The 144,179-nt window shown below is 46.8% G+C and overlaps 1 protein-coding gene across 1 annotated transcript; it reads right to left on the bottom strand.

Annotated features, from left to right (window-relative positions):
- Positions 1-59,552: 59,552 nt before the first annotated feature.
- LOC115481713 (small ubiquitin-related modifier 1-like) lies at positions 59,553-120,156 on the bottom strand. The gene is made up of 5 exons (XM_030221052.1): positions 120,070-120,156; positions 104,784-104,855; positions 95,940-96,017; positions 95,778-95,849; positions 59,553-61,191 (listed from the first exon to the last, which is right to left on the bottom strand). The coding sequence occupies exons 1-5, from the start codon at positions 120,079-120,081 to the stop codon at positions 61,123-61,125; spliced, it is 303 nt and encodes a 100-aa protein (XP_030076912.1). The 5' UTR covers positions 120,082-120,156; the 3' UTR covers positions 59,553-61,122.
- Positions 120,157-144,179: the final 24,023 nt, after the last annotated feature.

Raw genomic sequence — 144,179 nt, 5'->3', positions numbered from 1 at the left:
GGTCACAGCCACAACAAGATTGTGAAAAACACACAGATATTTATTTATTAGGATTTATTTAGCACCTTTTTAAAATAATTCACTCAAGGTGGTGTACAGTAAGAATAAATCAAACATAAGCACTAGACAATAACTCTATAATACTATTAGTTCAAATTTCTAAAAACATTTAGGTGCTCATTTTCAAAGCAAATAAACTTACAAAGTTCCATAGTAAAATATGTAACTTTGTAAGTCTATGAGGTCAATATTCAAAGCGATCTAAGCAGGCAGGCAGGAGCCTTTTGTGCCCGCTTAAATTGCTTCCCTCCAGTCTAACAGAATGAAACAACAACTAATGTTAGCATCACCATTTCAAAAGATAATTCGAAATCAGAAGATTTTCAGCTCTCTATTCCCCATACTTGGGAGTCAAAATATGGAACTCTCTACCCAGTGGCGTTCCTGGGGGGGGGGGGGGGCGGTGGGTGTCGTCTGCCCTGGGTGCACGCTGCTGGGGGGGGTGCCACGCGCCTGTTGGCTCCAATCGTTCCGTGCTTCTTCTGCCCCGGAACAGGTTACTTCCTGTTCCGGGGCAGAGGGAGCATGGAACGAGCGAAGCCGACAGGTGCGCGGCACCCCCCCCCCCCCCCAGCAGGTAAAAATGCACCCGGGGGGGGTGTCCTTTCGCCGGGGGGGGGGGGGCTGCACCCAGGGGGGGATGGGGGGGGGAACCAACAATCCGCCCCAGGTATCAGCCACCCTAGGAACACCACTGTCTCTACCTATTCCCATCAGAACAGAAAACAGCTACCTCAACTTCAGGAAGAGGCTAAAAACCTTTCTCTTACCAAAGACTGCTTCATAACAATACATCATGACTTCTACTTCCTAGTATCATCCATTATCCTACATAGGCACACAACTATGGAATGCTTTACCCAAATCTGTAAAATCAACACAGAACTATCTAAATTTCAGAAAATTATTGAAAACCATCCTACTCAAGAAGGCTTACTTTCCAGACTCAACCTAACCTACCCATTCCTGGTTCCAGCAAAATTCATGGACCTTATTACCTTGTAACCTGGTATTATCTTCTGCTATCTTCGTTGTCTAAATGATACCTATTTGTTTATTACCTTTCTTTTACACTGCTTAATTGTACTTTTCTGTACTGTAGTCTTCCCTACGGCTCTATGTAAGCCACATTGAGCCTACATCTAGTGGGAAAATGTGGGGTATAAATGCGTTAAATAAATCCTTTCCTTTAATGTTTTTAGTCTCATGCATTACACCAATGGTCTCTAATGTTTCTCATACCTCACACTATCTGATTTTGTCTCACCTAGAATGTTGTGACAAGGCTACATCCCCGATGTATAGAGTGAAGCAGCAGAACCATGAACTACATATCCCAGAATGCATTTCCAGTCCTAGCAGTGAGATCCCAGGGGATAGGCAAGCTGGCCATATACCGTCTCTGACCACAAGAGGGAGGGTGAATGAAGGAGCCAGTTCCCGGGACCAGCAATCAGTATATCATGCTGCCCACCTGTAATAGGGAGGAGTGGGCTGAGAAGCAGGAGGAGGATTGGATGGAAGAGGGAATTAATCAGCCTGAGCAGGGGAAGAAAGAAGAACGGAATGGGAGCTTGAGTGCTGAGGAAGGCAGCCCCTGAAGGTTTGGAAACCTACATGGTTTTGGGAATTTATTTTGGTTTAAACCCTGCTTAAGTAGAGAAGCCTGGTTTTCTTTTGGGGAAACCCTGAGTGGTGGGGGAATTACTAACCTGTTTTGAAACCTGATTATTGTGAGAACCTCTGAAGTTGGAAGGCTTGTTTATGAAGGAGGGCTGCCTGGTGGGAAGAGGGGTTCAGGAGGAGAGGAGCAGTGCAGGCTGAAAATCCTTGGGCAAGACAGGTCCCTAAAGAACTGAAGCAGGCTGAAATACCTTGGGTGGAAGGAAGTCCCAAAAGTATTGAACCGCCTGAAAGTAAAGGCTGCTTGGTGATTAACACTGTCTTGAGGGGAAATCCTGCTTGTGGGACAAGTACTATTTGTTTGCTACTGACTGGGCCCAAAAAAGAAGTCTTTGTGTAATTGGTTGATGTACTAAGCAAGGCAGAACAGCCCTGCCTGAGAAACAAGTCTCTACTCTGGAGTGAAGTTTGTTTATGAATCTGGAAAATAAAGGAATGTTTTGAAGTATTTCCTGGTGGCAGTTTTGTGAAGTTCTGGCTATTCATGGGAGGCAGCTTCCTCTCCCATACTGGAGCAGCGGGCCTGTTTACAATGTAAACCGCACTGAACCCTGGAAATGGGATATTAGCGGTATACAAGAATTGAATAGAGTGCCGCTGAATATCCCTACATTCTGCCCAACTAAAAAGTGGGCAGGTCAGGGGCAGTGTTGGGGGCCGTACTGGGAAGGAGCCCGCGGTTATGCGGGTGTCAGTGATATTCAGTGCTGGCAACCGCATAGCTAAGTGGCCTAATTTAGGACAGCTCAAAAATTGTCCTAAATTGGAACTGAGTATTGGGTTGGCACCCGAATAACTTTGTTTTTTTGTTAAAAAAAAAAAGACCTTCCAAGCTCCCTTCCCCTAGTCTGTGATAAGAACCCCCCCCCAGAAGACACCCCTGCCCCCCCAGCCATTCAGATAGGCTGCCCCTCTTAGGCCTGCCTGTATCCCTGGTGGTCCAGTGGGGTCATTGGGGGCAGGAGTGCAGCCCTCTCACTCAGAGGCGTAGCCAGGTTTTGATCTCAGGGGGAGCAGACTTTTATAAAATAGGCGCCAGCTGGTGTCAGCTACATAGCAGTGTCTGTGTTGTTGCTCAGGGGCTGTAGCAGGCACTGATTAATACAGGCTGTCTCTGTTGTGTACTGCCTACAAGGAAACAGTAAGTTTCATCAGGAGGCAGGATACAGAAGAGATCCCTGGACTGGCCAGAGAAGGCAACCTGTCTTCTTAACTACAAAGTAAAAATATTCAAATTGTGACCATTACCTCAGGAATAGCACACACATTCCTTCCACTGCTAGACATCTTGTTTAAATCAGATGGGCTTTTGTTTGTGTGGTGACTCTACAGGATGTAAAGAACACAAGTCTGGAGCATTTTTATTTTGGGTGACAAGGGCCACCAAAGGTAGCCCTTGCCCCAGAGCCTACTTTCAAAGAGGGATAGACAACACAACCCCCTGCAAAAAGACACCCAAAACTTATACTGAAAACTTACCACACCATATCAGCCTTAACCCACCTATGAAAAGATGGTGCTATAAATATTACAGTGTGACCTAGAGAAGTGTTTCCCTAGGTGGGCCTGGAGTACCCCCTTGCCATTCAGGTTTTCAGACTATCCACAATGAATCTGCATGAAAAAGATTTGCATGTAATGGAGGCAATATATACAAATCAATGTCATGCGTATCTGTTGTGGATATCCTGAAAACCTGACTGGAAGGGGGTACTCCAGGACCAACTTAGGAAACACTGCCCTAGAACACAAAACTTAGCACACCATAACAGCCCTAACCCACCTATGAAAAGACAGTGCTAAATATATTACACTGGGCTCTGGAGCATCAATTAACCTACCATTAGGAACCTGGACCAAACTGCACTGTTACACATTCCTACAAAGATGCTACATGCTAGCAGAATCCTTCACCTCAGTCACACATGCAGAACAAGGACAGACCCTCATCTATATAATATAAACCAATGGTCCATCTAGCCCAGTATCCTGTTTCCAAAATGGCCAACCCAGGTCAGAAGCACCTGACAGAAACCCAAATTGTGACAATATTCCATGCTACCAATCTAATACAGAATAGGGAGCCACAAAAAAAAAAAAAAAAAAAAAAAAAAAAACACCGCCACCACCACCACCACCAACAAAAATTGAAATAGAGACCCCCCCCCCCCCCTTCTCTCTGCCCAAGGAAGCCAGACTCTATAAACAGTGCAAGGAAAGCAAGTTTGTCAATCGCCAGCAGTGCCAGAGGAAGAAGAAGAACGCTTCAGGGCAGTCAAAATGACCTGCAGACGGGAGAGCGAGCTGAAGAGAGGGAGAAAGATGCAAGACGCGGGGGGGGGGGGGTGGAGGAAGATGTAAGACACGGGGGGGGGGGGGTGGAGAAGGGAGAAAAGCTGCCCAATTTGGTTTAATAGACTGGAGTGGAAGTGAGCCATCTAGTCCACTATATGTAAGGAAGCCAGACAGTTTGATTAATTTGTTTCCACTCCCCCGCGCAGCCGTCATTGCCGTTCACGCGAAACAAAGCAAGCAAACATATGAGCTGCTGCATCCATGTCGTTCTTTTATCTGTAACAAGTCTAAAGCTGTTTCAGTTGGATAGGCAGTGCCTTAAAAGCGGGAGGACAAAATGTAGTAACAATTGAGTATCACTAAAACAGCTTCAAAAATTATTGTAGCTAGTAGAAACCACAATTATAAACTCTGTAGTTTGATTTTTCTTCACTGTTCTTCTATACAATACAGATGTCCAGATTTCAGTGAGGATATCCTGTTTTCTGATGGGTTCATCTTAACTGTTGTAATCTGCCACATGTTTCAGGGGCAAGTGGTTTTATAAGTCAAAATAAAATTAAATATTTTGTTTCATGCAGATCTCTTTTGCTTAAACATAACTAAATGGGCTATAAGCCCCTAATGCAGTCCATTGGTTTTCTTATATTTTGTTCTTGTGATGACTTATCCTGTGCCAAAACTAAGAACTCTTACCTCTATTTGGTCGATGATAATAGGAATACTATCCACCCTAAAAAGTTGTTTTGTGGCTGTACATGAGAAATTGTGGTATTGAATAAATAAGTGTATGTTTGTGTCCCTAGTCATGCATCCTACATTTATATAATTCTCTATAGCTGCACAGAACATACATATTAATTTAAAAGCCTGCTGCTGCCACTGAAAGTTATCCCCTACATCTCTAGTTAGAGGGCAAGTGGCCTGGCACAGAACAGAGATCATCAATCAGAAAAATCAAATGGGCAGGACCAGGGAGTCTTGTGGCTTTTTTCATTCAGTCATATCGTACTTGTTCTAGTGGTTAGAGAACCAGGGAATTCAGGATTTAATTCCTGCTTTTGCTGCTGACACTTTGAGGGGCATAATCAAATGGTGTGCCCAAGTTTTCATGAGGGCGTCCTCACAGGACTGCCCCGTAAAGGGGCGAGGCAACCCATATTATCGAAACAAGATGGGTGTCCATCTTTCGTTTCGATAATACGGTCGGGGACGCCCAAATCATGAAATTTAGGTCGACCTTAGAGATGGTCGTCCTTAGGTCGTTTTTGAGATGGTCGTCCCCGGTTTTCGGTGATAATGGAAACCGAGGACGCCCATCTCAAAAACGACCAAATCCAAGCCATTTGGTCATGGGAGGAGCCAGCATTCGTAGTGCACTGGTCCTCCTGAAATGCCACAACACCAACCGGGTACCCTAGGGGGCACTGCAGTGGACTTCAGAAATTGCTTCCAGCTGCATAGCTCCCATATCTTCGGTGCTGAGCCCCCTCAACCCCCCCACCAAAACCCACTCCCCACAACTGTACACCACTACCATAGCCCTTATGGGTGAAGGGGAGCACCTACATGTGGGTAAAGTGGGTTTTGGGGGGGGGGGTTGGAGGGCTCAACATTTACCACCACAAGTGTAAGAGGTGGTGGTGGGGGGGATGGGACTGGGTCCGCCTGCCTGAAGTGCACTGCAGTACCCACTAAAAATTGATCTAGGGACCTACATACTGCTGTGATGGAGCTGGGTATGACATTTGAGGCTGGCATAGAGGCTGGAAAAAAATGTTTAAAAAAAACATTTTTTTGGGGTGGGAGGGGGTTGGTGACCACTGGGGGAGTAAGGGGAGGTCATCCCCGATTCCTCCGGTGGTCAACTGGTCAGTTCATGCACCTTTTCGAGGCTTGGTTGTGAAAAAAAATGGACCAAGTAAAGTCGGCCAAATGCTTGTCAGGGATGTTGGAATGTAATTGTATTTTACATGCATTGCCTGTCACCTATTATTTCTCTGTGATTACTCTGTGACCTCTGATGTGAATTACTTAGAGAGGTCACACAGCTATGCAACTTCCTGTGGGGGTTAGACACAGCACATGCAGCACATGGAGCACATGGAGCTCATGATCTCTCCTAACCTGAGAGGATCTATGGTGGTGTGAGCATCCATTACCATCTAAGCACATGGAAGGAGCTGATAAGACAAATGTATAGTAATATGTATATATAAGCCTGTCTGATTATAATCTAACTACAAACTGTGAGTAAACAGATGTTTTGTTACTTCAACTTTAAAGTGACTCAGCAGTGAATTATTCAGGGGTGAATGAGAGAGAGATGAAGAAAGAAATTAACATTTCTAAAGCTGAAGCTGTGTGTACTAAAATCTGCTAATTATTTACTACAAATAATCCAACAAGGGACGCCCCTCTTTTTTCCATTATTGGCCGAGGACGCCCATCTCTTAATCACGCCCCAGTCCCACCTTCGATACGGTGCCGACACGCCCCCATGAATTTTGGTTGTCCCCGCGATGGAAAGCAGTTGAGGACGCCCAAAATCGGCTTACGATTATGTCGATTTGGGCAACCCTGAGAGGACGCCCATCTTCCGATTTGTGTCGGAAGATGGGTGCCCTTCTCTTTCGAAAATTCACCTGTTTGTGACCCTAGCCAAGTCACTTTGGGGCCTTTTACTAAGCTGTGGTAAAAAGGGCCCTGCGCCAGGGCCCCTTTTACTGTAGTGGGTGAAAAGGCCAAAAAAAGAAATGGCCATGTAGTAAGTTTACACTTGCTGTGTGCGTCCATTTGTGTGTGTGTGTGTGTGGGAGGGGAGCACTTACCACCACCCATTGAAGTGATGGTATGGGGTTCTGCACTAACTGGGCAGCATGCGGCACTGTCCAATTACCGCAGGGTAACCACTGCGCTAGAAAATCAGAGCAGATTTTTTGTAGCGCTGGAAATGGCGCGCGCTGTGGGTGGAACTACTGCTGGTGCCCTCGTTAGGCCTGCACTAGTTCCGGTTTGGTCCATGGCAAGCCCGTTGCCACTCACCAACCCTTTAGCCTCTTCCTGAAGTTGAGGTAGCTGTTTTCTGTTCTGATGGGAATAGGTAGAGAGTTCCATATTTTGACTCCAAGTACAGTGAATAGAGAGCTGAAAATCTTCTGATTTCGAAATATCTTTTGAAATGGTGATACTAGCATTAGTTGTCATTTCAGACTGCAAGACTGGCTGGAAGCGATTAAGCGGGCAGGAAAGGGCCTCTTTATCTCCCATGGCCTCAAATATCCACTTAAATTGTAAGCACTTTGAGTCAGGGGCATATTGTATCTGAATATTTATCAGTGTTGTGTGTATGTCCAGTAGAGCTACAATACTTGACTACAATGGAATTTTCTCTGTTACTGTTGGGTCAACCCGAGGAACATACAAATGTCAAATAGAGAAAAATAAATTCCATTTACTAATATTCACTGCTTGTGATGTGCAAAGAATGCAGCATCATTTTCCTCATCTAAGTTGGTCCTACAGCATGAGACTAGCAAAATCTATATCATAGTTAATAATCTTAAAACATTTATAATGACAATCTCTTTTTACTTATTCCCATAGGTTAGATAAGCCATTAGCTCCATGACTCTCATACAACATACTTAGCTATAGGTATGTAAGAAAAAAACATGAGCATCCCTGAGTTATCCATGTTTCAAGGAAACAAAAGAACTTACTTCCCAAATCTGGTTTTTATATGTTATTTTACACTTCATCAATGAATTTCAAGTCTCTAAACTAGTTTGATTTTAAGCTGCACTGTCATTTATATGGAAAAAAAAAATACATCCCATACACACCCACACACAGAACTTAGCTTGAAACCTTACCTTCCCACCAGGCACTACAGAAAAATCTGTCTTCAATTACCAGAACCATGATTAAAGGAACAGGAAATTCAGGGGCTGCTTGGATATGCTGGCAAAATTCACATTTTGCCTGATCCTGGTTATGTTTTTCAACATTAGAAAAATTTCCCTCCTTCCCTTATATATCCCCTACCAAAATACCTAAGGAGTAACTGAAAAAAGCAGTTGCATTAGGAAAGAGGTAAAGCCCCAAATTACCAAAACAAATGTAGCAGTAGAAAAAGATAAAGAATGTAGCACATATATTTCTAACACTATTCACAGAAACTTTTTCATGGCAATCCAGGTATTGGTTCTATTTGGGGTGATGGGGGAAAAGAGAATTCTATGGACAAGTAGGATAGAATCTGCCACACAGGAGTGATGTCATTCTTGTTGGCACTAGGTTGGATCTGCTCTCTTGGAGCAAAGAAACACTTACAAAGTTCTCAGGGCATGCCCTATGTGACCATTGCTCATCACCCTCAGTTTCCTTCATCCATGTAGTAACACAGGAAAGGATTCTTTCTCCTTTGAATAAAATCTACTTTAAAAAGAAACAGGAGGTCACATGGTACCATGCAGGAGTGAAGACGCTGAGAAGCGGAGTTCCTGCACTTCCCCTTCAACTTACTCCCTAATCAAGCCTTGAAGTGTATTTAGCGGCTTTAGAACCTCGGTGGTTAATAACTATACCTTGAGGCAGTGTGCTGTATCAGTGAACTGCTCGAGAAGGCTACGATGGCAGCTAAAATGCAGAAAAAAGAAAAGGACAGAAGCAAGATCCTTGATCCCAAAATGGCGGATGGGCAGACCTCACCCTGCTCTAGTGTATGCTCTGCATGGACAGCTGAGATCACCACGGAGGTCACCACGGTGGTGGAAGCGGCATTGGACAAGAAATTGCAAGCCTTATTTGACAGAGTCCGTGCATGAAAGATTGGATGGTTTCTACCTGAATCTTGACCACACGCAACAGAGAATAAGCGACATAGAAGACCGCATGACGGAGGCTGTTGAACCAGCGGGGGCCTTGCAGAAAAAGTTAACAGAATTGGAGTTAAAGTTAGACAACCTGGAAAATCGCTCCCGTCGCAACAATTTAACACTCATTGGCCTACCTGAGCAGATAAAAGATTCGGAGATGGTGAGTTTTCTCGAGCATTGGATTCCTCAGTCGCTACAGCTAAACTTGCATGACCCGTTGAGAGTGGAGAGGGCGCATTGGGTGGGCCTGAGGAGACAGGGCTTTGCTAGGCCGCGAGCGGTGATGTTGAAAATTCTGCACTATGGTCATAAACAAGCTGTCCTGCGAGCACTGTGTTCTAGTCTCACTCTCTGCCATGAGGGGCAGAAAATCCTTTGCTTTCAAGACTATTCTGCAAGGGTTGTGGCAGCGAGAAGGGCATTCACGCCCATTTGTGCAGCATTATTTGACCGAAAAATCAAGTTTGCTTTAGTCTATCTGGCTAAATTGAAAGTAAATCACAAGGGATCAGAAAAGATCTTCAACAAATTAGCTTCTGCACAAGAATTTATTAAGTCTTTGGCAAGTGGGGCCCCTGAGTGACTTAACAGTATGGTGGCACTGGTGAGGATCTCTGAAAAGCTGACAATAGATCTGGCCATTGGATTTGGGAGGTGAGAGGAGATCCTGTGATCTACGGTGAATGTCTTGAGAGACTGGCTAAATTCAGTGTACATACCGTTGATATTGAACTGTTTGAAGTCTTTAAGAAAGCTATCTGATGTGTCTTTTTGGGTGTTTAATGTGTCTAAGTGGGCTTTGAGCTGTGAGGATGTGGGGCAGAGGGGGTGGGAGCAATGCAGAATGTTCTTGTGATAAGGAGGATAATCTTATGGGTTGGTTTAATTAAAAGGCTTGTGGGTGCTTGTAAGACTGGCTTCACCTTCCCCTCTCCCCCCTTTTATTTTCTCTTCCTAGCCTTTGCCTTTACACATTAATATGGGGGGAAGTAGGGTGCCTCTATATGCTGAGTTCTCTTCGGGAGGACGGGCAATGGGAACAATTAAATTGCCCATTCAAGAGAGCGGGAACATCTTTCACCTATCTAGGGATTCAACTTACGGGAAATCCTACGCAACTATATGAAGCAAATATTGCCAAATTATTTTCAGCTACTAGGGAGCTTCTTGGGAGATGGGGGGGACTCCCGGTATTGTTGACAGGACGTATAGCATTGTTTAATGTGATTATATTCCCTAAATGGCTATATTTCCTACAGACCTTACCTATGTATCTTGGTAAAAGGGATGTTAGAGCTTTAACGAGTATGCTATCAAGATTTTTCTGGGCGAAAAAAAGGCCTCAGATTCGCTTCTCTAACTTGGTGGGGAATTGGAGTAGAGGTGGCTTAGGAGTCCTGGACATCAAACTCTATAACATGGCATGTTTACTGCGTCATCTGGGGGACTGGCTCTATAAAAAAGAGCATTACACTCCAGTACAAATGGAAGTGGATTTGTGTCATCCGTTGCATTTACACTACGCCTTGCAAGCAGCACAAAAGTACTTACCGGAATATCTCCATACAAGTGTATTGGTGCGCCCCTTGGTGGTGCTATGGAATGACTTGGCAAAGCTTTGGTCTTTTGACCCTCATTGTAGCAGGTTATTGCCCATACGTGGAAATGGAGAATTTCCTCTGGGAACAGAGAACCCATGTTTGGTATCCTGGGTGTAAAGAGGGCTTAATTCTATACAAAATTTCTTGGAGCCAGGAGGTACTATCAAGGCCCTAGAATCATTACAGTTGGGTACCTTAGACTGGGCTGATAGCTTTGCATATAAACAGATTACACATTATATAGCAATGTTACCTAGGGCTTCTCTTGGTGTTGACTTGACCACTAAGTTTTGTGAACTCTTTGAAATGGCATCGAGTGATCCTATATCGATTTCCCTGCTTCATAAAAGATTGTTGCAGTCTTGTCCCCAGAAGGATCTCAGTCTAATTGCCTGCAGGTGGTCAATGGACCTGCAGAAGGTGGTCACTACTCGAGATTTGATGAGATGTTTGAAATGGCCTCCGCGATGAGCATGAGGAGCGGAACTGAGAGAATGTCAGGCTAGAGTGATTTATAGGGCTTATACTTCTAAGTTGGGGTTGTGTAGAATGGGTGTAGTGGACTCCCCTCAGTGTGAAAGATGTAATGGCTCCCAAAATACTTACTATCATGCCATTTGGACATGCCCTGCTATCAGAGCTTTTTGGATTAAAGTGATTCGGTTCTTAGAGGGAATAATGAACCAGAAGGTACGGATGCTGCCAGAGAGTGTCCTCTTGAGTTATGTGACTCCCTTGGGGGTCGGGAATGTCTACCAAAATGTCATGATTCATAAGGCATATCTTATTGGAAAGAAATGTATCTTAGCAAATTGGACTCAACTAGAGGCTTCTTCATATTGGCAATGACACAATAGATTCCATGCTTTACTTACAGTGGGGGAAATAAGTATTTGATCCCTTGCTGATTTTGTAAGTTTGCCCACTGACAAAGACATGAGCAGCCCATAATTGAAGGGTAGGTTATTGGTAACAGTGAGAGATAGCACATCACAAATTAAATCCGGAAAATCACATTGTGGAAAGTATATGAATTTATTTGCATTCTGCAGAGGGAAATAAGTATTTGATCCCCCACCAACCAGTAAGAGATCTGGCCCCTACAGACCAGGTAGATGCTCCAAATCAACTCGTTACCTGCATGACAGACAGCTGTCGGCAATGGTCACCTGTATGAAAGACACCTGTCCACAGACTCAGTGAATCAGTCAGACTCTAACCTCTACAAAATGGCCAAGAGCAAGGAGCTGTCTAAGGATGTCAGGGACAAGATCATACACCTGCACAAGGCTGGAATGGGCTACAAAACCATCAGTAAGACGCTGGGCGAGAAGGAGACAACTGTTGGTGCCATAGTAAGAAAATGGAAGAAGTACAAAATGACTGTCAATCGACAAAGATCTGGGGCTCCACGCAAAATCTCACCTCGTGGGGTATCCTTGATCATGAGGAAGGTTAGAAATCAGCCTACAACTACAAGGGGGGAACTTGTCAATGATCTCAAGGCAGCTGGGACCACTGTCACCACGAAAACCATTGGTAACACATTATGACATAACGGATTGCAATCCTGCAGTGCCCGCAAGGTCCCCCTGCTCCGGAAGGCACATGTGACGGCCCGTCTGAAGTTTGCCAGTGAACACCTGGATGATGCCGAGAGTGATTGGGAGAAGGTGCTGTGGTCAGATGAGACAAAAATTGAGCTCTTTGGCATGAACTCAACTCGCCGTGTTTGGAGGAAGAGAAATGCTGCCTATGACCCAAAGAACACCGTCCCCACTGTCAAGCATGGAGGTGGAAATGTTATGTTTTGGGGGTGTTTCTCTGCTAAGGGCACAGGACTACTTCACCGCATCAATGGGAGAATGGATGGGGCCATGTACCGTACAATTCTGAATGACAACCTCCTTCCCTCCGCCAGGGCCTTAAAAATGGGTCGTGGCTGGGTCTTCCAGCACGACAATGACCCAAAACATACAGCCAAGGCAACAAAGGAGTGGCTCAGGAAGAAGCACATTAGGGTCATGGAGTGGCCTAGCCAGTCACCAGACCTTAATCCCATTGAAAACTTATGGAGGGAGCTGAAGCTGCGAGTTGCCAAGCGACAGCCCAGAACTCTTAATGATTTAGAGATGATCTGCAAAGAGGAGTGGACCAAAATTCCTCCTGACATGTGTGCAAACCTCATCATCAACTACAGAAGACGTCTGACCGCTGTGCTTGCCAACAAGGGTTTTGCCACCAAGTATTAGGTCTTGTTTGCCAGAGGGATTAAATACTTATTTCCCTCTGCAGAATGCAAATAAATTCATATACTTTCCACAATGTGATTTTCCGGATTTAATTTGTGATGTGCTATCTCTCACTGTTACCAATAACCTACCCTTCAATTATGGGCTGCTCATGTCTTTGTCAGTGGGCAAACTTACAAAATCAGCAAGGGATCAAATACTTATTTCCCCCACTGTATGTTAGAACTTCAGGAATCCCAAAATAACTTAAAAACACAACGTAGCTTCTATCTCACTTGGAAACGGTATATATGTAATTTATTTATTTATTTATTTTAATTTATTTGTTACATTTGTATCCCACGTTTTCCCACCTATTTGCAGGCTCAATGTGGCTTACGTGGAGGGGCATAATCGAACGCGAACGCCTATCTTCATGGGCGTCTATGTCCGAAAATGGGTACGTGAAGAGGAGGGACACACCGTATTTTCGAAAAAAAATGGACATCTTTTTTTTGTTTCGAAAATACGGTTTCTACGGACCAAATGCCATGGATTTGTTCGTTTCTGAGCTGGGCGTTTTGTTTTTTTAGCGATAATGGAAACTAAAACCGGCCAGCTCAAAAACGTCCCAATCCGAGCCATTTGGTCGTGGGAGGGGCCAGGATTCGTAGTACATTGGCCCCCCTGACATGCCAGGACACCAACTGGGCACCCTAGAGGTCAGTGCAGTGGACTTCAGAAACAGCTCCCACATGCATAGCTCCCTTACCATGGGTACTGAGCCCCCAACCCCCTCCCCCAAAACCCACTACCCACAAATGTACAACACTACCATAGCTCTTAGGGGTGAAGGGGGCACCTACATGTGGGTACAGTGGGTTTTGGAGGCCTCCCATTTACCAGCACAAGTGTTACAGGTAGGGGGGATGAGCCTGGGTCCGCCTGCCTGAAGTGCACTGCGGTACCCACTAAAAGTGCTCCAGGTCTCTAGGACTTGTTGCTGCTGTAGAACCTTGGCACACCAGTTGACACCTGAAGACTAATGTCTCTGAAAACGTCCTTTATTCGAATAAGCACGTTTACTCACAGTTAACTGCAGATCAGAGGTTGTGCTCCACTGGCAAAGAGTCTCCCTGGTACTGAGATTAGCAGTAGGTCAGAGCTGGCAGAATGCTGTACAATGCCCACTTTCAGTAACATGGGTAACACGTGAAAGGGAGCTAAAACTGGCTTACAAAAATGGCCACTACCTCATAGACTACTGGAAACAAAACAGGGCACACTCTGACCCAGTAAGCAGAGGGAAAAGCACCATGGGAGTAGAGCCTACCAACTACCAACATCGTGAGCATTTAACACAAGCTAGTGGAATCACGGAGCCCAATACCCTACACCCACCACAATGCATTGCTGATGTGACTCTGCAGTGCGCATAACAGAACAGGTGTCACACTCACCCGAGAGCCACATCAGAACCAGGGAAAGGCTGTCAGAGGATAGAACACATTCTGCTGTCATGGAGGTGGATACGGCATTTGAGGCTGGCATACAGGCTGGGAAAAAAAGTTTGTAAAGTGTTTTTTTTTTGGTGAGAGGGGGTTAGTGACCACTGGGGGAGCCAGGGGAGGTGATCCCTGATTCCCTCCGATGGTCATCTGGTCAGTTGGGGCACTTTTTTGGGACTTAGACCTGAAAAAAAGGGTCCAAATAAAGCGGACCAAATGCTCGTCAAAATCGCCCTTCTTGTTTCGATTATCAGCTAAAGACGCCCATCTCTTCTCGGCCGATAACCACGCCCCAGTCCCGCCTTCACCATGCCTCCGAAACGCCCCTGTCCACTTTGTTCATTCCTGCGACGGAGTGCAGTTGAAGACGACCAAAATCGGCTTTCGATTATACCGATTTGTTCGCCCACGAGAGAAAGACGCCCATCTCCTGATTTGGGTCGAAATATGGGCGTCTTTCTCTTTCGAAAAGGCGTTCACCAATTCCAGTATGAACAAATACAGTAATGTTGTGGTAGGATAAGGTTCGTGTGTACAGACACATTAGGGAATCATAGAGAGGAAGAGAATCGTAGGGAGGAAGAGTTATTATATGTCCATTACGAGTTTTGGTTTCGTTGTGTTGCAGGGTACAGGTATTGAAGTTGGATCAGTAGGGTATGCCTTTTTGAACAGATTAGTTTTTAATGATTTCCGGAAGTTTAGGTGATCATAAGTTGTTTTCACGGCTTTTGGTAATGCGCTCCATAGTTGTGTGCTTATGTAGGAAAAGCTGGATGCATAGGTTGATTTGTATTTGAGTCTTTTGCAGCTTGGATAGTGGAGATTTAGGTATGTTCGTGCTGATCCTGTTGTGTTTCTGGTTGGTAGGTCTATGAGGTCTGTCATGTATCTCGGGGCTTCAATGTAGATAATTTTATGAACCAGGGTGCAGATTTTGAAAGCAATACGTTCTTTGATTGGGAGCCAGTGCAGGTTTTCTTGGAGGGGTTTGGCGCTTTCGAATCACATTTTTCCAAATATAAGCCTTGCTGCCGTGTTTTGAGCAGTCTGAAGTTTCTTTATATTTACATACCGCATAAAGCGAACGCTACATACCTGTAGAAGGTATTCTCCGAGGACAGCAGGCTGATTGTTCTCACTGATGGGTGACGTCCCCGGCAGCCCCTCCAATCGGAATCTTCACTAGCAAAGGCCTTTGCTAGTCCTCGCGCGCCGATGCGCACCGCGCATGCGCGGCCGTCTTCCCACCCGAAACCGGCTTGTGCCAGCCAGTCTCATATGTAGCAAAAACCAAGACAAGGGAAGACACAACTCCAAAGGGGAGGCGGGCGGGTTTGTGAGAACAATCAGCCTGCTGTCCTCGGAGAATACCTTCTACAGGTATGTAGCATTCGCTTTCTCCGAGGACAAGCAGGCTGCTTGTTCTCACTGATGGGGTATCCCTAGCCCCCAGGCTCACTCAAAACAACAACCATGGTCAATTGGGCCTCGCAACGGCGAGGACATAACTGAGATTGACCTAAAAAATTTACCAACTAACTGAGAGTGCAGCCTGGAACAGAACAAACAGGGCCCTCGGGGGGTGGAGTTGGATCCTAAAGCCCAAACAGGTTCTAAAGAACTGACTGCCCGAACCGACTGTCGCGTCGGGTATCCTGCTGCAGGCAGTAATGAGATGTGAATGTGTGGACAGATGACCACGTCGCAGCTTTGCAAATTTCTTCAATAGAGGCTGACTTCAAGTGGGCTACAGACGCTGCCATGGCTCTAACATTATGAGCCGTGACATGACCCTCAAGAGTCAGCCCAGCCTGGGCGTAAGTGAAGGAAATGCAATCTGCTAGCCAATTGGATATGGTGCGTTTCCCCACAGCCACTCCCCTCCTATTGGGATCAAAAGAAACAAACAATTGGGCGGACTGTCTGTTGGGCTGTGTCCGCTCCAGGTAGAAGGCCAATGCTCTCTTACAGTCCAATGTGTGCAGCTGACGTTCAGCAGGGCAGGAATGAGGACGGGGAAAGAATGTTGGCAAGACAATTGACTGGTTCAGATGGAACTTCGACACGACCTTTGGCAAGAACTTAGGGTGAGTGCGGAGGACTATTCTGTTATGATGAAATTTGGTGTAAGGGGCCTGGGCTACCAGGGCCTGAAGCTCACTGACTCTACGAGCTGAAGTAACTGCCACCAAGAAAATGACCTTCCAGGTCAAGTACTTCAGATGGCAGGAATCCAGTGGCTCAAAAGGAGGTTTCATCAGCTGGGTGAGAACGACATTGAGATCCCATGACACTGTAGGAGGCTTGACAGGGGGCTTTGACAAAAGCAAACCTCTCATGAAGCGAACAACTAAAGGCTGTCCTGAGATCGGCTTACCTTCCACACGGTAATGGTATGCACTGATTGCACTAAGGTGAACCCTTACAGAGTTGGTCTTGAGACCAGACTCAGACAAGTGCAGAAGGTATTCAAGCAGGGTCTGTGTAGGACAAGAGCGAGGATCTAGGGCCTTGCTGTCACACCAGACGGCAAACCTCCTCCACAGAAAGAAGTAACTCCTCTTGGTGGAATCTTTCCTGGAAGCAAGCAAGATACGGGAGACACCCTCTAACAGACCCAAAGAGGCAAAGTCTACGCTCTCAACATCCAGGCCGTGAGAGCCAGGGACCGGAGGTTGGGATGCAGAAGCGCCCCTTCGTCCTGCGTGATGAGGATCGGAAAACACTCCAATCTCCACGGTTCTTCGGAGGACAACTCCAGAAGAAGAGGGAACCAGATCTGACGCGGCCAAAAAGGAGCAATCAGAATCATGGTGCCTCGGTCTTGCTTGAGTTTCAACAAAGTCTTCCCCACCAGAGGTATGGGAGGATAAGCATACAGCAGACCCTCCCCCCAATCCAGGAGGAAGGCATCCGATGCCAGTCTGCCGTGGGCCTGAAGCCTGGAACAGAACTGAGGGACTTTGTGGTTGGCTCGAGATGTGAAGAGGTCTACCAAGAGGGTGCACTACACGGGAATTGAGCAACCACTCGTGAGGTTGCATAATCCTGCTCAACCTGTCGGCCAAACTGTTGTTTACGCCTGCCAGATATGTGGCTTGGAGCACCATGCCGTGACGGCGAGCCCAGAGCCACATGCTGACGGCTTCCTGACACAGGGGGCGAGATCCGGTGCCCCCCTGCTTGTTGACGTAGTACATGGCAACCTGGTTGTCTGTCTGAATTTGGATAATTTGGTGGGACAGCCGATCTCTGAAAGCCTTCAGAGCGTTCCAGATTGCTCGTAACTCCAGAAGATTGATCTGTAGATCGCGTTCCTGGAGGGACCAGCTTCCTTGGGTGTGAAGCCCATCGACATGAGCTCCCCACCCCAGGAGAGACGCATCCGTGGTCAGCACTTTTTGTGGCTGAGGAATTTGGAAAGGATGTCCCAGAGTCAGATTGGACCAAATCGTCCACCAATACAGGGATTCGAGAAAACTCGTGGACAGGTGGATCACGTCTTCTAGATCCCCAGCAGCCTGAAACCACTGGGAAGCTAGGGTCCATTGAGCAGATCTCATGTGAAGGCGGGCCATGGGAGTCACATGAACTGTGGAGGTCATGTGGCCTAGCAATCTCAACATCTGCCGAGCTGTGATCTGCTGGGATGCTCGCACCCGCGAGACGAGGGACAACAAGTTGTTGGCTCTCGTCTCTGGGAGATAGGCGCGAGCCGTCCGAGAATCCAGCAGAGCTCCTATGAATTCGAGTCTCTGCACTGGGAGAAGATGGGACTTTGGATAATTTATCACAAACCCCAGTAGCTCCAGGAGGCGAATAGTCATCTGCATGGACTGCAGGGCTCCTGCCTCAGATGTGTTCTTCACCAGCCAATCGTCGAGATATGGGAACACGTGCACCCCCAGCCTGCGAAGTGCCGCTGCCACTACAGCCAAGCACTTTGTGAACACCCTGGGCGCAGAGGCGAGCCCAAAGGGTAGCACACAGTACTGGAAGTGACGTGTGCCCAGCTGAAATCGCAGATACTGTCTGTGAGCTGGCAGTATCGGGATGTGTGTGTAGGCATCCTTCAAGTCCAGAGAGCATAGCCAATCGTTTTCCTGAATCATGGGAAGGAGGGTGCCCAGGGAAAGCATCCTGAACTTTTCTTTGACCAGATATTTGTTCAGGGCCCTTAGGTCTAGGATGGGACGCATCCCCCCTGTTTTCTTTTCCACAAGGAAGTACCTGGAATAGAATCCCAGCCCTTCTTGCCCGGATGGCACGGGCTCGACCGCATTGGCGCTGAGAAGGGCGGAGAGTTCCTCTGCAAGTACCTGCTTGTGCTGGAAGCTGTAAGACTGAGCTCCCGGTGGAGAATTTGGAGGTTTTGAGGCCAAATTGAGGGTGTATCCTTGCCGGACTATTTGGAGAACCCACTGATCGGAGGTTATGAGAGGCCACCTTTGGTGAAAAGCTTTCAACCTCCCTCCGACTGGCAGGTCGCCCAGCACTGACACTTGGATGTCGGCTATGCTCTGCTGGAGCCAGTCAAAAGCTCGTCCCTTGCTTTTGCTGGGGAGCCGAGGGGCCTTGCTGAGGCGCACGCTGCTGACGAGAGCGAGCGCGCTGGGGCTTAGCCTGGGCCGCAGGCTGTCGAGAAGGAGGATTGTACCTACGCTTGCCAGAAGAGTAGGGAACAGTCTTCCTTCCCCCAAAAAATCTTCTACCTGTAGAGGTAGAGGCTGAAGGCTGCCGGCGGGAGAACTTGTCGAATGCGGTGTCCCGCTGGTGGAGCTGCTCTACCACCTGTTCGACTTTCTCTCCAAAAATGTTATCCGCATGGCAAGGCGAGTCCGCAATCCGCTGCTGGATTCTATTCTCCAGGTCGGAGGCACGCAGCCATGAGAGTCTGCGCATCACCACACCTTGAGCAGCGGCCCTGGACGCAACATCAAAGGTGTCATACACCCCTCTGGCCAGGAATTTTCTGCACGCCTTCAGCTGCCTGACCACCTCCTGAAATGGCTTGGCTTGCTCAGGGGGGAGCGCATCAACCAAGCCCGCCAACTGCCGCACATTGTTCCGCATGTGTATGCTCGTGTAGAGCTGGTAAGACTGAATTTTGGCCACGAGCATAGAAGAATGGTAGGCCTTCCTCCCAAAGGAGTCTAAGGTTCTAGAATCCTTGCCCGGGGGCGCCGAAGCATGCTCCCTAGAACTCTTAGCCTTCTTTAGGGCCAGATCCACAACTCCAGAATCATGAGGCAACTGAGTGCGCATCAGATCTGGGTCCCCATGGATCCGGTACTGGGACTCGATCTTCTTGGGGATGTGGGGATTAGTTAAAGGCTTGGTCCAGTTCGCAAGCAATGTCTTTTTTAGGACATGGTGCAAGGGAACAGTGGACGCATCCTTAGGTGGAGAAGGATAGTCCAGGAGCTCAAACATTTCAGCCCTGGGCTCGTCCTCCACAACCACCGGGAAGGGGATGGCCGTAGACATCTCCCGGACAAAGGAAGCAAAAGACAGACTCTCAGGAGGGGAAAGCTGTCTTTCAGGAGAGGGAGTGGGATCGGAAGGAAGACCCTCCTCGTCAGAGAAATATCTGGGGTCTTCTTCCTCTTCCCACGAGGCCTCACCCTCGGTGTCAGACACAAGTTCACGGACCTGTGTCTGCAACCGTGCCCGACTCGACTCCGTGGAGCCACGTCCACGATGGGGGCGTCGAGAGGTAGACTCCCTCGCCCGCATCGGCGAAGCTCCCTCCGCCGACGTAGTCGGGGAGCCTTCCTGGGAGGCGACGGCAGCCGGTACCGCACGCGGCACCGATGCCGGAGACCTCACCTCGGGCGATGGGCCGGTACCGGAGGGGTAGGGCGCAGCAGCTCTCCCAGAATCTCTGGGAGAACGGCCCGGAGGCTCTCGTTCAGAGCGGCTGCAGAGAAAGGCATGGAGGTCGATGCAGGCGTCGACGTCAGAACCTGTTCCGGGCGTGGAGGCTGTTCCGGGCTGTCCAGAGTGGAGCGCATCGACACCTCCTGAACAGAGGGTGAGCGGTCCTCTCGGCGCCGATGCCTGCTGGGTGCCGACTCCTTCGGCGACCCAGAGCTCTTGGTACCGACACGGGAAGGGGACCGGTGACGATGCTTCTTCGACTTCTTGGGACGAAGCATGTCACCGGAGCTTCCCGGTACCGACGAGGAGGACGTAGAATCCAGCCGTCGCTTCCTCGGGGCCGAGACCGAAGAAGGTCGGTCTCGGGGGGCCTGTACCGCAGGAGCCCTCAGGGTAGGGGGAGACCCACCCGAAGGCTCACCGCCACCAGCAGGGGAATGGACAGCCCTCACCTGCACTCCAGACGAAGCACCACCGTCCGACGACATCAGCAGACGAGGTCCCGGTACCACCGACGTCGATGCAGCTGTCCGATGTCTCGGCGCCGATGCAGAGGGCCGATGCCTCGATGCAATCGATGTACTGGCCGCCAAGGTTGAAGGTCTGGACGCTGAAGACGTCGATGCACTCGATACCCCCGGTGCCGATGCCGACGAAGAGCCCGAGAACAAAATGTTCCACTGGGCTAACCTCGCTACCTGACTCCGCCTTTGCAAAAGGGAACACAGACTACAGGCCTGAGGGCGGTGCCCAGCCCCCAGACACTGAAGACACGACGCGTGCCTGTCAGTGAGCGAGATTACCCGGGCGCACTGGGTGCACTTTCTGAAGCCGCTGGAAGGCTTCGATGTCATGGGCGGAAAAATCACACCGGCGAAATCGAAAGACGAAATGGCGAAATTTGGCACAGAAAAAAGGAAAATTTCGACCGGGGCCTAAGTAAGGCCTACCCCGACGACGAAAGAAAACTTAACGGGGCGAAAAAACTCGAAGTAGAGGAAGGAAAAACCAAAAGTGGTTAATCCAAATAATTTCTGGAATTTCTCACAGAAAGTAGTCGAAAACGACGCGCGAGGCCGACTTTTCGGGGCACGAACGGTAAAACACAACCATACCGAGCGCGGAGAAAAGAAGACTGGCCGGCACAAGCCGGTTTCGGGCAGGAAGGCGGCCGCGCATGCGCATCGGCGCGCGAGGACTAGCAAAGGCCTTTGCTAGTGAAGATTCCGATTGGAGGGGCTGCCGGGGACGTCACCCATCAGTGAGAACAAGCAGCCTGCTTGTCCTCGGAGAAATTCCGTTGCAGTAGTCTACATGGCTTAGTACCATTGATTGTATCAAGTTGCAAAATGTTTACCTCGCTATGAATGGTTTCACGCGTTTTGAGTTTCCACATTGAGTGGAACATTTTCTTTGTTGTAGATTTCACTTGGTTCTCTAGTGTGAGGTTACTGTCGATTGTAACGCCGAGAATTTTCAGGCTGTCTGAGATAGGGAGGGTATAATCTGGGGTGTTTATGTTTGTGGGTTTGTTCGTATTGTATTGGGATGAGAGGATGAGACAGTGTGTTTTTTCTGTGGTGAGTTTTAGTTGAAATGCGTTTGCCTATGCGTCCATGATATTCAAGCTAAGCTTGATTTCGTTGGTGATTTCTTTCAGATCACGTTTGTAAGGAATGTACATTGTGACATTGTCTGCATAGATGAAAGGGTTAAGGCCTTGGTTGGATAAGGATTTGGCTAGTGGGGTCCGATAAGTGTAGAAGGTATTCAAGCAGGGTCTGTGTAGGACAAGAGCGAGGATCTAGGGCCTTGCTATCACACCAGAAGGCAAACCTCCTCCACCGGAAAGAGTAACTCTTTTTAGTGGAATCTTTCCTGGAAGCAAGCAAGACTTGGGAGACACCCTCAGAAAGACCCAAGGAGGCAAAATCTACGCCCTCAACATCCAGGCCGTGAGGGCCAGAGACTGGAGGTTGGGATGCAGAAGCGCCCCCTTGTTCTGAGTGATGAGGGTTGGAAAACATTCCAATCTCCACGGTTCTTCGGAAGATAACTCCAGAAGAAGAAGGAACCAGATCTGACGGGGCCAAAAGGGCGCGATCAGAATCATGGTGCTGCAGTCTTGCTTGAGTTTCAGCAAAGTCTTCCCCACCAAAGGTATGGGAGGATACGCGTACAGAAGGCCATTCCCCCAATGCAGGAGGAAGGCGTCCGACGCTAGTTTGTCGTGGGTCTGAAGTCTGGAACAGAACTGAGGCAGCTTGTGATTGGCTTGAGTGGCAAAAAGATCCACCGAGGGGGTTCCCCACTCCTGGAAGATCTTGCGTACCACACTCGAATTGAGCGACCACTCGTGTGGTTGCATAATTCTGCTCAACCTGTCGGCCAGACTGTTGTTTACGCCTGCCAGGTACGTGGCTTGGAGAAGCATGCCGTGCTGGCAAGCCCAACGCCACATCCTGATGGCTACCTGACACGGGGTGAGAACCGGTGCCCCCCTGCTTGTTGATGTAGTACATTGCAACCTGATTGTCTGTCCGAATTTGAATGACTTGAAAGGACAGCCAATCTCTGAAAGTCCTTAGAGCATTCCAGACTGCTCTCAACTCCAGAAGGTTGATCTGCAGACCTGATTCCTGGAGGGACCACAGTCCTTGAGTGTGAAGCCCATCCACATGGGCTCCCCACCCCAGGAGAGATGCATCCGTCGTCAGCACCTTTTGCGGCTGAGGAATTTGGAAAGGGCGTCCCATGGTCAAATTGGACCGAATTGTCCACAAGTGGAGAGAATTGCGAAAACTGGTGGACAGTTGGACTGCTTCCTCTAGATTCCCTGCAGCCTGATACCACTGGGAAGCTAGGGTCCATTGAGCAGATCTCATGTGAAGACGAGCCATGGGAGTCACATGGACTGTGGAGGCCATATGGCCCAGGAGTCTCAACATCTGCCTAGCTGTGAGCTGCTGAGACGCTCTGGCCCTAGAGGCGAGAGACGGAAGATTCTCCGCCCTTTCCTCGGGTAGATAGGCATGAGCCGTCTGTGAATTCAGCAGAGCTCCTATGAATTCGAGTGTCTGAACTGGGCGGAGATGGGACTTTGGGTAATTTATCACAAACCCCAGTAGCTCCAGAAGTTGAATAGTCATCTGCATGGACTGTAGTGCTCCTGCCTACGAGGTACTCTTCACCAGCCAATCATTGAGATAAGGGAACACATGCACTCCCAGTTTGTGTAGAGACGTCGCAACCACTACCAGGCATTTTGTGAACACCCATGGCGCAGAGGCGAGCCCAAAGGGTAGCACACAATACTGAAAATGTTGTGTTCCCAGACGGAATCGAAGATACTGCCTGTGAGCTGGTAGTATCGGGATGTGGGTATAAGCATCCTTTAAATCCAGGGAGCATAGCCAATCGTTTTTCTGAATCAGGGGAAGAAGGGTGTCATAAATACCTCTGGACAGGAATTTGCGACACGCCTTCAGCTGCCTGACCACCTCCTGAAACGACCTTGGCTGCTCCGGTGGAAGCTTGTCAACCAGGTCCGCCAGTTGCCTCACATTATTCCGCATATGGATGCTCGTATAGAGCTGGTAAGACTGGATCTTGGCCACGAGCATGGAGGAATGATAGGCCTTCCTCCCAAAAAAGTCCAGAGTTCGAGACTCGCGCCCCGGGGGCGCCGAGGCGGTATCTCTAGAACTCTTGGCTCTCTTGAGAGCAGAATCCACCACTGCAGAGTCATGTGGTAATTGAGCCCTCATCAACTCCGGGTCGCTGTGGATCCTATACTGGGACTCAGCTTTCTTCGAAATGGTGGGATTACATAAAGGCTTCATCCAGTTCCGAAGCAATGTCTCCTTTAGGACATCATGCAACGGAACAGTGGAAGACTCTCTAGGTGATGGATAGTCGAGGACCTCGAGCATCTCAGTCCTAGGCTCATCCACAGTGACCACAGGGAAGGGAATGGACACAGACATGTCCCTTACAAAAGAGGCAAAGGAAAGGCTCTCAGGTGGAGAAAGCTTCCTTTCTGGTGAAGGAGTGGGGTCAGAGGGAAGACCACAGGACTCCTCGGAAGAGAAATACCTGGGGTCCTCCTCCTCCCCCCACGAGGCCTCTGTCAGGTTCTCGAGGCAGAACCGGAACTCGTGAGCCCTTGGACCACTGCCGAGGAGCGGCAGAGGCAGGCAAGGCCACCCTGGAACAGGATACAAGGAAGAGCAGGACTGGAACTCCGGACTGGAGTAGCAACTGAGGCGGGCAAACTAGAACAGGCAGAATTGGAACAGCTTCACCTGTGCTTGACTACCGTTCCTCAGGAGTTGAGCCCCTGAGTGCAGGTGGCCGTCAGGACTTGCAGGACAGGGCAGGAACTGAAAGCCCAGAGGACCCCCCCTCTGGGTCTAGGATACACGTGGGAGGCTTGGCTAGGTACTAGACTAGGACTGAAGGCTGCCATGCTGCCACTAGGCAAGAACACAAGACAGACTAAGCGGACAGGGGAAACACAAAGGCTAGGCGGAAGCAGGGGCTCGGATATACATTCAAGCTTGGCAGAAGCAGGGGTCAGGACATACATACAAGCTTGGCAGAAGCAGGGTTCAGGATATGCAGACAAGCTTGGCAGAAGCGGGGTTCAGGATATGCAGACAAGCTTGGCAGAAACGGGGTTCAGAATAAGCATGCAAGCTTGGCGGAAATGGGGTTCAGGATATACATGCAAGCTTGGCAGCAACAGGGTTCAGGATATACAGGCAAGCCTGGCAGAAGCAGGGTTCAGGATAAACAAACAAGCTGGGCAGAAACAGGGTACAGGATAAACACACAAGCTGGGCAGAAACAGGGTACAGGATATACACATAAGCTGGGCAGAAGCAGGGTACAGGATATGCACACAAGCTGGGCAGAAGCAGGGTTCAGGATATACATACAAGCTAGGCAAAGCAGGACTCAGGACATCCACCCAAGCTGGGTAGAAGCAAACAGTAGAATAAACCAGAAACTAGCAGAGTCTTTGGCAGGCGGCAGATAGTAGAATAAACCAGGAATACCAGAGTCTTGGGCAGGCGGCAGATAGTAGAATAAACCAGGAATACCAGAGTCTTGGGCAGGCGGCAGATAGTAGAATAAACCAGGAATACCAGAGTCTTGGAGCAGGCAGTAGACAGGAGAATAAACCAGGAACTAGCAGAGTCTGTGGGCAGGCTGCAGACAGTAGAATAAACCAGGAATAGCGGGCTAAAGGCTGAAGCTTCAGTAGCTCCAGACACGGACAGGGAACAAACAAAGGCTGAAGCTTCAGAAGCTCCCAGCACAGACAGGGAACAAACAAAGGCTGGAGCTTCAGTAGCTCTAAACACAGATTGAAGCACCAGAAGGACTAGCAGTCCACAGATACAACAAGCAGAAGGGCAAGAGCCTAGAACAGGAAGGGCAAGCGCCCAAAGCAAGGCTATGTAGCAGCGCAACAGTACACTGACTAACCTGACGACCTTTTGGCAATGCAAAGGCCCTGAATGCCAGTACAGCACTTCCTTATAAAGGCTCTCACAGATGATGTCACCTACAGCAGGACAGAAGCTGGGAACACACTGACACCAAAGAGAGGCTTGAAACACATAGGAAGTGAGCACACAGGAAGGACAGACAGGAGCCATCTTGGAAGCTGGAATACAACAGGCGGAAGCTGGCCAGGCAGGATCCATCTTGGAAGCTGGCCAGGCAGGAGCCATCCCGGAAGCTGCACTTCGGGGGATCAGGTGAGCAAAAGAGGAGTCACGACCACGGATGTGACAGCCTCCTCCTTGGTGACATGAGCTCTCTGACTTCAGTCCGAAACCGAGCCCGTCTCGACTCAGAGGAACCAGATCCTCGATGATGACGCCAAGATGTGGACTCCCGTGCCGGTGGTGACGAAGCTCCCTCCATCGACATCGACGGGGAGTCCACCTGAGTGGCAGCTGAGACCGATGCCGCAAGCGGTACCAATGTCGGCGGCCGCACCACAGGGCCTGAGCCAGCCGTCACTTCTATCAGCAGTGCCGAGGGCGCAGGCACCCCCGGCACCAGGAGAGACTGGCGCAGCAGCCCTTCCATGATACCCGGAAGAATGGCTCAGAGGCGCTTGTCCAAGGTCTCTGTCGGGAAAGGCTGAGGAGCCGGTGCAGGAGTCGGAGACAGAATCCGCACGGGGTTCGGAGGCGGTACTGGACTGCCTGACAACCAACGCATTGACACCTCTTGGATGGAGGGTGAGTGGTCCTCCCGGAATCGACGCTTCTCGGGTGCCGAATCCCTCGATGCCCCGGAGCTCTTGGTACCGTGTGAAGGAGGAGACCGATGACGATGCTTCTTAGGTTTCTGTCGATGTATGTCATCGGCGTGCCTCAGTACCGACGAGGAGGACGAGGAATCCACACGCCTCCTCGGGGTCGGGTCTGAGAAAGGTCAGTCCCAATAGGCCTGCACAGCAGGAGCCTTCGAGGCAGGTGGAGGCCCACTCGACTGCTCACTGCTCCCAGCGAGGGGTGGTCGTCGGGCCGATGTTACCTGCTCTCCTGAGGTCGATGCCATCTCCGGTGCTGAAGCCGACACCACTGATGCCGATGCTGTCGACGTCGAAGGACCGGGCCCAGCTCCAAACAGATGATCCCGCTGAGCTTGCCTCGACACCTGTGTCTGCTTTTTAAGGCTTAGACACAATTTACACGCTTTAGGGTTATGTTCAGGCCCAAGGCACTGAATACACCAAGCGTGGGTGTCGGAAAGCGAGATGGCCTGGCTGCACTGACCACACTTTTTGAAGCCGCTAGGAATCCTCGATGTCATCGAGGGAAAAATCGCAGCGGCGAGATCAAAATCGTTGATGGTGGCGGAAAAAAGGCCATAAAACAGGGAGAAATGCGAGCGCACGGCCAAAAGGGCTGCGACGGCGGCGAAAGGAAACTTAAAGAGGACAAAACTAAGAAGTAAAGGAAATAAAACTTTTTGTTTTTTTTCTTTACTGAAAAAGAAGCGCGAACGGCGCCTGAAAACAAGAAAAAAGTGAGAAAATCGCTTAACCGGTTTCCGAGGGCTGAGAGGAGAGGGATGCAGCGCAGTCTCTCTCCACCACGGAAAATGAAAAACTGAGCGGGAGCGGTCGCGCACAGGCAGGAAGACGACCGCACATGAGTAGTGGGCGTGCCCCGCTCGCTGGACCTCCCGCGAGACTTTTGGAGTTTGCTAGGGAAACTCTCCGGTTCTGAGGGGCTGACGTGGATGTCACCCATCAGTGAGAACAAGCAGCCTGCTTGTCGTCGGAGAAAGGAGTGTTCCCCTCCTGTATATAGATATATTCCTAATAACAACTTTTTAATGTTTTTTTTTTTTTGCATACAATGGTTTGTGTCTCCACTTTGTGCACAATGTGTTGTGTAAACACTTCCCACGCCGCTTGGCTGTGCTTCGACTTTCCCAGACCTGGGCCCAACTCCACACCAGGTTTACTAGGTAACTCTGGATACTTGGCAGTTCAAACAATATCAAACCACTCAGAAATTTCCTGTATTTAATTAGGAATAGTCGCTTCCCTGGGGCTACATGCCTCCCTGGGCTGAGTACATAGCTCCAGCACTCTTATAACTTCAACTCAGCAACAAAAAGGAAAACAAAAAACAAGCTCTTTTCTAATAGATATTAACCCAGCCCTGAGTTCCACAGACCAAACCCTTCCCTCCCCGAGTTCATCAAGTCCACTAATCCTTGGGAAAAAGTTCCAGCACTTTCCCCAGCAAAAAGGTTCCCAAAGTAAATTCAGCAAAAAGCCCCAAAGTTCTTTCACCCAAAAGTTCCCCAAAGTTCATTCAGCCAAAAAGGTTCTGCTGCGTGCTTCACACTCATCCCAGCAAACCCTCATCTCAGAGCAACCTGAGGAAAGGGGACCCCCTCCCATTCATACCAGCCATTAACTCCTGGTATCCTCCCCAAGGATCATGCTTGAGCCCAGGGCCAGGTGAAAGCTAATTCCCCAGGGAACCCGCTCAGATACTTCTCTGGGCTTTTCTCTCAATGAACTGAATTAACCGGTTCATCAAGGTTGCTAGCAGGCCCTGCGATTGCCCCTTTTCCACCCGGGCTAAGGCAGAAATATCCATGGGCTCTACCTGCATTCCTTCACCAACCTCTTTGGCCTCGGTAATCACCTCCTCAGGCATCCAATCCATAGGCTCTATCTGTTTCTCCTCTCTCCCCAGCTGCTCCCAATCTTTATCCTGAGCCTGCTCAGAAGCCTCTTCCTCCTCCCCCCTGGGGAACCTGGGAGTTCTAGTCTGGTTCACCTTCTCTAAGGGAGTCTAGTGGCCTCCTCTGGGAGAGGGGCATTGCAGCGCTGGTTAGCCTTTCTAAAAGGTTCAGGTGATCCTTCCCGAGGATGCTGGGATTGGTAGTCCCTCCATTGTTCCCACCCACGCCGGCCTTTCCAGCGCCCTGGTCTGGAGTTCCGGCTCCTGGATCTACCTAACCCTTCACAAGTGTCACGATATCCTTGATATGCAAAGCTGACAAGTGCTCTGCTGCCAACAGCACTAAAGGAGGGTTTACAGATGGGAAGGGGAGTGTGCAAAGGTTCCTCTGTGTCTACAATCAAAGTAACTCCCCCTGAATGTCAAGTGGTGTACCACAGGGTTGTGCTAAAGGATAGGGATTCAATGGACCCTGCAGCAGAGGAAGGCCCTGTGGGACTCGCACCTGCCCACCAACCCCCCCCCCCCCCCCCCCATTCCCAGCCCACATCACCATGCAGTGTCTCTAGTAGCCACCATTTAGGTGATGGCAAATGTCTTAGGGCCTGCCGCAGCCTGTGATACAAGTTAAACTAAGGTTGGCCACCGCAGCACTTGACACAGGTGTCGGGGCTAAGGAAGCTGCTACCTAGTTCCCCGAGAGAGGAGGGAGGCAGGGAAACACAGGCCTGTAATCTCTCTTACCACTCCCTTCTCACAGGTCATGGTTGTAGGGTATCAGGGAGTGGGGCTTTTCCTGAGCTGTCAAGAGGCCAGATATTGGCCTGACAGGTCCTGGGGGCAGGCCGACCTCTCAGTTGGCGAGGGGCAAGCCAACTGTCTGAGAGATATGTGCAGGGAATGTTGCCACTGCATTCACATGTCTCAAGACAGATTCCAGGCACAGCTCCTCACCAAATGGGGGGGGGGGGGGGGGGGGGGGGCATCTGGCCCCCAGGATCTGGCAGGCTAATATTTATTTGTTGCATTTGTATCTCACATTTTTCCACCTATTTGCAGACTCAATGTGGCTTACAATAATATATCATCATAACAGCGCCAATCAAGAGTAGTTAAACAATTGGTTACAAAAAGAGCAAGTGAAACATAATGGATATAATCAATTCAATAAATCAAAAAGCAGACAGATTATCAAGTAATTGGTGATGTGTTGGAATTCCTATTATTGATTATTATGGTAAGTCTTGTTATAAAGGAAAATCTTTAAAGATTTTTGAAAGTTGATGAGGTCTGGCTTTTGACTCTGGAAGGGCTGCACCTCCAGATACCCTACACCCATCAACTCAGCCAGTGTCCCTCTGGTGATTAGGGCAATGTTTTGAAGGTAGAAGCACTAACGGAGATGATCCCCTAATGTTGCTACTGTGACCTGGACATAACAATACAAAGCAGATTCCCAGGGGATCAGTCCATTTCCCCCACTGGTCAGGTGAGTAGCCACAAATGGGTGTCTCCAGGACATTCACAGCTGCCCATATCCCCACAGTCCCATAGTGTCCGTTTGAAAGCCATAAATAAATTGCACTGCAAGTTTGTATCACAGTTCAGTGCTGTCATTTTTGTTCTGCTGACCAGTGCCTGAGCAAGGTCCCAGCAGGCAACTGCAGCCTCTGCCGGAGATAGAAGGTGATTCGGGTACAGCATAAGCCTCACACAAGACTACCATGGGACAGCCTGAGCCTGATTAGGATAACATCCAGGAGCTGCCTGCTGGGGAAAAGGAGCAGGAGTCATTAGTAGTTGAGCCTACCTCCCCCCCCCTCCAGCATTTGCAGATGGGGACCAAGAGCCAGAGGTGGCTGATGAGGAGCCACAGCAGGCTTGCAGAGGACCCTAATGGCACAGGTGCCAGGTGCTGCATATGGCAAACAGGCTACTGGCCCATAACCTCCTGCTGGTGGGCTACTGCCAGCAGAAGCTGCAGCTGCTCTGGAAGGGGGTGCAGGTCCAGCGCCAATGTGCTCAGCTGCTGTGGGACATGCAAGAGGAGAGCTGTCAGGCAGCCCAGAATATGTGGCAGTAGATTCTTGGCCTCCAGCAGGATCTCAGGGCTTACACCATCCACCTGCCAACAGTTAGACCAACTGGTGTGTACCACCATCCTCTACCAATGCCACCTCAGCTGCTGAGCCACAAGCTGAGGATGGTACCTTCAGCAGGCCAGTAGGATGGACACCTGGCCAACCAGATGGCCTGATTTTCAGGGGGCACCCAAGGTAGCAGGATGTAGTGAGGACACAGATTCTGCTGCAGCAAGGCCTAGGTCATCCCCAGGTGCTCAGAAATGGGTTGGGAGAGGCACATCCCAGAGGGGTAAGGGCTTGTTAGCTACATCATTGGCTTTCTGTGGTGATGTGTGCTGGGAGGAAGGGCTGTGTTTGTGTGTGTGTTGGGAGGAGGGGATGGGGTTGGAGGTGTGTGTGCACAGAGGGTGGTGGTGGTTGTGGGGGATGTTAGAGGTGTCGCACAGAAATAAATGATGTACTTTAATTGAAAATCGGTCTGTATGAGGCCTTGTCTGGCACAGACTCCCGGCAGGTGTGCTCCCCTGGGCTTCGCCCTCTGTGTCTGGTGGCTGCTGACCCTCCTGTGACAGGGGCTATCTTTGTCGGAGAGCCAGGATGTGTAGCATGCAGCAGGCCATGATTTTGGCTGCTTTTTGAGAGCTGTAGAGGGGATCTCCCCCCAGAATGGTCAAGATATCTAAATCTATTTTTGAGCAATCCACAGGTGAATTCGATGATGGTGTGGTTGGTCTTATGCCTCTTATTGTACGCTTCCTCCGCCTCATTTTGGGGGTGGACTATGGGAGTCATGAGACAGGTTCACTGGGGGTAGCAGAATGACAGACATGGATGTGTATTGGCTGGTATGGTGACATCATGGAGGTGGGGGTCATGGATATGGGTTCTAGGAGCATCTTGAGGGAGGAAGAGTGTGGAAGGCTAGGAAGGGGAGGGGTATGGTGTTTGGGAATCCCTGTACTGCTTACCTAGGAGTCAGCCGCCGGTGATCTCCCCTCGGTCAAACCTGCGGTAGATTCCTCAAAGCTAGAAGATGTAGGCATCGTGAGTGGACCCTAGGTAGAGAGCACACATCCACAATCTCCCCTTGGGCATTACATACAACCTGCATATTCATTGAGTGAAATGATTTTCTATTTCTACAGGTCTCCTCATGTGCCTGGGGTTGGGGGGGGGGGAGCATCTGAGTGTGACGTGTGTAGATGATGCCTATGTCTGAGGGGCGTAGAACTGAGACATGTTATTCTGGAGTGCCTGGGCATTAGTGGGGAAGGTAATATAGTGGTGTGGGTGAGGAAGGCATTGAGAAACTGAGCAAAGCTGTTGGAGTTGGAAGGCTAGGTGAGGCCTGTGTTGGCTGGTAGCACTGACTGGAAGGTGCAAGTGGTCAGAAAGGCGAGGGAGGCGGTGACCTTCAGGTGGACTGGCTCGGGATTATTCCTGCATGTCCTGGGCTGGAGGAGGGGTTGCAGCTGGTCACAGAAGTGCTGTATGGGAACCCTGTCAAAGAAGTACCTTGTCGGGCATTCCTGGTCAGTGAGGTCCAAGAAGTGGGTGCGGGGTCTGAAGACTCTGATAGGGATATCTCCTGCAAGGCCTGCCCTCCAAAACTTCCTCCACTTCCAGTAAGGCGTGAGCCACCAAAGCATTCAGTGCTTCCATGATTGGTGTGCAAGTGTCCCACCACTGCATGTGCAACCCACTGACCCCAGAAACACCACTGTGCACACCTCCACCTACTGCACCTCATGAGACACAGGAACAGGCCTCGCACCGGCACACACTCATGAGACACACACACCAGCTGGCTAAAGTACTTATTTTCCCACCACCAATAGACAATGCAGACACACACAGCTCCAGTACAAAGCACTCATTCTCCCAGCAGCAAAAAACAATCCTCACACACTCAGCAGCAGCACACAGCAGAGTGACAAACTGGGAGTGGACAAACAGAGGAACAATGAGTGACAGAGGACAAGCAGGTAGGGGGGGGGGGGGGGTAGAACAGGAGATGTGTGATTTTGGGGACCGTGAGTGTTTGGTTCAGACTGAGGCAAACAGACAAAGGTAACAAAGCACTCAGCAACTCTCCACTCTTTCTCGTAAACAACCACGGTAAAATAGCAAATGGGTCTAAAGACAGGTTTGTCCTCACCCTAGACGCTTTTAAAGCAGGTCTGACACTAGATGTTTTTCTTCCTTTCACTAGGAAGTTGTTTTGCTATCTGTTATGGGCTGGAGACGTTCATTGCGTAAAACCGTCCATGTCACACCCACGAAATGCCCCCCTATGAGGACATTTTCTTGTAAACAACTAGCTGTCTTGGATGTTTTTTCTTTTGTTCGATTATACACTTTGGACGTTTTTCTGGTAGAAAAACGTCCATCCGCCTGTTCTTTTTTTTCTTGCTCCTCCTATGCATGCTGACACTCCTTTACATGAAACTGAGGAGTGTCAGTGTGCACAGGAGGAGGATCAAGAAAGAAGAGCAGGGCAGCGAACGTGGTTGTGCTGGAGACCGGCGCTGAAGAAGGCTTCGGCTGGCGGGGGTTGGGGACCCCCGCCAGCCAAACCAGGGGCCCAAACGAAATTTGCTGGGGCCCAGGCCCCCGTGGCCTCCCCATAGCTACGCCCCTGGAATCAGCTACTAAGACCTGGAGCTCATTGATCCTGCAAACTGAAATGACTGCCACCAAAAACAAGACCTTCCAAGTTAGGTGACAGGTATCAAGCAGCAAAAAAGGAGTGTGGTAATGTGCATGAGGGTGGGTCATGGAGCAAGGTAAAACAAAACCACAGGCACCCATGTTCACTTCACAGGAAGGGAAGACATAATACTCAATGCTACTTCTGTAAACATAAGTATCCTTGGGTGGCCTGCTCCTGCAGGGCCACCGCATACATGAATGTCTCTCAGCTCAGCAGCAGCTTTTACTGGTCTCTGGCCTGGCCCCTGGATCCAGTTACCAGCACAGTTTTTAGCAGGAACAGAAGGCTGGCCTGCAGCTGGCCATTTCAAAATACAGCTTCAGGGTGAAGGCATCTACAATGGGTTTTAAGGTGGTCTGACACTGTGTGTGTGTGTGTGTATGGTGGGGGGGTTCTTAAGGGGAAGTAGTAGTGTCATATAGACTCTTTCACAAGGAGCTTTCATCAGCTTGGTAAGGATAATGTTGAGATCCCACAACACTGTGAGGGATTTCATGGAAGGTTTTAATAAAAGCAAACCCTTCATGAAGCAAACAGCTAAAGGCTGAGAAGATGAGCTTATCCTCTATATGGTGGTGATAACCTCCAATTACACTAAGGTAAATACTTAGTTGGTCTTGAGACCTGACAGGTACAGAAGGTATTCAAGGGCAGAAAAAAGGATCTAGGGCCTTGCCCTCACACTAGAAGGCAAACCTCTTCCACTTGAAACCATATGACCTTCTAGTGAAATCTCTCCTGGAAGCAAGCAGAACCTGAGACACCCACTAGTAAGTTCAAGGAATCCATTTCTAACCTCTCAACATCAAAGCTATGAGAGCCAGGAACTGGAGGCTGGGAAGTAAGAGAGACCCTTCATTCTGAGTGATGAGGGTTGGAAATTATTCCAGTCTCTATGGATCTTCCGAGGCTAGCACCAGAAGTAGAGGAAACCATATCTACTGTGACCAGTATGGCGCAATGAGAATCATGGTTCCTCGGTCCTGCTTGAGTTTCAGGAAAGTTTCACTATGAGAAGCATTGGAGGATATGAATATAGAAGACCTTCCCCCAATTTAGGAGAAAGGCATCTGAGGCTAGCCTTATGTGTGATCTCAGTTTGGAGAACTGAGGGACTTTGTTGCTGAGCTAAGTGGCAAAGAAATCTACTGAGGAGGTACCCCATTCATAAAAGATCTTCCAGACAATGCTCTTGTTCAAGGAACACTCATGTGACTGCATGACCCGACTCACTTTGCCAGGCAGTTGTTTTTTTCCGTGCCAGGTATGTGGCTCCAAGCACCCTCCTTTGGGAGATGGTAAGTCTCCACATCCTGAATGCCTCCTGACACAGGAGGTACAAATCTGTGCCTCCCTGCTTGTTGACATAGTACATTTTAACCTGATTGGCTGATAAGCCAAGTTATCTTGATCCAAACAATGTCTGAAAGCCTTCAGAGCATTCTAGATAGCTCTGAGCTTTAGAATATTGATTTGGTGTGGCCTCTCCTGAGCAGACCAATTACCTTGGGTGTGGAGCCCACCAACATTAGCCCCCTACCCCAGGTTGAATGCATCAATCGTTACTGTCTTGTGGGGTTGCAGGATTTGGAATGGGGGTCCCTTGTCTAAATAGCTGCAAATTACAAGACAGAGACTTCCTCAGGAAAGGTTTCACAATGATGACATCCTGAAGGTTTCCAGTGGCCTGAGAGTCTACTGGGCAGATCCATTGAGCTGCCCTCAAATTGAGGCACATCATGGGTATAGCATGCACATGGCCTACAAATCTCAACATCTGCTGAGCTCATACTTGCTCTGACAAACCGCCTGAACCAAAGATGTAAGAGCCTCTCTCTGTTGGGTTCAGAGCAAGGCACTGGCTCATCGTGGTCAACAGAGCTCCAAGGAACTCCAATTGCTGGGATGGGCTGAAGTGGGACTTGGGGTAGTTTATCACGAACCCTAGTAGCTCCAGCACCTGAATGATTCTGCGCATTGATCCTTTTGCACTCTCCTTTGATGTGATCTTGACCAGCCAGTCATCTAGGTAGGGAAACATGTGCACCTTAAGTCTGCATAGTGATGATGCAACTACTGCTAGACATTTTGTAAAGACTCTGGGTGCTGATATGAGGCTGAATGGCAGAACAGTACTGGTAGTGGTGTTTCTCATATACTTCTTGTGACATTTCTTTATGTGGGTATAGGCATCTTTCTAGTCCAGAGAGCCTAGCCAATCTTTTTTCTGAAGACTGGGACTAGGGTGTCCAGGGAAACCATTCTGAACTTTTGTTTTGCCAGTTATTTGTTCGGGGCTCTTAGGTCTAGGATGAGGCAAAATCCCCCTGTCTTCTTGGTGATCAGGAAATACTTGGAATATAATCCCTTCCCTTTTTCCCTAGTGGAACAAGCTTGACTGCATTGACTTGTGAAAGGGAAGAGTTTCTTTGTAAGCATTTCCAGGTGCTGAGAGTTGGAATCTTTTCAACAGAAGCGTGTAGCCTGTTAAAACTATTTTAAGAATCCACTAGTGTGAGGTTACAAGGGGCCACCTTTCCTGGTAAAAATTCAGCCTTCCTCTTACCAGGTCATCCAGAAGAGCTATGGAAATGGTAGCTAGATCTCTTGGAGCCAGTCAAAAGTTAATTTCCTGCTTTGACTAGGGAGCTGGCTGGGACTTCTGCTGCTGTGGATGGGAGCAGGAACCATAGTTATTCTGAGAAGAGGGAGGAAGGAACCTATATGTTTGAGAAATACTAGGTCCTCCACTGCCCTCTGCCAGAATACCTCCTGAATGTGAAGCCTGAGCCAGGATTAGGTAGGGGATAATGGCTTGATGGTTTTATAGTGTTTCTTGATGACGTCTGCTACTTTCTCCACTGTCACCAAAAAGGCTGTCTCCCAAGCATGGAATGTCCACCATCTCCTGAATCACTGGTTCTAGGTCCGAGGCACGTGACCAGGCGAGTCTGTGTAACCCAAGACCCATGACGGAGGCTCTGGATGCTGTATTGAAAGCATCATGGGTTGCCCAGACCATGTACTTTTCACACTTCCACTCTTTGGTTATCAGCTGATGAAACTCTTCAGACTTCTGAGACAGAGTGTCTGTCTGCAAATTCTGCCACACTGCACACAATGTTTCATCTAGTGCATACTCATTACGAGTTGGTAAGAAGCTATGCAGAAGCGTAAAATGACTTCCCATAAGACTCCAAGGTCTGAGCCTCACTCCCTGAGGACAACAAAGAGTGAGTCTTAGAACCCTTAGCTCTTTTGAGAACTGATTCACCCACCATGGAATGGTGAGGAAGCTGGAGCTTCTTGAATCCCACAACCTTCTGGACTCTATATATACTTTCTTATTAACCCTGCTATATAGAGAGGGAGACGGGTCTCCTACACCATCATTTGTACTAACTTAAGAATTCTGTGCACAACTTCCTTGGGGGTGGGGGGGGGGGGGGTGTCAAACTGGAGGATGTCCAGTGTGTTGGCACTGGGCTCTTAATCAGTTTCTAAATCAAATGGGATGCACTCAAAATAGGCTGAAACTCCTGAGAAGCTGGCTATGATGCCCTCAATGCCATAGTCTGGTGCCGGGCAAATAGGCATTCCATCTGTTCCTGAAGCATGGCCCTGAGCCACTCTAAGGGCTTCTATCAATAAAGGCTCAGGCTAAGCCAAAGCAGTCTCATCCTTCAGAGTCATTGGGGTAATATTGGTGACTTGTCTCAGCTCGATGGAGATTGTTGCATTGCATCTGGTTCCCAGGAGGGTGAGTGGCCTTAACATCATGGTGCTTCAAGCACTTCAGTGACCTCAATGCCTCAGTGCTCTTGATGCCATGTTTTGAGGGGGAATGAGGCTGATGCTTCTTGGCCTCTGCCCAGTGCATGGTATCGGAGTCTCCTGGCGTCAAGGATAATGATGAATCTTTCCTCGTCCTCAGGAGGGTTACTTCTGAATCTATCCCCTTTCACCTTCATCCTATGCCCCTTCATTCCAGAGCTTCCTTTCAATTGAAAGAGACTCGTCTCCTGTGCATTTAAGCTGTATAGGTATTTAAATGTCTTTATCATATCTCCCCTCTCCTGCCTTTCTTCCAAAGTATACATATTGAGATCTTTAAGTGTGTCCCCATACGCTTTATGATGAAGACCACTGACCATTTTATAGCCACCCTCTGGACTGACTCCATCCTGTTTATATCTCTTTTGAAGGTGCGGTCTCCAGAAATATACACAATATTCTAAATCAGGTCTCATCAGAGTCTTATATAGGGTCAACATCATCTCCTTTTTCCTACTGGCCTTTCCTCTCCCAATGTACCCAAGCATGCTTCTAGCTTTCGCTGTTGCCTTTTCTACCTGTTTGGTCACCTTAAGATCATCAAATACGATCACACCCAAGTCCCGCTCCTCTTCCATGCACAAAAGTTATTCACTCCCTAAACTGTACCGTTCCCTCAGGTTTTTGCAGCCCAAATGCATAACCCTACATTTTTTAGCATTAAATTTAAGTTGCCAAATTCCAGTCCATTCCTCCAACTTTGTGAAGTCCTTCCTCATGTTATCCATACCATCATGGTGTCTACTCTATTGCAGATTTTGGTATCATCTGCTAAGAGGCAAACCTTACCAGACAGCCCTTCAGCAATATCACCTAAAAAAATGTTAAAAAGAACTAGCCCAAGAACCGAACTTCGCAGCATACCATATAATGTCACTTCCCCCTCCCTTTCTTCCTACCTTGTCTTTCCTAAACAGATTACAGCCCTATATAACTATATCCCAGTCATGGCTCTCTGTGAACCATGTCTCTGTGATCCCCACTGATGTCTTTCCTCAGACTGAGCTCTATTTACCACTACCCTCTGTCACCTTCCACTCAACCAGTTCCTAACCCAGTCACTTTAGGGCCCATACTGAGGGAACTCGGTTTATTTATTAGTCGTCTGCGGAACTGTGTCAAAGGCTTTGCTAAAATCTAAATACACCACATTTAGCGATCTCCTCAATCCAACTCTCTGGCCACTCAAAGAAATTTACTATTCTGTTTTAAAAGCATTTCCATGAATTTACTTACTACAGAAGTCAGATTTACCAGCCTGTAGTTCCCAACCTCTTCTTTACTTCTGTTTTTGTGGGGACAGACATCTGCTCTTCTTCAGTCCTCCAGGACCACTCCCAACTCTAGAGAAGCATTGAAAAGGTGAACCAGCGGAGCCGCTAGAATTTCCCTAAGTTCCTTCGGTACCCTCAGATGTATGCCATCTGGCCCCATCGCTTTGTTCACTTTTAGTTTAGCCAGCTCCTCACAAGCACAGTCCTCTGAAAATCGTTCAGGGACTACCACCCCTCCATCCCTATTTCTGTTTGTCCTCTGTGGCCCTCCTCCCGGCCCTTCAGTTGTGAACCCAGAACAGAAATATTTGCTAAGCAATTCCGCCTTATGTTTATCAGCTTCTACATATTCCTCCCTTTCACATTTGAGTCTGACAATGCCATTTTTGTACTTCCTCCTATCATTAACATATCTAAAAAATGTCTTGTCCCCAACCCCCCACCCCCAAATTTTACCATATTGGCTATTTTTTCTTCCATTTGCATTTTTGCTTTCCTTACTACTTTACCAGTTTCTCTTAGCTTTTCCACATATTGTTGCCCATCTTCCTCTTTCTACGATCTCTTGCAGTTTATAAAGGCTAACCTCTTTTTACTTTCCTTTTCAGTTACTACTTTTGAGAACCAAAGCAGCCTCGTTGTCCTCTTACTTTTATTTACTTTCCTTACAAAAAGGTTTGTTGCCCTTACAATAGCTCCTTTCAGTTTTGCCCACTGCTTTCCAACTTCTTCCAGATGTTCCCATACAGATAGCAATTGCTTGAGGTAATCCCCGCCCCATCTGAATAAAGTTAGTTTTTTTCAAGTCTAGAACCTTCCCTTTTCTAATGAAGCCCCTCCACACCTATCTTAATATTAAACCACACCATCTGGTGATCACTGAATGCCAGATAATCACCTACTATAAAGCGAAGATACTTACCTGTAGCAGGAGGTATTCTCCGAGGACAGCAGGCTGATTGTTCTCACATGTGGGTCGACGTCCGTGGCGGCCCAGGAATCAGCAACAAATTTTGCAAGCAAAATAAAACTCAAGTCTTTTTATTTTATTTTATTACATTTGTATCCCACATTTTCCCACCTATTTGCAGGCTCAATGTGGCTTACAAAGCTCTGTCCTGGCATACGCCAGAGGAAGCTACAGTTGGTGTTACATAGAAAATAGGATGATATAGTATAATTAGGCAAAACGGCATAGAAAGAGTCGGTCAGAATTTAAGGTAATGGGGTGATGTGTTACGGTTTCAATTATTAATCGTTGTGGTATGCCTTGTTGAAGAGACAGGTCTTCAGAGATTTTGAGAGAATTCCGTCGCACGGGTAGCACGAACTGCGCATGCAGGAATGACTTCCTGCCCGCTGCATGAGCGTGCCTCTCCAGTTTAATCAAAAAGCATATAAACAAGAAACAACAATAACAACAACTCCAAAGGGGAGGAGGGCAGGTTTGTGAGAACAATCAGCCTGCTGTCCTTGGAGAATACCTGCTACAGGTAAGTATCTTCGCTTTCTCCGAGGACAAGAGGGCTGCTTGTTCTCACATGTGGGGTATCCCTTGCAACCAGGCTCACTCAAAACAATAAACATTGGTCAATTGGGCCTCGCAATGGTGAGGACATAACATAGATTGACCTGAAACCAAAATCAACTAATTGAGAGTGCAGCCTGGAACAGAATCAAAATGGGTCTAGGGGGGTGGAATTAGATTCTAAACCCCGAACAGATTCTGCAGCACTGCCTCTCTAAAGTACAAATAAGGTACAAATAAGTACCTGTATACAATACGTAAGCCGCATTGAGCCTGCCATGAGTGGGAAAGCGCGGGGTACAAATGTAACAAAAAAAAAAAAAAGTGACCAAGTTGCAGCTTTGCAAATCTCTTCAATGGAGGCCGACTTTAAGTGGGCCCCTGACGCAGCCATGCCTCTAACATTATGAGCCATGACATGACCCTGTAGAGTCAGCCCAGCTTGGGCATAAGTGAAGGAAATGCAATCGGCTAGCCAATTGGAGATTGTGCATTTTCCAATGGCGACTCCCCTCCTGTTGGGATAGAAAGAAACAAACAACTGGGCGGACTGTCTGAAGGGCTGTGTCCGCTCCATGTAAAAGGCCAAAGCTCTCTTGCAGTCCAAGGTATGCAAACTGCTTTTGCCAGGGCGGGTATGAGGACGGGGAAACCCACCTCTGCAATGCTGCCTTCGGCACCTAACTCTTACCTTCAGGATATCTGGACTGCCCCAAATTGACTGCCCACATCGTATCGTCTACTCACTTGTCCTTTAGATTGTAAGCTCTTTGAGCAGGGCCTGTCCTTTTATGTTAAATTGTACAGCGCTGCGTAACCCTAGCAGCGCTTTAGAAATGTTAAGTAGTAGTAGTAGTAATGTTGGCAAGACAATCGACTGGTTCAGATGGAACTCCGACACCACCTTAGGCAGGAACTTAGGCTGCGTGTGGAGGACTATTCTATTATGATGGAACTTGATATATGGTACATGCACCACCAAGACCCCCTGCTCAGCCTGTCGGCTAGACTGTTGTTTACGCCTGCCAGATAAGCAGCTTGGGAAACATGCCTTGACGGCGTGCTGAAAGCCACATCTGGACGGCTTAGTGACACAGAGGGCGAGATCCGGTGCCCCCCTGCTTGTTGATGCAATACATGGCAACCTGATTGTCTTTCTGAATCAATATGATTTGGTTGGACAGCTGGTCTTTGAAAGCCTTTAGAGCATTCCAGATCACTCGTAATTCCAGAAGATTGATCTGAAGACCTTTTTCCTGAAAGGACCAAGCTGCTTGAGTGTGAAGTCCATCTACATGAGCTCCCCACCCCAGAAGAGATGCATCCGTCATCAGCACTTTTTGCGGCTGAGGAATTTGGAATGGATGTCCCAAGGTCAAATTGGATCGAATCTTCCACCACTGCAAGGAATTCCGAAAGTCGGTGGACAGTTGGATTACATCCTCTAGACTTCCCGCAGCTTGATACCACTGGAAAGTTAGGACCCATTGAGCTGATCTCATGTGTAGGCGTACCATGGGAGTCACATGAACCGTGGAGGCCATGTGCCTCAGAAGTCTCAACATCTGCCGAGCCGTGATCTGTTGAGACGCTCGAACCATAGACACTAGGGACAGGAGGGTGTCTGCCCTCGCCTCGGGAAGATAAGCTCGAGCTGCCTTTGTGTTCAACAGTGCTCCAATGAATTCCAATTTTTGAACTGGGGTGAGATGGAATAATTGATCACGAACCCCAGAAGTTCTAGCACCTGAATAGTCATTCGCATGGACTGTAGAGCGCCTGCCTCCAAGGTGCTCTTCACCAGCCAATTGTTGAGATAAGGGAACACATGTACTCCCAGTCTGCATAGCGATGCTCCAACTACCACTAGGCACTTTGTGAACACTCTGGGCACAGACGCCAGACCATACGGCAGTACACAGTATTGAAAGTGCTGAGTTCCCAGCCAAAATTGAAGATACTTCCTGTGAGCTGGGAGTATCAAGATGTGTATAAGTATCCCTTAAGTCCAGAGAGCATAGCCAATCGTTCTTCTGAATCATGGAAAGAGGGGTGACCAGGGAAACTATCCTGAACTTTTCTCGAACCAGATATTTGCTAAGGCCCCTTAGGTATAGGATGGAACGCATCCCCCCCCTGTTTTCTTTTGCACAAGGAAGTACCTGGAATAGAATCCCAGCCCTTCTTCCGCACTGGTCTTTAGAAGGGTGGAGAGTTCCTCTGCAAGTACCTGCCTGTGCTGGGAGCTGTAAGAATGAGCTCCTGGTGGGTAATTTGGAGGTTTGGATTCCAGATTGAGGGTGTATCCTAACCGGACTAATTAAAGAACCCACCGGTCGGAGGTTATGAGAGGCCACCTTTGGTGAAAAAACATCAACCTCCCCCCTACCGGCAAGTCATCCGGTACGGACACTTTTACAAAGGCTATGCTGAACTGGAGCCAGTCAAAAGCCCGTCCCTTGCTTTTGGTGGGGAGCAGAATGGGCCTTAGTTGCACGATGTTGACGAGAATGAGCGCGCCTTGGCTGAGCCTGGGTAGGCTGCCGAGAAGCAGGAGTGTACCTACGCCTAGAGTACGTATAGGGGGCACTCCTCCTCCCTCCAAAAAACCTCCTAGATGAGGAGGCATTAGCAGAAGGCGCCCGGTGGGAGAGAGAATCCATAGCATCATTATGTTTCTTGATCTGATCAACTAGATCCTCTACTTTTTCTCCAAAAAGATTGTCCCCCCGGCAAGGAACATCCGCCATCCGCTGCTGGACAGAATGATCCAGGTCAGAGAGACACAGCCATGAGACTCTGCGCATCACTATACCTTGAGCAGCAATTCTGGATGTCATGTCAAAAGTGTCAAAAGTACCCCTGGCCAGGAACTTGCAATACGCCTTCTGCTGCCTGACCACCTGGCGAAAAGGCTCGGCTAGCTCCGTAGGGAGTGTCTCAATCAAGCTGGACAGTTGACGTATCGAGTCCCGCAAGTTTTGCATAAGGACTTCCTTCAGTACCTTATGCAGAGGGACTGTCACAGCCTCTTTAGGTGGAGAAGAATAATCCAAGACCTCGAGCATCTCAGTCCTGGGCTCATCCTCAACCTCCACAGGGAAGGAAATAGCCGTAGCCATTTCCCGGACAAAGGGTGGAGATAGTCTTCTTTCCAGCGGAGGGGAAGGGTCAGAGGGAATCCCAAAGGACTTATCAGAAGAGAAGTACCTGGGATCTTCCTCTGATTCCCATGAGCGCTCCTGCTCAGTGTTGGATACAACCTGTGTCAAGGTACTTCGACACTGGACCTGCCTCGACGCCAAGGAACGATGTCCTCTGTGGAGATGTCGAGAATTCTACGCCCAATCTGACTGCGGCGAAGCTCCCTCCACTGAAGTCGAAGGGGAGTCGACCTGGGTGGCAGCCGATGCCGCAGGTGGCACCGCAGTCGTAGACCTCACCACAGGAGAAGGGCCAGACACTACTGCAGCAGATGGCACAGAAGTTGCAAGCACCCCTCTGGTGAATAAAGTAGACTCTCTAACCTTAGCCCTCGAAGAAGTTAAGCAAGATATTTCGACGCGAATAACTCAAATTCAGGCTGACCATCAAGCATTGAAAACTACTACCGAGACATTAATTAAGGACAAAATGACGATTTTTCGTAAAATAGAACAGACTGAAAATTTTAATAGACGTCTGAATCTTAGGATGTTGAATTTTCCATTGGCTAGAGGGATATCTGCACTTGATTTATTTTAAAAAATACCTTGTTGAAATTCTTCAGTATCCGCAAGCTGCAATCCCACCAATCAACAAAATATATTATCTTCCTTTGTCAAAAACTATTGAAGACAGAATTCCCCAAAATCAGAATCCAGAGATGGATATACTGAATATTTCAGAATTGCTTGAAGACTCTTTATCAGAAGTTAAGGAACGTCGAACTTTACATATCTCTTTTGTCTTTGAACAGGACTTAAATTCCTTAATGAAATTATATTTCAAAAATTCTCTAAAAACGTTTTGTGGCCAAAAGATTTGGGTATTCCCATATGTCTCAAAGACTACTCAAGAACGATGTAAAGAATTTTTGGCTTTCAGAGAGGAGGTTAGGGCTTTGGGAGCCTCATTTCTACTGGCCTACCCTTGCAAATGTTGTGTGAAATATCAGGGTAATAAATATGTGTTCTTTGACCCAATTCATTTACGGACATTTGTAGAAGCTAAAAAGATCACCAAATAGACTGTATATTAATGACGGTGAAAATTAATATTGTCTGTTAAGGCCAGGCCATTTACCACTTTTTCTTTTTTATGTTTCCTTAAGATCTCCTAGTACAAAACTCTTGTCCCCCACTTTTTTCTCTGATTGTGGTCTAAGAAGGCATATAAAAGTTTTATTGTTTCTTATTTTTGTTTAATTATATAAGCAATGTATTACCTGCCATTTTTCTATTTTATAAGTGTAACTCGTAAAAGAAAAAGTTTAATAAAAATAAATTTAAAAAAAAAAAGAAGTTGCAAGCACCCCCGACAGTGAAGCTGACTGTCGCAGTAAGCCTTCCAGAAGTTCTGGAAACAAGGCCCGGATACGCTCGTCAAGAGCCGCCATTGGAGAAGGCTGCAGGGCTGGTGGAACAGGCGGTGTCAGAATCCGTGGAGGCTCAGGAGCAGGTACCGGGCTGCCAAGAGACCGACACATCAGCACCTCCTGTACCGAGGGGGAGCGGTCCACTCGGCACCGATGCTTCTCGACGCCCCAGAGCTCCTGGTACCGTGCGTCGAAGGAGAATGATGATGGTGCTTCTTAGCCTTCGCTCGATGCCCATCATCGAGACTCCTTGGTACCGATGAGGACGTGGAATCCTCACATCTCCTCAGGGCTGGGTCCGACGGTCGGTCCTGGGGGGCCTGCATAACAGGAGGCCTTGAGGCGGTGGAGACCCACTCGACGTCTCACTGCTCCCAGCGCGAGTTGGTCTCTCAGCAGCCATTACCTCTCTCCTCGACGTCGATGCTCCTGTCAATGTCGACGCCGCCGACCTCGGTACCAATGTCGATGTCTACGTCGAAGGGCCGGACTGAGCCCCAAAAAGCATCTCTCGTTGGGCCTCTCGAGATGCTTGGGTCCGTTTCTTCATACGAAGACACAGACTATAAGCGGCTGGGCTATGGTCTGGCCCAAGGCACTGGATACACCAGGCGTGGGTATCTGTACCTGAGATGGTCCGGTTGCACCGAGTACAACGTTTGAAGCCGCTGGGTGTCTTCGATGACATGGAAGAAAAACTGGCTTTGACAAAATCAAACGATACGATTGTGCAAAAAAAGAAAAAGCACAAAAAAGGGAAAAACTCGACCGCACGATCAAAAGGCCAGCCGCGTCGAAAAAAAAAGGAAACTTTAACAGGGAAAAAAGGAAAAGAAAATACAGGAAACTAAGCTATAACTAGTTTTTTCGTTTAAAAAAAAAAAAAAAAAAATCAAAAAAGAAGCCGAACTTGAAACAGAGAAGTTCTTCCTGGGCCTGAAAGGAGCAATTAGAAAAATGAACCGCACCTCACCGCGGAGAAAAAAAGAACTGGAGAGGCACGCTCGCGCGGCAGGCAGAAAGTCGTTCACGCTACCCGCATGATGGAACTCTCTCAAAAGACTTGTTTTATTTTGCCGATTCCTGGGCCACCGCGGACGTGAACCCACATGTGAGAACAAGCAGCCTGCTTGTCCTGGAAGAACATCAGAAACACTCTCACCATTAGTAAGTGCTAAGTCCAATATGACCCCACCTTATGTGGGTTCCATTACCAACTGCTGGAATAGTTCCCCCTGTAGAGAATCCAGGATCTCCCTGCTTCTAAAAGACCCCGCAATAGGGATACCCCAATCAACATCTGGCATATTAAAAACACCTATTAGTAGTACTTCCCCTTTCACAGCTATATTGGGAATGTCTTCAGTTAAATCTCTGTCCACTTCTATCTGTGAAGGAGGCCTGTATATCATACCAATGTAAATACATTTGCCATTCCCTCTTTCCAGATTGACCCACAGTGCCTCTTCCTTACCCTGTAAGTCCTTCAATTGTGTGGATTTAGTATTATCTTTAACATATAATGTCACTCCCCCCCTCCCTTGCTTCCTACCTTGTCTTTCCTGAACAGATTACAGCCTGGTATAACTATATCCCACCTAAAAATAACCAATAGGATAGAGAATAGGACATCCGAAACATATCAGTCAAGAAAATCCCATGGACCCTGATGCAGGAGGCGAAACTTGGCCCGAAGTCGGGCCGTGGACAGGGTTAAGACGACTGAATGACTGCACAAGACTGCACAGTTGTCAAACGGCAGAAAAGATAAGTAACCCTCATAAAAAATTTTCATTATAAAAATACTATTATTAAAAGACATTTGAGGGTTACATTGATAGAGGAGGTTTTTCAGCCAGTGATGATCAGGCAGTGCTCCCTAAGGTTGGACTCAACAAAAGGAGTATTTGCCTGTGTTTGAGGCTTTTCCTCCTATAAAACATAATTAGACACCACACTTTAAGCATACTGTGTTTCCCCGAATATAAGACACTGCCTTATATTAATTTTTGCGCCCAAAAAGGCGCTAGGTCTTATTTTCAGGGGATGTCTTAATATTTCGGGGAAACACGGTTGGCCCGCCCACCTTCCCTCCGTCGCTCCTGCAACTACCGGTAACCCCCCACCCGAGGTCGCCCCCCCCACCCGAGATAGCGCTCCCACCCGAAGTCGCCGGACCCCACCCCCCTCCGTCGCTCAGAAACTAACCTGAACTTAAGCCTCCTTTCACTTTCCTTCCAGTTCGCAGGAGCAGCAGGGCAGGGCAGGCCTCTCCTTCCTTCCGAGCCCCACCCTCGCCTGACGTTACGTTACGTCAGGCGAGGGCGGGACACGGAAGGAAGGAGTGGCCTGCCCTCCTACTGCTGCTGCTTGCTGCGAACTGGAAGGAAAGTGAAAGGAGGCTTAAGTGCAGGTTAGTTTCGGAGCGACAGAGGGGGTTGGGGTCCGGCGACTTCGGGTGGGGGCGCCATCTCGGGTGGGGGGGGACGACCTCGGGTGGGGGGTTAGTTTCAGAACGACAGAGGGGGGCCCGGCGATCTCAGGGGGGGGGGACCCTACTTACCGGGAAAAACAAAACTTTGCTAGGCCTTACTTTCGGGGGAGGCCTTATATTTTCTAAGGGCACCAAAAACCTCGGTAGGTCTTATTTTATGGGGATGCCCTATTTTCGGGGAAACACGGTAGTAGAGGTCACTTTGTTTGATTGGTTATTGGATAACTATATCCCAGTCATACTTCTCTGTGAACCAACCATGTCTCTGTGATCGCCACTAAATCCAAATATGAAGAAGAAGAACCTGCACAGACTGCTAGAGACAACTCTGGCCACTTTGTTGGGAAGTCAAGAGAACAGTAATTAAGACAGAAGCAAGATGATGACAGTAGACCACCCATAACGCAGTAGAGAGTTTATTGAGAAATGGTAACCTGATGCAGCCACGTTTCGGCAGTTGCCTGCATTAGCGGTATATTTCCTAAAAATAGCTATAGAAATAAAATAGACATGTATGTCTATAAAAAATGTATTGTACACATATATATAATAGAAGTTATTAAATTATAGGTAAAAAGCCCTACTGATGAACAAATATCACAAATAAAACAGATCAGGTACTGCTTAAACCCTACTTGACAATATGGTGTCACAAATGTGGCTATGTCGGGTTACCATTTCTCAATAAACTCTCTTCTGCCACTTTATTTATTTGGATTTATTTACCGCCTTTTTGAAGGAATTCACTCAAGGCTGTGTACAGTAAGAATAAATCAAACTTGAGCAATAGGCAATTACAGCAGTAAAAATATTCACGTAACAATACAAAGTATGGCATAGTATATTACTTACTTGTCAACACAATACGTAATAGAACATTTTAATTTGCAGTGAAGAGTATAACCTTGTTGGGTAGACTAGATGGCCTGTGCAGGGCTTTATCTACTAACATTTATTATGTTACTATGACCTTGAGCAGTGGAGGACATGGCTTGACATGTAGCCACTTTCCTCCTTTTCTACTTGTGCAGAGTAAACTCCTTAGAGAGGAAGAAGATATCACAGATTGTATCCTATGATGGGGGGGGGGGGGGGGGGGGTGAAAGGCCAAAATCTGAGTACATAGGGGGACAATGTAGCGTGGGGGCAGACAATGGAATCACCTGCTGCCTCAACAATGCACAGTGGCTCAGAATTCCCCCAGCTCTTACAGAGAACGGGAGCAGCAAGAGAGCCTGGTGTTCTGTATCTCCATCTGCTGGGAGGAGAGCTGAAACCCGTGTCTGCAGTGGTCTGTCAGGACAATAGGAAAGTGATATCTTAAGCAGTCAAGTTCATACAGCTGGAATAAAAACTGGCGGTGTAGCTTGCCACAAGTGGGCAGACTAGATGTACTAACTGATCTCTGCTACTATGGCCTTGAGGCTTTTGAAATGCATAATAAAATAATAGCACCATTACACAAATGCTGGACAGCTAGTATGAGGCTCATCTGTTATTTATCTACCATGCTGAAGGAAACACCAAGTTGGAACAGCAGCATTAAACAGATGGATCACATTGGGACTTTACATTGTGTTTAATTGTCATCTATGTTAGGGGTGTAACAAACTTTTTTTTTTTTAAACTAACAACCAGCTGTGCAGTTTGTAACTCTCCCTCCTTTGAGCCCTTCAAGAAGCTGGTTATGGATTATGAGGGCTCCATGACAGAAGTCAGCAGGGTACTTGAACACAGGCATGGACTGAATGATCATTCTCTAAAACACACAAAAATGTGAATACAAGCATTAAAAAAATATATTATTATTTTACAGTTTAAAAGGGATACAAAAAGAACATTTCTACTTTGATGCAAAAATTGAAGTTTGGGTGATTACCTCTTTCATAACAAAATTCAACAGTTGTCTGGCAGCACTAGCAGTTGCTTGGGGTGTGGACATTCCTTGGCCTGATGATTTAAAACAGTAATGATCACGATTCTTTTGTGTGCTATGCCCCCTACTGTCCACTTGACCTCAGAGCAATTACAAAAATGTAGCACACATCATTTTTAAACAACATACGACAATATACTTTGGCCACAGTGGCCCAGAATTTCCCCAGAGTAGACTTCTATGGTCTGTCCCCTGATTGTGGCTGGACAGATTTGGATGGGTTAAGTGGGGCTTCAATGACAACTTCAGAAGTTGGAGAACAAGGCCAGTGCCGGGCAGACTTCTATGGTCTGTGCCCTGAAAATGGCAACGACAAATCAAGATCAATTATACATATGTAGTATCAAATCATGCAAAATGCTATGAGTTTATCTTGTTGGGCAGACTGGATGGAGCAGCCATCTACAATGTTACTATACGGGCACTTTTCTGTAGGAAAAGAAGACAGTTAAAAGCAGCATAAACCAAGGACTGTACATCATTGGCATAGCCAGACAGCAAATTCTGGGTGGGCCTGAGCTCAAAGTGGGTGGACACAAGTTTTTCTCTCTGTTTCCACCTTCCCCCCACTCCCCACCCCTCCCCAGGCACCACCCAACTGAAAATATAAATACTTTAGCTAAGGAGGATCCCCAAGGTTTGTCAGCTGAAGACTTCTTCTGAAGAAGGCTAGAACTCCCTTCTACCAATCTTGGCAAACAGCAGAAACATACATGAGGCTCAGTTTTTGGTGGCTCAAGGATGCTGTAGCTGATTGCAGAACTTAGTAGAAGGAAGTTCTGGCCATCTTTGGAGAAGGTCCTCAGCTGGTGGTGCTTGGGGACCTCCACCAGCTATAGCAAGGACTAGGGCTGGTGTTACAAACGCAGACAGGGCAGGAAAATCCTTCCACAGCAAACAAGCAACAAACAGAGTGGAGGAATGTTCCAAAGAATGAACAGAAATCCAGTATCTTCTGAAAAGTTTATTCTCCTTATAAGATCACATAAGTCACCTCACGGTCCCAGGCTTTAAACAAACAGTCACGGACTCTGGAACAATGCAAGCCATTGGCCTACTGTCGTCGAGCGGCAGCAGGAGGCAAACCCCCCCCCCCCCCCAAAGCAGGACTGGACTAATAAGCTTGGCTTGGCTGGAACCGGATGCTGGAACGGACTTGGCTTGACAGGAACCGGATGCAGGAACGGACTTGGCTTGGGTGGAACAGGATTCAGGATACTGGAACAAGCTTGGCAGGAACAGGATTCAGGATACTCAAGGAGGATTCAGGATTTTCAAACAAGCTTGGCAGGAACAGGATTCAGGATACTGGAACAAGCTTGGCAGGAACAGGATTCAGGATATTCAAGCAGGATTCAGGATTTTCAAACAAGTTTGGCAGGAACAGGATTCAGGATACTCAAGCAGGATTCAGGATTTTCAAATAAACTTGGCTGGAACAGGATACAAGATCCTCAAACAAATAGGATACTCGAACAAGCTTGACTGGAACAGGATTCAGGATTCTCAAACAGGCTACTCGAACAAGCTTGACTGGAACAGGATTCAGGATTCTCAAACAGGACTCAGGATACTCGAACAAGCTTGACTGGAACAGGATTCAGGATTCTCAAGCAGGGTCAGAACTAAAGCTGAAGGCTTGCAGGGCAGACATAAGCAGGAAGGGAACTGAAGCTAAAGACAAACAGGGCAGACATAAAGCTGACCCACACAGACAAACAACAGAACTATGGCTGAGGCTGAAGGTAGAGGGGACTAGAACAAGCAAGGCAGACTAGGCAGGACACAAAGCTGACCCACACAGACAAACAACAGAACTATGGCTGAAGGCTGAACCTAGCACACAAACAGACCGAGAAGAACAGAAGCAGAAGTGCACACAGGCACCCTAAACAAGGAATCAAGACAGAAGTGCCCACAGGCACACAGGCTATGAACAAGGCAGAAGTACCCACAGGCACACAGACTAGAACAAGGCAGAAGTGCTACACTGCACACGGACTAACCTGGAGACCTTTGGCATTGCAAAGGCATTGAATGAAAGTGCACCACTTCCTTATAAACAGGACAGAGGCAAGAAATACACTGAACCCAAAGTGAGGCTTGAAACACGCAGGAAGTGGAGACCCTACAGGGCAGAGGCAGGAAATACACTGAACCCAAAGTGAGGCTTGAAACACACAGGAAAGAAACAATGCAGACAGTAGCCAGCTCAGCAGCTGACCATCGGGACATAAAGTGAGTCAGAGAGGGATCGCGACCACAGTCGTGACACCGACATGGTCCTCATTTTGGCTCCTATGCTTTCCTCAGGGGTCACAGCTCAGTGTGTGTGATCATAGTAACTAGGGGAGAATACTTCATCAGGACTGTAATGAAAAACATAATCCTACGCGCATCTTGCTGCTCTCAAGGATTACGTTTTTCGTTACACTCCTGATGAAGTATTCTCCCCTAGTTACTATGATCACACATTCTGAGTTGTGACCCCTGAGGAAGGCATAACAGCCAAAATGTGGACCGTGTCGGATCCAGGTGACTTAAGTGATCTTATAAGGAGAATAAACTTTTCAGAAGATACTGGACTTCTGTTTGTTCTTTGGAACATTCCTCCACTCTACTTGTTGCTAGGGCTGGTGTTAGACATGCTGGGCCAGGTCAGAAAAATAAAGGAGGGGCTCTTGATCCCCTTTCCTTCCCTCCGATCTCCCCACTTGCCAGTACATCTCACTGACAGATCACCAACAACTATATGGCCTCTTTAGGGAAAATTTGGGGGGATTTAAAAGGGAATATAGGATCTATGCAGATCATGTGCAATTTTTCTTCCCAGTACAAGGAGGTTCGAGTGGATTGACTGAATGACTAGGTAATTGTATGATGGCTGTTAAAAGATGGATATGTTCTAACAGGTTAATTTTAAATGTTGATAAAACTGAACTGATGTTTGCTGGGAAGGATGAGGAATTGCTACAATGTCGGTCTGTGAGTTTGGGTAACTCTATGTTGCACATGCAGGAGATAATGTGTGTATTGAGTGTAATTGTGGATCCTCTTTTATCCACTGCAAGTGGTTAAAGTCAGCATTTTTTCAGGTTCATCTACTGGCAGAGTATCACGGTGGTGACTGTTTCCTTGTCTGTGCTCACCTCTCCCTCTGGTGGCCTGAACCGGTGGCTGCTATGAACTGTCACACGTTCCAGACTTCAGCCCAGTCCGGTCCGGATCTTCCAGGCTGCCACTTGCTTTTCTTGTTTGTGCCTGAACAGCACCCATAGCTGCCTTGTGATTCCTGCAGCTGAACTTCAGCTGCTGATGGGCTTTATTAGCCACATGGAAACTTCTGTGTTTGCCTTTGCATTGTTTAAGGTCCCTGGTATGTGGGTGTGCTCTGTGCACTTCTGCCTAGTCCAGTTCTAGTCTGAGTTTCTTGCCTGGTTCTAGTTTGTTTGTGTATAGTTAGCTTTGGTTTTATTACTTAGTGCCTAGTCTTGTTTCTTGTCTGCATTTCCTTGTCTTGTGTCTGTGTTCCTTTTTAGTGGCTGCTTGGCAGCTTTCAGTCCTGACTCTCACCTGTCTGTATTTCTGTCTTAATGGCTGCCTGGCAGCTTTTAGTCCTGACTCTGTTGTGTGTTTCCTGTGGGTATCCAGTTCCTGCCCTGTCAGTCCTGCCGGCCATCTGCACCCAGGGGCTCAACTGGGGCATGGCGGTCAAGCACAGGTGAAGTCTAGCTGTCCCTGCTGTGCCTGTCCCAGCTTGTTTGCCTCTGCTGCTCCAGTCCGGGGTTCCAGTCCTGTTCTGCCTTGCCTCTGGTTTGGGAGTGGTTTTGCCTGCCACTGCCGCTCCAAGGCAGTGGTCCAAGGGCTCACAAACCCTGTGCTTCCGTGAGAAGCCTGACGCACAGAGGTCAAAACCTATGTTGTTGCATTGTGATTTTCAGACTGTGGTATAGAGCTTAGTGATTTCACACACTGATTTGTGCAATGCCTTATACCTGGGTTTGTCAAAACCTAAGGTACAGTCATTGCAGGTGATACAGAATGCCTCTGCATTTATTGGCAGGTATATCTCGCTTTGAGCATGTATCTGTCACGATTGTGGTCGTGACCCCTTTCAGACTCACCTTATTTCTGGCGGTCAGCTTCTGTCTGTTCTTCCTGAGTTAGTTCTGTCTCTGTGTGCTGGCTGCTTCCAGCATGGTTCAGATTACTCCACTATACTGCACCTGTGTGTGTTAAGCCTCTCTGTGCTTCAGTATGCTTTCTGCCTGTGTCTTGGTTTGTGTTCCTCTTGCCCTCTGGTGGCCAGAACTGGTGGCTGCCATAGACTTTCTTTCTGGTCCAGATATTCCAGTCCTCCAGACTTGGTTTGAAGTTTGGCAGCTAGCCTCACCCGTAACTGCCTCATGATTCCTGCTGCTGATGGGGTTATTATCACCTGGAACCTTCTGAATTTTCCTTTTTCATCGTCTAAGGTCCCTGGTTTGTTGGTGCTTTGTTGCACTTCTGCCTAGTCTGGTTTCTTGTTTAGTTCCTTGTCTGTTTCTAGTTATATGTGTGTAGTTTAGCTTAGGTTTATTTGCTTACTTCCCTAGTCTTGTTTCTGGTCTCTATTCCTGGTCTAGTTTCTGTTTGTCTGTGTCTCTTGCTTAGTGGCTGCTCTGCAGCTTTCAGTCCTGTCTCTTGTCTGTCAGTATTTGTACCCTATTTCAGTGGCTGCGTGGCAGCTTTTAGTTCCTGTCCTTTACCTTGTCCATTTCCTGCTTTGTGTAGTATTGTCTGTCTGTGAGTCCTAGCCCAGTTTCCTGCCTGGCTGCCCATGTATATTCCTTTCCCCTCTGACCCTCAGTCCCTGTTCAGCCTAGTTGGTATCCAGTGCCTGCCCTGTCCTGTAAGTCCTGCCGGCCGCCTGCACCCAGGGGCTCAACTCCTGGGGAACGGCGGTCAACCGCAGGTGAAGTCTAGCTGTTTCTGTCAGAGTTCTGCCTTGTCTCTGGTGGCCCAAGGGCTCACGAACTGAATTTCTGCCTTGAAAGCCTGACAGTATCTCCTCTCATTTGCTCTTTGGTTACCAGTTTACTCCCAAATGCGGTACAAAGTATAATGATTGATTCATCAGGCACTATATTCTGATTGCAGTCCCCAGTATCTTAAATATGTGATTCAAGATTATCAACCTGTCAGGTCTTTAAGGTCTGAGAAGATTCTCAGACCTTAAAGATCTGACAAATGTTAGGAGGCAATCTGTAACCTATGCCAATACATGGAATTCTGCTTTTTTAATAGCAGGCCCACAAATTTGGAATAAATTGCCAGGCTATTTGAGATTGTGCAGCAAGAGCAGGGTTCAATTCAGTAAACTACTGAAGACCTATTTGTTTGAACAGGCATGAAACTGAAGCGTTTGTGTTTGTCTAACTGATTTATTATTTTTCTGCTATGTGTTTCTTGTTAAACTTTTATTGTGTATGTTGATTTGTGATCCGCCTACGTGTAGGCAGAATACATAAAATAAATAAACTAAAATTATATATCACTAGTAAAAAAAAGGCCCGTTTCTGACACAAATGAATCGGGGGCTAGCAAGGTTTTCCTCAGAGTGTGTATGTTTGAGAGAGTGTGTGTGAGAGTGACTCTGTGAGAGAGAGTGAATGTGCGAGTGTGTGTGTGTGTGACAGAGAGAGAGTGAGTCTGGGTGCGAGTGTGTCTGTGAGAGAGAGAGTGTGTGTGTGAGAATGAGAGTGTGTGCCAGGGGCCCCCCTCTCTCCCTCCCTCCAAGTTCCAGGGTCATTCCCTCCCTCCCTCTGAGTTCCAGGGTTGTCCCCTCCCTCCCTCTGAGTTTCAGGGTCGTCCCCTCCCTCCGAGTTTCAGGGTCCCCCTCCCTCCTTCCCTCCGAGTGTTCATCCCGCTGCGCTACGGGCGCCTGATGAGCCGGCGGCGGGTGCGGCTCCTGATCACGGCAGCATGGCTGCTGCCACCCACCCTTCTCTTTCCCATCGCCATCCCCAGCGGCGCCGTGATCCGCGTCTACTTCTTGCGGGCCTCGCTGCTCTGTAACCCGGACTATGCCAGCAACGTGCCCTACCCCCGCCCCCTCCGGCCAGTGCCATGGCTGCAGCGCTCTCCAGAACCAGGACTCCGGGGCGATCGGACTGGGCTGCAACACCCGCAGGCTGCACAGAGCACCGAGCCGGCTGGACACCCTGCCCACTCCCAGGAGAGCCCCGCCCCACAGGGGTGTGGCCACAATGGCTATGGTGACATCAGCCTGTGCTATGGAGCCTAGCAGACCAACAGTAAAGAAGTCACGAACACAGGCAGCAAGACCAATAGAACGTTGGAGGTGAGAATTATTATATAGGATGTGTGTGTATGTGTACACAGCAAATGCACTGCCAGCTGTGAAAGAAAAATAGTCCCCATTAGCTGAACATGTTTTAGAGCATTGATTCTGGCATGCTTTTATCTTACTGTAACGACATCTTCCTTTTTTAGCCCTAGAGGTCATTGGAACCGGGTAATTCTTAACCGGTTATTTATAACAACCAGTTTTTGTATATTTTTTAGCACCTTTTGATATGTCTCTTAGGGCTTCTTTTACAAAGCCATGATAGCAATTCCTGTGCAGTAAGTGAGAGGAAGCTCATAGGAACTGAATGGGCTTCCTCTCATTTGCCGCACCAAGAATCAGCAGTGCAACTTTCTACAAGAGGCCCTTAGGTTTTAGTTTTTTCTCTGCAGTGCAATGTTTGCCACATAAGCTAACAGGGACTATTTTTCTTTCACAGCTAGCAGTGCATTTGCTGTGTACACATACACATGCATGATACATAATGCACCATACACAGAGCAGCAACTTATCTGAGGTGGGTTACTGTGTATTTTACTCCACACCATTAATGGAATTCGCTCGGATGAGGGAAAGGTGAGTAGTGGAGTGCCTCAGGGATCGGTGCTGGGGCCGATTCTGTTCAATATAGTTGTGAGTGACATTGCCGAAGGGTTAGAAGGTAAAGTTTGCCTTTTTGCGGATGATACTAAGATTTGTAACACCCAGGAGGGAGGGGAAAACATGAAAAAGGATCTGCAGAAGCTAGAAGAATGGTCTAAGGTTTGGCAATTAAAATTCAATGCGAAGAAATGCAAAGTGATGCACTTAGGGAATAGAAATGTACGGGAGACGTATGTGTTAGGCGATGAGAGTCTGATATGTACAGACAGGGAGAGGTATCTTGGGGGTGATAGTATCTGAGGATCTGAAGGCGACGAAACAGTGTGACAAGGTGGTGACCATAGCTAGAAGGTTGCTAGGCTGTATAGAGAGAGGTGTGACCAGCAGAAGAAAGGAGGTGTTGTGCCCCTGTATAAGTCGTTGGTGAGGCCCCACTTGGAGTACTGTGTTCAGTTTGAGGCTGTATCTTGCTAAGAATATAAAAAGAATTGAAGCAGTGCAAAGAAAAGCTACAAAAATGGTATGGGATTTGCGTTACAAGATGTATGAGGAGAGATTTGCTGACCAGGGCCGCTGAGAGACTGGGCCGGGCCCGGGACAAGGCCGCCCCCGGGGCCCCCCCGCCGCCGCCATTGCCGCCCCCCTCTCCACCCGCCCCCTCCGTCCACCACCGGGCCGGGCCCCCCTGAATTCAAATCATAGCGCCTCACCTCGACCTCGCTCCATGTGAAAGAAGCGCAGCAGCGGCAGTCTGCAGATCGCCTCCCTTCAGGCTTTCCCTCCTTGTGTCCCGCCCTCATCTGACAGGACAGGAGTTCTCTGACTGCAGTCCGAAGCCAAGCCCATCTCGACGCCGAGGAGCTGTGTCCTCAATAGTGATGCCGAGAAGTTGACTCCCATGCCGGCGGCGGTGAAGCTCCCTCCATCGACGTTGAGTCAACTCGGGGGGCAGCCGAGGCCAATGCCGCAGGCGGCACTGATGTCGAGGGCCTCACCACAGGCGGGGGAGCCAGCCGCCACATCTATTGACAGTACCGTCAGCGCAAGCACCTCCGGTACCGGAACAGACGGTCGCAGCAGCCTTTCCAGGATCCCTGGAAGAATGGCGTGGAGGCGCTCGTCAAGAGTGCCTGTCGATAAAAGCTGTGGCGTCGGTACAGGAGTCGAGGCTAGAATCTGCCAAGGAGGAGGAGGTGGTACTGGGCTGTCCAGAGACCGGCGCATCGACACCTCTTGTATGGAGGGTGAGCGGTCCTCCCGGTGTTGACGCATCACGGGTGCCGATTCCCTCGATGCCCCGGAGCTCTCGGTACCGTGATGAGAAGGGGACCGATGGCGGTGCTTCTTTGCCTTCACTCGAGGCACGTAGGACGTGGAATCCATACACCTCCTCAGGGTCAGATCCGAAAGGGGTCGGTCCCGATGGGCCTGTACCGCAGGAGCCCTCGAGGCAGGTGGAGACCCACTTGATGGTTCACTGCTGCCAGCATATGATGGTCTCTGGATAGCCATTACCTGCGCTCCCGAAGTCGATGCACTCTCCGGTGCCGACATCGACGCCGCCGACCTCGGTATCGCTGTCGACTCCGAAGTACCGGGCAAAGCTCCAAACAGGCGTTCCCGTTGAGCTTGTCTCGACACTTGTATCCACTTTTTAAGGCTAAGACACAACTTACATGCGTCTGGGCGATGGTTGGGCCCAAGGCACTGGATACACCACGCGTGAGGGTCGGTGCCTGAGATTACCCGGTTGCACCGAGTGCACTTCTTGAAGCCGCTGGCGAGCCTCGATGTCATCGATGGAAAAATAGTGGCGGCAAAATCAAAATTTGCGATGGTGGCAAAGGAAGGGCACAAAAAAGGGAGAAAACCCGTACGGGCGGCCAAAATGGCTGCACACGACGACGAAAGGAAACTTGAGGGCAAAACTAAAGAAACTAAGGGAAAAAACCTTTTTTTGTTTTTTTTGAGAAAAACGAAACAGCTCGTGCACAACGGAGAAGAAAAACAAAACGGCGAAAAGCGACTAAAACGAAGGCTCTTCTTATCTGGGGCACAGAACCGCCGTAAACAGCCGCTCTTGACCGCGGAAAAAAGAAGACTGAAGCGGGACTCTCGCGCGACGGGTGGGAAGATGGCCGTGCGCTTGAAGGTTTTAGCAACCTTTGTTGCTAGGAAGATTTTCCGGACCTGGGGCTGCCTTGGACGTCACCCATATGTGAGAACAAGCAGCCTGCTTGTCCTCAGAGAAGTATTTTTTCATGGAGAGAGTGGTGGGTACTTGGATGCCCTCCCGCGAGAGGTGGTGGAGATGAAAACGGTAACAGAATTCAAAAATACATGGGATAAACATAAAGGAATCCTGTTCAGAAGGAATGGATCCTCAGAAGCTTAGCGGAGATTGGGTGGCAGAGCCGGTGGTGGAAGGCAGGGCTAGTGCTGGGCAGACTTCTACGGTCTGTGCCCTGAAAATGACAGATACAAATCAAGGTCAGGTATACACATAAAGTAGCACATATGAGTTTATCTTGTTGGGCAGACTGGATGGACCGTACAGGTCTTTCTCTGCCGTCATCTACTATGTTACTATCCAGCTTATTTTCGAAAGAGAAGGGCGCCCATCTTCCAACACAAATCAGGAGATGGGCGCCCTTCTCTCAGGTGCGGCTAAATCGGCATAATCGAAAGCCGATTTTGGCCGCCCTCAACTGCAGTCTGTCGCAGGAGAGGCCTAAGTTTAAGGGGGCGTATCGGACGCGTAGTGAAGGCGGGACTAGGGCGTGGTTAACACATGGGCGCCCTCAGCCGATAATGGAAAAAAGAAGGGCGGCCCCGACGAGCATTTTGCTGACTTTACTTGGTCCATTTATTTTCAGGACCAGGCCTCAAAAAGGTGTCCGAACTGACCAGATGACCACCGGAGGGAATCGGGGATGACCTCCCTGTACTCCCCCAGTGGTCACCAACCCCCTACCACCCTCTATGCCAGCCTGAAATGTCATACCCAGCTCCATGACAGCAGTATGCAGGTCCCTGGAGCAGTTTTAGTGGGTGCAGTGCAGTTCAGGTAGGCGGACCCAGGCCCACCCCCCCCCCCCCTACCTGTTACACTTGCGGTGGTAAATGTGAGCCCTCCAAAACCCACCCGAAACCCACTGTACCCACATGTAGGTGCCCCCCTTCACCCATAAGGGCTATGGTAGTGGTGTACAGTTGTGGGGAGTGGGTTTTGGGGGGGGTTCAGCACCCAAGGGAAGAGAGCTATGTACCTGGGAGCAATTAATGAAAGTCCACTGCAGTGCCCCCTAGGGTGCCCGGTTGGTGTCCTGGCATGTCAGGGGGACCAGTGCACTACAAATGCTGGCTCCTCCCACGACCAAATGGCTTGGATTTGACCAGTTTTGAGATGGCCGCCCTTAGTTTCCATTATCGGCAAAAACCGAGGCCGGCCATCTCTAAGTCCGGCGATCTCAACATTTAGGTCGACCATCTCTAAGGTTGACCTAAATGTTGAGATTTGGCCGGCGCCAACCGTATTGTCGGAACGAAAGATGGCCGCCCATCTTGTTCAATAATACGGTTGGCTCCGCCCCTTCCTGGGGGCCGTCACCAGAGATGGGCACCCTTAAGATGGGCGCCCCCCCATTCGATTATGCCCCTCCACGTTACCATGCTCATGTGCTTCAAGTGTTTGTTGTCCTACACCATACATTTAACAGTGTCTCAACCAAGGAAGGTTCCTGTGGATTTTGTCTAACACCATTCTTGAGAACTTGTAAGCATCTTTTATCTGTTTCTTGGCTTATAGCCCGACATGTTTTATTACATTTCTACAGTAAACCATACAATCTATATTAATCATACTTATGCATTGCTGTTTTTGTAATGCAGTCCATGGTCTCAGTTTTATGTATTCTATGCTTTGTATCTCCTTTCTTATTATATATCAAAGTTTTTGCTCAAAGATGCATGTTACTTAATTTGCTTTATACATATTTTTATACATGTTCTGTGACCCCTGAAGCAGGCAGCTGGTCTGCTGAAACACGGACCCATGCTGGGTCTCACTTTGGTGCCTTAATAAAGACTTTTTTTACTGCTACTCCTGTCTTGAGAATTGTGAGTCATCCTCTACCTACACTGTCTGATAGGGGCTAGTGTGAATTATTGTCCAACTCCTTCAACTATAGGCACCCATTATGGGTGTCTGAGAGATCCTTGGTACTGTTACACTTCTTAAAACTAATGGGAGGTTTCTTGGACATGGTAGGAAAAATAATCAAGGCAATACCAAAATGTTTGATGGTGAAAAAGACCCCAACTGGATGCCTGAGGCCTAAGGAGACCTAGTGGATTGCAGAAAAACAAAGAAAACTTGTAAGAATTGAGAAACCTGACTAAGAGAAATAGGAAGCAACTCAATCTGGCAAGTTAAGAGAACACTGCAACCTGCGATTAAAATACATCGACCCAAGCTGTGGAGATGAATGAAAAAAAAAACCACATTCACAACAAACAGGACTTAACTGGGCCCATGTCACCCAAGGCACGTGCATGCATGGTGAGCTGCTTCCAAACACTTTTAAAAAGGACACTGGGAAGTGTTTCCAGCATCCAGCTCCATTGGATGATGTCACCCATCCATGAGCATATTTATCCTGCTTGTACTCAGAGAATGTGGCCGCCAATGAGAAAATTAAACTCAGGCAGTGGAAGTAAGTGTCGACAATGGAATTAACCTCTCAAAAGAACAGTAAAACACTACCCCTTAAATTTTCTACTTCAGCAAGCCTACAAAAATCATTGGTCTTCATCAAAGTCCTGTCCTAACCTTGCTGGGATCTTTCTGTGAAAAGAGTATCCAAAAGGAAAGCAGTAAAAAGGTTGGGCGGGGTTGGGTCATAAGTTCAAATAAGGGGGCAAAATCCCTTTAGGTATATTATATTTAAGAACACTTATACAGCACTAAGGGAGTCTTTTACAAAAGCTTAGCTCGAGTTATTTTCAGTAGGGCCCATAGGAATAAAATGAGCCCTGCTGCAGATAACTTGATCTAAGCTTTAGTAAAAGACCCCCCTAAGAATTTCATCAGTTGAGCAAAACAAATTGTGTGCTCAGTCATTCTATAAGCAGATAAAAGCAGTCTGCCAAAAACAGGGTTAATTAAGACTAGAATCGAGACTGCATTAGAAGAATTCAATATTCCCATCCCAAAATTACTATTTTCAGTGCAGAAAAATACTTGGTCTCAGTTTTAGATACAGCTTCATGGCTATATTGGCATTGAGATGGAACAGTTTTAGACATATAAAGCATGAAAAAGAATCTCAAATGATGAATGCTCAGCTAAGGCTGCTGGTTAAGTTCTTTGTACTCCTCCTGTCTGTTCCTGATAAACTTCCACTGTATCTTCATCCGCCATTCTTAACTGCAACAAAAAGAGAAGATAGTCAGACACTATACAATCCTACAATTCACAGAGAGGGTGGTAAAGTGTTTCTGGGAAATGTCATATCACCAAAATGGCACAAACGTGGACTATACTGCATGCAGGAGGGTTGGAATTGGGGGGATGGGAGGGAAGTGATTACGCTTCAAAATCCTATACTGTACTACAGTTTCAAACTTTCAGTAATCACTCATGTATATCTGAAGTGCACATGTGAAATCCACCCCCCAAAAACCCAACATTTTAGTAAGATAACTGATCTCAAGGCTGTCTTATCCCATTAGGCAGACTACTGCAGTCAAAACAAAATAAGTTCTGATAGCCACACAAACCTAAAGAACCACCAGTGTGCATTTTCACTTACATGGAGGGTGGACAGTTTTCAAGTAGAATGAAGTTACTCACCTGTCGCAGGTGTTCTCTGAGGACAGCAGGACATACTTTCTCACATGTGGGGATACCTAGCTAACAGGCTCACCGAAAACAACAAAAACAGACAACAGGGACTTCCAACAGCAAGGCCAACAAGGACCAATAACTAACAAACAGAAAAAAAAAAACCTGTTGTGAAGGTGCAGCTAGAACTGAAAAGAATGGGCCTGGGAGGGTGGAGTCAAATTCTAGACTCCAAACAAATTCTGTAGGACTGTCTGACCAAACCAGCTATTGCATCAGGTAATTCTGTGCAACACAGTGGCGAGATGTGAATGAGTGGACTGAAGACCACATTGCAGCCTTGCAAATCTCCTCAATGGAGGATGACCTCAAATTGGCTACTGACACAGCCATGGTTCTGACAATGTAAGCTGTGACATGACCCTCTAGAGTCAGCCCATCCTGGGCATAGGTGAAGGAGATGCAATCATCTAGCCAACTGGCAAAGTGCGTTTACTGATGGCTGCTCCCACCCTGTTTGGGTCAAAAGAAACAAAAGGCTGGATGGACTGTCTATGGGCTTTAGTACACTCCAGATAGAAGGCTAAGGCTTGCTTGCAGACCAAGGTGTGCAGTGCTCTTTCGTCAGGATAGGAATGAGGCTTTGGGAAAAATGTTTGAAGAACAATTGCTTAAGATGGAACTCTGACACCACCTTAGGAAGGAACGTAGGATGTGTGTGGAGAACTACTCTATAATGATGAAACTTAGTCTAAGCTGAATTCACTATTAGGGCCTGAAGCTCATTGACCCCATGAGCTGAAGTGGCTGCCACCCAAAACAAAACCTTCCAGGTCAGATCAAGTGGCTCAAAAGGAGCTTACATCTGCTGGATAAAGACAATGTTGAGGTCCCAGTTGAAGGTTTGACAGGGGGCTTTGTCAACAGCAAATCTCTCATGAAGTGAAGAAGTAAAGGTTGTACAGTTATGGGATTACCTTCCACATGGTGATAGTAAGAATTAATTGCCCTAAGATGAACCCTTACAGAGATGGGTTTTTAAACCAGACTCAGAGAGGTTTAGAAGGTACTCACGCAGTTTTTGTACAGGACAAGGAAAAGAAACTAGGAACTTGCTCTCACACCAAATGGCAAATCTCCTCCACTTAAAAGAATAGCACCTCTTCATGGAATCTTTTCTGGAAGCCAGCAGTAGTTTGGAGACACACTCAGGCAGATGTAGGGATGCAAATCCTAGGCTTTGAACATCCAAACCGTGCGAGCAAGGGATTGAGGATTGGGATGCAGAAGATATGTGGGTAATGAGGGATGGAAAAAATTTCACTCTCCAGATGAAGAGGGAACCATACCTGCCTCGGCCAGTAAGGCGCAATGAGGATCATGGTGCCTCAGTCCTGCTTGAGTTTCACAAAGTTTTCCTAACCAGAGGGATAGGAGGATTCATGTACACGAGGCCTGTTCCCCAATCTAGGAGAAAGGCATCTGATGCTAGTCTGCCGTGTGACCTAAGTTTGGAGCAGTACTGATGGACTTTGTTGTTGAGATTAGTGGCAAAAAGATCCACTGAGGGGGTGCCCAACTGTCGGAAGATCTTGCAGGCTACTGACATACTAAGACAGTGTTTCCCAAGTCAGTCCTGGAGTACCCCCTTGCCAGCAGATTTTTAGAATATCTGTAATGAATATGCATGAAAGAGATTTGCATATGGTGGAGGCAGTGTATGTAAATTAATTTCATGCATATTCATTGTGATATCCTGAAAACCTGACTGGGAAGGGAGTACTCCAGGACCGACTTGGAAAACACTATATTAAGAGACCTCTCACGTGATTGCATCACCCTGCTTAGCCTATCTGCAAGACTGTTGTCTTTGCCCGCAAGGTATATGGCTCTGAATTTCATTCCATGAAGGGAGGCCCAGTACCACATTCCAATGACTTCCTGACACTAGGGGTGGGAGCCTGTACCCCATTGCTTGCTTATATAATACACGGCAATCTGATTAACTATTTGAATGAGAACAATTTACTAAGTTACCATGGGGCTCATTTTCAAAGCACTTAGACTTACAAAGTTCCATAGGTTACTATGGAACTTTGTAAATCTAAGTGCTTTGAAAATATGTCTCTATCAGTCTTATTTTCGAAGTGATGGGCGCCCAGATTTCGACCCAAATCGGGAGATAGGCGCCCATCTCGCAAAGGTGCCCAAATCGGTATAATCGAAAGCCGATTTTGGGCATCTTCAACTGCACTCCGTCGCGGGAACGAACGAGGAGAGATGGGTGACTTCGGCCGATAATCGAAAAAAGAAAGGCGTTTTTAGCGCGAATTTAGGTCACTTTTTTTTAGACCCTTTTTTTTCACGAACAAGTCCCAAAAAGTGCCCTAAATGACCAGATGACCACCCCTGACTCCCCCAGTGGTCACTAACCCCCTCCCACCAAAAACCCCCCAACCTTAACAACTTTGTTTTCCAGCCTATATGCCAGCCTCAAATGCCATACCCAGCTCCATGACAGCAGTATGCATGTCCCTGGAGCAGTTGTTAGTGGGTGCAGTGGACTTCAGGCAGGTGGACCCAGGCACATCCCCCCCTACCTATTACACTTGTGGTGGTAAATGGGAGCCCTCCCAACTGCCCCCAAAACCCACTGTACCCACATGTAGGTGCCCCCCTTCAGCCATAAGGGCTATGGTAATGGTGTAGAGTTGTGGGCAGTGGGTGTTGGGGGGATCTGAAGGGCTCAGCACCCAAAGGAAGGGAGCTATGGACTTGGGAGGTATTTTACTTTTTTTTTTTTTTATCGTTACAAGTGCCCCCTAGGGTGCCCGGTTGGTGTCCTGGCATGTGAGGGGGACCAGTGCACCACGAATCCTGGCCCCTCCCACGACCCAATGCCTTGGATTTGTTCGTTTTTGAGCTGGGCGCCTTCAGTTTACATTATTGCTGAAAAACGAAACCGCCCAGCTCAAATCCGCACAACTCTGATGCATTTGCCGGGCACAAACCGTATTATCAAAAAAAAAAAAAGATAGGCGGCCATTTTTTTCAAAAATACGGTCTGTCCTGCCCCTTCACGTACCCGTTCTCGGACATAGATGCCCATGGAGATGGGCGTTCGCGTTTGATAAGCCCCTCCACGTAACTTTGTAAGTCTAAGTGTTTTGAAAATATGCCTCTATGTCATATACTATGTTACTAATTTGATTCAACAGCTGATCACTGAAAACCTTTAGAGCATTCCAAATCACCCAAAGCTCTAGGAGGTTGATGTGAAGCTGGGTCTCCTGAGCGGTGTAAATGTTTTAGGGTGTTTCTATCCTTCCCGGTAAAGTAGTCCACCTACAAATATCTAGGAATGAAGGAACCACCCAAGGCTGCACTAATGTGTCCGTTATTATGGGGAATTACGTCTGATTCTCTGTAATACCTAGACCTGATTCTGCAGAGCAGTGCACATGCTCTGATTAATACAGAAACTAAATAATTAAGAGAGAACTACAAATATGAGAAATCAATTCTTTAAGGTTTATTATTAGTGTTACTATACTCACCAAGCAAATTACAACAGGATCAATAAGCAAGTTTCATTTCTCATAGGGGAATTTCAGACAGTGAAACAAAGTCTTGTCACAAGTACTGAGAGCTTTCCCAAAGTCTGTCCTAAATGTCAGGTTATATACCCTTTTTAGGTCCTATTTTTTTCATTAGCACCTGTTAGTCATATTTTTGCAATTCTCTGTAATTTCTTCCAGTGGCGTACCAAGGGGGGGGGGGGGGGGGGGGGGGCGGGGGGGGGGCGGTCCGCCCCGGGTGCACGCCGCTGGGGGGTGCCGCGGCGCACGCCTGTTGCCCTGTCTGTCCGATTTCGCAATTCGCATGTGTTCACTGCTCCCTCTGAGTCTGCCCCAGAACTTCCTGTTCCGGGGCAGACTCAGAGGGAGCAGTGAACACATGCGAATTGCGAACTCGGAGACAGGGCAATAGGCGCGCGCCGCAGCACCCCCCCCAGCGGCGTGCACCCAGGGGGGGTGTCATTTCGCTGGGGGGGGGGAAGAGGTGTCATTTCGCCAGGCGGGGGGGGGGGAACGCATCGGCGATCCGCCCCAGGTGTCAGCTAGGGTTGGAACACCACTGATTTCTTCTAATCTATTTAGCAATTTCTCACTTTCGACCACAATGTCCTCTCAGTCCTCCAGTTTCGGTCAGCTCCTCACGAAGTTCCGTTTTTCTACACCTGTTTTACTGAAAATGACTATTTTTGTTGAATATCTCTAACCGCATCTTCCCAAAATGGCCTGGCCCAGCTGTCATTTTCTGTGCCAGCTCATCTTAGTTAACCCATATGCCAGTTTCATTTTTTTTAGGCTGTCACAATCCTGTCTTGCAACAATTCAGTGAAATCCAGGGTCAGAGATAATATGATTTCTTCTTGAGGCCTAGTTGTCAGCCTCAAATCCTCTTGACCTGTTTTTCACTACATACCAGCCAAATTGCCAGCCATTTTCCATATTTCTACAGCGGTGTGAAGCTCATCTACATGGGTGTCCAAAAAAAGCAAACAGGATGCTAGGAATTATTTGGAAAGAGATGCAAAATAAGACCAAGAATATTATAATGCCTCTGTATTGCTACATGGTGCAATCTCACCTTGAGTATTGCATTCTATTCTAGTTGCAGTATCTCAAAAAAGGTAGAGTAGAATTAGAAAGGTTCAAAGAAGAGCAACTAAAATGATAAAGGAGATAGAATTCCTCCCATATGAGGGCAGACTAAAGAGGTTAGGACTCTTCAGTTTGGAAAAGAGACAGCTAAGGGGGGGATATGATTGAGGTCTACAAAATCCTAAGTGGTGTAGAACAGGTAAAAGTGAATCAATTTTGAACTCTTTCAAAAAGTACACAGAGCAGGGGACACTCAATGAAATTACATGGAAATACTTTTAAAACAAATAGGAGGAAATATTTTTTCACTCAAAGAATAGTTAAGCTCTGGAACTCGCTGCTGGAAGAACACAGCGTATCTGAGTTGAAAAAAGGTTTGGACAAGTCTCTGGAGGAAAAGTCCTCTCCTATTAAGATGGACCCGGGGGGAGCCAAAGCTTGCCCCAGGATTGGTAGTATGGAATGTTGCTACTAATTGGGTTTCTGCCAGGCAATTGTGATCTGGACTGGCCACAATTGGAAGCAGGATACTGGGCTAGATGGACTATTGGTCTGACCCAGTATGGCTATTCTTATCTTATATAATAATTTGAACCTCCAACGTTCCATGTCTGGCTGCCTGGGTTCGTAACATCTCCTGACGTCAGCCAGCCTCAAGACGTAATGACGTCAGAGGGAAGGGAACGCTGGAGGCGAGCTGACGTCAGGATGGATGTTACGAACGGAAGCCAGCGCCAGCCAGCCAGCCAGCCAGCCAGAGAACGTTCAGGTACAAGTCGAGGGGAGGAGAGAATCGTGGGACATCGAGAGGAGGGAGGGAAGGGAGGGGAGGGCAGGGTAGAGGAGAATTCATGGACATGGATGGGATGGGAGGACAGTAGATGAGAGAATTGAGGGGCACGGATGGGAGGCCAGGGAAGAGGAGAATCACTGGACATGGAGGGGAGGGAAGAATTGCTGGACATGGAGGGGAGGGCAGGGGAGAGAGAAAAAAAAAGCTTACATGACAACCTTCCTAGGGCCTGTTTCATTGCTGAGGAAACGGGCATGGTTCCACTAGTGTTTTTATAAGCACCTCATCATAGGGATGCATCATTGGTCACAATCTTCTGTGGAGGAGGAATTTGGAATGGAAGTCCCAGAGTCTAATTGGTTCAAACTGTCCACCAAAGAAATGACTGCTTCAATTTTAGAGTGAACAAAATGACATCCGCCAGGGTTGACATGCACAGTGGAGGCCATGTGGCCCAACAACCTCAACATCTGCTGAGCTGTGACCTGCTGGCTGTGCTGAACCTGAGTGGCAATGCAAATGGCTGCATTTGCCCACACCTGAGGGAGGTAGGCTCATGCTTGAACCGTGTCTAGCAGTGGTCCAAAGTACTCCAATTATATTGGGAGCAGGTGGGACTGAGTAGTTGATTAAGAAACTCCAGTACCTCCAAACACTAAAATAGTTCTCTGCATGGATTCTTGAGCACCTTCCTTTGACATGCTCTTTACTAGTCAATTGTCCAGGTAGGGAAACACGTCTGCGTAGCGACGCGGCGGCTACTAAAAAGCACTTTATTCTGTGTCTCATGCTGACCACACTACTTTTGGATTTTGTCTTTTTAAAGACTGTTATCCTGACACTTTAATGTTCATCAGTGATTCTGTGTACAGACCCTTGATGTAGGCTTTATGCCAAAAACACAGTGCTGTGTCAGGTCTTGAAGAATAAAGGTTTTGTTTATTACATTCCTCATCCTTCTGTTCCTTTGTGGTAGAGCCCTGCTGATTACACTATTCCTTTTGCTGATTTCTACTGACGTAGAGCTACCAGGTACTTCTTAGCCAGGATCAGGTGACCCTCAGGGGGAGGAATGCTGGCTTCGGCCTAACCCCTGGTAAGCCTTTTCTTGGTTGAGAGGTGCCCAGCTCTCCCACCGGTTGCCTTCTCAGGTGCCGTGGAGGACTTGCAGCTCATCTGCATATCCTCGGAGCCTTCGCCAGAGTGACTCCCAGGTCCGTTCCGATCCACTTGGGGCCTCTGCTCAAGGTGCACAGTGCTCCTACCAGGTGCTGTGGAGGACTTGCAGCGTTCTGCATATCCTCACAGCTGCATCCGGGGTGACTCCCAAATCCACCCCGACCTTCCCAGGGCCTTCGCCACAGTTACCCAGGGCTTTCGCTCCACCTACCCAGAGCTACCAGGTACTTCTTAGCCAGGATCAGGTGACCCTCAGGGGGAGGAATGCTGGCTTCGGCCTAACCCCTGGTAAGCCTTTTCTTGGTTGAGAGGTGCCCAGCTCTCCCACCGGTTGCCTTCTCAGGTGCCGTGGAGGACTTGCAGCTCATCTGCATATCCTCGGAGCCTTCGCCAGAGTGACTCCCAGGTCCGTTCCGATCCACTCGGGGCCTCTGCTCAAGGTTCTGGGAGAAGAGGATATTTCTCTGGTAAGTGAACAAATTTTGCTTGTGCTTTCGGAATTTGAAGATTGGGGTTTAAAGGAGGAACTGTAAGTTAGTGATAGGCTGATATCCTTAATACTTTAGCAAGTTTTAAATTACGGAAAAACTCAAAAAACACTAAGATGGAGTCAGCAGTCCAGCAGCGAGAGGGGTGCTATCCAGTCTTTTACATTGAGTGTCACATGTATGATTATCTCCCAATTGGTGAGGTGTCATATGTGTGTGCCCGATGCAAAGAGCTCCTAGCTCTCAGAGAACGTGTCCGTTCCCTTGAGGCTAGAGTAGCAGACTTGATGGAGCTGAGGGAGACAGAGAGGTACATAGAGGAGACCTACAGGGATGTTGTAGAGAAGTCCCACCTCCAGTCAGGTAGCCCCTGTGCTACCTTGGAGGAGGGAGGTCTCCTAGAAGGAGAGCATCACCCTGGTGAAGTAGGAAGTACTCCTGTAGCCAGGACCTGCCCACCAGGGGATGTATTATCCTTTCGCACCGAGGATATATCTCCAAATGTTGCCCGGGAGGGAAAGGTTAGGACAGCTGTTGTACTTGGTGATTCGATCATTAGGCATATAGATAGCTGGGTGGCTGGTGGACGTGAGGATCGCCTGGTGACTTGCCTGCCTGGTGCGAAGGTGGCGGACCTCACGTGTCACCTAGATAGGATTCTAGATAGTGCTGGGGAGGAGTCCGCTGTCTTGGTACATGTGGGTACCAATGACATAGGAAAATGTGGGAGAGAGGTTCTGGAAGCAAAATTTAGGCTCTTAGGTAGAAAGCTGAAATCCAGATCCTCCAGGGTAGCATTTTCTGAAATGCTACCTGTGCCACGCGCAGGGCCCAAGAGACAGGCAGAGCTCCAGAGTCTCAATGCGTGGATGAGACGATGGTGCAGGGAGGAGGGCTTTAGATTTGTTAGGAACTGGGCAACATTCTGGGGAAGGGGGAGCCTATTCCGAAAGGATGGGCTCCATCTTAACCAGAGTGGGACCAGGCTGCTGGCATCGGCGTTTAAGAAGGAGATAGAGCAGCTTTTAAACTAGAAATGGGGGGAAGGCCGACAGTCGCTCAAAAGAGCATGGTTCGGGATAAGGTATCTTTCAAAGATATCACCATAACAGGGAAGATAGAGTATCCTGATAGTGAGGTTGCAAAAGAGATTGTAGTAGATCGGGTATCTTTAAATAACAATAAAAATCAGACAAAAGATTGCCAATTAATACTGTCAAGTACTAAGCATGATGTACTTAGGAACAACAAACATAGTTTGAAATGTCTATATGCGAATGCCAGGAGCCTAAGAAATAAGATGGGGGAGTTAGAATATATTGCACTAAATGAAAAATTAGATATAATAGGCATCTCTGAGACCTGGTGGAAGGAGGATAACCAGTGGGACACTGTCATACCGGGGTACAAATTATATCGTAGTGATAGGGTGAATCGGATTGGTGGAGGGGTAGCATTGTATATTAACGAGAGCCTTGAATCAAATAGACTGAAAATTCTGCAGGAAGCAAAACACTCCTTGGAATCACTGTGGATTGAAATTCCATGTGCAAAGGGGAAAAGGATAGTGATAGGAGTGTACTACCGTCCGCCTGGCCAGGACGAACAGACGGATGCGGAAATGTTAAAGGAAATCAGGGACGCAAACAAACTGGGCAACACAATAATAATGGGGGATTTCAATTACCCGCATATAGACTGGGGTAATGTAACATCTGTACACGCAAGGGACATAAGATTTCTTGATGAAATCAAGGACAGCTTCATGGAACAGCTAGTTCAGGAGCCGACAAGAGAAGGAAAAATACTAGACTTAGTCCTTAGTGGTGCTCATGATCTAGTGCAGGGGGTAACGATACGAGGGCCGCTTGATAACAGTGATCATAATATGATCGGTTTTGATATTGGCATTGAAGGAAGTGAAACTAGGAAATCAAGTACGCTAGCGTTTAACTATAGAAAAGGTGATTACGACAAAATGAGAAAAATGGTGAAAAAAAGACTGAAAGGAGCAGCTCGCAGAGTAAAAAACTTGCATCAGGCGTGGATGCTGTTTAAAAACGCCATCCTGGAGGTTCAGGACAAATATATTCCACGTATTAGAAAAAAGGGAAAAAAGACTAAACGTCAGCCGGCGTGGCTAAACAGTAAGATAAAGGAAATCATTAGAGCCAAAAAACAATCCTTCAGAAAGTGGAGAAGAGAACCAACTGAAAGTAACAGGATAGATCATAAGGAATGCCAAGCCAAATGCAAAGCGGAGATAAGGAGGGCAAAAAAGGACTTTGAGAAGAAATTAGCGTTGGAAGCAAAAATACATAGTAAAAACTTTTTTAGATACATTAAAAGCAGGAAACCGGCCAAAGAGTCGGTTGGGCCGCTGGACGAAAATGGTGTTAAAGGGGCGATCAAGGAGGACAAAGCCGTAGCGGAGAAATTAAACGAATTCTTTGCTTCGGTCTTCACCGAGGAGGATTTGGGGGGGACACCGGTGCCGGAAAGAATATTTGAAGCGGGGGAATCGGAGAAACTAAACAAATTCTCTGTAACCTTGGAGGATGTAATGGGTCAGTTCAGCAAGCTGAAGAGTAGTAAATCACCGGGACCTGATGGTATTCATCCCAGAGTATTAATAGAACTAAAAAATGAACTTGCGGAGCTACTGTTAGAAATATGCAATCTGTCCCTAAAATCGAGTGTAATACCGGAAGACTGGAGGGTAGCCAATGTTACTCCGATTTTTAAGAAGGGTTCCAGAGGAGATCCGGGAAATTATAGACCGGTGAGTCTGACGTCGGTGCCGGGCAAGATGGTGGAGGCTATTATTAAGAATAAAATTGCAGAGCATATACAAAAACATGGACTGATGAGACAAAGTCAGCACGGATTTAGTGAAGGGAAGTCTTGCCTCACCAATCTAATGCATTTTTTTGAGGGGGGTAAGCAAACATGTGGACAATGGGGAGCCGGTTGATATTGTATATCTGGATTTTCAGAAGGCGTTTGACAAAGTGCCGCACGAAAGACTCCTGAAGAAATTGCAGAGTCATGGAATCGGAGGTAGGGTATTATTATGGATTAAGAACTGGTTGAAAGATAGGAAGCAGAGAGTAGGATTGCGTGGCCAGTATTCTCAGTGGAGGAGGGTAGTTAGTGGGGTCCCGCAGGGGTCTGTGCTGGGTCCGTTGCTTTTTAATGTATTATAAATGACCTAGAGATGGGAATAACTAGTGAGGTAATTAAATTCGCCGATGACACAAAATTATTCAGGGTCGTCAAGTCGCAGGAGGAATGTGAACGATTACAGGAGGACCTTGCGAGACTGGGAGAATGGGCGTGCAAGTGGCAGATGAAGTTCAATGTTGACAAGTGCAAAGTGATGCATGTGGGTAAGAGGAACCCGAATTATAGCTACGTCTTGCAAGGTTCCGCGTTAGGAGTTACGGATCAAGAAAGGGATCTGGGTGTCGTCGTCGATGATACGCTGAAACCTTCTGCTCAGTGTGCTGCTGCGGCTAGGAAAGCGAATAGAATGTTGGGTGTTATTAAGAAGGGTATGGAGTCCAGGTGTGCGGATGTTATAATGCCGTTGTATCGCTCCATGGTGCGACCGCACCTGGAGTATTGTGTTCAGTACTGGTCTCCGTATCTCAAAAAAGATATAGTAGAATTGGAAAAGGTACAGCGAAGGGCGACGAAAATGATAGTGGGGATGGGACGACTTTCCTATGAAGAGAGGCTGAGAAGGCTAGGGCTTTTCAGCTTGGAGAAGAGACGGCTGAGGGGAGATATGATAGAAGTGTATAAAATAATGAGTGGAATGGATCGGGTGGATGTGAAGCGACTGTTCACGCTATCCAAAAATACTAGGACTAGAGGGCATGAGTTGAAGCTACAGTGTGGTAAATTTAAAACGAATCGGAGAAAATTTTTCTTCACCCAACGTGTAATTAGACTCTGGAATTCATTGCCGGAGAACGTGGTACGGGCGGTTAGCTTGACGGAGTTTAAAAAGGGGTTAGATAGATTCCTAAAGGACAAGTCCATAGACCGCTATTAAATGGACTGGAAAAATTCCTCATTTTTAGGTACAACTTGTCTGGAATGTTTTTACGTTTGGGGAGCGTGCCAGGTGCCCTTGACCTGGATTGGCCACTGTCGGTGACAGGATGCTGGGCTAGATGGACCTTTGGTCTTTCCCAGTATGGCACTACTTATGTACTTATGTACTTATGTAGTGATACACGGTCCTCTGCTTTGGCGGTGTCCTTTCCCGTGAATGGGCAATATCACAGCTTTCTTAGGAGGGGAATCATAATCAAGGATGTCCAACATTTTGGCCCTGGGCTTGTCCTGAACCTTTATTTTAAATGAAATGGCCTTTGCCATTTTCCTAAACAAAAAAACAAAACAAAATAAAACAAAACAAAAATGAAGAAGAGCTCCTCCAGGGGAGGGAAGGGTCCTGCAGTAGGGAAGGGTCTGAAAGGCTAAGAGGCATATTTTCAAAGCACTTAGCCTTCCAAAGTTCCATTGAGGCTAAGTGCTTTGAAAATATGCCTCTAAGGGATCTGTCCTCTGGCTCAACCACAGATCCACAGGAGCAGTCTAACTCTGACTCAGCAAAATATTCCTCATGGGAAGTACGAGTCTGCACCTGCCTCAGCTCACTGAATGCATGGTCAGGCTCTGGGTGACAGCATCAAAGTGCGGGTCCTCCTGGACTCCGGGGTTGCTTCTTCCCCCAATGAGCTGGAAAGGAGCACCGCATTGGTTAGAGGCACCAGTGTTTGCAAATGGCCAACAGTATGGGGGGAAGGCCGACAGTCGCTCAAAAGCGCATGGTTCGGGAAAAGGTATCTTGCAAAGATACCTCACAAACAGGGAAGATAGGGTTTCTGGATAGTGAGGTTGCACAACAGACTGTGGTAGGCCAGGTGCCCTTAAATACAACTAAAGATCAGACAAAAGATGTCAAATCAATAGTGTCAGGTACTAAGCATCATGCAAATAAGAACAACAAACATACTCTGAAATGTCTATATGCAAATGCTAGGAGTCTAAGAAATAAGATGGGAGAGTTGGAATATATTGCACTAAATGAAAAATTAGATATAATAGGCATTACTGAGACCTGGTGGAAGGAGGATAACCAGTGGGACACTGTCATACCGGGGTACAAAGTATATCGTAATGATAGGGTGGACCGGACTGGTGGAGGGGTAGCATTGTATATTAACGAGAGCCTTGACTCAGATAGATTACAAATTCAGCAGGACACAAATCACACCTTTGAATCACTGTGGGTTGAAATTCCATGTATAAAAGGGAAAAAAATGGTGATAGGAGTGTACTACCGTCCGCCTCGCCAGGATGAGCAGGTAGACACAGAAATGATAAAAGAAATCAGAGACGCGAACAAAATGGGCAATGTGATAATAATGGGTGACTTCAATTATCCAAATATAGACTGGGTAAATGTAACATCAGGACACGCTACAGAGATACAATTCCTTGATGAAATCAAGGACAGCTTTATGGAGCAACTGGTGCAGGAGCCGACGAGAGAAGGAAAAATTCTAGACTTGGTCCTTAGTGGAGCGCATGATCTGGTGAGGGACGTTATGGTACTGGGGCCGCTTGATAACAGTGACCATAATATGATCAGTTTTGACATCGACCTTGAAGTAACTGTACACAGAAAGTCAAATACGTTAGCGTGGACGCTGTTCAAAAATACCATCCTGGAGGCCCAGGCCATACATATTCCGCGAATTAGAAAAGAAAGACGGAAGTCCAAAAGACACCCAGCCTGGTTGAAAAGTGAGGTGAAGGAAGCTATTAGGGCTAAAAGAAACGCCTTCAGAAAATGGAAGAAGGAACCGTCTGAAAATAACAAGAAACAGCATAAGGAGTGTCAAAGCAAATGCAAGGCGCAGATTAAGAAGGCCAAGAGGGAGTATGAAAAAAAGATAGCATTAGAGGCAAAAAAACATAGTAAAAATTTTTTTTCGGTATATTAAAAGCAGGAAGCCGGCAAAAGAATCGGTTGGGCCGCTGGATGACCGAGGGGTAAAAGGGGCGATCAAGGAAGACAAAGACGTAGCGGAGAGACTGAATGAATTCTTTGCTTCGGTCTTCACCGAGGAAGATTTGGGTGGGATACCGGTGTCGGAAATGGTATTTCAAGCGGACGAGTCGGAGAAACTTACTGACTTCACGGTAAACCTGGAGGACGTAATGGGGCAGTTCGGCAAACTGAAGAGTAGCAAATCTCCTGGACCGGATGGTATTCATCCTAGAGTACTGATAGAACTGAAAAACGAGCTTGCGGAGCTACTGCTAGTGATATGCAACTTATCCTTAAAATCGAGCGTGGTACCGGAAGATTGGAAGGTGGCCAATGTAACGCCCATTTTTAAAAAAGGCTCCAGGGGAGATCCGGGAAATTATAGACCGGTGAGTCTGACGTCGGTGCCGGGGAAAATGGTAGAGGCTATTATTAAAAACAAAATTACAGAGCACATCCGAGGACATGAATTACTGAGACCAAGTCAGCATGGCTTTTGTGTGGGGAAATCTTGCCTGACCAATTTACTTCAATTCTTTGAAGGAGTGAACAAACATGTGGACAAAGGGGAGTCGGTTGATATTGTGTATCTGGATTTTCAAAAGGCGTTTGACAAGGTACCTCATGAAAGGCTACAGAGGAAATTGGAGGGTCATGGGATAGGAGAAAATGTCCTATTGTGGATTAAAAACTGGTTGAAGGATAGGAAACAGAGTGGGGTTAAATGGGCAGTATTCACAATGGAGAAGGGTAGTTAGTGGGGTTCCTCAGGGGTCCGTGCTAGGACCGCTGCTTTTTAATATATTTATAAATGATTTAGAGATGGGAGTAACTAGCGAGGTAATTAAATTTGCTGATGACACAAAGTTATTCAAAGTCGTTAAATCGCGACAGGATTGTGAAAAATTACAAGAGGACCTTACGAGACTGGGAGACTGGGTGGCTAAATGGCAGATGATGTTTAATGTGAGCAAGTGCAAGGTGATGCATGTGGGAAAAAAAAACCCGAATTATAGCTACGTCATGCAAGGTTCCACGTTAGGAGTTACGGACCAAGAAAGGGATCTGGGTGTCGTCGTCGATAACACACTGAAACCTTCTGCTCAGTGTGCTGCTGCGGCTAAGAAAGCGAATAGAATGTTGGGTATTATTAGGAAAGGTATGGAAAACAGGTGTGAGGATGTTATAATGCCGTTGTATCGCTCCATGGTGCGACCGCACCTTGAGTATTGTGTTCAATTCTGGTCGCCGCATCTCAAGAAAGATATAGTAGAACTGGAAAAGGTGCAGCGAAGGGCGACTAAAATGATAGCGGGGATGGGAAGACTTCCCTATGAAGAAAGACTAAGGAGGCTAGGGCTATACAGCTTGGAGAAGAGACGGCTGAGGGGAGACATGATAGAGGTATATAAAATAATGAGTGGAGTGGAACAGGTGGATGTGAAGCGTCTGTTCACGCTTTCCAAAAATACTAGGACTAGGGGGCATGCGATGAAACTACAGTGTAGTAAATTTAAAACAAATCGGAGAAAATTTTTCTTCACCCAACGTGTAATTAAACTCTGGAATTCGTTGCCGGAGAAAGTGGTGAAGGCGGTTAGCTTAGCAGAGTTTAAAAAGGGGTTGGACGGATTCCTAAAGGACAAGTCCATAAACCGCTACTAAATGGACTTGGAAAAAATCCAAAATTCCAGGAATAACATGTATAGAATGTTTGTATGTTTGGGAAGCTTGCCAGGTGCCCTTGGCCTGGATTGGCCGCTGTCGTGGACAGGATGCTGGGCTCGATGGACCCTTGGTCTTTTCCCAGTATGGCATTACTTATGTACTTATGTAGATAAAGCTTTTCAATTTCTAGGTGTTTATTTTCAGTAACTGAAGGCATAGCTTACTGCCAATAGATTTAAACTGAACTTGCCTAAATCTCAAATTTTTTTTTCTTTCTGGTAAAGTTTCTCCTTCTCCGGTGCCTGAGATCTTTGTACTTGATGATTTGAACATTCCTTTTGTTAACTGTCTGAAATATTTAGGGGTCTAGGTTAATTCAACTCTGTCTATGACTGAATAATAAAATGTACGATTCAAAACGTCTTCTTCACACTTAGACTAATTCGAAGAATGAAGGATTTCTTATCTCCTTCAGAACTGTGGTACAAGCCTCTGTGACACCTTAATGGGATTGTTGTAATGCTCTTTATTTAGGGTTGCCTACTTACAAGCTATGAGCGTTACAAATTTGTCAGAATGCTACAGTCCATCTTTTGTCAACTCTAACTCGATTTGACCATATTTCGCTTACCTTTTATGGTTTCAAGATTTGACTGATTCACAAGGCCTTGAATGACAATGTTCCTTTCACTTAGCAAGTTCGTTGAAAATTTATAGACCTGCTCAATCTCTGACATCTGGAAACAAATTGTATGTTCCATCTTTTAAACATGTTCGGTTAGATATATATCATTCCTCTATATTTTATATAGAGGGGGCTGTGTTATGGAAAGCATTACCTAATGAAGTATCACATACTATATGTTGTTGGGCAGACTGGATGGACTGTACAGGTCTTTATCTGCGATCATCTACTATGTTACGATGTTTCTATATGTTACCTGAGGCACTGCGTAAGATTTGCTCTATTATGTAGTTTAGAAAGCTGAAAGCATACATGTGTACTCAAGCATTTGCTGATATTTAAGGCAGTTGCTATGATGGAGAATTGCTGTATTTAACTGCTGCAGGTATACATTATGATTTGTTTTAACAGTTAATGTTAATTTTTGTTAAAATGTTTTTTAAATTTTCTGTTTGCATGTTTTTAATATGTATGCTGTTCTGGAAACTGCCTAGAATTGTGAGATATAGAGTGGTTTATAAATTTGTTAAATAAAGATAGGCTGGAGCAGTGCCATAGTTGGTGCTAGTGACCTCAATGCTTTGGCGTTGCACAGAAACAGGCTGCACCCCTGCTCCTCCTGTAACATGACCAGAGACATTCCTTGAGGGCGGGCATTGGCAAAGGAGGGGCCATTGTCAGTGTGGAGACAGTCTGCAAACATGTCTGAGCCAAATTAGAGGCAGGGTCCCGACTTTGAGGAGACTGACGCATGGCATTGCTTTAACAGAGGGGGAGAGGTCCTCCCAGCTCCGATGCTTCCTGGGTACCAGTGACGCCGATGTCCCAGAACTCCTGGCATCATGCTTCAAAGAAGACCAATACTGGTGCTACATCTTGATGCCCAGCATAGGGTCCTTCGGTGTGAATAACGATGAAATGGAATCCTCATGAATCCTCGATGCCGGGTCCAAGGATGCTCGGCTCGAAGAGGTTTCCGATGTCAAAGAAGGGGGAGACCTCCTTGATGTCTATGCATCTCCAGTGCCTCATGCAGTTCCTGAAGTAATAAGAACTGATGCCTTCGATGCCCTCTACATCTGATAGACTCTGAAAAGTCTATCATGCAAAGACTCATGACTTTTTGGGTTCTCTTCTGCATTTGGGCACAAAGAGAACAATTAGAGCTCTTATGGTAAGGCCCAGACAGATTAGATATCCATCATGTGGATCAATCACAGACTGAAGTTACCATTGAGCGAGCCTGGCAAAATGCTCATGGCCACCTGCAGCTGAACCTTCCCCTCCCCTCCTCTGCACCTCCCCCCACCTCCCACATGGGTCAGGCACCTCTTCAGCACTTCCACTGCCAGTCCTCCAGCCACGTGGCGGTTCTCGGCAGAGACAGCTGTGAAAACAGGCTGCCTGACGGCCAGCCACACCAAAGCCTTTCCTGTGCTGCAGCCCACCTACAGACATTGCATCAAAGAGGTGAGCTGCAACACAGAAAAAAGGTTTTGGTGGGGCCAACCGGCAGGCAGACTGTTTTCACAGCTGTCTCTGCTGGGGACCACCATGCATCTAAGGATTACGGGGGTGGGGGTAGTGCTGGAGAGATGATGGACCTACACTAGAGGAGCAGGAAGAGGGAAGAGAAAGATATATATATATATATATATATATATATATATATATATATATATATATATAGTATAGAGAGAGAGAGAGAAAGAACAGGGAAGGGAAGCAGAGGGAAAAAAAGAAAGAGAGGCCCCGAGGGAAGGGAAAAAAGGGGAGGGAAGAGGTGTTGGACCTAGGAAGGGGAAACAGAGGGAAGAGAGAGACAGACCTGGAGCAAAGGAAAGGGGGAAGACAGGGAGAGGTAATAATAAAACTTTATTTATAACCCGCATATCTAAAACATTCTGGGTGGGACTGGGGCAGGGCAGGGGGAAGAGAGAGCGATGGACTGGATTGGACCAGGGGAGAGAGAGGAGGCTAGATGCTGGACAAAAGGAAAATGGGAGTGACAGATGCTGGGTCCATTGAGTAGAGGTGCAGGAAGAAGGAAAGAGAAGAAAGAAGCTGGATATGGGGAGGGACAGGGCCACATAGAAGAGATGCTGGACACAAGGGGTAAGAACATAGAGGGAAGATGCTGAGTATGGAGGGAGAATAGGGACACAGAGGGCAGATGCTGAACATGGTGGGAGGATAAAGACAGGAACACATAGGAGAGACACTGAACAGAAAGGGTAGTGACATAGTGGGGAAATGGATGGTGAACATAGAGAAAACATAGAGAAAAACAAAGAAAAGCAAAAAAGAGAAACTACTACTAATCATTTCTATAGCGCTACAAGGCATACGGAGCGCTGTACACCATACACAAAAAGGGATGAAATCAATGCTCAGAACAACAAATGTAGAAAAAATGATTTTTTTTCTAAATTTATTAATTAGTATATGTCACCGTTAGGAAATGTGTATCTCTGAAATCTGGAATTTCAGTTTCTATTTCTATTATTTATTTGGTTACCTTTAATAGGTCTGTTTGCTTTTGCAGGGTTTGTTTACTCTAGCTCTGAAGGGATTGCTCTCCCACTATTCTCGCTACTTTGGGAGAGATGGTGTTATAGGGGGCCCATCTCAATTTTTCTGCGCCGGGCCCATGCAGTCCTAGATACACCACTGGTCAAAGACATGGTCCTAACACAATCTGAGCACTGTTTAAACCCACTGAAAGATTTCTGGAGCATCATGGGTAAAATGGCCCAAATGGCCCAATTGTAAAAGGTTAATTAATTATTATTATTTATTTATTTATTTAGACCAATCCTGGCCAGAAGCTGAGGCCCAAGTGCCTACAAACCATGGGAAAACAAAGAAAACTGAAAATGGCCAAAAAATCTAAAAGAAACAACAGGTGAGGAAACAAAACTAAGGAAAAAAGGGATCCTGAGCTATTCACTGCTGTAAGAGACAGAAAGGCAAAAATATTTCCTGAGAGAAAAAAAGAAAATAAAACTGCAGGTCCTGTGGGAAGGCACTTGTGCATGCATGGTGGGGGCCTGCCAAAGGCATCTAGAAACAGTAGAATGCTAGGCAGCATCCACACTAGGGCTCCATGGATGATGTCACCCACGTGTGAGAAGGTGATGTCCTGCATGTCTTTGGAGAACTCCCTTTATCTGGAAACCATTTTCACTGTATATGTGTTTAAGTATGATGTCAAATTATGCATTTTTTCAGGATTGTTCTTGGAAAGGTGATCCTGATGGCTGTGTTTAATTATTAAAATCTGGGAAGGGGTGTGGTTTAGAAGTAGAAATGAAGTCTTACCAGGACCTGTGAGTTTACATCCATCTACCAGCAGGTGGAGATATAGAATACAGGTTTGTATGATCTACTCTAAGGGGACATTGTGCAGTTCCCACACTCAGTATTTCGCTATCAGTGGTACAGAATGGTGAAACCAAAAATCTATGCAGGGTGTTTTTAGGAAGGAAGGAATATCCAAACACTATTTATCAAATACTGTAATGTGAAATGAAAATTCAAAGAAGCAGCAGATGACTATAAAACTCCAAAACTGTCATCTCCTTAACCGTTCTCCTTATGTTCTTATGTCACTCCTCACCCCAGAACCTCTCTGCCCATTCCTTGCTCCCTCTCCCTTTTTAAATTTTCTTTTCTCCAAACAGGTAGGTGGGACAAGAGCAAAGAAAACTAGCAGCTAAGTCAATTTCTCCATTCATGGCTTCCTCACCAGACCAGTTCAGGACCTGTGGGATGTACCAAAGCAGTCCAACAGAAGGGTGGGGGACTCAAGACTTCTGTAAGAGAGAACAGCTGAACCGAAAGAAGCTTCTGCCCTAGCTGCAATGTTGAGTCTTTAGGGCTTTGTAAAAGGTATGAAGGGATGGCCATTTAGCTGCCCTACAAACCACCTCTGGAGAATAGCTCCCAATTCTGCTTATAATGTTGCACCCCTCTGGTAGAATGTGCTTTCAAGACAGAGATATCTTTTTGCTGAGATAAGCAGAAGAAATCATCTCCTTCTGCCAGTGATCAATAGTAGCTTCAGAAGCCGCATCACCTTTCTTGGGACCCAAAACCACAATGAACAGCTTGTCCGATCTGCAAAATTCATTAGTCATTTCTAAATACCTCATCAAGGCTTTTTTAACATCCAAAAGCCACAATGACAAAATTATTCACCCACGTATCTACTCAAAAGGAAGGCAAGATCAGTTCCTAACATTAAATTTGGAGACCACGGAGGAGGAAGTGACGTCACTTTCCAGGATGGCAGCTTAACCACAAGGTTCCGTCAGGGCAATTGATTCTAAAAGAAATTCCCGTGGTCTTTTTGGAGACAAATTGGCAAAGTTGTGTTGGAGTGATACCGGAAGGCATGCCACCTAGGAAAAGCCTGGAAAGATTCTGATATTCTGCAGAGCAGGGTGCGAAACAGAAGTCAGAATGGGCGGGGGCTGGGACGGGCCTGCAAAAGATGGTGCAGATTCCCTCCAACTCAGAGGAAGAGGAGCAGAGCGAGTCCAGGCGGATCACGGTGAGATTACCAAATCCAATGTGGTGGGCTGGTTTCAAGAGCTTAAAGCTGATTTGGCAGGGGTGCCCCAAGATGTACAAGATACTTTAAAAAGATATCAATCAGGGCTGAAAATGGGAGAACTTGGCACCCGAGTAGGTGAGATTGAAGACTAGTCAGGCTCTGTTCAGGTTGAAGTGAACGTGCTAAGAAGCTCAGTAACCAAAGATAGTTTGGCTATACAAGAACTGCGAGAACAAGTAGAAGACCTGGAAAACAGATCTAGAAGATGTAATTTGTGATTCAAAGGTATTCCTGAAACAGAGCCTTTTAATATTTGTGTTGCAGTCATACAGGACTTTTGTGATTACCTGCTAAATCTGGCAGGAGAGAAGAGACTTGTAGACTTTCACATCCTGAAGGCTCATAGGGCACCGGGCCTGGTACAAGAATCTGTGCCAAGAGTTACTGTAGGCTGTTTTGCTGATTACCCTACTAAAGAGCACATTTTAGGTAAAGCACATCAACACTGAGATTGATTGGAAAAACTGCAAAATAGAAGTGTACCAGGATTTGGCGTGGCCTACCCTAAAAAAATGCAGATCTTTTTGTGAAGTTACCCAATATATGCAAACACAAGGCATTCACTATCGTTGGCTTTTTCCCTTTGCAGTCTGGCTTACGGTGGCGGGAAAATCACGGAAAGTGACAACATCGGAGGAAGCTTGGTCAGCATTGCGCGCCCTGGGATGTGAGCATGTACCGGAACCGGCTAAGTCAGCAATGGTGGTGTCAGAACCCAGATCAGACTCGGTGTGGCAACAGGTCGTAGGTCATGGGAAGAAACAGCACAAACATGTGACTTGACTGCTTTCATAATGCTGGTCGGACAACTCAGCTTTATTTTCTGAGTGATATGATGTGGGTTTGAGATGAGAATTTTACTTGATGCTCTATTATTACTTATTTCTTTGTGCTTTTCTTGCTCTCCTGCCCCGCCTACCCATTTCTTCTCTTTGGGAATTCAAGTTGAGGGGATGAAGAAAGCAGAAGGTGGGAGGAAGCAGGAGGGGTGGGGCGGAGGGAAGGGGGCATTCGACCTCTAAAGGGAGGAGAGCTGACTGCATTTAGTATTGAAGTTTGACGGGGTAGCAGTCAACAAAATGTTCTTGGTATGACTGATGTATAGGGTTGAATGAGGTGAGTGCATGGATAATGGGGTGCTTGATGGGCCCATCCATGGCTGAGGCAGGGGTGACTGTGCTACCAAAACCGGGGAAGGATCCACCTGTGTGTGGGGCTTATAGACCTATATCTCTCCTAAATGTTGATGACAATAGACTGGCTAGGGTGTTGCCGAAGCTGCTTCACATAGATAAGTCGGGTTTTATATCCCGGAGATAGATGGGCAATAACATTCAACACACCCTTCATTTGATCTGGGAGGCACAACAGTCCTCGACTAGTGTGGCTTAATAAGTACATAACTATTGCCATACTGGGAAAGACCAAAGGTCCATCAAGCCCAGCATCCTGTTTCCAACAGTGGCCAATCCAGGTCACAATATACCTGGCAAGATCCCAAAAAAGTACAAAACATTTTATACTGCTTATCCCAGAAATAGTGGATTTTCCCCAAGTCCATTCAATAACGGTCTATGGACTTTTCCTTTAGGAAGCCGTCCAAACCTTTTTTAAACTCCGCTAAGCTAACCGCCTTTACCACATTCTCTGGCAACGAATTCCAGAGTTTAATTACACGTTGAGTGAAGAAATATTTTCTCAGATTCATGTTAAATTTACTACATTGTAGCTTAATTGCATGCCCCCTAGTCCCAGTATTTTTGGAAAGCATAAACAGACGCTTCACATGTACCCATTCAACTCCACTCATTATTTTATAGACCGCTATCATATCTCCCCTCAGCCACCTTTTCTCCAAGCTGAAAAGCCCTAGCCGCTTTACCCTTTCCTCATAGGGACTCGTCCCATTCCCTTTATCATTTTCGTCACCCTTCTCTGCACCTTTTCTAATTCCACTATATCTTTTTTGAGATGTGGCGACCAGAATTGAACACAATATTCGAGGTGCAGTCGCACCATGGACCGACACACTTCTGTTTTCCATTTCTTTCCTAATAATACCTAATATTCTATTTGCTTTCTTAGCCACTGCAGCACATTGAGCAGAAGGTTTTAACGTATCATCAACAATGATGTCGAGATCCCTTTCTTCGTCAGTGACTTCTAACGTGGAACCTTGCATTACGTAGCTATAGTTTGGGTTCCTCTTTCCCACATGCATCACTTTGCACTTGCTCACATTAAACGTCATCTGCCATTTAGACGCCCAGTCTTCCAGTCTCGTAAGGTCCTCTTGTAATTTTTCACAATCCTCTTACGATTTAACAACTTTGAATAACTTTGTGTCGTCAGCAAATGTAATTACCTCACTAGTTACTCCCATCTCTAGATAATTTATAAATATGTTAAAAAGCAGCAGTCCCAGCGCAGACCCTGGGGAACCGCACTATCTACCCTTCTCCATTGAGAATACTGACCATTTAACCCTAACATAGTAACATAGTAAATGATGGCAAATAAAGACCTGAAGAATCCATCCAATCTGCCCAACAAAATATACTCATTTTACATGGTATGTGCTACTTTAAATGTATACCTGAGTTTGATTTGTCCCTGCCTTTCTCAGGGCACAGACCGTAAAAGTCCGCCCAGAACTGTTCCTGTACTAAAAGTTCTGAAGCTAACGTCAAAGCCCCTTAAAATTTATACTCCAGCCCATCCATATTTATTCAGCCTTGATCAGGGTGCAGATTATAGTAGTTTGCTCAGCATTGGTTTTACTCTCCAATTACCGGTGTCACCACCCAATCTCTGCTAAAATTCCATAGATCCATTCCTTCTACAGAAGACTCCTTTGTGTTTATCCCACGCATATTTGAATTCCATTACCGTTTTCATCTCCACCACCTCCCGCGGGAGGGCATTCCACGTATCTACCACCCTTTCCGTGAAAAAGTACTTCCTGACATTACTTCTGAGTCTGCCCCCCTCCAACCTCCATTCATGTCCTCTAGTTCTACCACTTTTCCATCTCCAGAAAAGGTTCATGTGTGGATTAATACCGTTCAAATATTTGAATGTCTGTATCATGTCACCCCTGTTTCTCCTTTCCTCCAAGGTATACATGTTCAGGTCGGCAAGTCTCTCCTCGTACTGTTTGCAACGCAAACGATGTTTTCTATGCTTTAACCAGTTTTTAATCCACAATAGGACACTACTCCCTATCCCATGACTCTCCAATTTCTTCTGGAGTCTTTCATGATGTACTTTGTCAAACGCCTTTTGAAAATCCGGATACACAATATCAACCGGCTCGCCTTTATCCATATGTTTGTTCACCCCTTCAAAGAAATGTAATAGGTTGGTGAGGCAAATTTTCCCTTCACTAAATCCATGTTGGCTATATCTCATTAACCCATGCTTTTGAATATGCTCTGTAATTTTGTTCTTTATAATAGTCTCTACCATTTTGCCTGGCACTGACGTCAGGGAGTTGCTTTTTAAAAAATAGCCCAACTACAGTGGGGTCATCCCTCTCTCCCACTGAAACCTCTTCCTCTTCAAAGCCTCCCTAATAGAAGCAGTCCTGGAGAACAGTGAATGCGCCTTTAGTGACAGGGGATCCAATACTATCAACTATTCTCAGCATTTCCAAGGGCTCCAGCCTGGGGTGCTTGGACTCACCCACTTCTGTAGGTCCCTGAACTCTAAGGAGCTATCTTGTCTCTGTGTTTTGTAAAGCTGAAAGGCCTGATACAGAAGCAGTACAAAATCTGGCTCAAGTGGGCAATCACTGGCGAGTCTCTCCCCTGTATTTCTTTATTTACAATATTTATATTCCACACAATCCAAATGTTCTCGGTGGACAACACTTAAAACATACATGATTAAAAACACTTAAAATAATCACTAACAAAGGTAAAATACTAATATCTTTCCCATTTTGTTTCAGCTGACAGGCAAACTCCTCATCATAGCATTTAACAACTGAGGCTTACAGTTTTGTTTAGCCAATGCTTCAACTTTGTTCGAACAGATATGTGTTCAAACTCTTTTTGAAGAAATCAAGTTTTTGTGATGATCTCATTTCTAAAGGCAGGATGTTCCATAATTTAGGCCCTCCTACCTGTTCAAATAGGTGGTGCCAAACACAGAGGAGAATGAGAAACCCTCCTCTCTCCAGTCAATGAGGAACTACTTATTTATTTACATTATTTATATTCCGCACAATCTCAAAATCCGTGGTAGATAACAAATAAAACATATATAATTAAAATTGTCAAACAATAAAACACTAAGAAATAACCTTACAATAAAAAAACTATTCAAACTCCATTAGTACAGCTCTGCTTACAGTATCAAATCAACATCATACGCCTGGTGAAATAATGTTTTCAGCTCTTTCTTAAACTGTCCCACATTTAGTATCAATCTTAGCTTAAGTGGAAGAGAATCCCATACCTTAGGTCCAGCAATGTTAAAAACAGAAGCATGATATTCTTCTAGTCTCACTATGTGAATAGGTGGTATTTCTAATAACACTATCTTGGCCAATCTCAAGGTGATTGATACATTTGAAGGCTTGATGAAATTATCACAGAGATACAATTATTTAGGACTTTAAACACCAAAAGCAGACAATGTGCATACTTTAAGACTGGAGAAATATGAGAAAAACGCGAACAGCCAGTAAAGTGCTGCAAGCGAATGCTACATACCTGTAGAAGGTATTCTCTGAGGACAGCAGGCTGATTGTTCTCACTGATGGGTGACGTCCACGGCAGCCCCTCCAATCGGAAACTTCACTAGCAAAGGCCTTTGCTAGTCCTCGCGCGCCCATGCGCACCGCGCATGCGCGGCCGTCTTCCCGCCCGAACCGGCTCGTGTTCGTCAGTCCCGTATATAGCAAGACAAAGACAAGGGAAGACACAACTCCAAAAGAGGAGCAAGAGGAGGCGGGCGGGTTTGTGAGAACAATCAGCCTGCTGTCCTCGGAGAATACCTTCTACAGGTATGTAGCATTCGCTTTCTCCGAGGACAAGCAGGCTGCTTGTTCTCACTGATGGGGTATCCCTAGCCCCCAGGCTCACTCAAAACAACAAACATGGTCAATTGGGCCTCGCAACGGCGAGGACATAACTGAGATTGACCTAACAACTTATCCAACTAACAGAGAGTGTAGCCTGGAACAGAATAAAACATGGGCCTAGGGGGGTGGAGTTGGATTCTAAACCCTGAACAGATTCTGAAGCACTGACTGCACGAACCGACTGTTGCGTCGGGTATCCTGCTGCAGGCAGTAATGAGATGTGAATGTGTGGACAGATGACCACGTCGCAGCTTTGCAGATCTCTTCAATAGTGGCTGACTTCAAGTGGGCCACTGACACAGCCATGGCTCTGACATTGTGAGACGTGACATGATCCTCAAGAGCCAGCCCAGCCTGGGCGTAAGTGAAGGAAATGCAATCTGCTAGCCAATTGGATATGGTGCGTTTCCCCACAGCCACTCCCCTCCTGTTGGGATCAAAAGAAACAAACAATTGGGCGGACTGTCTGTTGGGCTGTGTCCGCTCCAGATAGAAGGCCAATGCTCTTTTGCGGTCCAATGTGTGCAGCTGACGTTCAGCAGGGCAGGAATGAGGACGGGGAAAAAATGTTGGCAAGACAATTGACTGGTTCAGATGGAACTCCGACACTACCTTCGGCAAGAACTTAGGGTGAGTGTGGAGGACTACTCTGTTATGATGAAATTTGGTGTAAGGGGCCTGGGCTACCAGGGCCTGAAGCTCACTGACTCTACGAGCTGAAGTAACTGCCACCAAGAAAATGACCTTCCAGGTCAAGTACTTCAGATGGCAGGAGTTCAGTGGCTCAAAAGGAGGTTTCATCAGCTGGGTGAGAACGACATTGAGATCCCATGACACTGTAGGAGGTTTGACGGGGGGCTCTGACAAAAGCAAACCTCTCATGAAGAGAACTAAAGGCTGTCCTGAGATCGGCTTACCTTCCACACGGTAATGGTATGCACTGATTGCGCTAAGGTGAACCCTTACAGAGTTGGTCTTGAGACCAGACTCAGACAAGTGCAGAAGGTAGTCAAGCAGGGACTGTGTAGGACAAGAGCGAGGATCTAAGGCCTTGCTGTCACACCAGACAGCAAACCTCCTCCATAAAAAGAAGTAACTCCTCTTAGTGGAATCTTTCCTGGAAGCAAGCAAGATACGGGAGACACCCTCTGACAGACCCAAAGAGGCAAAGTCTACGCTCTCAACATCCAGGCCGTGAGAGCCAGAGACCGGAGGTTGGGATGCAGAAGCGCCCCTTCGTCCTGTGTGATGAGGGTCGGAAAACACTCCAATCTCCACGGTTCTTCGGAGGAAAACTCCAGAAGAAGAGGGAACCAGATCTGACGCGGCCAAAACGGAGCAATCAGAATCATGGTGCCTCGGTCTTGCTTGAGTTTCAACAAAGTCTTCCCCACCAGAGGTATGGGAGGATAAGCATACAGCAGGCCTTCCCCCCAATCCAGTAGGAAGGCATCCGATGCCAGTCTGCCGTGGGCCTGAAGTCTGGAACAGAACTGAGGGACCTTGTGGTTGGCTCGAGATGCAAAGAGATCTACCAAGGGGGTGCCCCACACCTGGAAGATCTGGCGCACTACTCTGGAGTTGAGCGACCACTTGTGAGGTTGTATAATCCTGCTCAACCTGTCGGCCAGACTGTTGGTTATGCCTGCCAGATATGTGGCTTGGAGCAACATGCTGTAACAGTGAGCCCAGAGCCACATGCTGACGGCTTCCTGACACAGGGGGAGAGATCCGGTGCCCCCCTGCTTGTTGATGTAATACATGGCAACCTGGTTGTCTGTCTGAATTTGGATAATTTGATGGGACAGCCGATCTCTGAAAGCCTTCAGAGCGTTCCAGACCGCTCGTAACTCCAGGAGATTGATCTGCAGATCGCGTTCCTGGAGGGACCAGCTTCCCTGGGTGTGAAGCCCATCGACATGAGCTCCCCACCCCAGGAGGGACGCATCCGTAGTCAGCACTTTTTGTGGCTGAGGAATTTGGAAAGGGCGTCCCAGAGTCAAATTGGACCAAATCGTCCACCAATACAGGGATTTGAGAAAACTCGTGGACAGGTGGATCACGTCTTCTAGATCCCCAGCAGCTTGAAACCACTGGGAAGCTAGGGTCCATTGAGCAGATCGCATGTGAAGGCGGGCCATGGGAGTCACATGAACTGTGGAGGCCATGTGGCCCAGCAATCTCAACATCTGCCGAGCTGTGATCTGCTGGGACGCTCGCACCCGAGAGACGAGGGACAACAAGTTGTTGGCTCTCGTCTCTGGGAGATAGGCACGAGCCGTCCGAGAATCCAGCAGAGCTCCTATGAATTCGAGTCTTTGCACTGGAAGAAGGTGGGACTTTGGATAATTTATCACAAAGCCTAGTAGCTCCAGAAGGCGAATAGTCATCTGCATGGACTGTAGAGCTCCGGCCTCAGATTTGTGTTCTTCACCAGCCAATCGTCGAGATAGGGGAACACGTGCACTCCCAGCCTGCGAAGCGCCGCTGCTACTACAGCCAGGCACTTCGTGAACACTCTGGGCGCAGAGGTGAGCCCAAAGGGTAGCACACAGTACTGGAAGTGACGTGTGCCCAGCTGAAATCGCAGATACTGCCTGTGAGCTGGCAGTATCGGGATGTGCGTGTAGGCGTCCTTCAAGTCCGGAGAGCATAGCCAATCGTTTTCCTGAATCATGGGGAGAAGGGTGCCCAGGGAAAGCATCCTGAACTTTTCCTTGACCAGATATTTGTTCAGGGCCCTTAGGTCTAGGATGGGACGAATCCCCCCTTTTTTTCTTTTCCACAAGGAAGTACCTGGAATAGAATCCCAGCCCTTCTTGCCCGGATGGCACGGTCTCGACCGCATTGGCGCTGAGAAGGGCGGAGAGTTCCTCTGCAAGTACCTGCTTGTGCTGGAAGCTGTAGGATTGAGCTCCCGGTGGGCAATTTGGAGGTTTCGAGGCCAAATTGAGGGTGTATCCTTGCCGGACTATTTGAAGAACCCAACGGTCGGAGGTTACAAGAGGCCACCTTTGGTGAAAAGCTTTCAACCTCCCCCCGACCGGCAGATCGCCCTGCACTGACACGTTGATGTCGGCTATGCTCTGCTAGAGCCAGTCAAAAGCTCGCCCCCTGCTTTTGCTGGGGAGCCGTGGGGCCTTGCTGAGGCACACGCTGCTGACGAGAGCGAGCGCGCTGGGGCTTAGCCTGGGCCGCAGGCTGTCGAGAAAGAGGATTGTACCTACGCTTACCAGAAGAGTAGGGAACAGTCTTCCTTCCCCCATAAAAACGTCTACCTGAGGAGGTAGATGCTGAAGGCTGCCGGCGGGAGAACTTGTCGAAAGTGGTATCCCGCTGGTGGAGCTGCTCTACCACCTGTTCGACTTTCTCTCCAAAAATGTTGTCCGCTCGGCAAGGGGAGTCCGCAATCCGCTGCTGGATCCTATTCTCCAGGTCGGAGGCACGCAGCCATGAGAGTCTGCACAGCACCACACCTTGAGCAGCGGCCCTGGACGCAACATCAAAGGTATCATATACCCCTCTGGCCAGGAATTTTCTGCATGCCTTCAGCTGCCTGACCACCTCCTGAAATGGCTTGGCTTGCTCAGGAGGGAGCTTGTCCACCAAGCCCGCCAACTGCCGCACATTGTTCCGCATATGGATGCTCGTGTAGAGCTGGTAGGACTGAATCTTGGCCACGAGCATAGAAGAATGGTAGGCCTTCCTCCCAAAGGAGTCTAAGGTTCTAGAGTCCTTGCCTGGGGGCGCCGAAGCATGCTCCCTAGAACTCTTAGCCTTCTTTAGGGCCAGATCCACCACACCAGAGTCGTGAGGCAACTGAGTCCGCATCAGCTCTGGGTCCCCATGGATCCGGTACTGGGACTCGATCTTCTTGGGAATGTGGGGATTACTTAAAGGCTTGGTCCAGTTCGCCAGCAATGTCTTTTTTAGGACATGATGCATGGGTACTGTGGACGCTTCCTTAGGTGGAGAAGGATAGTCCAAGAGCTCAAACATTTCAGCTCTGGGCTCATCCTCCACAACCACCGGGAAGGGGATGGCAGTAAACATCTCCCGGACAAAGGCCGCAAAAGACAGACTCTCGGGAGGAGAAAGCTGCCTTTCAGGGGAGGGAGTGGGATCAGAAGGAAGGCTATCAGACTCCTCGTCAGAGAAATATCTGATGTCCTCCTCCTCCTCCCACGAGGCCTCACCATCGGTATCAGACACAAGTTCATGAACCTGTGTCTGAAGTCGTGCCCGACTCGACTCCGTGGAAACACGGCCACGGTGGGAGCGTCGAGAGGTAGACTCCCTCGCCAGCACCGGTGAAGCTCCCTCCGCCGACGTCGTCGGGGAGCCTTCCTGGGAGGCGGCCGCAGTCGGTACCGTCGGAGACCTCACCCCGGGCAAGGGGCCAGCCGGCGCCTCACTCGACGGTACCGGTGGCGCAAGCACCCCCGGTACCGGAGGGGAAGGGCGCAACAGCTCTCCCAGGATCTCCGGGAGAACGGCCCGGAGACTCTCGTGCAGAGCGGCTGTGGAGAAAGACATGGAAGCCGATGCAGGCGTCGAGGTCAGAGTCTGTTCCGGGCGTGGAGGCTGTTCCGGGCTGTCCAAGGTGGAGCGCATCGACACCTCCTGAACAGAGGGTGAGCGGTCCTCCCGGTGCTGATGCCTACTGGGTGCCGACTCCCTCGGCGACCCAGAGCTCTCGGTACCGATGCGGGAAGGTGACCGGTGTTGATGCTTCTTTGATTTTTTCAAACGAAGCATGTCACCGGAGTTTCCCGGTACCGACGAGGAGGACGTAGAATCCAGCCGTCTCTTCCTCGGGGCCGAGGCCGAAGAAGGTCGGTTTCGGGGTGGGGGGGGGGGGCTGTACCGCAGGAGCCCTCAGGGTAGGAGGAGACCCACCCGAAGGCTCACCGCCACCAGCAGGGAATGGACAGCCCTCACCTGCACTCCAGTCGAAGCACCACTGTCCGACGACATCAGCAAATGCGGAGGTCCCGGTACCACCGACGCCGACGCAGCCTTCCGATGTCTCGGTACCGACGATGCAGAGGGTCGATACCTCGATGCAGTCGATGCCGAAGGTCTTGATGCTGTCGACGTTGATGCACTCGATGCCTCCGGTGCTGTTGTCGACGAAGAGCCCGAGAACAACACGTTCCACTGGGCCAATCTCGCTACCTGAGTCCTCTTCTGTAAAAGAGCACAAAGACTGCAGGCCTGCGGGCGGTGCCCAGCCCCCAGACACTGAAGACACGACGCGTGCCTATCAGCGAGATTACCCGGGCGCACTGGGTGCACTTCTTGAAGCCACTGGGAGACTTTGATGACATGGGCGGAAAAATCACACCGACGAAATCAAAATTCACGATGGTGACGAAGGGCACCAAAAATAAGGGAGAGAGAAAAAACCCGTACCGAGGCCACAAAAAAGGCCTACCCCGAAAGCGAAAGGAAACTTACGTCGGGGAAACAAACTAGACACACGGGAAGGGACAAAGACCGAGGTCTTTCTTTTTTTTTTTTTTTAGCGAAACCGCGAAGACGCGCAAGGGTCAACTTGAGGGGCGCGAAACGGCGGCAAAACACGACCGTCCCGAGCGCGGACAAAAGAAGACTGACGAACACGAGCCGGTTCGGGCGGGAAGACGGCCGCGCATGCGCGGTGCGCATGGGCGCGCGAGGACTAGCAAAGGCCTTTGCTAGTGAAGTTTCCGATTGGAGGGGCTGCTGTGGACGTCACCCATCAGTGAGAACAAGCAGCCTGCTTGTCCTCGGAGAAAATTTGATATACCACCATTACAAATAATAGAAAACCCTCATTGGGAGGTTTTTGGGATCAGTGATTACTTTTTCACTGTGTGCATCTAAGAATTTGTGTTCCGGTTGCCACAGTAGGATGAGATCCCTTTCCTCCCTTAAATAAAGAGAGTTGTTGAATCTTCACATCATTTTTGTGAGTTGTCTCTTAATGCATGTGAAGTAGATCCAAGTGGGGTTGTATTCTCTATCTCCACCAGCTAGTACATGGGATGTAAACCTACAGGTCCTGGAATGGTCTGGTGGGGTTGCTAAGGAAGGATGAAGGTTTGCCAGGACGTTATTCCCTTGCACTAGCTCCGATTTATATGCAAAATATGCTCTGGGCTGGGACCCTAAATCACGAGTAGATTAAGCACCAATTAGACACACTGAAGAAGCAATCAGGTTTATAGAGGAGGAGTAAATTTGCTGAGTAACTTCAGGAGCTAGCCAGACAAATATGTGAAATTCTATCTGGCCCTTCCCATTGGCAGGAAAAAGATAAGCCACTACCAAGAAAACAGTGTGAGAAGTGTTCTAGAGCTACAGTTTGACATTAGCCAGATAGTGCTGTCTTGCTCAAGTTAATTGGCCAAATCTGGTTATGGTTGCCAGCTATCCTAAAGTTAATGAGAGGCATATTTTCAGAGAACTCAGGCTTACAAAATTACATAGAGGGCATTTTCAATATGACGTCTAAGTTGGATTTGGGACGTTTTGCGCTAAACGTCCTAAATCCAAATAGCAAATGTACCATTTGTAACAAGGTTTTGTGCTCTGTGCATTTATCTTTTCAGGCCATTTTTGAAAAAAAAAATGTAGAAGTGAAAAACATAGAAAAGCAAGCCATTGGGATGTAGGAGGGGCCAGCATTTTTAGCAGACTGGTCTCCCAGACATCCAAGAGAGCAATGGAACACCCTTGGGGGCACTGCTGTGGACCTCATATAAATGTTCCCAGGTACATATCTCACCATTGCTCCCTTATCTTATCTGCTGAGCCCTCCAAAACCCACCCAAAACCCACTACCCCCAACTGTACAGTACTACAATAGCCCTTATGGGTGAAGGGGGCACCTATATGTGGGTACAGTGGGTTTTTGGGGAGTTTTGGAGGGCTCACAGTTTCCACCACAAGTGTAACAGATAGGGGGAGGTATAGGTCTGGGTCCACCTGTCTACAGCAGGGGCATAGCCAGACTTGATATTTTGGGGGGCCCAGAGTTAACATGGGGGAGCACTAGGCATATAGGTGTGACTAGTGTTTAGGAGTATACCAAATAATGCCTTAGAGTAAACTTTATGATGGATTTCTAACTAAACCTTCTGTTCTGCATCAACATAAACCACATTCACAGTTATGGAAACTTTGGAAATACTGACAATTTTAAATTTCTTACTTCAGTCACTCACAGAACACAGACCAATCTTCACCAATTATAGAATAAAGGACCAAAAATTAGGAAAGGAAACACTAAGAAATCACATTTTCTAGCAGTACAGCACAGGAGAAATAAAAATAAAAATGCATTATTTACTATAGGACACAAAATGCAAGATCACTTTCTACCCCAAAATAAAACCCACAAATAAATTATCGGGATACCCATGAAATGTTAAAAACTTGTGGGACACAGTGGGCCTGATATTCAGACCACAGGAGGCAGCCCACATAAGTGCCACGATCGACACTGACCTTGGATATTCAATGCCAGGCTGTTTCCAGTGACTTGCATTGAACATCAAGTAGGACCCAAAGCAGTGCAAAACAGGTAAAGTCATAAACAACACAGTTTATACCAAATTGTTTAACCACCCTTAGATTTTGCCTTTGGTTTAACAATGTTGTTTATACCATAAGTTGCCTATATAATTCTATACGATTGAAAATATTCTGTTAATGGAGGAAAAAGGCTTCAGCTGCTCGATTCATTGATTATTGATTACTTATGAAAGTAAGCTTTATATCAGGCGAATTTAAGTGGATTATTCATTGTAAAAACAGGTCTAGACCAAAATGTTGACGTTTTTGCCCTAGACATTTTGGTTTTGTTCCATTATGGCTGTAAAACGCCCAAGTGTTAGGCACGCCCTAAGTCCACCCTAAGCCTGCCTTAGAAACGCCCCTGACACTCCCCCTTGTGATTTGATGCACTCAGGGGCGTAGCCAGACAACAGATTTTGAGTGGGCCTAGGCAAGAAGTGGGTGGGCACTAAGTGTTCTCCCCCCACCCACCACCCAAAAAAAATATCTCAGCTGGTGAGAAAACGCTTCTTTCCATCTTGGCAGTCTGCAGCAGGCATGCGCTGAAAACTGAGCATTTTCAGGTGCCAGTATCATGGAGAGTAGCATTTTCATTACCATTAGGGGGAAGTCTTCAGCTGGCAGAGCTTAGGATCCCCACCAGCTACCGCTAAACGTGTGCTACTGTTGGGTGGGCTGGAGCCCTAAGTGGGTGGGCCCCGGCCCACCTAGGCCATGCCACTGGGCGCACTACAGACAAAATGCATAGATAGACATCTGCAAAACAGGTTTCAAAAATACTGATTTGGATGTTTTAAGAAGGGCCATTTTTCCTGCACGCCACGACCCTTTTTATCACAGCAGGTAAAAAGCCCCCAGACACACATGGCCATGAGGTAAGAGAACTCTTACCAAGTGGCCATGCAGTGGGGAGCCCTTACCACTACCCACTGAGGTGGCAATAAGGGCTCCCGTGCTAACCCAGCGGTAACTGGGCAGAACGCAGCGATGTTCGATTACCGCCGGGAGTTTTCTTTTTCCCCTGGAAATGGCGCGCGCTCAGGGCGGGGCTACCACCAAAGGCCACGTTGGGCCGACTGTAGCCCCAGAAGAGCGAGCGGTAAGCCTGCGTTGCGCTTACCGCCGCTCTGTAAAAGGACCCCTAAGTGCTTTCAAAATGAGCTCCACAGTGTATTTATCTAGTTAAAAATTATCTGCTTAAATGTGGACAAAGTTAGCCTGATAAACATATCCAATTTACTTTGTCACTAGAGAGAGCATAATCCTCAGTATGTAAAACTAACAAGAATCACTCAAAAAATAAGTTCTCTATAAGCCTTTTCCCTCAAAAACTTTCTCAGTTATCTTACCTCTTTGGGGGTTTGACGATCTGAAATTTGTTGACCCTCAAACAAAAACCGAAGGGAATTAGGGGGAACACCCTAGGAAGAGAAGTAATAACAGATCTAGCAGAGTCTGGTTTACAAGCATGTATCTAAATTTTATTAAAAATGTTACTGATTGTTTAATACCTGTTTCTGAGAGTAGGACTCCTTCAGTTTCCGTAAGCGTGTTGTCAGCTTTACTTTAAAATGGATTTCATTGCTGTCCTGAAAGAGAAAATGTTATTAATACACATATTTTTGATCGTTGTTAGGAATTTTCCCTATATATTTTTCATTTGGTGCATATATACCTGAGAATTTGTTTTCTAAGTAATGTATAGTGCTATGTTCTCTTAGGAGTAGCTATATAAAAAAGAGAAATATCCCTGTTTGCCAAGTAGCTACTGTATGTATGTATGTACGCAGAAGCAATAACAAATGCATATGGTGAAATTTGTTACCTTCCCTGATTCCTACTAGAATAGTCTAGACTAGTAGGTTATGCTATCTTATCAGAAGATGGAGGCAAAGAAGCTGAACTTTACAGTGACATCACCAACATAAGGAGTGGTGCAGCCTGGAAATTGCCAGTAAATTTTATTTATTTGCTGCATTTGTATCCCACATTTTCCCACCTATTTGCAGGCTCAATGTGGCTTACAATCCTGCTTATAATCAAAAGAGAAAAACGCCTATATTGTGACCCAAATCGGGAGATGGGCGTCTTTCTCTCGTGGGAGCCCAAATCGGTATAATCGAAAGCCGATTTTGGGCGTTTCCAACTGCAATCCATCGCGGAAACGGGTAAAGTTGACGGGGGCGGGTCAGAGGCGTGGTGAAGGTGGAACTGGGGCGTGGTTATCGGCCAAAGAGAGATGGGCGTCTTTAGCTGATAATCGAAAAAAAAAAAAAGGCGTTTGTACTGCGATTTTGGGTCACTTTTTTGGACCCTTTTTTTTCACGGTCCCAAAAAAGTGCCCCAACTGACCAGATGACCACTGAAGGGAATCGGGGATGACCTCCCCAGACTCCCCCAGTGGTCAATAACCCCCTCCCACAAAAAAAACCCACTTTAAAAACTTTTTTCCAGCGCCTATGCCAGCCTCAAATGCCGTACCCACCTTCATGACAGCAGAATGTGTTCTATCCTGCGACAGCCTTTCCCTGGTTCTGATGTGGCTCTCGGGTGAGTGTGACACCTTTTCTGTTATGCGCACTGCAGAGTCACATCAGCAATGCATTGTGGTGGGTGTAGGGTATTGGGCTCCGTGATTCCACTAGCTTGTGGCAAATGCTCACGATGTTGGTAGGCTCTACTCCCATGGTGCTTTTCCCCCTGCTTACTCGGTCAGAGTGTGCCCTGTTTTGTTTCCGGTAGTCCATGAGGTAGTGGCCATTTTTGTAAGCCAGTTTTAGCTCCCTTTCACGTGTTAGCCACGTTACAGAACTTAGTTCTTACCTTGAATGTGGCTGAAAGAGGGCATTGTACACCATTCTGCCAGCTCTGACCTACTGCTAATCTCAGTACCAGGGAGACTCGTTGCCAGTGGGGCACAACCTCTGATCTGCAGTTAACTGTGAGTAAGCATGCTTATTCCAATAAAGGACGTTTTTGGAGAGATTAGTCTTCAGGTGTCAACTGGTGTGCCAATGTTATATAGCAGCAACAAGTCCTAGAGGCCTGCGTGTATGCAGGTCCCTGGAGCACTTTTAGTGGGTACCGCAGTGCACTTCAGCCAGGTGGACCCAGGCCCATCCCCCCCTACCTGTAACACTTGTGCTGGTAAATGGGAGGCCTCCAAAACCCACTGTACCAACATGTAGGTGCCCCCTTCACCCCTAAGAGCTATGATAGTGTTGTACATTTGTGGGTAGTGGGTTTGGGGGGAGGGGGGTTGGGGGCTCAGCACCCGTGGTAAGGGAGGTATGCATGTGGGAGCGTTGTCTGAAGTCCACCGCACTGACCTCTAGGGTGCCCAGTTGGTGTCCTGGCATGTCAGGGGGGCGAGTGTACTACGATTTATGGCCCCTCCCACGACCAAATGGCTCGGATTAGGACGTTTTTGAGCTGGGCGTTTTTAGTTTCCATTATCGCAAAAAAAACAAACAAAAACCCAGCTCAAAAACGTCCATTTTTTCAAAAATACGGTCTGTCCCGCCTCTTCACGTACCCGTTTTCAGACATAGACGCCCATGGAGATAGGCGTTCGCATTCGATTATGCTCCTCCACATGTTATAACGATAATCACATTAATGGAATAAGAATTACAGACTATTGTTACAAATAATGTGCATAAGAATATCATGGCAGTCATAATAACGGAATAAGAATTTCAGAACTGTTACAAATAAGGTAGATAAAATATCATGTAGGATTAAAAGTAGATAAGTAGATAAAGCATAACATAATGAGATCAAGCCAATATATAATATTCAGTAATGAAGGTGTAATTAAAATGAACAAATTAGAAGAGTTCCAAGTAGTTGTATCTGGTGTAGTTTAGGAATCAGTTCATTATGGAGGATCCTTTTTGTACGTCTTTTTGAACAGGTTAGTCTTCAATAATTTCCAGAAGGTTGTCAAATCATGCGTTGTTTTTATGGTGGTCGGTAATTCATTCCATAGTTGTGTGCAGATGTATGAGAAGCTAGATGTATGTATAGATTTGTATTTAAGTCCTCTGCAATTGGGATAATGGAGGTTTAAGAAGGTACATGATGAACTTTTCTTGTTTCTCTCTGGTAAATCTATTAGGTCAGACATGTAAGATGGGGCATTTCCATAAATGATTTTATGAACCAAAGTGCAGATCTTGAATACGACTCGATCTTTTAGTAGGAGCCAATGCAAATTTTCTCTAAGGGGTCTGGAACTTTCATATTTCGCCTTTCCGAATATCAGTCTAGATGCAGTGTTCTGGGCAGTCTGGAGCTTCTTAATGGTTTGTGTGTTGCATCCCGCGTATAAGGAGTTACAATAGTCTAAATGACTCAATACCAATGATTGCACTAGTTTGCGGAATGTCTCCCTTGGGAAGAAAGGTTTCACTCTTTTAAGCCTCCACATTGCATAGAACATTTTCTTTATAATATTTTTCACATTGCTATCTAGGTTAAGATTTCGGTCAATTGTTATGCCTAGGAGTTTCAGGGTGTCCACAACAGGAAGAGTATGGCTTGGTGTATTTATATTGGTATAATTTACTTTATTATACTGCGATGATAGTATAAGGCATTGTGTCTTTTCTGCATTGAGTTTTAGCTGGAATGCGTCCGCCCATGAGTTCATAATTTGGAAGCTGAGGTTAATTTTATCTGCAATTTCTGATAAGTTGTTTTTGAACGAAATATGTATCGTCACATCATCAGCATAGATATATAGGTTTAGGTCTTGGTTGGATAGTGATCTGGCCAGTGGTAACATCATCAAGTTAAAGAGAATCGGTGAAAGCGGAGATCCCTGAAGCACACCACATTCAGGTCTCCATGGCGATGATATGATCGATTTAGATATCACCCGGTATGTTCTTGCCATTAGGAAACTATGAAACCAGTTCAGAACATTTCCTCCAATTCCAAAATATTCAAGGATGTTTAATAGAATATCATGGTTAACCATATCGAACGCGCTGGACATGTTGAATTGTAAGAGAAGAACATTATTACCAGTAGCAATAATTTGTTTGAATTTGGTCATAAGTGTTATAAGAACTGTTTTGGTGCTGTGATTAGCACGGAATCCAGAATGGGATGCGTATAATACTGAGAAGTTGCTCAAGTAGTTGGTAAGTTGTTTAGTTACCACGCTTTCCATTAACTTAACTATCACAGGGATGGATGCCACTGGACAATAGTTAGTTATGTCATTTAGTTTTTTTCTTCTGGTCTTTGGGAATTGGTGTGAGTAGGATATTGCCTTTATCCGTGGGAAAGGATCCATGTTGAAGCATATGGTTTAGGTAGGAGGTGAGATCTGTTATGAAACGCTGGGAGGCTGATGTTATTAAGTAGCTGGGGCATACATCCAGTTTGCAGTGGGATTTGGTGAATTTATTGATCTCTTGGGCAACATTATCTTCCGTTAGTAAATAGAAATGTGTCCATATTCGGTCTGCTGGGTATTCATCGATAGTTGGGTCTAAGCAGTCAATGAATTTTACGTAGTCGGAGGAATTAGTTGGTAAGGTGGATCTTAGTTTGATGATTTTCTCCTTAAAGTAAGTAGCTAGATCATCTGCTGATGGGGAATCTGTATTAGTTAAGGTGACTGGTGTGGTTCTAGAAGATTATGTACAAATTGGAATAGCTTGTGTAAGTCTTTGTAGTCTTACCCTATTTTGGAATTGTAATAAAATAATGATTGCCAAAGCAAACTTCTACAGAGAAAGACATATATAGAACACCAAGAAACCTCCCAAAGGGAAACCTCAGCAGTACCCACTTCAAAAGCCCAAAGAGACTCCCTAAAACCACAGTCCTTCTGGGTAGGCACTGAACCAGTCTAGCAGGAATCAAGGAAAGGAAATTAGCAGGCAAGAACAAAAATGTCTTCTTCTTCTTCATCCTGTTAGATCAGTCAATTCTGATAGGATTTATCAACATTCTATCCTTAAGGGTGTAATGAAGATACAGTCCCTCTAACACTACCCTGCCAAATGCACTCTCATGTCTGACCCAAATATCAATCTGATGCTTTACAGATATTTTCTGAGACCTCTGCCAAGGATATTGCTAGAACTCTCATCAAATGTGCCCAAAGGCTTTCTGATACTGCTCTCTGACTCAATCATAGTCTGGCCAACGAGAACTTTGAGGTTTCCTCCCCCTTGCACAGACCACTAATCAAAACAAAGAGCCGATCAGACTTTTGAAAGGAAATTTGTGCCCTCTAGATCAATGTTCCTGTTATTTTTTTTCTAATAAGCGGATGATTTAACAATCTAAGGGCCATGTTTACTATGGTGCGCTAGCATTAGTGTGCACTAAAAATGCCAGCGTGGCTTAGTAAACAGGGCCCTAATAGTGTAAATAGTTCAGGATGCATAGAAAGTTAAATGGTCTCATTGTAGGGGCAAAGCCCCAGCCTATATAACTTCAATGAACTTTGTATAACTGTATCCCAATTTTGTTAAGGTCTATTGTGTTCAGTTTTAGAGGCCATATCTTGCTAAGAATGTAAAAAGACTAGAAGCGGTCCAGAGGAAGGCAACAAAAATGGTAGACCTGAATATGTACACCATAGAGGAAAGAAGGGACAGGAGATATGATATAGACATTTAAATACTAGAAAGGTATTAATATAGAAACAAATCTTTTCCAGAGAAGGGGAAACGGTAAAACTAGAGGACATGAATTAAAGTTGATGGACAGCAGACTTGGGAGTAATGTCAGAAAATTGTTTTTCACAGAGAGGGTGGTTGAAGACTGGAATGCCCTCCAGAAGGAGGTGGTACAAACAAAAATGACGATGGAATTCAAAACGGTGTGGGATGAACCGAGAGGATTGGTTGGGGTTATTCTTTACTCTGGCAATCCAGTTTAGGTTGGGCTGGAAAGGGCTTCGACAGCAACTTCAGTGGCTGGAACCTGAGGACAGTGCTGGGCAGACTTACTTTTAAGGTCTATGTCCTAGAAGCGCAAAAGAAAGACTTTATCTGCCATCAGTTAACTGTTAGGTTACTATGAGAGTTGCTTTTTCCAAGAAATTGTTCAAGGATCATCTCACTTAGATTGCAACCTAATCTTCTTGTACTATACCAAGACCTTGGGTCAGGCTGACCCAGCCCTTCGGAACCTGGCCATGGAGGAAGGCCACAGCACCCACATCTAGACTATTTGTAGTCTGGGTGCTTGGAATTTCATCCTTAATGATGCAAACTGGACATCCTTGTGGTTTACAGGGTCAGAAGGGCCAGGACATAGGGAGGAGCTTGCTTATCTTCAAGGATAGTGCCACCACCTAAAGACATGCTAGAAATCAGGGCGCGCAAGAAGGTTTTTCCATTCGACCTGAATTACCACTGATTCAGGTTTCTACCAGCCATCCTCTCTGCTGTAGCACTGTTGGGACCTGCCAGAGATCTTCTGCATCCAGCTGTTCGTCCGGTGTCCTGTACTGTCATCATCTGCTACCCTCATCTACATCCAAGTTGTATGCCAGCTCTGTTATTGCTAGAGGAAACAATAGGAGGCCTAATTTTAGTGCCTTACCCAGGGTTTAAATGTGCATTCACTCGGACTAATTCTCTGATAAGAACCTTTGTCTTTTATCTTTCCAAGTTACCTCATATTTATACATAATTCTTAGTTGTTCGTGTTTCCACTTATGGTTGCTTCACTTGCTTGTAAATAAATTGCCTTTATTTATTTGTTTTTTATAATCATTGGCCTGTTTCCTTGCTTGTCAGTTCCCAGAGCAATAGAACTTGGAATTGTATAATTTGTGGGATGGGGTTTTAGAAATCTTGATAACAGCTACCATTACACACAGTGGCATACCAAGGGAGGGGCGGTGGGGGCGGTCCGCCCCGGGTGCATGCCGCTGGGGAGTGCCATGGCGCACGCCTGTCGGCTCCGAGTTTGCTGCAGCTCCCTCTGCCCCGGAACAGGTTACTTCCTGTTTGGGGGCAGAGGGAGCTGCAGTAAACGAGTGAAGTTAGCAAATTCGGAGCCGACAGGCGTGCGCTGCGGCACCCCCCTCAGTGGCGTGCATCTGGGGGCGGTGTCATTTCGCAGGGGGGGGGCACGCTACACCCGGGGGGGGGGGGGGTGCATCGGTGATCCGCCCCAGGTGTCATCCAGGCTAGGAACGCCACTGATTACACAATTTCCCTCCTCACTCTTACAGTGCATACAAAAAGCATTATACTGTAGCTAGCTCCGCCTACATCATAACTGCTCAGCTACAAAAAGAGCATGTCATCTGAGCAATAGCTACATAAATCTCTCCATTACCAGACACTTTGTAAAATACAAAACCTAAAAAAAAAAAATTCTAACTCAACATGCATGTACCAAATACGTCACAAAACAATAGTACTAATCCTATGATTCAAACAGTAAGAACCTACCACTAGCTTAATAGGCAGCACTACAAATATTTACACTAGGCCTTAAAACATCAATACACCTACTACAGACAAAACAAAATAACTAAGACAGGTACAAATTTCTATAGAGAAACAAACATGCAAAGAGAATACCTCATCTCAGCCACAAGGAAAAAATAGTCAGAGCCTCAAATTTAGAACATGGGATCACAAATTAGAAATAGAAACATGAAAACAAAAATTGAACTGGGGATCCCAAGAAGTCAAACTCAGCATGGGGCAACACTGGAGAAATAAAAACAGAAATGCATTTTCACTTGTACTGAACACAATACAAAGACATTCAGAATGCATATTTCCCCAAAGCTAAGATATTCCAGCTAATAAATTCAAAACAGAACTTTCTCTGAAACTCACCCCAAATCTACCTTCAACGTCTTTCCCTCTAGAAGTTGCTGACAGCAATTTACATGTGCTGCCTTTGGTCAGCCCTGGAGCTTTCTCTCTACCATGCCCCACCCATGCAAAAACAGGAAGTTATGTCAGATGGGGAGGGACATGGCAGAGGGAAGGATCCAGGGCTAGCCACAGGCAGCATGTGTGAACTGCTGCTGCCAACAGCACACTAGAAGAAAAGACACATTTTAAGACAGACCGGAAGGGGGGGGGGGGGGCAGAGAGAGGGGGAAATGCCGGACTGTGTGCAGGGGAAGGAAGGGAAGGGGTTGAAAGGAGAAGATGCCAGACCCAGGGGAGTTGAGGAGAGAGAGATGCTGAACACAAATGGGGAGATAGGCACTGGGCACCCTACTGGTCTGAGTCCTGAGGGGAAGATGCACTAAAACAATCGTTAATGCCCTTCCCTTACCGATTCTTTAGCGAATCGGTAAGCAACGGGAATGCATCAAGGAAAGGGAATGCAAATGAGCTGCTCATTGTAGCTCACTTGCATTCTCTATTCTCTCGGAAGCCAGTTGGCTGGTCGGCCAGTCGAGCATGCGCAGAGCAGCCAAGCGTTATGCCGGCTGCTCTGCACATGCCAAGGACATGCTTTATGGACGTCCTTCACTCAAAAAACAACAACAAAAAAGGACATATTCTCAATGGAGAAGGGTAGTTAGTGGGGTTCCCCAGGGCTCTGTGCTGGGACCGCTGCTTTTTAACATATTTATAAATGACCTAGAGAAGGGAGTAACAACTGAGGTAATTAAATTTGCTGATGACACAAAGTTATTCAAAGTCGTTAAATCGCGGGAGGATTGTGAAAAATTACAAGAGGACCTTACGAGACTGGGAGACTGGGTGTCTAAATGGCAGATGATGTTTAATGTGAGCAAGTGCAAAGTGATGCATGTGGGAAAGAGGAACCCGAATTATAGCTACGTCATGCAAGGTTCCACGTTAGGAGTCACGGACCAAGAAAGGGATCTAGGTGTCGTCGTTGATGATACGTTGAAACCTTCTGTTCAGTGTGCTACAGCAAAATTAAACTCGATGGTGACAAAAAAATGTATCCCAGCCAGGTATTCAAGGCCCAAAAATGGCCTAAAGTGAGCTAATAGGACAAAAGGAATTAAAATGTAATAACCAATAAAAATCCTCTCTAAGGAACTATCGGGTGAATGACAAATACCACAGGGCAGCGTCAATGACAGGACAGAACAAGACAGTACAGACTAACCACAAAAATAGAAAACAGATGTGCTGAGGTGACCGTGATAAAAAACAGGCCCAACTGGCTCCTTGAAAAAGATTAGTCTGAACAAGTATGCATGTGAAGTGAGGTGGCTAAAATGTTTCTAGAAAAGTTCTTGGGGTACCATTTTCTGCACCAGGCTCTGTTAGTGACATCACTCAGTGCATGAAGGTTCACAGTCCTGCTTGTCCTGAGAGAATAAAAAACTTTTTGTGGATGGATGAAGGTAATATTATGTCTCTTACCTGTCCTAAAACTTTTAACTTAATATATTCACCATCTTTCTTTTTCTCTGTTCGGCTACGGAGATTTATTTCCTGTAAGGGAATAAACAAAATATACAAATATATTTAATGACACATTTCACATATTTGCAGTTACTCAGCTCTTTTCTTTTTTGTTATAAGTGAGAGAGGTTTTAGTGTTCAAATTAATTTATGATATACTTTTCTTATGTTTTTATATACCTGACCCACATGAATCAAGAAACAGAACCATCTGCTCTAAGAAGCTATGGCCCTACTGAGCAAGTTTTTTTTTTTTATTACTTCCAATCCAAATCCAAACTCAAGGTGAGTTACATACAAATACAATAGGTACTTCATGCCTGAATGCGCTTACAATCTTAGCATTTCTCCCACAGATATAAAATGGTAGAAAACCCTTACTAATAAAGCCCGAACAGCTATATTTACTAGCCCACACTAATGGCTGCCGTACGCTAATGCCAGCACAGCTCATTCACTTTTTGAATGGGCTGTATCGGCATTCCTGTGCGGCTTAGTAAACAGGGGGGTAAAAATGTTAACATGCACCCTGCATATTATTTATTTATTTAATTATTTTAACACAAATCTCATTTTATTCAATGGGACCTATATACTAACTACATATAAATAATACTAATGCTTAGTAATGCAGCAGCCTACCTTAGTAAATATAGCCTTAACTCTGCACTTGAGGCAATGGAGGATTAAGTGACTTGCCCAAAAAGGTCACAAGGTCCCAATTTTGCAAAACTGACTTGGTGACTTTTTCCTGGAAGCCAGATAAGGTGAAATTTGTTCTTACCTTCTAGTTTCATTTCCTTGAATCCTGCTAGACCAGTCCAGACAAGTAGCAAATGACAGCAGAGAACTGTCTTTCAGAGAAATCACCACCAGTATAAAGATTGATGTGATCCTGGAACTTGCCATATAAACATAGAAAAATGAAGGCAGACATAGACCATATTGACCTATCTAAAAGTCTGCCCATCCATGCCATCTACTATTCCTTTCTCTCCCTTACAGATCCTATATATTTATCCCAAACTTGCTTGAATTCAGATAGCTTTTTCGTTTTCACTGGGAGGCCATTCCATTAATTCACCGCTCTTTCCTTGAAAAGGTATTTTTACAGGTTATCCCTGAGTCTGTCTTCTTTCATCTTCATCCTATTCCCCTTCTCTGGAGCTTCCTTTCAACTGAAAGAGACTTGCCTCCTGTGCATTTATGATAGGTAGGTATTTAAACATCTCTATAACTCCCCTCTCCTGCCTTTCTTCCTAAGTATATATACTGAGATCTTTAAGTCTGCCCCCATAGGCTTTATGACAAGGACCACTGACAGTTTTAGTAGCCACCCTCTGGACTCCATCCTGTTTATATCTTTTTGAAGGTGTGATCTCTAGAATTTTACACAGTACTAAGTACATAAGTCAGGGGCGTAGCCAGACAGCAGATTTTGGGTGGGCCTAGGCAAGAAGTGGGTGGGAACCAAGTGTTCTCCCCTTCCCACCAAAAAGATCTCAGCTGGTGGGAAAGTGCTTCTCTCCACCTTGGCAGTCTGCAGCAGGCATGTGCTGAAAACTGAGCATGCACAGTTGCCAGTTTCATGGAGAGTATCATTTTTGTTACCATCAGGGGGGAACTTCAGCTGGTGGAGCTTGGGATCCCCACCAGCTACCGCTAAACATGTGCTACTGTTGGGTGGGCCTGAGCCCTAAATGGGTGGGCCCTAGCCCACCCAGACCCACCTGTGGCTACGTCACTGATAAGTATTGCCATACTGCAACAGACCGAAGGTCCACCAAACCCAGCATCCTGTTTCCAGTGGCCAATCCAGGTCACAAGTACCTGGCAAGATCCCACAAAAGTACAATACATTTTATGCTGCTTCTCCTACAAATAAGTAGTGGATTTTCCCCAAGTCCATTTTAATAATGGTCCATGGACTTTTCCTTTAGGAAGCCATCCAAACCTTTTTTAAACCCTGCTAAGCTAACTGCCTTTACTACATTCTCTGGCAATGAATTCCAGAGTTTAATTACATGTTGAGAGAAGAAACTTTTTCTCTGATTCATTTTAAATTTACTACTTTGTAGCTTCATTGTGTGCTCCCTAGTCCTAGTATTTTTGGAAAGAGTGTCATGGTTGTCATCATCCGTGCCTTGCTCGTCAGTGACCTGTTCCATCTAGACCCATTAAATTTACCTGAAGTTCTAGTCAGTGACCTGTGCAGTCAATGTAGAGTGGTGGAGGCCAAGCCAGTGATGTCATCAGTGTTGAGCTCTTCTTAAACTGGCCTCTGCGTGAACTCAGGGTTCTGGCAATAATTCCTTATTGAGTTCAGGCCTGCCTGAGGCTCTGCTAGTTCCAACTGTTGTCTCATTGTTAGGCCATGGCCTGAAGTTTTGCTGCAGCTTTCACCTTCTTGCTCTGTTCCAGTATAGCCTGCTTCCAAGCCTTGAAGTCCCGAGAGCCTTTTGTACTCCAGCAGAGATTCCAGTTGTCCGCAGTGAGTCCTTGGTCGCTGGTTGCAGTGAGTAGGCTCTGTGCTGAGTTTTGGATTGTGTGTGCTGGGACGACGTGGAGTGCTGTAGGTACTGGGGCCGTGGCCACGTCTCAAAGTATCTCTGGACGAGGTGGCTGTGCTTGGAGAGCGGAGGTATCCGTGTGGGCTGTTCCTGGTTCCTGTTTGCTGCACTGTGCCTATGTGTGTCCTTTTGCCCTGGGAGTCTTGGCTCGGGCATCACTTGCTTAACCCTTGATTGCCCTGGGAGCATTCGGTTCAGGCGCTTCAGAGATTGTTTTGACCTTTTGCCCTGGGAGCATTGGCTCGGGCATTGCTTGCTTAAACCTTGTTTGCCCTGGGAGCATTCAGCTTAGGCGCCTCAGTATCTGTTGGGTTTTGTGCCATTCTTTGCCTCCAGCGAGCGGAGGGGTCCGCCTGAGTTCCCTACCCACGGTGACAGTCTGCTAGAGACTATTATACTTTATTGTGCTTGACTGCTGTCCTCTCCCGCTTCCGAGAGAACTTGCCATTTGGGGTCCTACGGCATACATAATAGTCCTGACAGAAAGAACATTTATTTGACCACCAGTGGTCTTACTGCTTCCAGCTAAGTGCCCTTTGCTTTCCGATGTCCTGCCAAGGCGAGCCTCTACTTAGCTTCTTGTGTTCTTGTATTCGCTTTTCCAGTTCAGCTAGACTGTTCTCCTATTTGCCATTATTGTATGCTGTATGCTTCACTATGCTTTAGCTAGTGTTAGGATGTGCAGCTAGGCTGCTTATTGTTCTTTCCCCTCTCTTATTTTTCTGAGCCGTCTGTTTGCCTTTCTGTCTTGTGTTCTTTTTGCTGCCAAAAACACTATCTTAGTTCACCTCCACGTGCAATCCAGTCCAGTTCTTTGGAATACTCTTGACTCTGATGGGACTGTCTACCCAGAGGTATCAGAGTGATCCTTACCCAGCCACCTCTGGGTCAAGGGCTCACAAACATCACAAGAGTAAACAAGCGATTCACGTCTACCAGTTCCACTCCACTCATTATTTTATAAACCTGTATCATATCTCCCCTCAGCCGTCTCTTCTCCAAGCTGAAGAGCCCTAGTCTCTTTAGCCTTTCCTCATAGGAAAGTCATCCCATCCCATTTATCATTTTCATTGCCCTTCTCTGTACCTTTTCTAATTCCACTATATCTTTTTTGAGATGCGGTGACCAGAATTGAACACAGTATTTAAGGTGCGGTCTCACCAAGGAGCGATACAAAGGCATTATAACGTCCTCATTTCTGCTTTCCATTCCTAATAATACCTAACATTCTATTTGCTTTCTTAGCCGCTGTCGTCGCACACTGAGCAAAGGGTTTCAACATATTATCAATGATGACACCTAGATCCCTTTCCTGGTCAGTGACTCCTAATGTGGAACCTTACATTATGTAGCTATAATTCAGGTTCCTCTTTCCCACGTGCATCACTTTGCACTTGCTCACATGAGGTCTCACCAGAGACTTAAACAGAGGCATTATCACCTGTTTTCCCTGCTGGCCATTCCTCTCTCTGTGCACCCAAGCATCCTTCTAGCGTTTGCCATTGCCTTTTCCACCTTTTTGGCCTTCTTAAGATCATCACATACGATTGAATAAGCAATGCCATACTAGGACAAACCAAAGCTCCATCAAGCCCAGTATCCCATTTCCAAGACTGGCCAGTTCAGGTCTAAGTACCTGGCAAGATCTTAAAGAGGAAAACAGATTTTATGCTGCTCATCCTAGATATGCATTTTCCCCAAGTCCATCTTAATAATGGCTTATGATTTGATTTCATGCACAACTATACTTCACTTGTAAACTGTACTGCTCCTTCAGGTTTTTGCCACCCACAAGCATAACCCTGCATTTTTTAGCTGCCAAATTCTGGACCTTTCTAAAAGCTTCACTAGGTCCCAGAATTTTAAAAGGTAACTGATGAGGATAATGAATTCAGAGAGGTAAAGGTTAAAAGTGGCTGCATGGTCATGTCCTTTAATAAGTCTGTCCATTGCCTCTGTTGTCACTTTGTCCTCCTTGTCCTATTAACTGATGGAATTCTTTCTTGCTACTTTTTCTAGTTATGTATGTTGTTTTGATTTGCCTACTATTAAAAGCAGTATATTAAGGGGCTCATTTTCAAAGAAACATACAAAGTAAGATAGTAACCTGTGGTATTCTGTTGTCTAAGTGCTTTGAAAACAAGCCCCTATGTATCAATGTAAATGAAAGGAGAATTATTTTAATACTGATCATATTATGCTGTTCCAAGAGTAAAACAAGCTTACCAACAAAACCTATTTCACCCTGCCAAGGGTCAGGTAAAAAGTTTTTTTTACTGCCACCACTGTAGTGGTTCAGCATTAAACAACTACATCCAACAGGTGTTTAAAAAAAAAAATTCAACAAGCGTGGATTTTTATAACAAGAACACATTTTTTAGTGACCCCCTCCCCCGAATCAGTAAAAAAAAACCAACAAAAATTGGGATATTTCTACAATCTATCACACAGGGTAACTGCATAGTACAAAAGTAGTGGAAGGATATAAAATGGTTTCAAACAATAAAAGGCAAAGTGAAGTGCAAAACACACAAACTCCAATCAACTTCACCAAGAAAATCTAATGTTGGGAGAAAAAGCCTCAGATCACCCAGGTAAAAGGTAAAATTAGTTCTTACCTGATAATTTTCTTTCCATTAGTCCTGACAGATCAATCCAGAGACTTGTGGGTTATGTCCCTCAACCAGCAGATGGAGATAGAGAGAACTCCGAGATTTGCTCTATATGGGCATGTGCAGCCAGCTAAACCTCAGTATGACGATACCAAAGCAGTAAGCACAAATCCCATAGGATAACTCACACTCTCCTGCCTCTCCCACCGTCCTCAATCTCCACAGAACGGTAAACTGTGCAACTGCCTTAGCAGCGTTCCATCAATAATCCGCTGAAACTGATGAACTGCTCTGCTGACAGTTATTCTTATCCCTATATTCAACAAAATTCCAACAGACCAAAACAAAAATGCAAACTGAACCGAACCAGACAAACAGCAATCAACAATCTACTATAATAAAACTCACCCTCAACGTTCTGAGGACACTGACGTCAGTGAAGCCAAGCCCTGACTTCCTTCAAAAAGGTTCGAAGGTTCGTGGTGGTGAAGCCACCAATTCACTCCGTGCCCCGTCCTCGAGGGCGGAGCAATGGCAGAACAACGAAGGGATTGGCAGGGAGGCGGGGGGGGAATCGCCCCGGGCCCCGCCCTCACGTCAAACGTCATGACGTTGGGGGCGGAGCAATGGCAGAACAACGAAGGGGTTGGCCAGGGAGGGAGGGGGGTGTTCGCGACGAAAACCTTGCTAGCGCCCGTTTCATTTGCTCTGAAACGGGCCTCTTTTACTAGTGTATATATAAGACACAGGATAAAATATGAGGATAAAGTATCAGGGCGGGCCTCTGGATTGATCTGTTGGGATTAATGGAAAGAAAATGATCAGGTAAGAACTAATTTTACCTTCCATTGCGTCCCACAGATCAATCCAGAGACCTGTGGGATGTACCCAAGCAGTCCTCAAGTAGGGTGGGATCCGTCAGACCCTGAAACCAACACAGATGCCTCAAAAACCGCATCCTGCCAGGCCGACACATCCAAACGGTAATGCTTTGCAAACGTATGCACTGAAGACCAAGTTGCCGCTTTACAGATCTCTTCCAGTGGCACGAGACGACCCTCCGCGAAGGACGTAGCCTGGGCCCTCGTAGAGTGAGCCCTCACATGCATAGGAGGGTTGTTGCCCATACCTACATAAGCTGAAACAATCGCCTCCCGTAACCATCGAGCCACCGTAGCCTTCGAGGCCATGTTTCCTTTCTTACCACCTGCAAAGAGCAAGAACAAGTGGTCCGAACCGCGGAAGGGGTTCGTGACCTGCAAATATCGCGCCAGCACACGCCTCACATCCAAACATCGAAGATCCCGGAAATTGTCCGGGTAATCTGCCTCCCGAAATGCTGGCAACATCACAAACTGATTCAGATGAAAACGGGACACCACCTTGGGCAGAAAAGACGGCACTGTCCTGACACATACCCCCGCCTCAGTGAAGTGGAGAAAAGGATCCCTACAGGACAAGGCTTGAAGCTCCGACACCCGCCTTGCCGAAACCATGGTCACTAGAAACACCGCCTTCAAAGTCAGATCTTTCAAGGATGCTTTGGCTAGAGGCTCAAACGGAGGCCATTGCATCGCAGGCAGTACCAGATTAAGATTCCACTCTGGTAAAATAGGATCCCACGGAGGGTGAATGTGGCTAACGCCCCAAAGAAAATGTACCACATATGGATGCGACGCTAAAGAGTGACAGTGCAAATGTCCCCTAAAACACGCCAAGGCTGCGACTTGCACTTTCAAGGAGCTCAACAAGAGAGCCTTATCCAGCCCGCTCTGCAAGAAAGCTAGAATGGAATGAACCGAAGCCGCTTCTGCCACAATCCCTGCAGAATCACACCATGAGACAAAGGTGCGCCAGACCTGCGCATAAGCCAATTACGTAGAGCGCTTCCGGGCTTGCAGCAACGTACTTATGACCTGCTCAGAGTAGCTCTTCCGTCTAAGGCGCGCCCTCTCAAGAGCTATGCCGTAAGCCCAAAGCGAGCAGGGTTCTCCATGAAGACCGGACCATGGCACAGAAGATCGGGACGAACCACCAGTTGTAATGGTTCGTCAACCATCAGACGGACAAGATCCGTGTACCAGGGCCGCCTGGGCCAATCCGGAGCCACCAGAATCACAGGTCCCGAATGTCGAGCAATGCGCCTGAGTACCCAGCCTATCATGGGTCACGGCGGAAACACATACAGCAGCACTTCTGGCCAGGGCTGAATGAGCGCGTCTATGCCCTCGGCCCCGTACTCTCTGCCCCTGCTGAAGAAGTGAGTGGCTTTGGCATTGGAGTATCGGGCCATCAGATCGAACGCTGGAACTCCCCAGCACTCCATAATCTGGCAGAACGCTTGCGGGGAAAGCTCCCACTCCCCTGAATCCAGTTGATTCCGGCTGACGAAGTCCGCTTAATGTGCGCCGCCGATAGGAACAGATGATGCTCTGCCCAAACGCATAGAAGCGTGGCTTCCTTGGCGAGCGGAGCACTCTTGGTACCCCTGCCTGTTGATGTAGGCCACTACTGTCACGTTGTCCGACAGGACTCTGACCGCCTGCCTCTGCAGAAATGGTTGAAACTCCTAAACAGCCAGACGAATCACTCGTAACTCCAAAAGATTGATTGGACACGCTGTCTCTGCCTTCGACCAGATCCCATGGGCCGTTCTGCTGAGACAATGCGCCCCCCCAGCCCGATAACCTGGCATCCATGGTCACCACCACCTAATCCAGAGCCGCGAGGGCATTCCCTTCTGAAGGTTCTGCGCTACCATCCACCATCGCATGGCAAACCGCGCATGTGGTGTCCAAGCAATCCGAATCGCAAAATCCTCGGACAGGGGTGACCATCGACTGAGAAGCGACCACTGCAGAGGGCGCATGTGCCCCCTGGCCCACGGTACTATGTCTAAGGTTGCTGCCATGGAACCCAGTACCTGAGCATAGTTCCAAGCCTTGGGCGCCGATTCCCGCAACAGGGAAGACAGCTGTTTCTGGAGGTAAAGCCTGTGGGACTCCGGCAGGAAAACCCTGCCCAACCGAGTATCAAACCGAACCCCTAGATACTCCAGGGACTGGGAGGGCGTGAGGTGACACTTCTGCGTGTTGACCACCCATCCCAGGGAACCCAGTAGCTGAAGCTCCTTGGACGTGGCCTGGACACTTTCCTCGTGAGAGGGCACCCGGATGAGCCAATTGTCTAGATACGGATGCACCTGAATTCCTTGAGCCTGCAAGTAGGCGGCGACGACCACCATAACATTGGAAAAGGTACGAGGAGCCGTTGCCAATCCGAAGGGCATAGCCTGAAACTGGAAATGATGTCCCAACACCGCAAAGCGGAGAAAACGTTGATGCGGCGGCCAAATGGGAATATGCAGCTGTGCCTCCTTGAGGTCGAGGGCGGTTAGAAACTCCCACAGCTGCACTGCCGCCATCACCGAGCGTAAGGTCTCCATTCGAAAATGACAGACCTTCAGTGCCTTGTTCACCGCCTTGAGATCGAGGACCGGGTGGAACGTGCCGCCCTTCTTGGGCATTACGAAATAAATCGAGTAGCGACCCTGGCCCCGCTCGGCTAAAGAAACTGGACGCACCTCATCGAGTCGTAACAGCTCTGCCAGCGTCTCTCTGACTGCCACACGCTTGGCTACAGCCTTGCATGGAGATTCCAAGAAAAATTCTGGCAAGGGATGGGCGAACTCGAGCTTGTAATCGCCCCGAACAATTTCCAGTACCCATTCGTCTGAAGTTACCCTGGCCCACTCTTCCCAAAAGAGGGATAGGCACCCCCCAATGGGAGGAAGAAGATGGGCCAGGGCCCCATCTTGCTGACCTCGCGGTCCAGAGGCCGCGGTCTCCCCGAAAGGACTGCTGCTGCTGGAAGCGAGGCCTCTGGAAAGAACCAGAACGCCCAGGTCTATACCTCTTAGCCTCACAAAAACGGGGGCGCACCGAGTGAAAACTCGCCTTCTTATCCTCTGGCAGCCGCTGACCCTTAGAGTCTCCGAGCTCCCTCACAATAGCTGCGAGTTCCTCTCCAACGAGGAGCTTCCCTCTAAAAGGCAGTCAAGCTAAACGAGACTTAGCTGCGACATCCGCCACCCAATGCCTCAACCAGACCCAGCGGCGGGCAGTAACAGCCAAGGACATCTTCTTGGCCGACACCCGCAGTACATCATACAACAAATCCGCCAGGTACGCCAGCCCTGACTCCAAGGCCGGCAGAAAGTCAATTAGTTCCTCTGCCGAAGACGCCTTTTGAACCCAAGAAAGGCAAGCCCTTGCGGCGTAGGATCCACACACGGAGGTCTGAAGAGACAAAGATGCCACCTCAAACACCGACTTGAGCGAGGATTTTAGTTTACTGTCCTGAGGGTCCCTAAGGGCAGTACCACCCTCTACAGGTAACGTGGTCTTTTTCGTGACCGTTGTAATCAAGGAATCCACCGCTGGCATCTTAAAGGAGGTCACATCCTCCAGGCGCAATGGTTAAAGCCTCAGCATTGCCCGCGCCACCATAAGACCTGGAGAATCCCACTGCGCTGCAATCAGCACCTTCATCGCCTCATGGACGTGAAAGGCTCTAGACGGACCCTTGGTCCCTGTCATAATGGAGGGGGGCGGCGGTCGCTGCAGGCACTGAGTCTAGCAAAAAAATATTTAACACTTACAGATCCTGAACAATCAACGACAGGAGTTCATCCTGACAGAACAGATGCACCACCGTGGGGTCATCACCTTCCCCCAATGGCAATTCCCCCTCCTCCAGGTCCTCCGATAGAGCTCGCAGGGATTCTCCTGATTCATGACCCTCCTCAGTGTCAGAAGGTCCCGAAAAATCCTCCCCCGCGCCCACAGCGTCCAGGTGCAGTCTCTTTGTGAGACTAGAGGAATTCACCTGCAGGGGACCCTGACTCCAAGGCTGCATGTCAACCACAGCGAGCCCCCCCCCCCCGAGCTCTGCCTCATCTGAAAAGCCCTGTGCATTAACAGCTCGAACTCCGGGGAAAAAGGAAGGGCTGCACCCTCCACCCCGGAGGAAGACAGACCAGGCAATACAGCCCCCATCATACCTGACTGCGGGATGCCCATTCCGCCGTCCGAATCTGCTGGCCCCACGTGGGGCGAAGAAAAAATGGTGCTGGCGGGAGTGCATGCTGCGCACTGAACTGGCATTCGCACCAAAACTGCGTCAGCCTGCATACCGCCAACTCTTGCTGCATCTCGGGCCGAGTGATCCCCAACCTGCCCGCCCCGCGAGCCGGGAACTCCCTCCTTGACTGCCTGCTCTTTCAGGCAGGTTTCACAGGCTCCCGACGCTGCTCTGTGGCTCTCACACCACGAACAGCGTTTAGCAGACTCAGACGGAGATGACATCCCTGCAGCTCCTTCTAACACTGCCTTCCCCTGCGCTGCTGACTGTCCTTGGCTCGGCTTAACCCTAGCCCAGCCTTGGTCTGAGGGAAGTCTCCCTACACGGCCCCACCGTTCTTTATTTTTTTTTACAGTACCTTACGTAGAGGCAGGAGAGAACAGAGCCGAACCTTTTCTACCTGAGCCAGCAAAGAATTGGAAGGACTGGTAGGGGAGGCGGGGAGGGAACTGGCACCACCAGGTATACCCAAGCTGTACCACAGCTCCTCAACCACCTATAGACTCAACAATACCCGAGGGAACGGGAAAGGAGCCAGATCACTCCAGAGCTGCACTGTTATGCCCTCCATCTGCTAGACAGAGAGAATACTGAGGTTTAGCTGGCTGCACATGCCCATATACAGCAAACCTCGGAGTTCTCTCTATCTCCATCTGCTGGTTGAGGGACATAACCCACAAGTCTCTGGATTGATCTGTGGGACGCAATGGAAACCTGTATTGGTGCTGAATAGGTGGCATCCAAATTTTATTAATATGACTCATATCCACTTATCTTTAATTGTTTGTCATTTGATGTCATGGTTTATATGCCGATGATTGTTCAGCACCAATACAAGTTTTTACCTGGGTGTTCTGAGGCTTTTCCTCCTAATATTAGGTTTTCTCGGTGAAGTTGATTGCAGTTTGAAGATGTAAAATAGCTCATGCAAAGACAACATAAAATGCAAAAATATTAAAACGCTCACCCCTTTTAAGTGAGCACATGCCACAAAACAAACAAAAACTGCCTTTAGAAAAGTCAGGAGTCCTATTATTGCTCAAGTAAAAATAAGTTATCTTTTACCAGCAAAACCACCTTTATCATTTTGATATTCAGTTCAAAAGCAGGTCTATCTTTAGACAGATTTAAAACTGTGGTAAAAACTATGGCCCAGATGCACTAACTACACGCTAAACGTGCTGTAATTGGCTGAGACCAGCTGGAACGGCTGTATCAGGGAGCTCCGGGAGTGACTGGTTGTTCTGAGCTGCACTGCTGTAGTCATTTTGTTCATATCTCTAGCTCACTTTGGCTTGCTGCCTCCTGGAGAAGTAGTTCTCCTTAAATCAACCACTGGCAGTAGCGCTGCAACCATTTAAATAGACTACATTTCCCATATGTATTCTCTGCACGGTTCTGCAACCCACCACATCCAGCTTTTGGGAGATCTCAGAAACACCAGAAATGAGACGGAGGAGGGTCATGGTGGATGCCGGTTTCTGATTCTCGTTCTTCATGGGAACTTTGCTGAATTTATTATTCATTCCATGGTTTGATCACCACCAGCAGCGAGGGCAGCAGCAAAATGGGGTCAGTCCTTGATGGATCCCTCTGTACTTGAAAGAGGAGATGCTTGGCAATTCCGGCAGCTTCAGGAGAGGTATAAAGAGGTGATCCACTACAGACAGCATCAAGCAAGCTGCAAAGAGACATTAACGAAAGCTGCAGCCCTCCCGTTAGATTTTCCACAATAAAGGTAGAGACTGCTTTTGTGCATGGGGTCGGAAAACGGCTGTGCATTGCCTTACAGGCACATTATAATAGTAATTAGCTCATTATAATAGCTTTGCTTTCCGTTTTCGTTATCTGCTACCGTGACAGGAAAATGGCTCGGAGAACCCTTTTGTGCATGTCTCGTTTTACTACTTGCTCACTAAACTGGTTAGAACTAGTTTAAAAATCACTTTGCTGGCTCATTAGGTTTAGTGCACCTGGGCCTATTTGTCCACAAAAAATAGTGTTGAAAATTTTCCAGAATTAACTGAAAAAAGTAGAATGGTAACACTATTTGTCCACTCCAGAGCTGACAGGTTACCCAGGTCCAGGATGCAGATTTTGGTCAATTCTGTCTTTTGAATTTACATCCAATTCACTGTGTGAAAAATCAGTGTTGCATTAAGGCACCGGTTCAGGGTTGTCTGAAACCCAGAAATGAATAATTTGGCAATTATGCACACGGGATACAAACAAATAAAAAGGTAAAATAAGCTATAGTTGGCTCAGTCTAATCTCATTGGTAGATGGTATTCCAAACAGCTTGAGTGACAACAACATATTGGATATTACTGCTCTATCTATATGATATCCAAAAGCATGGGAGGAAGTGTCTTGCCTAAGACCAAGGAGGCTGGTTAAAGCAGGAATTGAAATGAACCTATGCAGTCCATTGTATGCGTTGAAGCCAGTAGGCGGAGCTTGCCACGGTTTTAGTACACCCAAAACAATAGCAAACGCTATTGAAAACAATAGCAACAGATTATTAGAAAAAAGGGACTGCCTATGCCTTGTCCATCTGTAACAAGTCTAAAGCTGTTTCAATTCGATAGGCAGTGCCTTAAAAGGTGGATGAGAAAAGATTTGTTTTCTTATTGGACAGCATTTTAATTTATTTTGAAAACTTCCCATATCTAGATATAAATATCATGAAATAACAATTGACTATCACTAAAACAGTTTAAAAAATTATTGTAGCTGGTAGAAACAGCAATTATAAACTCTGTATTTTGTGCTCATTTTTCTACACTGTTCTATACAATACAGATGGCCAAATTTCAGTGAGGACATTCTGTTTCTTGATGGGTTAATCTTAACTGTTGTCGCAATCTGCCTTGGGAAGCCTGGTGTTATAAAGATCATGGAATACATTGAAATTAAATGGAAGCAGAATTAAACTCTCCTTTCATGGAATCACATCTTCATCTGTTTTGTAGAAGTTTACCTTTTAGACACACAAATGGATTATTCTGTTTTCACCATGTTTCAGGTGCAAGTGGTTTTATAAATCAAAATAAATATTTTGTTTCACTGCAGATCTCTTTTGTTTAAACATAACTAAATAGGCTATAAGCCCCTAATACAGTTCATTAGTTTTCTTATATTTCGTTCTTCTGATGACTTATACTGTGCCAAAACTGAAAACTCTTATCTCTAGCTAGTCAATAATAAAAAGAGCTCATTCTGAACACTATCCACCCTAAAAGGTTGTTTTGTGGCTGTACATGAGGAATTGTGATACTGAATAAATAAGTGTATGTTTGTGTCCCTAGCCATGCATCTAATCTAAAGTTTATATAATTCTTTAAAGAAATGCAGTTGTTTATTAGTGGAACATAACCACAGAGGCATAGTATGGTCGCATTTTCAATATGGTAATACTGTGGAACATGTTATTTTGAGTCTTCACTGGACACACTTGTTTTCCTTGTGCCATCATCATCCAGCTGGATAGGTAGTGTCTTAGCAGGTGGAGGATAAAGAATTTTTTAATAAACATTTATATCCCAAATTATCCCAGGCAAACTCGGGTTCAATGTGGCTTACATTTGAAAATACAGTGAGACAAAATAATAGAATTCAGTTATTCATGGGAGCAATTAGATGGATATGTCTGAAACATTTAACAAAGTTGAGTTTTGCATATATACCCAACAGAACATTTAAAAGTCTATCCTTTAATGATGCCATAAGTACAGGCAGTTATTCAAAGATTATCACATGAACACACTAGAACAGGCATCCATCACATTGCAAAAGTAAACAACAACTTCAACAGAGTACATCCAAAATTTAATTTTTATTTTCTCATTTTCATCTTCCAAAATTCCAGACTGCACAGACACAGATCAGCAGGACCCAAAGCACTCCAGAACAAGTCAAGTCAGAAACAACACAGTATACACTTAATTGTTCAACCACCCTTAGGATTCACCTTTGAGTTTAAAAAGCAAAACCATGTCCATGTAAGGTCTGGATAAACAAATCAAAACAATCAAAGTTTAAAGCAAATGCCTATAATATGTAATATGTGGTACCAATAATGAAATAATGATGAAATATTCGCATAGCAGGCAACCCGAGCCAACAGATTTATTTTCCACTGAACATAATGAATTTGGCGGCTAACAGTGTGCTGAACTGGGCAATTCGGGCACATTTTGACTGACGCTGGACAGAACGTCTACATGAAGGAAGTCCTTCCCTCATTATTCAATATCTGTGAAATAGTAGTAATTTAAAAAAGGCAAGTGCATTTTTATAATATACTACTGCAGTCCACAAAACAAAAGATGCAAGTTACCACATTCCATCTTTTTCTTTTGATGTTGGCACAGGAAAACAAATTTAAATGCTCCCAGGTTTCAACCTAGTTCATGTTTAATGTGGGATGTAAATAGAAATGCATATGTTGAACATCTGATTCACTTAACATGATGTCTGTTTCTGTGGCCCTTAACCAGGAGAAAAAAATTTCTGCACGAATGCCCCTATAACCAGCCCCTCCAAATGACATGCTGATTACGATTTATAACAAATTACTACTCTACCCATGAAAAGTTATTCCGTTATTATACTTCCTCTGTGTACATCGGTATACTGCACAAGCTGGCATGTTTGAAAATATAAGTGAGATTAAATAAAAAGTGGATACACTAGCTCATAAAAGTTTGCTTGCTTTGAGTGTACATAGAACGACGGCTGCCCGGTGAAGGGGAAACACAGACCAAGTGACTTCAACCTTTTGACGTCACTTTGTTTCCGGTTTTATCTACACTCTTTGCCTAAGACTTGTATAGGCACGCACTTGCGTGTATAACGTCCGAAAATGAACATGGGAGCCTAGCTATACCAGGTCAAGGGAATTCCCACAGAAGGTTATACCTGATCTGTCATTATACCGGTCTCCCAGCACAGCAGCTTCCGGTGCCTTTGCTGCCTACAATCAAAACACCACCAACTTTGCAGTTCAGTTACGTCCCATAAGCAAATAAACCTACCACTCATGTCACGTAAGCGTCAACTAAGAAATGTGCGACGTCAGTTGTTTTGATTAGTAGACCTGACGGGAGTTGTAGTTATATTAATATTGATACATATCCCGTAGATCTTTTTTTAAACCCATTCATAAACTAGTGTATTCTTAATTATGTTGTTCAAATGGTTACTAAGAGTTCCTTTTTGATGGAACCTAACCTACTATATATCTTCTAGCTAGCAAACATCAACCAAGAAAGCTGAGAGCATTGCTGTTACAGAAAGTTGTCATTTTTCTAATAACACCTACAAACAGATGCCTCACGAACTCATGTTCCCCGCTTTAAGTCTCGGAATACGGAGTATAATTTAAGAAATAAATATTATGTTCACTTGCAGCAATCAAATACAATTTTAAAGTAATTTTTGTTCCGAGATTCCTCTTTGTTCTGATTTTTAGCACATCAGTTTAATATTCCTTCCGTTCCCTCGCTAGATAAACTTTTGCCGGTTTATCAGTGTATGAAAGATAATTATTGTGTATTATTTTATGCTTACTACATTATAAAAACTATCATCCCAGGTCACTGCAGGGTAATATATCTGTAAGGACAATTTTATTGGTACACAAAAATGCAGTCTTAAAAATAAATTTTTATATGTAAACAACAGTCCCAGAGAACAGGTTCCACTATCAACAATATCTAAGGGCCCGTTTACTAAGGTGCACTAGTGTTTTTAGCACGTGCTAAAAATTAGCACACGCTGTAGACAACCATATGGGCATCTACATGCTTAGCGTGCACTAAAAACGCTGTGCTCCTAGGACCCCAAGTAAGATAATTCCACAACCAGACACACAAAGGGGCTCATTATTAAAGCACTTAACTTACAAAGTTCAATAGGTTACTATGGGGCTTATTTTCAAAAGAGAAAAATGTCTAAAAGTTGCATAAAGCAGCATTTGGATGTTTTTCTCACAAAAACATCCAAATCAGAATTTTCAAAATCTGTTTTTCAGATGTTTTTCTATGGTGCTCAGCTGCAGTGCATCCAAATCTCAAGGGTGTGTGTTAAGGGCGGGATTTGGGCGTTCCTAAGATTTGCATGTTTTTCAGCCATAATGGAACAAAACAAAACCTTCCAGGACTAAAACAAGGAAAAATTAGTTATTACCTGATCATTTTCTTTCCATTAGTCCCGGCAGATCAATCCAGAGACTGGTAGTCATAACTCTGCAGCTCTGAATTGAAACTCCTCGCCCGTTCCCTCGGGATGAGTTGAATTTTCCATGGGGTCGAGGGCTCGCTTCTGCTGAGCAGGGATACCTGGTGGTGCCAGGTCCCTCCCTTTCTCCCCTCCCCATCCCAACGGTTCCTGGTCCTGGGGGCACGTGAGTCTTATTCTCCTGACAAAGAAAAAAAAAAGAGAGGAGAAACAGCGAATTTATTTTACAGGGCTGGAGCACTCACAGTAAGCAGGGATCTGCTTGGGTAGCCTGGGAGAGCTGTGGTTCAGCGGGTTGGGGGGGTGTCCTGGCCCACGGGACCACCTCCAAGGTGGCTGCCATGGATCCCAACACCTGAACATAGTCCCAGGCTTTGGGTGCTGAATTGTTGAGAAGACTCTGCACTTGTGCCTGCAACTTCAATTTGAGTCGTTGGTCTCTGGTGTCGGAGGATTACTCGGTCCAATTAACATGGGAATCTATGGTCAGACTGGAAATGCGTTGGTGGCTTCAAGCCGACAAGTTGAGTCTGGGGATGCCCCCTGGCGGTGCCGGATTGGGTAGTGGTGACTACAGATGCCAGACTTTCAGGATGGGGAGCCCATTGTCGGGGCTCCACAACACAGGGGACTTGGTCTCGGACGGAGGCTGCTTGGTCCATCAATCGGTTGGAACTGAGAGCAGTGTGGCTCGCGTTGCTAGCCTTTTACAAGGAACTAGCAAGAAAACTGCCCACTCTGGTGTCGAATAGCACTCCAAGGTATTCCAAGGATTGAGACGGCACCAACCGACTCTTCCAAATTGACAATCCATCCCAACGACCGCAGCAGTGAGACAACCTTGTCCGTCGCCTGAACACCATCCACAAAGGACGGAGCCTTTATCAACCAGTCGTCGAGATAAGGATGCACCTGCATCCCTTCCTGTCGCAGAAACGCCGCAACCACTACTATCACCTTGGAAAACGTCCGAGGGGCCGTAGCCAGCCCGAAGGGTAGAGCCCGGAACTGAAAATGCTGGCCCAGCACTGCAAACCGAAGAAAGCAATGATGAGGCGGCCAAATGGGAATGTGTAAGTAAGCTTCTTTGAGACTGAGAGAAGTAAGAAATTCTCCAGGCTGTACTGTGGCTATCACGGACCGCAGGGTTTCCATGTGAAAATGACGTACTTGCAGAGCCTTGTTTACTCCCTTGAGATCTAGAACCGGACGAAAGGAGCCTCCTTTCTTTGGAACCACAAAATAGATGGAATAACGGCTTAAGCCGCGCTGCGTCACTGGAACGGGCACCACAGCTCCCAAGCGAAAGAGATTTCCTAACGTCTCCCTGACTGCTGCTCTCTTTTTTGGAGATTTGCAAGGAGATTCCACGAAAAAATCTGGTAGGTTCCGCACCAACTCTAGCTTGTACCCGTCCCTTATTACTTCCAGTACCCACTCGTCTGAAGTTACCCTACCCAGAAACAGGGACAGCCGTCCCCCTATTGCCTCTGGAAGATGGACCAAGGCCCCATCATTGGGTAGGAGAACCCGTGGCGGGTCTGGAGGCCGCGCCGCCAGAGCGGCGCTCTCCTCGAAATGGCTGCTGCTTCTGAGGAAAATGGGGCTTAGAATGACCTGCCTGGTCGATAACGCCTTGCCTCACAAAACCGAGCCCGAGAAGGACCCACGCGAGAAGACCTAGGTCTATCCTCCGGTAAACGGCGACCCTTAGCATCTCCAAGATCCTTCACAATCTTGTCCAAATCGTCTCCAAAGAGCAGCTTGCCCCTAAACGGCAACCGTGCAAGACGCGACTTAGAAGCCGCATCCGCCGACCAGTGATGAAGCCACAACCATCGGCGAGCCACCACTGCTAGGGCTACCTCTTTGGCCGATGCCCGAAGGATATCATACAACAAATACGCAGACCAGCCTCAAGCGAAGGCAAGTTAGAAACCAGTTCCTCCGAGGAGGACGCCTTCTATATCCAAGACAAACATGCTCTAGCTGCATAGGATCCGCAGACCGACGCCTGCATGCACAGCGCTGCCACGTCGAAGGAAGCCTTTAAAGAAGATTCTAACTTCCTATCTTGCGGGTCCTTAAGTACCGTCCCACCTTCCACCGGCAATGTAGTTCTTTTAGTCACCGCTGTGATCAACGAATCCATCGTAGGCAACCGCAAGTCTTCGCGTTCCCCTTCCGGAAGCGGATACAACCACACCATGGCTCTAGCCACGCACAACCCTGCCTCCGGCGTGTCCCATTGCGCCGCAACGAGTACCTTCATAGCCTCATGAATGTGAAAGGTACGGGATGGCCGCTTGATCCTCGACATAATCGAGGGCGCAGCCGAAGAAGAGGGACCGTTGTCCGGCGCCGAGATATTTAAAATCTCCATAGCTCGGACAATAAAATTCCCCAACTCATCCTGGCAAAACAACCGCGCTGCGGTGGGATCATCAGCCCCCTCCGAAGGGGAAACCCCCTCCTCCCGCAACTCCGAGCGGATCAGTTGTGACACTTCCGATAACCGCCTGTTATCTACGTCCGTGGCTACCGAAATAGCCTCCAACTCTCTAAAATCCAGGCAGTGTCGCTTAGGCAAACAGGATGGGCTCCCCAATAGTTGCTCCTGAGACGCTCCTAAATCCCCCGCCTGGCCCAGGACTTCCCCGAACCTCTTTAATAAAAAAAGCCCTGTGTAACAACAGGACAAACTCAGGGGAAAAAGGAACACCTGACTGTTTCACACTAGCGTCTTCCAACTGAGCCCCCCCCCCCCCCCGTGGGCAGGGACCCTTGCTGACGAACCGCGCCAAAAGGAGATCCTGAAGATTCTCCTCCAGTCAAAATGGCGCCTGTCAGCCCTCCGCGTGAACGAGAGCCGAATCCGCCGCATCCTCTGCTCCTCTGGCGCCAATGTTCTGCCCTGTGGCTCCAGCTGATCACAAATCAGCTGATTTTCTGCCTCGCTGTCTGGCAGGAGAATCCTCCGCCGTTCGCCCCTTAAATGATGCGACGGCGCCAAAATCATCCGCCGCTGGGCGAGAGGCCTGCCTCCCCGAGGTGCCTGACAACGGAGCCGCTGTCCCCGAGACCTGATCCGATCGGTTCCGCCCCGCTGCCGGCGCCGCCTGTACCGAGGTGCGAAGGCAGGCATCACAAGTTCCCGATGCTGCTCTCCGGTTCCCACACCAGGAGCAGCGTTTCACTGATTCAGATTGGGCTGCCATGTGCCCTGAAGAGAATCTGGCACCACAACACCCCCCCAACCTGCTGAACCACAGCTCTCCCAGGCTACCCAAGCAGATCCCTGCTTACTGTGAGTGCTCCAGCCCTGTAAAATAAATTCGCTGTTTCTCCTCTCTCTTTTTTTTTCTTTGTCAGGAGAATAAGACTCACGTGCCCAGGACCAGGAACCGTTGGGATTGGGGGGGGGGGGGGGGGGGGGAGGGGGGGAGAAAGGAAGGGACCTGGCACCACCAGGTATCCCTGCTCAGCTGAAGCGAGCCCTCGACCCCGTGGAAAACTCAACTCATCCTGAGGGAACGGGCAAGGAGTTTCAATCCAGAGCTGCAGAGTTATGACCACCAGTCTCTGGATTGATCTGTGGGACGATATGGAAAGACATTTTGAGCTAGACCTGTTTTTATAACGAATAAGGCACAAAAAGGTGCCCTAAATGACCAGATGACCACTGAAGGGAATGAATCAGTGATGACTTTCCCTTACTTCCCCAGTTGTTGGAACCTAGGTGTTGCAGGTGGATCCAGGGGAAATTTTGCAGCCAGCAGGAGGAGTAAGGGAGAGGGGATGGGGACCCGCACCCTTCAAGCAGAATCGCACTGGACCATGCCAGAGCCTCACCCAGAGGCACTAAGAAGTGCGACTGGGAGCTGTGGAGCCAAGCTCTGCACTCAATCAAATAAAGGACTGGTGAACCTGGGAGTGGTCATTAGGCTCAACCACACTATGTGGTAACAGCCAGCAGAGCGGGGAGCTAGGCCAAGGACCAGAGCACCGAACAGCACAACCTACCAACTGCTACAGGTAGAGAAAAATACTGGATTGTTTCAGGGAGCATTCCAGCTTATACTGGTGATGTCACTGGTGGAACCACAGATGACGTGGCCAGTAGGGAGCAATTAGAATCATGGTCTCTTGGTCCCCACGCAGTTTGAGGAGTTTTCCCTATGAGAGGTAGTGGGGGAAAGGCGTATATAAGATCCATTCCCCAGAGCAGCAAGGTGGCATTCTGGGGCTGTACAGTTACATTACATTATACAGGACTTCTTGTCAGCAAATACCAGCATTTTAGTTCATTGTGGATAACAATAAGTTCGTGTTCACAGAGGAAAATCCTGGAGAAGGACTGCGGTTGGCTGCCGAGGGAATATCTGGGAATGGAGTGGATAGTGTGCCATATACGGAAAAAAGAGTTTATAAACAGCTTGAGAATCTGAAGGTGGACAAAGCTATGGGGCAGAATGGGATACATCCCAGGATACTGAGGGCGCTTAGAGAGGTCCTGGTGGGACCTCTTAAAGATTTATTTAATAGATCTTTAGAGACAGAAGAGGTTCCGCGAGATTGGAGGCGAGCAGATGTGGTCACTCTTCACAAAAGTGGAAACAAGGAAGGAGTAGGAAACTACAGACCAGTAAGTCTCACGTCAGTGGTAGGAAAAATAATGGAGTCGCTGCTGAAAGAAAGGATAGTTAACTTTCTAGAAGCCAATGGGCTACAGGACCCAAGGCAACATGGCTTTACCAAAGGAAAATCCTGCCAAACGAATCTTATTGACTTCTTTGACTGGGTGACTAAAGAACTGGATGAAGGACGTGCACTAGATGTAATCTACTTGGATTTCAGCAAAGCCTTTGATATAGTTCCCCACAGAAGACTCGTGAATAAGCTGAAAGGGCTGAACTTAGGACCAAAAGTGGTGACTGGATAAGAAACTGGTTGACCGACAGGTGGCAGAGGGTGATGGTAAATGGAATTTGCTTGGAGGAAAGGAAAGTGAAAAGTGGAGCTCCTCAGGGGTCGGTGCTGGGGCCTATTCTGTTTAATATATTTGTGAGAGATATTTCTGAAGGGTTGGAAAGAAAGGTTTGCCTTTTTGCAGATGACATGAAGATAGCCAATAAAGTGGATACCCTGGAGGGAGTAGAAACAATGAGACGGGATCTCCAAGTTAGATGAATGGTCAAGGGTCTGGCAGTTAAAATTTAATCCAAAACTACAAATGCTGGGCTAACTAAATATTTCAGTTTCTAGATGTATATAGCTGTACTAAATAAAGAGAAACCTGTTTATTAAATAGCCATTCTACCTAAAAAATATATACATATAATAATATGTGAATTGTGCTCAGTGTGTTACACGTGACCAAGGTCACTTTTTGAGTAATATCACAAGAGTCCCAGCCTACCTGCCCATACATGTATAAAGTTGACTGTTTTTTTCAACTTTATATATGTATGGGCAGGTAGGTTGGGACTCTTGTGCTATGATGGTTGGGAGGTGATATTACTCAAACAGTGACCTTGGTCACATGTAATGCACCGAGCACAATTCACAAATTATTATATGTATATTTTTTTAGGTAGAATGGCAATTTAATAAACAGGTTTCTCTTTATTTAGTACTAGTAAAAAAGGCCCATTTCTGTTTGAAAGGAAACGGGCGCTAGCAAGGTTGTTTGTGAGTTTTTTTTTGTTATGAAATAGTTGTTATAAAAGTGTTGTAGTTGTAATCAGAAGGAATGTATTTTAAGTTTGTATAATGTAGATGATGCTCCATGTTTTTTGTGTGTTTTGTTTTCTGAGTGTGTGTGTGAGAGAGAGAGAGAGAGTGTGTGTGACAGTGACTCACAGAGTGTGAAAGACTGTTTGTGTGTGTGTGAGAGAGAGAGAGAGAGAGAGAGAGTGTGTGTCTGTGTGTGACACAGAGCTTCAGTGAGCCAAACTGTGTGTGTGTGTATGTTTAGCATAAACAGTTTGGTTTGCAATTCTCAGGTGTGTGAATTAATTTCCCCCCCCCTTCCATTCGTCGCTGCAGCTGCCTGTCAGGTGTGATGCCCCCCTCCCGGCGCCATCCCACCCACGGCGATGCACCCGGCCGCAGCCATCCCACCCACCATGCCCATCGCACCCACCTTCGCGTTGCTTTGCCGGCGGGGGACTCGGAACCCCGCCAGCACAAGTCCTGTGTGCTGACTACGGCATCATCTTCGGCGTTGGTAGCCTGTGCAGGGCGGAGTTCTGTGCGTCTGACGTCCTGCACGTGCAGCACGTCAGATGCACAGAAGCCCTGCATGCACAGGCTAGGAACGCCAAAGATGACGCCGTAGTGAGCAGACAGGACTTGTGCTGGCGGGGTTTCGGGTCCCCCGCCGGCAAAGCAACGCGAAGGTGGGTGGCTTAGGAGGGGGTTGTTGCGGGGGGGGTGTTGGAGGTCCTTGTTTTGAGCTGCAGCTTTGGGGGGGGGGGGGTCTACGAATCTGTGGGCGGGGCTTGAATTTTTTGAGGTTTGGTGCGCGGGGAGGGGGGTGTTGGATGTGGGAACAGCTTGAACGTTTTGAGGTGTGTGCGCGGGGGGAGGGGGGGTGTTGGATGTGGGAACAGTGGTCTCCGGAGTCATTTGCACTCCGGAGCTTTGGAGGTGCGTCCCCTTTCCGCGGGTGGGTCGGCAGGGGAGGAGTAGGGAAACACGCGTGGGTGCGATCCGTTTAGTCGACTTTTTTTTTCCTGCCCTTGACGTCATGACGTTTGACGCGAGGGCGGGGCACGGGTCAGTGGGGTGGCTTCACCACCATGAATCCACGAACCGTTCTGGGAGTCTGACTGACTTCAGTGACGTCAGTGTCCTCAGAACGTTGAGGTTGCGTTTTATTATAGTAGATAGTTACATTTTAATATCAAGAAATGCACAGTGCACTTGGGGTGCAGAAACCCAAAAGAGAGATACTGAATGGGGTGGGGGGGGGGGGCAGCAGAGAGATTAGTAAGCTCAACTCAGGAGAGAGACCTTGGGGTGCTGGTGTCCGAGGATCTGAAGGTGAATAAACAATGTGACAAGGCGACGGCCATGGTCAGGATGCTAGGCTTCATAGAGAGGGGTATAACCAGCAGAAGAAAGGAGGTGTTGATGCCCCTCTACAAGTTGTTGGTGAGGACCCACTTGGAATATTGTGTTCAGTTTTGGAGGCCGTATCTTGCTAAAGACGTAAAAAACCTGTAAGCGGTGTAAAGAAAAGTTACAAAAATGGTATGGGATTTGCATTGTAAACCCTATGAGGAGAGACTTGCCGACCTGAACATGTATACCTTGGAGGAAAGGAGAAACGGGTGACATGATACAGATGTTCAAATATTTGAAAGGTATTAATCCGCAAACAAACCTTTTCTGGAGACGGGAAGGTGGTAGAACTAGAGGACATGAATTGAGGTTGAAGGGGGGCAGACTCAGGAGTAATGTCAGGAAGTATTTTTTCAAGGAAAGGGTAGTGTATACGTGGAATGCCGTCCCACGGGAGGTGGTGATGAAAATGGTAATGGAATTGAAACACGCGTGGCATAAACACAAAGGAATCCTGTTTAGAAGGAATGGATCCACGGCGAGACAGTAATTCAGGTACAAGCAATGTTCAACAGGCAGGCTGCAGGCGAGAGAGTAATCCAGGTATAAGCAATGTTCAACAGGCAGGCAGCAGGCGAGAGAGTAATCCAGGTACAAGCAATGTTCAACGGGCAGAAATTCGGGAAACCATCCAATACAAAGATCACTTACCAAATAGAAGTCGAAGCAATGAGGCCTAGGGAAAATGCTCCAGAAATAGCGCTGGGCTTCCGGTGCTGAGAGGGATCAGCTGGAGAGGAGAGCTGCCATAGGTTAGGTGGTCGAGAAGGAGGAGTCCGCTCGCAACGAGGACCAATCCATGTGCAGCACGGGGGCGGGTCAATGGTTCCGAACCGCCCCGGAGGTGCACGGAGCCAGCGAAACATAGGGCATGTAGTGATCCTGGGTGCGCGCACCATGCTGAGGAGAGGGAAAGGACAAGCGCCGCACAGACCGGAGCGCAGGATCCGCTATGATGATGCTGCCGGAGTGTCTCGCTGGAGAGGAGGTGAGGGCCGTGACAGTGCCCTGAGAATGGCAAGGACAAATCAAACTCGGGCATACATATAAAGTATCACATACCATGTAAAATGAGTTTATCTTGTTGGGCAGATTGGATGGACTGTTCAGGTCTTTATGTGCCATCATTTCATTCATTTACTATGTTAATAAGAACCAAGAAGACATAACTTCAGAAAACAAACACACACACACAAAAAAAACCCCAGTGGAAATTACATGGTAAGTAGGAGAAAGGTAAAAGTATCCAGGATATCATGAACCCCCCTCCCCCCAGCAATCTAATAAGCTAGCTGTTCATAATTCAAATAATTTTTGAAATAGAAAAGTTTGGAGAACTTTTCAGAAAACTCAATTCCTTATCAAGCGAATCTCTGAAGGAAGAAGGTTCTACAAAGCGACATTCCAATAGTACAAAGAAGAATCAAAAAGTCTCCTTGATCTAACAGACTGAACAGAAAGAAATTTTAGCAACATTTGATTGTGAGTTTTTATAGTATTATTTGATGTAGAAGTTCCACCAGCTCAGTTAAATAAAGTGATGCAAAACCATAAATAATCTGAAAAGCAGTAGTGCAAAGTTTGAATTTTGCCCTGGCCTCACCTGGCAGCCAGTGCAACATCATCAGCACTGGAGTGGCTGATATAAAACGGCCAAATGAGAAAATCAGACATGTTGCTGTATTTTGTATGAGCTGAAGATGTCTGATAAACGTCTTAGTGCAACCATTAAAAATAATATTACAATAGTCCAATCTGGACAAGGTCAAAGTTTGAACCACTAATATGAGCTTATGAGGTTCAAAGTAGTTCCGGATTGTTCTCAATTTTCTCAAGGTGTGGAAGGACTTCTTAGTCAAGGACTTCATAGAAAATGTGAGTAAACTGTCTACTTCCACCCCGAAAACTCTAGAACAAGAATCAAAGGCGAAGACATTTGCTTCAATAGAAAACTGTACAGGAAATTGTGGTGTATCAAATGGACCCATTCTGGAACAAAAGTGGGGAAGCTTGTAGTTCTGAGGAGAACTGAAAAGGTCTATTGCTGGGGTTCCCTACTGCTGGAATATCCGATGAACTACAGAGATGCTGAGGGACCATTTGTGAGGCTGTAGGACTCTGCTCAATATGTCTGCCACAGCATTGTTTGCCAGCTAGGTAAACAGCTCTTGAAAAGATGTTTTGAGAAGCTGCCCAATTCTATATTTGGATTGCTTGTCGACAGCGGTGGTAAGAATCTATTTCTCCTTGTTTGTTCAGGTAATACATCACAACCTGGTTGTCTATGTGAATGAGTATTATCTGATCGAGAATACGGTCTTGGAAAATTTTGAGGGTGTTCCAGACTGCTAGCAATTCCAGGTGATTCATATGATTGTTTCTCCCATGTGCAGACTATTGAAGTGAGCAACCCAACCTACCATGGAGGCATCCATGGTGAGGTGATGCGAAAGGGGCTGAAATGGAAGACCCCAGGTGAGATTCTGGAATACCATCCACAACTGTAGAGAGCAGAATAGCTGTGGAGTGACTTGAATATGTGTCAAGAGTAATCATGTCAAGAGTAATCATGTGGTTTGGGACCACTGAGAGGAGTGTATCCACCGAGGAATTCAGAAATGGGGTAGAGCCAATGGTGTTACATGGAGTGCTGAAGGTATGGAAGCACATGTTATAATAAAAAGGGAGTTTCAATTTTTGTTACAGATTCATCCAGTAATTCCAGTCATTTATTTTGTACCCAAAATGGAAAATGAAGAAGCAAACACGGTAGAAAATGAAGTTACAAGTCTTTATTGTAGAGAGCGGGTAAAAGGACAGGAACATATTTCGCCCAAGACATCAGGAGCAATATCCTATATAATAATTCTCACCTCCAACGTTCTATGTGTCTTGCTGCCTGTGTTCTGACTTCTTCGGAGTTGGTCTGCTAGGCTCCGTAGCACAGGCTGACATCAGCAAACACATTGTGACTTCAACATCAGAACCCGGGGTAAAAAGAAAAAACCATGCCTCACAGCTGATCCAACCCCCCCTTCCCAAACTGCCATACAGCGTGACAGCAACACAAAAAAAAGGCTCGAGCCTGCCTGACGCCACTGACGCGCTCTACAGCTGCCCTCCCGAAACACCTGGGGGGGGGGGGGGGGTACAGCATCAACCCCCCCTCAGCGCATCACCCAAGCCCCCCCCCCCGCCCCGAGTGCATTCTTGCCTGCCGTGTGCATGCCACTGGGGGGGGGGGGGGGTCGGTTCCGCTGGTTCCCTGCTCCCTCTGCCCCAGAACAGGAAATAACCTGTTCTGGGGCAGAGGGAGCAGGGAACCAGCGGAGCCGACACCCCCTCAGTGGTGTGCACCCGGGGCGGACCGCCCCCACCGCCACGCCCTTGCTATGCCACTGGTCAAGGGGAAGATGCTGCATAGAGGAGAGGACAGGGAAGAAAGGAAATATGCTTGCTCAGGAAGAGAAGGGTAGATAGTACACATGGTGGGAGTAGGGTGACAGAAGGGAGATGCTGAATTGGGATGGGGAAGAGAGAGGGAGGGAGGGAGGAAGGGAGGGACCCTGAAACTCGGAGGGAGGGAGACCCTGAACCTCGGAGGGAGGGAGGGGACGACCCTGGAACTCGGAAGGAAGGAGGGAGGGAGGGGATGACCCTGGCACTCGAAGGGAGGGGGAGGGGATGACCCTGGCACTCAAAGAGAGGGAGGGAGGGAGATGACCCTGGAACTGGGAGGGGGGACCCTGGAACACACTCTCATTCTCACACACATACTCTCTCTCACAGACATAGTCGCACCCAGTCTCACTCTCTCTCTGTCACACACACACTCGCACATTCACTCTCTCTCTCTCTCTCACAGAGTCACTCTCACATACACTCTCTCAAACATACACACTCCGAGGAAAACCTTGCTAGTGCCAGTTTCATTTGTGTCAGAAACAGGTCTTTTTTATTAGTAATACTAATAAAAACATATAAGTTAACATACATGTAAATCATATTGCAATCCAAAACCAATCTAGACCCAAAACCCGGAGAATGTGCAGCAGACCGATCATGGACCGACTTTGACATGCTCTCATCAAAAGAAATCTCTTATTGGCTTCGAAAATACGCCAAATCGCAATGCAAATTGGACATCTGCCCTAACAGACTAATAAGATCCGCACCCAAACAATTCAAAACAGACCTCACGAACCACAAATTACAGGCTTCACAATGGACTCTTTCCCACGGATAAAGGAAACATCCTACTCACTCCGTTACCGAAAGATGCTAAAAAAAAGCACAATGGACCTAACCAACTATCGACCAGTAGCATCTATTCCACTCATGACCAAACTCATGGAAGGCATAGTGACAAAACAACTCACTGAATACCTAAATAAACACTCAATTCTACACGAGTCCCAATCAGGATTTTGGACAAATCACAGCACCGAAACTGTACTAGTGTCCGCAATGAACTCATTCAAACAGGCAATTGCGACTGGTATCAACATCCTCCTCCTGCAATTCGACATGTCCAACGCCTTTGACACGGTTAACCATGATATACTAATACATATACTAGAATACTTCGGAGTAGGAGGCACAGTTCTCAAATGGCTCAAAGGATTCCTGACCACAAGATCATACCAAGTAACAACGAACGCGGATAGATCACCCCCATAGATACCTGAATATGGAGTCCCCCAGGGATCCCCTCTCTCACCAACATTATTCAACCTAATGATGATACCTCTAGCCAAACTACTAGCCGATCAAAACCTCAACCCCTGCATTTATGCAGATGACGTCACAATTTACATCCCATTCAAACATGATCTAAATGAAATCACCAATGAGATCAACCAAAGCCTCCAAATAATGCACACTTGGGCAGATGCATTCCAACTAAAACTTAACGCAGAATAAACACAATGTCTCGTACTCACCTCACAACATAACACAAAAAACTTCACCACCATAGTCACACCATACTGTTCCCTTCCTGTCTCACAAAACTTGAAAATTCTTGGCGTCACCATTGATCGAAACCTCACTCTTGATACCCACGTGAAAAACACGACGAAAAAGATGTTCTACACCATGTGGAAACTTAAAAGAGTAAAAACTTTTTTCCAGAGAAACATCTTCCGTACCCTGGTACAGTCAATGGTAATAAGTCATCTGGACTACTGCAATGCACTGTACGCTGGGTGCAAAGAACAAACAATAAAAAAAATCCAAACGGCCCAGAATACGGCTGCCAGACTCATATTTGGAAGAACTAAATATGAAAGTGCAAAACCCCTAAGAGAGAAACTTCACTGGCTCCCACTTAAGGAACACATTGCGTTCAAGATCTGCACGATTGTACACAAAATCATTCATGCAGACGCCCCAATCTACATGCTAAACCTCGTGGACCTACCTTCCAGAAATGCCACAAGATCAGCCCGAAAATTTCTAAACCTGCACTACCCCAGCTGCAAAGGACTTAAATACAAGCTGATGCATGCCACTACCTTCTCTTACATGAGCACGCAGTTATGGAATGCATTACCTACAGACTTGAAAGCAATCAAAGAAACAACTATCTTTCGAAAATCTCTGAAAACATTCTTCTTCAACAAGGCCTACAATGAGAACGTATAACCTCACTAAGTCACCTCACCAACCCACTCAATTATGAACGCCCACCTTCTATAACTACCCTAATCACTCTCTTCCTTCTTCTTTCTTCTCTTCCTTGATTACTACACATTACTAACTGTATCTGATATCCTGAAATGACAATGTTAACAAGTCTATGTAAGCCACATTGAGCCTGCAAATAGGTGGGGGAATGTGGGATACAAATGCAATAAATAATAATAATAATAATAAATATAAATAATTAAAACCATATTCTTTTATTTATTTTGTTGCATTTGTATCCCACATTATCCCACCTCTTTGCAGGCTCAATGTGGCTTACAATTCATCATGGATACTGGAAATAGAAGAGAATATACATCAAATGAAACAAAATATAAATACTTATACTGGTCAATAAATACATAATAACACAAATATAATAAATACATAAAAAGTGTCTGGGAACTAGTTAGTGTTAGTGTTCATGCAGAGATAATTGTACATATAGAGGCTTATTTTCAAACCACTTACATAAGTACATAAGCATCGCCATGCTGGGACAGACCAAGGGTCCATCGAGCCCAGCACCCTGTCACCGACAGCGGCCAAAAGAACAAGCAATTTGTCCCGTCCATCATAGAAACACTGTATTATTCCCTCGTCCATTCAATAACATTCTATGGCTTTTTCCTCCAGGAAGCCATCCAACCCTTTTTTGAAGTCCGCTAAGTTAACCGTCTTAATCACCCTTTGCGGCAGCGAATTCCAGAGTTTCACTACACGTAGAGTGAAGAAAAATTTCCTCCGATTCGATTTAAATTTACCATACTGCAGCTTCATCGCATGCCCCCTTGTCCTAGTATTTTTGGAAAGCGTAAAGAGACGCTCCACATCGACCAGTTCCATTCCACTCATTATCTTATAGACCTCTATCATATCTCCCCTCAGCCGCCTTTTCTCCAAGCTGAAGAGCCCCAGCCTCTTCAGCCTATCTTGACAGGGAAGTCATCCCATCCCCGGTATCATCTTTGTCGCCCTTCTCTGCACCTTTTCCAATTCCACTATCCAGCTGATTATCGAAAGAGATCGCCGCCCATCTTCCGACACAAATCAGGAGATGGGCGGCGATCTCCTGAATCCAGCCAAATCGGCATAATTGAAAGCTGATTTTGGGCAGCTTCAACTGCGTTCCGTTGCGGGTCTGATGAAAGTTAAAAGGGGGCATGTCGGCATGGTAGCGAAGGCGGGACGGGGCGTGGTTAAGAGATGGGCATCCTCGCCCAATAATGGAAAAAAGAAAGCCGGCCTTCACGAGAATTTGATCCACTTTATTTGGACTCTTTTTTTTCAGGTTCAAATCCCAAAAAGCTGCCCGAACTGACCAGATGACCACCGGAGGGAATCGGGGATCAGCTCCCCTAACCTGACCTCAGCGTGGAACCTGACCACTCTCTGCCTGCCGCCTGACCTGACCTCAGTGTGGAACCTGACCACTCTCTGCCCGCTGCCTGACCTCTGCTGGGAACCAGAATACTCCCTGCTTGCTGCCAGCCTCAATCTCAGCCCGTCTCCTGTCCAGTCCGTTGCTTGCTGCCTGTCCCTGATCCCAGCCGCCCGCATCTGGGGGCTCAACCCCCAGGGAACGGAGGTTGTCTCAGGTGAAGCTTTGGGAATTGTTCGGCCGCCAGCTGAGCATGGGCTTCTCGCCGGTGCTTCCCACGGCTCAAGGACTCACTACCCTAACAGGCAAGACTTTCCTTCACTAAATCCATATTGACTTTGTCCCATTAGTCCATGCTTTTGAATGTGCTCTGTAATTTTGTTCTTAATAATAGTCTCTACCATTTTGCCCGGCACCGACGTCAGACTCACCGGCCTATAATTTCCCGGGTCTCCTCTGGAACCTTTTAAAAATATCAGCGTTACACTGGCCACCCTCCAATCTTCCGGTACCACGCTCGATTTTAAGGATAAATTACAAATCAATAACAGTAGCTCTGCCAGCTCATTTTTTAGGTCTATCAGTACCCTAGGGTGAATACCATCCAGTCCAGGAGATTTGCTACTCTTCAGTTTGCAGAACTGCTCCATTACGTCTTCCAGATTTACAGATATTTCAATAAGTTTTTCCGACTCTTCAGCTTCGAATACCCTGTCCGGCACCAGTATCCCACCCAAATCTTCCTCGGTGAAGACTGAAGCAAAGAACTCATTTAGTTTTTCTGCTATTTCTTTGTCTTCCTTGATTGCCCCTTTTACACCCCGGTCATCCAGCGGGCCAAACGATTCTTTTGCCGGTTTCCTGCTTTTAATATATCTAAAAAAAGTTTTACTATCAGTTTTCGCCTCTAACACTATCTTTCTTTCAAAATTCCTCTTTGCCTTTCTTATCAGCGCTTTGCATCTGACTTGACATTCCTTATGCCGCTTCTTATTTTCCTCATTCGGTTCCTTCTTCCATTTTCTGAAGGATTTCTTTTTAGCTCCAATAGCCTCCTTTTCCTCACTTTTTAACCACGCCAGCTGTCATTTGGTTTTCTGTCCTCCTTTTCTGATACGTGGAATATGTTTGGCCTCCAGGACGGTGTTTTTGAACAGCATCCACGCCTGTTGTAGGTTTCTTACCCTCTCAGTCGCTCCTCTAAGTTTTTTTTTTACCATTCTTCTCATTTTATCATAGCTTCCTTTTTTAAAGTTAAATGCAAACATATTTGACTTCCTAAGCAAATTTAAAAGGCGATCACTGTTGTCAAGCGGCCCCCGGACCGCTACCTCCTGCACCAGATCATGCGCTCCACAAATGACTAAGTCTAGAATTTTTCCTTCTCTCGTCGGCTCCTGTACCAGCTGCTCCATAAAGCTGTCCTTTATTTCATCGAGGAAGTTTACCTCCCTAGTGTGCCCTGATGTTACATTAACCCAGTCTATATGGGGGTAATTAAAATCACAATTTTCAAATTATTCTACAATTATATCGAGTGTTGAAAGGTAATGATGGACTCACACATGAAAACAAGTGGAGAAAAAAAGACCTCAGTTTGAACGGCACCTCCTACCTCCAAAGGACTCGCCTTATATTAAGAAGGAGAGCCTCTTTAATCATAAGTCCCACTGGTTATCCTCCTTCCACCAGGTCTCAGAGATGCCTATTATGTCTATTTCTTCATTCAGTGCAATATATTCTAATTCTCACATCTTATGTCTTAGGCTCCTAGCATTTGCATATAGACACTTCAAGCTAGACTTATTATTCCTTATCACATCATGTTGATTACTTGACAGTACTATTTTACTATCTTTTGTCTGGTTTTTATTATTTTTATATTTAAGGACATTGAATCTACTACAGTATCTTTTGCAACCTCACTATCAAGAAACCCTGTCTTCCCTGTTTGGGCGATATCTTTGCAAGTTACCTTATTCCGAACCATATGCTTTTGTGCGACTGTCGGCCTTCCCCCACCCCGTTCCTAGTTTAAAAGCTGCTCTATCTCTTTTTTAAATGATGATGCCAACAGCCCGGTCCCATCTCGGTTAAGGTGGAGCCATCATTTCGGAATAGGTTCCCCCTTCCCCAGAATGTTGCCCAGTTCCTGACAAAACTAAAACCCTCCTCCTTGCACCATTGTCTCATCCACGCATTAAGACTCCGGAGCTCTGCCTGTCTCTTGGGCCCTGCGCGTGGAACAGGTAGTATTTCAGAAAACGCCACCCTGGAGGATCTGGATTTGAGCTTTCTTCCTAAGAGCCTACATTTGGCTTCCAGAACCTCTCTCCCACATTTTCCTTTGTCATTGGTACCCACATGTACCAAGACAGCCGGCTCCTCCCCAGCATTATCTTTTACAAAGGTGTGCTAGTGTTTTTAAAATGTGCTATAAATAAGCATGCACTAAACGTTAGGGAGGTCCATATATTCCTATGGGCATGTCTAGCGTTTAGTACACACTAAAAAGAGTAGCACACCTTTGTAAAAGACCCCCTTAGACTTACAAAGTCCCGTGGAGGGGCATAATCGAACACAAGTTGTCATGAGGGCGTCCTCGCAGGACGGCCCCGTAAAGAGGCGGTGCAACCTGTATTATCGAAACAAGATGGGCATCCATCTTTCGTTTCGATAATACGGTCGGGGACACCCAAATCATGAAATTTAGGTCGACCTTAGAAATGTTCGTCCTTAGGTCGTTTTTGAGATGGTTGTCTCCAGTTTTTGGCGATAATGGAAACCGAGGACGCCCATCTCAAAAACGACCAAATCCAAGCTATTTGGTCATGGGAGGAGCCAGCATTCGTAGTGCACTGGTCCCCCTCACATGCCAGGACACCAACCGGGCACCCTAGGGGGCACTGCAGTGGACTTCACAAATTGCTCCCAGCTGCATAGCTCCCTTACCTTCGGTGCTGAGCCCTCCAAACCCCCCTCCCAAAACCCACTCCCCACAACTGTACACCACTACCATAGCCCTAAGGGGTGAAGGGGGGCACCTACATGTGGGTACAGTGGGTTTTGGGGGGGGGGGTTTGTAGGGCTCAACGTTTACCACCACAAGTGTAACAGGTGTGGGGGGATGGGCCTGGGTCCGCCTGCCTGAAGTGCACTGCACTCACTAAAAACTGCTCCAGGGACCTGCATACTGCTGTCATGGAGCTGGGTATGACATTTGAGGCTGGAAAAAAATGTTAAAAAATTTTTTTTTGGGGTGGGAAGGGGTTGGTGACCACTGGGGGAGTAAGGGGAGGTCATCCTCGATTCCCTCCGGTGGTCAGTTCGGGCACCTTTTCGAGGCTTGGTCGTAAAAAAAATGGATCAAGTAAAGTTGGCCAAATGTTCGTCAGGGATGCCCTTCTTTTTTCCATTATCGGCCGAGGACACCCATCTCTAAATCACGCCCCAGTCCCGCCTTCAGTGTGGTGTCGACATGCCCCCGTGAATTTTGGTTGTCCCCGCGACGGAAAGCAGTTGAGGACGCCCAAAATTGGCTTTCAATTATGCCGATTTTGGCGACCCTGGGAGAAGGACGCCCATCTCCCGATTTGTGTTGGAAGATGGGCGTCCTTCTCTTTCGAAAATTCACCTGATAGTAACCTATGAAACTTTGTAAGTGTAAGTGCTTTGAAAATGAGCTCCATAGTCATATTTATGTTACTATGCATTTATTGACCAATGTAAGTATGGAAAAATTATGTTCTTACCTGATAATTTTCTTTCCTTTAATCATACCAGACCAGTCCAGACTAATGGGTTATGTCCAACTACCAGCGGAAGGAGACAGAGAAAATAGTTCCAAGTAAACCGCCCCTTAAGGATATTGTGCAGCCTGGAATGTTTAGTATTTCGAATAGCCAAGCAATGGTGCTCTGAAGTCTAGAAGAAAACACAGTTAATACCAAACAGGCAAACTCTTGGAGCCAATATGCAGAACCTCACTGTTCCTGCTTGGCCAAAGGCAACTGCAACCTCCCCTAACAGTAAAGTAAGCGGGAAGGAATGGTCCATACTGAGCTTGCTCAAGCACATAGAGATCTACCCCTGAATCTGGGGAAAGAACTCCGTGATGCCAAGTAACAGGAGTCATACAGAGCTGGCACAACAACAAGTGGCAGGAGATTGAATAGAGAAGATGAAGTAGGCAGTGCTGAAGGACATCCTAACGTATTGAAGTGTCGGGGAACAGCCAGGGATACCTAAAGGAAACAACACTTTGGCATCCTTTTACCCACTCTCTACAATAAAGGCATCTACCTTCATCTTCCACTGTTTCTGCTTCTTCATCTTCCATTTTATTGAGACTAGCAGATCGCTTGCCCGTCTGCTTTTTTTGTACCCAAATACATAAATCGCTCAAGCAGCGGCGGCTAAGAAAACAAATAGAATGTTAGGTATTATTAGGAAAGGAATGGAAAACAAAAATGAGGACGTTATAATGCCTTTGTATCGCTCCATGGTGTGACCGCACCTCAAATATTGTGTTCAATTCTGGTCACCGCTTCTAATAAAAGATATAGTGGAATAAGAAAAGGTACAGAGAAGGGCAATGAAAATGATAAAGGGGATGGGACGATTTCCCTATGAGGAAAGGCTAAATTGGCTATGGCTTTTCAGCTTGGAGAAAAGATGGCTGAGGGAAGATATGATAGAGGTCTATAAAATAATGAGTGGAGTGGAATGGGCGAATCACTTGTTTACTCTTTCCAAAAATACTAGGACTAGGGGGGCATGCCATGAAGCTAGAAAGTAGTAAATTTAAAATGAATCGGAGAAAATATTTCTTCTCGCAACGTGTAATTTGACCCTGGAATTCGTTGCCACAGAATGTAGTAAAAGCGGCTAGCTTAGCGGGGTTTAAAAAAAGGTTTAGCTGACTTCCTAAAGGATAAGTCAATAGACCGTTATTAAAATGGACTTGGGGAAAATCCATTGCATATTTCTAGAATAAGCAGCATAAAAAGTATTGTACTGTTTTGGGATCTTGTCAGGTACTTGAGACCTGGATTGGCCACTGTTGGAAACTACTACTACTACTAACTAGCATTTTTAAAGCGCTACTAGGGTTACGCAGCGCTGTACAATTTAAACATAGAAGGACAGTCCCTGCTCAAAGAGCTTACAATCTAGGATGCTGGGCTTGATGGACCTTTGGTCTGTCCCAGTATGACAATACTTATGAACTTATGGATGCCCCACTGTATCAGGTATCGTTTGGTGTTATAGCTGCTTTCAGATTTTGTTGATTATGCTTTGAAATCAGAGGTCTCCAACTGTAGATAATATGTTAAAATACACTACAGCCATTTTTACAGTCATGTTTATGAGTACCCAGTGGATCGCTGTTGGTTACAGTTTATATTACAGCTTTGTATACAAATATTCCTAAAGAGGGAGCAGTGCAAGTCATTCATCATTATTTACAATCTTTGTCTCTTCAATCAGGGTTGAATTTTTGGTTAAAATAGCAGAGATTGCCTAAAAATTATTTCTTTTTGATCAATGTTTTTTTTTATGCAGATCAAAGGCACAGCTATGGGGGCCCCCCCCCCCCCCATAGCTTGCCTTTATGCTTCCAAATTCAAAGAACATCTGTATAGTTCCTTACATTTTCACCATATAGAGTGGAAAAGTTACATTGACATGTTCCTTATTTGGCTAGTTTTCAGGAACTCACTGAGTGGCTCAATTCACACAACGAGCATTTACAGTTTTTAGCTGTTACCAATTATTATGCACTTCCTTTTTTGGACATTATGATCAAATTAGAAAGTTTTCATTACCATTCTATAGGAAAAACATGGATCCCAATGCTTTATTGCACTGTTCCAGTTTTCATCCAAGACAACCTTCCTGTCGGATAGTTTTTACATCGTGGACAGTTATGTACTGAAATTTCAGACTTTAAACCAAAATCTATGGTGACGTCAACATGGTTTGCTGAACAAGGACATCTTCCTAAAGTTATCAGGAAGGCATACAAGAGGGTGCTATGAGCACAGAAACTTATTATTCCAACCTTCTAACAGAGTCAGACTCCAGATTGGGTGTGTGTCCTCCCTTATTCAGACTGTGTTTTTCGCCTTTGCATGAGACAAGAATCTTAAAGATCATCTCACACAGTCCCAATTTATTACATTACATTTGAGATACTGACATTATGGGAGGTCACACCAGTTGTGGACAATACAGTGTTTGTCAATTTGCTATGCTATGACTGCACAGGCAGTGCAACATCCAACTTTGTCTAAATATGTTAGAGGACAAATTGTTCTGCCAGCACCATTGTGTATTTGATTATATGCCTTTGTCCTAAGTTATATATTGGCTACACCACCAGAGCCATTTGCACATGGATCATTGAACACGTTAGCCGCATATGCAGTGGTGTCATGGAAGCTCCTTTGGTACAACACTGGACTACACAGTACAATAAGTTGGAGGATCTCAAGTTCGTTGTATTAGAAGCTCCAATGTTATGAAGAGAATGAAATTGTGTGTGATACCTTTGGAGACTTGAACAAGAGTGGATATATAATTGGGGCAGCATGGAACCTAGTCTGCTGGGCAAGTCATGTGCCTCTTAGTCGTGGGATCGTGCCCACTTCTGGTATTCTTTGGCATCTCTCATGTGCTGCTAAAATTGCTATGTGAGGTACATTTTTCTCTCCTACTCTGCTTGAATTTTATATAAATTGTGATGTCTATACAAATCAGTAAGAGCTTTTTAGATGTTTAAATTTCATTTGTACATTTTGTGCACTTAGAGACTGGCACAGTAAAGTTTATATTCTGTTTCCTATCGAGTTCCTTGAGACAGCATCATGCAAAACATGGTCCATATCAGGCTTTTCATTTTCTAAGACATTTTTGCATTGGGCAAAATATTCTACTACTGTTTTTTGTAATATGACTATATGAGTTATGGTATAAGGCTATTGGACCTCTACTGTGCAATGATTACACCCCTTGGATATATAGATGATCTTTTTTGGTTAGTGTAGTTCTTTCAGGTTCACATTCAGGTTGCTTTTATTTGATATACTGCTAAAAGAACATACCATCATAGCAGCGTACAATGTCAAAATAAATAAAGATGTAGGAAAGGAACTACAAACATTGATAGGACAGGGAAGTCAGTGGTAGAAAGAAAGTCAAGGGAAGAGAGGGGAATAGGTTAGGGAGATACACTTGTAGCAGGCCGTACACCTGAGACTGGAGTCAAATGCACCAAAAATCTAAACTAACAGGGTTGCTGTACTATGCAGTTGGCCTATACATTTGTTAAAAAAAAAGTTTTTAATACTTTAAATTTGACGTGGGAATGGATTTCACGTTAGTTAAAAGGAAGCACATTCCGAAGTATGAGTCCAGAGATTGAAAACATTGTTTTACAGGTTTGTAGGGGTACCATCTGCGGGGGGGGGGGGGGGGGGGGGGGGGGGGGGGGGGGTGCAGGGGGACACCAGAAGTTGTCTAAGAAGCTTAACGTCCGTGCTGGAAAATAGGGGATCAGATATTACACAAGTATAGAAGGTTGACGTGACTGAAACGTCTTATGAATTAGTGTCAGAATCTTATAATGAACATGCGTTTCAACTAGGAACCAATGTTCCTGTCTTAAGAGAGGGGTTACGTGATCATACCGAAAGATTGGAGGGTGGCCAATGTAATGCCGATTTTTAAAAAAGGTTCCAGAGGAGATCTGGGAAATTATAGACCGGTGAGTCTGACATCGGTGCCGGGCAAAATGGTAGAAACTATTATAAAGAACAAAATTACAGAGCGTATTCAAAGGCATGGATTAATGAGATGTGGAGGGGCATAATCGAACGGGGAGTCCAAGTTTTCCTGAGGATGTCCTCGCAGGACGTCCCGGGGAAGGAGCGGGGAAACCCGTATTATCGAAACAAGATGGGCGGCCATCTTTCGTTTCGATAATGCGATCGGGGATGCCCAAATCTCAACATTTAGGTCGACCTTAGAGATGGTCGTCCCCGGTTTTCGTCAATAATGGAAACCGAGGACACCCATCTCAGAAACGACCAAATCCAAGCCATTTGGTCGTGGGAGGAGTCAGCATTCGTAGTGCACTGGTCCCCCTCACATGCCAGGACACCAACCGGGCACCCTAGGGGGCACTGCAGTGGACTTCAGAAATTGCTTCCAGGTGCATATCTCCCTTACCTTGGGTGCTGAGCCCCCAACCCCCCCCCAAACCTCACTACCCACAACTGTACAACACTACCATAGCCCTAAGGGGTAAAGGGGGGCACCTACATGTGGGTACAGTGGGTTTCTGGAGTGTTTTGAAGGGCTCATATTTACCACCACAAGTGTAACAGGTGGGGATGGTCCTGGGTCCACCTGCCTGAAGTGCACTGCACCCACTAAAACTGCTCCAGGGACCTGCTGTCAGGGAGCTGGGTATGAGATTTGAGGCTGGCAAAAAATATTTTAAAAGTTTTTTTTAGGGTGGGAGGGGGTTAGTGACCAATGGGGGAGGAAGGGGAGGTCATCCCCTATTCCCTCTGGTGGTCATCTAGTC

The sequence above is a fragment of the Microcaecilia unicolor genome, chromosome 12 (genome assembly GCF_901765095.1).
Source record: "Microcaecilia unicolor chromosome 12, aMicUni1.1, whole genome shotgun sequence".
NCBI lineage: Eukaryota > Metazoa > Chordata > Amphibia > Gymnophiona > Siphonopidae > Microcaecilia > Microcaecilia unicolor.
Note: the sequence above shows the minus strand (reverse complement) of the source record. Positions and strands in the feature narration are given on the sequence as shown.

What these genes read in the sequence shown, in the direction of transcription:
- LOC115481713 (XM_030221052.1), bottom strand. An exon ending in AGTTAAAAGTTTTAGGACAG is followed by an intron (nt 96,018 to 104,783) that starts GTAAGAGACATA and finishes TTTCTCTTTCAG; the next exon opens with GACAGCAATGAAATCCATTT. An exon ending in ATCGTCAAACCCCCAAAGAG is followed by an intron (nt 61,192 to 95,777) that starts GTAAGATAACTG and finishes TTTTTGTTGCAG; the next exon opens with TTAAGAATGGCGGATGAAGA.